The sequence below is a fragment of the Cryptomeria japonica genome, chromosome 6 (assembly GCF_030272615.1).
Source record: "Cryptomeria japonica chromosome 6, Sugi_1.0, whole genome shotgun sequence".
Taxonomy (NCBI): Eukaryota; Viridiplantae; Streptophyta; class Pinopsida; order Cupressales; family Cupressaceae; genus Cryptomeria; species Cryptomeria japonica.
Genome location: NC_081410.1, coordinates 62,699,167 through 62,843,345, shown reverse-complemented (window position 1 = coordinate 62,843,345; position 144,179 = coordinate 62,699,167).

The window sequence follows — 144,179 nt, the reverse complement described above, 5'->3', positions numbered from 1 at the left end:
AGGAACCGCACCCTACAAAACACACGTGTTAGATCACAAAATCACCTAATGCTTACTAAGGAAGGTGATGAAAATTCGAGGGTAGCTATATGCCCCCCCCTGTTTCGGCTTGCTAATTTTAGTGAGTTGAAACAGGGTATCATGTTTACCACTTCGAATTGTTAAAGAAAATTGATGACAAATGCTCACAAGAAGATTTGATATGAGATCAAAAACTAATGGAGAATCATTTGGTAAGAAAGAGGACTAAATCTCAATTCCAACACAACAAAGAGTGTGAGGATTTGAGAGTTCTCTTACACAAGATGAAGGATGTAAATGGAAACAAAATGCAAAGAGAAGAAAAGAAAGGAAAAAAGCATGAATACACACATTTGTGATCCATGAGAAGAATAGTGAGAGAGAAAACATGGACTTCTCGCCCCTAGATCTTGTCTAGGTGATCCATGGGAAAAGGACATGGAAAACTAGCCCCTAGAGTCTGTCTAGGTGATCCATGTAAGGGAGGAGAGTGAGAAAGTCTAGCCTTATGCCGCTAGTTCCACTCAACCTCATGCATGTCTGTGTAAGGGAGGTTAGAAGCACCTCATAGGAGTCTATGCCCGAGTATGCTACAACCTGTATATGTATAGTACAAAAGTGTGACATCTCGCTCTAAGAGTCTGTGCTCTGGTTCTGAGAATAATCACCTTGCATAAAAGAAAAAATGGAGACATCTCGCTCTAAGAGTTGGTACTCTGGTTCCGAGAATAATCACCTTGCATAAAAGAAAAAATGGAGACATCTCACTCTAAGAGTCGGTGCTCTGGTTCCGAGAATAATCCATTGCTCAAAAAGTGTAATGTTTATGTCATAAGAAAATTAGAACAAGGATACCTACCTTCATCACAAAAGAAGATACCCCAAAAATGCAACAATGTCATAGATCCAAGCAAGAGAGTTTTGCACTCTTTAAGCAAGGATAAGATAGTTGAGAAGGGATATCTTGTAGTATGTGTAAAGGAGATCCTTAGAGGAGAAGAGATCTTTGTACAAAAGACACCTATCCCTGAGAGAAATTGTCTTAGACAAATATAACATCTTCTAGAATAAGACAAAGAAGAGAATAAGAATGCAATACTTCCTTCTTTTGCGAGGTGAAAGTGATTCTTAATGAAGGATGACGCTCTTTTTAACCCAATTAGGAGAGTGAATTCATTATGGATGTATTTTACCAAGTGCAAAAGAGGTTGTAGTCAAGGACTTACACCTCTTGTAAGAGAGAATCCTTGAACAAACAACAACAAATGCGTACAAGGAATAACATCAAGTAATAAAGTTCACACCATCCACGAAATAGGAAAAAGTGGATCCTTAGATGAAAATAAGGAAAGATCATTGCCTCCCAAGGATAAGGACAATGAGAAGGACTTACACAATCTTCTAGGGAGAGATTTAGACATAAGCAAAATGTACTACATACTCACATGAGTTCATGCAAGCAAGACATTAGTGTATGTAAAATGCTCCTCACAAGAAGTGGGTAGGATAGGAAAGAGAATACACATCTTCACCCATATCTAGGAAAAGAGGATTCTAAAGAAAAGATGATCAATATTTCCACACTATTACCCCAAAGGGAAATTTTAACCATAAAAAGAAGAGATGTATGAAATCACTCTTGTCCCCATAGGAACAAGAAAATTAGGCTATTATGTTGCTTCAAAAATATGACTGCACTTGAAATTGTACCATCATGAATGACAATGAGCCCCCAATATATGAGCTACCAATGTCACATAATGATGAGCAACATAATAGCCATTAATGTTATTTAAAGACATGATAGATTGAATGAGGTATTTGAATATGACATGCTAAATGCTCAACTATAAGTGAGATCAAAAACATGTATAAAATGATAAAAATTGAAGACGAAAAGTCACAAGAAATCTTAGAAGAAGGATGAGTGTAATTTATTAGAGCCTTATCCCTAGAGGAAAGGACTTTATGATGAATAGGAGATAAAGATTCATAAGTGGATTTAGAAATTTGAGGGGATTCATAAAGAGATTTGTTCATTGCCAAGATTTCCTTATGAGAGGAATAAGAGTTGATAGAAGTAGAAGATGATTTAGTTGAAGTGGGATCATCATCACTACTAAATATAGCATACACATTGAGAGATGGTCTTTTAGATGCTTTAGTTCATTTACAGGGATTATAGCCAAGTCCAAAGGCATAATTGTGAAAATTAGTCTCTAGAGGAACCTTCATCCCTTGTTCATGAGTGCCACAACCATTTCCATGATACCCATGCTTAGCAAAAATGCGAAAACCACAACCATAACGATCAGCCATTTCAGGAAGAGAAGGTGGTTTTTCATAAGACAAAGAATCAAACTCTTCAGAATTAGAAGTGTGAGGAGAAGAAGTTTGAGAAGTGGCCACAAAATTATTGCTCATAGGTTCAAGTAAGACTGATTGATTTTTAGTTTCTTCCTTTTCTTTAACTTTAAGCGCTCTAGGAGGAACCCTATACTCACCTACAAAGGTGGGATTAAAATCAAGAGATCCCCAATCGTCTTCTGTGAGAACCTTCTCAGGATCAAAAGCCTTTTCATGTGTAGACTCAAGTCGAGAAGGATCTTCTTCAGGAGCTTTAGACTCATCCAAAGAATTTTGATTATCAGAGGGTGATGATTCATCCATAGGTATTTTGTTTAAAGAGTCGTCATTAGAAGAGGAAGATTTAGAAGAACTCCCTTTGGAAGTAGATGTTTGCAAACAAGCCTGAAGATTAGTATCACCTATCAAGGTATATGTCTTATTGTTATAAATAAATTTAACTTGTCTATGCAATGTAGAGGGGACAGCTTGCATACTGTGAATCCAAGGTCTCCCTAATAACAAGTTGTATGTTAGATTTCCCGACATAACATGGATAGGAGTAGGCAAAGTAACAGGTCCTACTGTGATGGGTAAGGTGATAATACCTAATGAAGTCTTAGCCACATTGTCAAAGCCTCAAATGGGATGAGAGTCGGGCTCAATGAGGGATGTATCCACATTCATCTTATGCAATAGATTAATGCTACACACATTAAGGCCAGAGCCATTATCTACCAGTGTTCGTCTTATAGTAGTGTCATTTATGATAACCACAATCATCAAGGGATCATATTGATGTTGAATTTCACTAGTAGGCAACTCATCTTGGGTAAACACAATTTGAGCTTTAGGATTCATCACAGAGTTAACCAAAGACACTATATTAGTGGATGTATTAGGTGGAGGAACATTCAAATCTTTCAAGGCATCTTGTAACATTCCATGATGAGCAGAAGAAGTTTGGATCAAATCCCAAAGGGATATCTTAGCAGGGGTAGTTTTAAGTTGTTCTATGAGATCATAGTCCTTACTAAGCATTTGTGAAATCCATGGAGCTTGCGGAAGAATTGGTTGGGAAGGAGGAAGTGAAGTTGGGATAACTGGAGGAGGATTAGGTTGCCTATTGTTTCTTGTGTTATAAGTATGGGCAACCGCATGATAACTCTCTCTAGTCAATTGCTTAGCATACTCATAAGGGCTCTTAGAGGAATAACCTCCTTGCACAGTAATAATAGGTTTCTTAGGAGTGCAAAAAGAATCATTAGCATAACCACCTTGAACCACTAAGATAGGCTTATTTAAAGGTTGAGAATTTTGAGAAGGACAAGCACCTTGGACAGTGAAGAGAGGTTTGTTAGGTGTTTCATTCACATGTATCAAATTGATTGAGGATGGTTTAGAAGAATGAACAAAAGTGTTGGAAGAATTATTGATAATCTTCTCTTGCACTAAAATCTTATCACAGATTAGATCAATTTTAGGAGAGAGACAAGGGATAGGCATTGATGTTCTAGTAGGAAGAGTAATACTAGGAAAGGTCATATCATCCTTTATAATCAAAGGATCTACATGGGGAATAAACTTTCTAGGAGAAGGATCAACATTACTCTCTAAAGTCTCACTTTTGAGAGAGAGATCTTTGAAAGAGATGTTAACCATCTTGCTTTGAACTAGGGTTTCCTTATGAGTAGAACCAAGTTGAGGAGAGGGAGATGCTTTATTTTTAGAGGGAGAATAATTGAGATTCAAGGAAGGTGAGAAACTATCAAGGGAGTTTTCAATCTTGATTTCATCCCCTTTGGCTAGGGTTCTCTCATGGGATAGAGAATAATCTACACCTTCTTCTAATGGTTCATCCCAAATAGTGAAGTTGTTGAAAGGAATGTTTGAAGTATTGTCAATTTCGGGAGAGGAGATAACATTGTTTATTAATTCCTCATCCTTAGGAGGGAGAGCATCAATAGATGTGTTAAACTCATCCTCTTTCCTCAAAATATGTTCAATATGATCTTTAGGGGAGAGAGAATTAAGGAAATTGCTTATTATTTCATCTTCTTTCTCTAAGGGATGCTTATGGGTAAGACAAACTTTAGGAGAAGGGTAAGCATTTATCATTAATTCATCATCTCTAGTGGGAATTTTGTTGGAAAAGGAAATGTCATCACTAGGAAATGTAGAGATAATGTCATCTTCTTGCACAAAAGGATCCTCATGAAGGGAGTGTTTTTTAGGAGACACGAAGGCATCAAGGGCATCATTCAACAAAGCATGATCATATCTATTAAAAGGTTTATCTTTTGATTCAAAAGGAGATATCTCTTCATAGAGGGGATCATTGAAAACAACCATGTTACTAGATTTAGTGGAAGAGCTGATAGGAATGTACCTTTGAGAGGAATCATTCGACTTATCATTCTCATCACAACGAAATGGCATAGTAACAATGTTTATGAGTTTTTGGTAAAATGAAGGTTTGGTATATTTAGGTTTCAAAAACTCATCTAAAGCTTCATCTAACTCATAATCATCACAAATATGAACATCTTGCAAATAAAAATCTGACATTTTGAAATTGCATAAAATTTAAACACACAATGTAAAGAAACACACTTTTTTTTCTTTTTCTTTTTAATGAAAATGAAATGAAAACACACACAAAATCTAGATCTAGATCTAACAAATGCAATGCAAAAGGAAGCAATGATAGTTTCACGTCGGGTTCACCAAAATGTGTGGGAGAAAAAGTGAAACTAAGCAAACATGCCCTAATCTCACTTTCAACCACACACTTGTGGAATACGAAAGAGCCTAGAGGTATCACACAATTGGCTACTTCTTCTTGTGGAAGAGAGAGCCATGGGCTACCTATTAGGATTTCTATTCCTTTGTTGTAATTGAAAGATGAAATGATGCAAGTTCAATCCCTAACCCCAAAGTGCAAGTATGAACTAATGACAAGATTGCAGAATTGAACTTAAACAATGGAAAGCTGTAAACACAAGGACAAGACAAGAATGCAAATGCGTACCCGGAGTTAAAATCTGACTGAAAATGTTCGGGATGGGGGTGCAAGCGCCACTGTCATGATTCTGCCCCTGAAACTGCTCCAGAAACTGTTGTTTTTGCACTCTGGAAAAGCTGTCAAAAATGCTGAAAATGTTGTCTGTCAGGAGGACCAAGGCGCCCAGCGCCCCTGTCCTAGGGACCAGGGTGCCCAGCGCCCCTGTCCTGGTAGGACCAGGGCGCCCCACACCCCTGTCCTGGTCTTTTGCTCTGAGATTTGGTGTGGAGTTCTGTCTCAGTCTGCTCTTCCCGGATCTGTACCCTACGGCGTCGTCCGTGTCCCGAAACCTGCACTTATATCTGAAAAGGTGTTTTGGGTGGCTATATAGGGTTTTGCCTTAGTCAAACCCCCGCTTCGGTGATTTCCACCTCCACGAATAGCCAAGTTGTATTGTAAAATGTATTGTGTGTGTAGATCTAGTGTGTGTGCAAGGTCCTAAAATGCAAGAAAGCAAACTAGAGCAACCTAGAAAGTAAACCCTAATTGCTTGTAAACGATAATGTAAATGCTCTAAATCAAGATGCAAAGTGATCTAAAGCATGAATAAAGGATATATTGAAGCTTATGCAAAGACATGAAAACAACATGAAATCATACCCAACCCTCAAGGGAGGAGTACAAGCCAATCTTCAGTTGGTAATCTCCTATTGTTCTTCAATGTCTTCCAAGCCCTAAGTGAATGAATGAAATTGATGAATGCTTGATAGAGGGATGTTGAATGTTGTTGAAGTCTTCAAAGATCTGCTCTTTCACTACGTAGAAGGTCCTTGAAAGCCAAAATTCCCGACCTTTCAAATGAAGAAAGAGAGCTCTTATGTATGAAACCCTAGGTCTTAATTTCAACTTTAGGCCGACTTAGAGATTGAATCTCCCACCAATTTCTTGGGGTTAAGCTTTATTTTATGATTGGATCGCGCTCCTAAAATTTCAGGAAAAATGTCCGGGATCATGTTGCACTCCGGGCGCCATGGTCCCGACAACTTTTCACCAAATTTTTAGGACTGTCGGATATGATGATTTTAGAGAGAATCCCAAAGTTACAGGTGATTTCGAGATGTTTTGACCCCCGAAATCAAGCCCCCAAGTTCAAAATAGGACCTAATTAGGGTTTTTGATTAAATGATGTATTGGAGGAATAAAATGAAAAGGGCACACTTTAATGAAAGGGCCCAACTTTATGATGTAGGAAATGATAAAATAGGACCTTAGACCTAATTAATTTAATTAATTAAGTGCTAAAGGGGAAATGCAATGCAAAATACAAAATGTGCCAAGGCGGGTGCTAAACTAGGTGTGAAATTGTACCACCCTAGCAAGTGCGTACAATTTACGACGCTACATCGGTGTAAATGGACCACCATTCTATACCGGTGTATTCATAATAGGTTCATTTATGATTATCTTAATTGCCAGTTTAGAGTCTGTGTACCTTGAATTTCCTCTAAATTGTTCATCAATCTTCACATTTGCACTGTCAATAATTTTCTGTAATCTTTTGTTAAAACATCTATATGCCTTTCTCTGAGATGAATAACCAAGAAATATTCCTTCATTACTTCTAGGATCAAATTTGCCAATACTCATCTCTTCTAATATAGCATTTACTTCCAAATATTCTGAAATATTTAAGAGTGGGAGTATTACCAAACCATAGTTCATGTGGGGTCGTACCAATTTCTCCTCTGATGTGAACTCTATTGAATGTATAAATTGCTTTATTGATCGCTTCTCTCCAGTATATATGAGGTATATTTGCTTTTGATATCATACTTTCGGCTGCATCCAAGATAGTTTTGTTTTTCCTTTCTACAAATCCATTCTGCTGGGGTGTCTAGGGTGCTGACAACTGTCTTATGATCCCATTCACTTCATAGAATGTATTAAATTCCTTAGATGTGAACTCACCTCCTTGATCTAATCTCAAACATTTGATTTTCTTGCCAGTTTCATTTTCTACCATCACCTTGAATAGTTTGAATTTCCCAAATTGTTCAGATTTTTCTCTAAGAAAAGTAACCCAACACATTCTAGAATAGTCATCAATGATTAGCATTAAATTTCTATCTCCTTGTATACTTCTAGTTCTTGCTGAACCACATAAATCAGTATGAATTAAATCAAGAATATTGTTAGACTTCTCTGAAATACTCTTGAAAGATGCTCTAACTTGCTTTCCAAATTGACATTCCTTACTTACCAAATTGTGAGGTTTAACAGTCTTAGGTAAATCTCTAACTGCCTTAGTAGTACTGATTTTCACAATGCAATCAAAATTTACATGACAAAGTATTTTATGCCATAACCAACTTTCATCAATATGTGCAATCAAACATGCTTTCTCATTGTTGTTCAAATGAAAATAATTACCTCTAGTCTAATTACCGGTTGCAATTTCCAAACCAGTTCTATTTAAGATTTTGCATTTACCATTCTTGAATTGTAATTGAAATCCTTTCACAACTAATTGACCAAAACTCAAAAGATTATGCTTCAGACCTTCAACATAGTAAACATTGTCAGTATTGTGCTTACCATCAAAAGATATAGTTCCTTTTCCTTTGATAAAACAAGCTTTATCATCTCCAAATCTTACTAGACCTCCATTGTAATCCTAAAAGGTTAAGAATTTACTCTTATCTCTAGTCATATGATGTGAACATCCTGAATCAATAATCCATTCATCCTTATCTTCAACTTTAGCTGCCAGGGCCTGCTCTACCAATTGAATAGTAGGTGTCAGTTGAGCTTCCGTTATAGCAACAAAAGCCCATCCATTGTTTGCCAGATCTTCATCAGAATCATCAATAACTCTTTCATCAGCATAATAACAAGATTTGTCTCTATTCTTCTTAAACTTGTATTTTTGATAGTCAGGGTTAGGCTTATATGTTATTTTAGCTTCTTCTCTTAATATTGCATGTCTATCAGGACAACTAGATGCCATATGACCAATCTTATTATAGTTAAAACATTTAAAGGGTGCTTTACCTTCATACTTACTTCCAATTGGACCTTTAGGCATTTTCCTTGCAAATAGTGCTTTAAGTTCTTCAAGTTCTTCATTTTCTCTCCTACTTTCTTCAAGTTCTCTTGCATAGAAGGCTTTCCAATCAGATTTATCATGTAATAATGTTGTTGAAGTTGATGATGATGCTTTAAAGGCTAGATATGTCTTGATAGTAGTAACAGGACCAAATTACTCAAGCTCAAAAGCTGAAAGTTTTCCAACCAAAGTGTCTCTAGATACTGATGCATTAGGCATTGTTCTTAATTCATTTATAATAGTAACTTTCATTTTATATGCCAGTGGAAAATCTCTTAAAACTTTAGAAACAATCTCATCTTCACTTAAGGTTCCTCCACAACATTGTATGCCTAAAACAATTTCATTTACTCTTTTTATAAAAGCAGAAATTCTTTCATCTTCTTCTATTTTCAAACTTTCATACCTGACTTGGAAGCATTTAAGTTTTGCAATTTTGACTTTGGAATCTCCTTCATTCAATGTTTCCAGTTTGTCCCAAATAGATTTAGTATAGATCTATCTGACAATCCCATGACTTGCTGATCAGACAATGCGCTCAAAAGTGCTTCTCTTGCTTGCAATCATTTTCCTCATCTTTTCCCAAGGTTGGTGGATTAGGCTGACTTTGAGTAGGAGCAGTATAACCATTCTTTGTAACATCCCATATATCCTTTCCAATGTAATTCAAGTGTGTTTCCATCCTGATCTTCCATATGTCATAATTAGTTCCATCAAGTTTCAGACTATCCTTTCTAAAATAGATGGTAGACATTGGATCTCAAGCTTTTAAACTTCTTCAAAAAGAGGATTAGGCTCTAATACCAATTGTTAGGTCCCAGAGACAACTGAGAGGGGGGTGAATCAATTGTCCAATAAATTCAACCAAAATTAACTTAACCAAAACTTAATGCTTAATACTGATAAACCAAACTTTATGCCGATAGAGTCTTAATAGTTAATTGCAATACCGGTAAAGATTAATGCATGAAACAAAAAGACAATAACATCCACAACACATAAAACCAATGCTTGTACATGGAAACCCTATAAGGGGAAAACCCAGGGTGGGAAGCCTTACCGACAATCAAATGATACTACTGCAGATAATATATGTTTACAATATAGATTCTACACATGCAGAAAGGCCAACTGCCTAGAGCTCACTACTCAATCACAAAACGAGAGTCACACTGACTACAATTGGATGGTTAAATCCAATGATAATGTACTACACAAAATAACATCTTCATATGTTGGATTTAGTACCGGTGTAGTTCTAATTGCCTTCACAAAACCCTCCTTCAACCTTCAAATGATGTCTGCATGTATAGCTCTGCTTATTTTTGCATATAGTCTATTACAATTCTTTTTCCCAATCGCACATCGATCTTACAAATAAGATCTTACATATATACCATAACCTAAGACCAATTGAATAGGTCAGCTCACTAAAAGATATTACAATCAAATCAATTATAAATAAATCAATATCTGATGCATGATGTTGGCTCAATGCATTTACAAATAATAATGAATCATCTCCATAACATGTCATGTTGATCTGGAATAGATAAGTCTATCGGTGCTTATCCTAGACCTATTTGGTGATAACATCACATATGCAAACCCAGATAAATAAATAACTAAATCACCAAAACCAAGTGATCAAATAATGTCTTCAACATAACCAAGTAGTTTCCAAGTCATTCCAAGTGTTGGTGAACAATATAATCTGTCGGTGAACCAAATACCAGTATTTTGCATAAGTCTCTGTCTTGCCGGTGAACATAACCAAAGTTCTCCAAGTGCTGATAAGTGTTGACAAGTAATGACAAGTGTTGACATCATTGACAAAATTGTATCAACATATCCAAAGTACCAACACACTCAACCTTGTAGGACAAGCTCTTACTTATCTCATGGTCCTTTTCTAACTGATGGGGACCCCCATGGGATAAGGAATTATTTCTCTCCTTGGCTTGCAATATTATCCCGCTACACCTCTTGGACTAGTGAAATTCCTCACGAGATAAGCTTCTCTTCAATGTTCCTTAACCATCCTTATCCCACATGGCCAAACTATTCATTGAAGAATGGCGCGGGATAAGCTTAAGTGCTTATTTGATCCTTAATTAGTCCTTGTCCTACATGGCCCTTTGGCTACCATGAAGATGTTGCGGGATAAGGATATCCTTGTATCTCTAGAGCCCATCTTATCTTGTGGTGGTTTTCTATTGCTTCAAATATGTCATGAGATAAGCCTTCTCTTTGTGCAGTGGTCTTGTCTTATCCTGCATGACTGGGACTTACTACGAATACACTCGCGAAATAAGCTTTTCTCAACTATTCCTTTCGACATGCTTATCCCATATAAATGTGATACCAACACCACTACTTAAGTGAAATTTGTAGAGCACATGGGGACCTACAATGGGTAAAGTGATCATGTGAGGCACCTTCCTAGGGGAAATTATGACTAAGCTTTAGTCATTGGCCAAAAAATATAACCCTTGAGCGACATACATTATAGGTAACTGACCTAGTAGAGAGACCTAACATGCGGGGCCGATAAACCTACGATAGAGAACCCTCACGATGGTGGAACATAAATGAGTTGATTAATTGGACCTATCAACTCAAAAATATATTTTGGAGCCTGAAAAGAGTCCCTCATGTGCTGCAAAATACATAGCCACCTTTTGTTGCCTCAGCGATCAATAAAACGTTGCCTAAATACTCGGGGCGGTCAATAACATGACGTGTTATTGACATGAGATGTCGATGTTAGGTATAGGGCCAATAACATATCATGTTATTGATGCATCATATAATCCTCATGTTATATATTACATTGTTGCCTACCACAGTATTATAACCTGCATGTTATCCTAGAAAGGGGATTCTATGTGCAAAAATTCAAAATTTTGAGCTTGGGACTTCAAAAATTGATAAAATTGTGAAGTCCCAATAGTGGCTCTAGCTCGGGGATGCATTCCCTTTGCGGGCATGTCAAGATCCTAGATATCTAGGAAGCAGACTGGATGCCTACAGAGTCAAAAAAGGTATTCTCTGCCCCAAACCTTTGTGACTTGAACATCAAACCACAAGTGATAGCCCAAGGCCACCTAAAAAGATTAGCCAATACTTTGCTTTGTCATAAACATTATTCTCCTTGGAATGCACTAAAGCCAATCTGATAACATAGTTGGAATGTCATTGATCAAACATGTTGGCATATCCTACCCAACTACCATACTAAAAACTATCACTGCACTTACTGCTATTAAACATCTGAAACTGGTGCAATGACTAAAAATACTGATCACTATGTGATATACATGTGCCATGATCATTGAAAAATATACTTCCAAGTTGAACACAACATGCATCATGGCTCAAATCACTGTGACACCTTATGGAGATATTACCCAACTAAAAATGAATAAACTCTTGCACAAACATGCAACCAGTATCATTTAAAAAAATTTCATCACAAGTTTGCATGTCAAACTAAAAAAACTCAAGAGGACACTCTTGAAAACTTTGTGACTATTTCAAACATTCATCCAATACATGAACTGGCAAAAAATCACATATTGGTTTACTCTAGGACAACAACTCACTACTCTGGAAAAAAGGATCAGTTGGAAGCTCCACCATACCCATAGGTTCATATATTTATTCATCTTCCAAGCATGTTGTTGCAATGTTGTTTGAATCCCATATACACTCATAAGAGTGTGATTCTAGTTCACTGGAGAGTTCTGGTTCAAAGTCAAGATCATCTCCCACATCTATGTGAAGGTTTTCTAAATGATGGTTCAACTCATAAGAAAACTCATCACCATGGGATTCAATGCATGAGGTTGAGGTCTGGTATGTCCTTGATAAATTGGATTCATCATCACTCTCATCGGACCTATCACTACTTTGATCATGGAACTCAAACACCATGTCCCCATCATGTGCATTATCATTATACATGTTGACCCACTCGCTAGTAGAAGAAAAATCACAAATTCTTGTGTCATATATGGCTTTAGCAAAAGTGTAATCCTTGTCATGAGAAAAACACAATGATTTAAACACACCTTTTCTCATGTGTCTCTGGTATTCAACTGACAACAAATTTGAAATTTGATCACTATTTAATAGACCATTTCTCTAATATATATCTTCTACCTCTTCTTCTTCTTGATCCTCATTACAGTTGGTGGTATCCTCAAGATGCAATTTATGATCAACAGTGCTACCATCATCAAACTATGAAAACTCAAAGCGTTGATGACAAAGTAACACTTCATCCATGTCATAGCATATTACTGTTGGTATTATGGATGACTTCATCATGTGTTACATTGTTTTTGTCATTGATGCCAACACTTATCTTTTCTTGAGGTCTACATTGTTGATTTGGCACTTTGGTTATATTGGTTTGTTGATGAACCAGCGCATTATGGTCCTGACATGGATATTGGCTTATGCACAGTTACCGGTATATGTTTTACTGGTAGCTCAGGAAGTTGATGATGACTTGTTTTCATCTGGAGATCATTTGGTTATATCGAAGACATGGATTGGATGTTTGCATTTGGCATTTTGCATATTGGACTAATCAGGTTCATATATTTTCCTTAACTAGTAGATAGGTCTAGGTTACAAACCAACATAGGAAATCATGTTCTAGATCAACACGACATGTTTTGGAAATGGTTTATTGATTGGATAATGTGTAAACATATTGAGGCTAACATATTGTATTGCACCAAGACTTATTTTGTAATTGATTTAAATGTAATATCTTGTAGGGTTGACCTAATGATTAGGTCTTAGGTTTTGTATAAATAATTGTAAGGTCTTATTTGGAAGAAGTGTGTGTGTGAGTGTGTGTATATTGAAGATCATTGTGAAGAGAGAAAAGAAGAAGATCCTTCTGTGAATCAGGTAGTTATCATCTGAAGGTTAAAGGAAGGTTGATAAAGGTCATGAAGGTATTTGGTCCTCATGTCCAAAGCTTAAGCCGGTACTAAATCTGGCATTTAAGATGCTAAATTGAAGTAGTACATTGACTATTGGATTTAATCATCCAACTATGTAGTTAGTGTGACTCCTAATTTTGTGATTGAGTAGTGAGCTCTAGGTGGTTGGCATTTTTGCATGTGTAGACTATTGGTATTATGGATGTGTTTCATTAGTTTTGTCATTTATGTCAACACTTATCCTTCTGGAGATCTATGGTTATGTTGAACCAACACATTATGTTCACCGACATATTCAGTGACTAATGCATAGTCACCGACACTGAGGATGACTTGTTATCATCTAGAGATCACTTGGTTATGCCGAAGACATGGTTTGGGTGCTTTGTTTGGTATTTTGGTTATTGATCTAATTGGGTTGACATATTTGCAAGATATGGTTTGTAGATTAAGGAAAGCTTTGTATAGATTGAAGCAAGGTCCTAGAGCTTGGTATGCTAGATTGGACAAATATCTTCTGAAGCTTGGTTACACTAAAGGTAATGCTGACAACAACTTATATTTCAAAGTGACAAATGATGACATCTTGGTTATTGAATTTTTTGTTGAATAAATCATTTCTAGAGGAGAAGATGGATTATGTAAAGACTTTGGTAATAAGATGTAGGAAGAATTTGAAATTTCTATGATTGGGGAGATAAAATTCTTTTTAGGATTGCAGATTTCATAGACTAATAAAGGTATATTCATATGTCAAACAGAATAGTTGAAGGAACTACTGAATAAATTTTGTATGGAAAATTCTAAACCAGTAAGTACTCCTATGACTACAACTGATAAATTGACATTGAAGGTTGATTCAGTTCCTATTAATCTGACAAGATATAAATCTATGATTGGAGGTTTACTGTATTTGACACAAACAAGACCTGATATAATGAATGCAGTATGTATTGTTTCAAGATTTCAGAGTAATCCTAAAGAAAATCATGAATCAACAGTGAAAAGGATTTTTTCGGTATCTACAAGGCACAACAAATCTTGGTTTATGGTATCCTAAAGATGACAATTTGATCTATGTGCATACACCAATGCAAATTGGGCAGGAGATGTAGATGAGAGAAAGAGCACCACTAGTAGACCATTCTTTCTTGGTAGTAGATCGATTTCATGGTTGAGTAAGAAATAGAGTAGTACATCATTATCAACAACAAAATTAGAAATGTTGTAGCAACAACTAATTGTACTCAGGTATTATGGATTAAGAAAATGTTGAAGGACATCAAGGGAAAATGCAAAGAACCTATAATCATTTATTGTGATAATTCAGCAGCAATTGATATATCAAAGAATCTGGTATTTCACTCTAAGACTAAACATGTTTCTATCAAATATAATTTTCTGAAACAAAATATTGAAGCAAAAGAAATGAGATTAGTTTATGTGAACACTAAAGAGAAAATTGCAGATATCTTTACTAAGCCTTTGCCTAAGGAAACCTTTGAATATCTCAGAGAGCAGCTTGGGGTAATACCCTCATCGGTAGAGACTTAGATAGTTGATGATAGGTATCAAACCGACATAAATTAACAAAGAAACCTTTTTTACAGCTTTGATGAAGGAGAGCTACTTCTCAGGGGGAGTAGTTGGTTATAAGAATTGGTTATTGTAATTAGTTATATGAATTGGTTGTATGTTCTGGTATTTGTATTTCTTTGGCATTTGATGTCAAAGGGGGAGAGATATCTATGGAAAAAAATTAACATTATTCTTTGGGAAGAGATTATTCATTGGGGGAGAGATTAATCAAATCAAAATGCAGATAGTGATTTTGGTTTTGATTTTTGATATTGATCTATTCTAGAGATTGTTGGTTTTTGGTTTTTGGCATTCTTTTTTTTGGTACTTAGATGTTTTTCCATCTAGTGTTGTCATCAATGCCAAAGGGGGAGATTGTTGGTATTATGAATGTGTTGCATTAGTTTTGTCATTGATGTCAACACTTATCCTTCTATAGATCTATGGTTATGTTGAACCGGCACATTATGTTCACCGATATGTTTAGTGACGTATGCACATTCACCGGCATGTTATATTGTTCACTGACACTGAGGATGACTTGTTATCATCTAGAGATCAATTGCTTATGTCGAAGACATGGTTTGGATACTTGGTTTTGGTAATGTGGTTATTGATCTAATTGGGTTGACATATTTGCTATTACCAGAAAATTGGTCTAGGTTATGAACTAGCATGCATTATCTATTCTAGATCAGTACGACATGTTAGAGAGATGATTAATTGATTGGACATTTTTGTAAATGTATTGAGCCGACATGATGCATCGTATCTTGACTTATTTGTAATTCATTTAATTGTAATATTCTTAGTGAGCCAACCTACACATTTGGTCTTAGGTTTTGGTATATATGTAAGATCTCATTTGTGAGATAATGTAATAGAAATGTAACGGTATATGGTATATGGTTTTGTAACATGGTATGTATGAATATTGAAGATCATATGAGAAGACCATAGAGAAGGTTCAAGGAAGGTTTGAAGGTGATTATAAGAGATTAACTGATATTGAATCCAACATTGGAGATGCTACTTTGAAAAGTACATTATCACTGGATTTAACCATCCAATTGTAGTCAGTGTGACTCCTATTTTGTGATTGAGTAGTGAGCTCTAGACGATTGGCCTTTCTGCATGTGCACACCCCATTTGTATACACATACTATTGTGGGTAAGGTTTCCCACCGTGGTTTTTCCCCTTACAAGGTTTCCACGCACAAATCTTTGTGTTATGTGTTGTGGATGTTGTTTCTCTTTCTATTTTGTGTATTGAGTTCACCGATATTAATAATAACTGCTAATCTGTCAACTGACATTAAGTTTGGTTTACCGATATTATGCATCTAGTTTGAATAAGTTATATTTGGGTTGAAATTAATGGATAACTAATTCACGCACCCCCCCTCTAAGATTCCTCTCGAGCCCTAACAATTGGTATCAGAGCTAAGTCCTCCTTTTGCAGAAGTCTAATAGCTTGAGGAGATTCTATGGCAGCTAACTTTTTTAAGGAGGACAGTCTAAAACTTGATGGAACTAACTATGGTATATGGAAGATTAGAATGGAGACACGTTTGAATTGCATTGAAAGAGACATATGGGATGTCACAAAGAATATCTATGTTGGTCCTAAACCAAATCAACCTAATCCACCAACATTCGGTAAAGATCAAGAGAATGATTGCAAAGCAAGAGAAGCTCTTTTGAGCGCATTAGTAGATCAGCAAATCATGGGATTATCAGACCGATCTACTGGTAAAGCTATTTGGGATAAATTGGAGACATTGGATGAAGGAGATACCACTATTAAAATTGCAAAAATGGAATGCTTCCGGGTCAGGTATGAAAATCTAAAAATGGAAGAAGATGAAAGAATTTTTTCTTTTATGGAAAGGGTTAATGAAATTGTTTTGGGAATACAATGTTGTGGAGAATCCTTAAGCGAAGATGAATTTTTTTTTAAAGTTTTGAGAGCTTTTCCACCAGCATACAAAATGAAAGTAACTGTTATTAATGAGTTGAGAACAATACCTAATATAACTATGAATAATGCCTTGTTAGCTAAACAAATTTGGAGAATGAAAGGGGAGGAAAGGGAATGGAATTAAATTTGGAGAAAGAAATACCTTCACATGCAACCATCTAAGGAAGAATTTATGGATAATTATTTTCTTGTGGAAGGCTCTGCAATTTGGAATGCAGTTCAAATGACTAAAGCTTGGGCTGCAGCTGGAAGAAAGTGGAAAGTGGAAATTGGAGAATGGGAGAATTATTAGATTCTGGGAGGACAGATGGCTAATGGATAAACCACTGGAGGAAAAACCCATTCTTAAGGAATGGAAATTCTAGTTCAAAAGAAGATATGGAGACTTTGTCAGAGATTACTGGAGAAATGGGAAGTGGATTGAGTTCAACCATCTTTGTCCAGAATTAAAAATTTTGGAGATCTTGCTTTCTTTCAAAAACTTTATGGAGCATTCTGAGGATTGTTTGATTTGGAAGAAAACTACTGATGGGAAATATTCTGTGTCTTTAGTGGTTTTTATCCATTACAAAGTTCTGGAAGAGATCCCTTTGTGGGCGAAAGTGTGGATAAAGAAGTTGACACCCAAAATTAATATCTTCTTTTGGATTTTTATCCAAAATAAGGTGCTAACTCTTGATAATATCCATAAGCATGGATTTTTTTTTCCTAACAAGTGTTCTCTTTGCTATAGGGAGGAGGAGTCTTCTTGCCATATCCTCTACCAGTGCAATTTCAGTCAGGAAATTTGGAATATTATTTTTAGTAAGTGGAAGTTGAGTTGGGTTTTCCCAAACTCTCTGGAAGTATTTTGGTAGCAAAGGTATTGCCCTAGTTCCAATTCTAAGAATGTTGAGCTTTGGAAACTTAATCTCCCTATTTTCATATGGAACATATGGAAGGAGCGTAACAATAGGATTTTTAGGGAAAAAAGTGCAAACCTTGAAGTGGTGGTGGATAAAATCTATAGAGGGATCTATGAAAGTTTATATGGAATTAATAATGGTTTAGCTGCTAAAGAAGACTTTAATGAAAGATGGAACCTATCCACTAATAGAAACTGTTGTCTTCAAAATATGATTCACTTCAACATCCTTATAATAAAATGATTAAACTCTATGCAGAAGAGATATTAAAGGGAAGGAAACTCTTAGGACATAATATGACAAGGTTTGATTTAACCTTCTACACTTCAGACCTACTCAGAGTCCAGGCAGGTATACCTTTGTGAACTAAATTCACACTTTCAAAAGATAAATCCACAGCAAACCAATCCAGAAAACTAGTGGATCTAATCACCTTAAAACTAACTGAAACAAAGGAATGAAAATTATACTCATATTCAATATTTTGACTACAAAACATGTAATAGACAACCTCGATCTATACTAGTGCCTTATCCAAGGTCACAGAGTCATCTAAATTCAAACAATACTCCCCAAGCAAAATATCTTTACACATCCCATTGGCTCGACTTCTGTTGATCCCTATATATGCCTGACACACATAAGAATTTATGCATACCAAATTAAACTATGCTCATCAAGATTCAAAGTATCCTATAGAGAATTTATTGGTAGAAATAATTCTTGCATATTTAATTCCCCTTTTGAAGAGAAAAGCTAAGAAAAAATATCTAGTGAAAGTTGCCTTCCAACCCCATTCAAACAAAATAACCCTGGATTATTTCGAATGAAACAATAAACAATTGCAAACACATTTGAAGATGACACAAAGTTTTTACTCAAAACCGATGGTCTGTATATTGATATTATCTTCAAGAAAGTATTACAAAAACTTTCAAATAATCTCCATGAAACTTAGAAAAGCTCAAATAAATTTTTGCAGCGTTTTCTTACAATTCTTTTGTGATCCTCATTTCTTTTAGTCCTAGTATCCATTTATAACAATATGGATGCACATAGCTTTGGAATTTCCTAGGAGAATTTGTTACAATCATTTCTTTTCTAGAAGAAGTTACAAAGCCTTTTACAAAAAATAGTTACAAGTCCTTTTCAACCTCTGCAGCTTCTTCTACTTGCTGTCTGGTTGCAACCTCTTCTAACTATTCAGGAGTGCCCTCTAACTACTCTACATACTAGATGGCATATTTTCTTGTCCACTCATTGTAAACATCATCTATTGGCCACGTGAAGTTAATCACTTTTGCCTTTGCCTTGGTTAACCTTTTCCAAGAATTTCTCATCTTGTTGACCTCTGAATTGAGAAAGCCATATTGAGATTTGATTTTCTCTATCTCCTGAATTGTTACAACAAAAAAGGAAGCATCATCTAAGTCAACAATTCCTTTTATTTTGGCTGACAGTTTGGCCTCTAATTCCTTAAGCCACACTTGTTTGTCCTTTAGTTGATCTGGGCTAACAAAAACTCTTGGGAGCAATTCAAAAACCTGATCAGCATACTCCTTTTTGTACAAATTGATTTTCCTGTCAACATTATCCACCCCTTCTAACAATTTTACTAAGTCCTTGGTGGTGTCACAAGTGGATTTGATGATAGGATCAACCCCTGCTTCATCATAAGATACATAAATAAGCTCCAAGTCCTGCTCTTTAGGCTTCTACTTGTCAAAAATAGGTGTCAAAATGGCCTTATCTCCATTAAGCTCATTCCACATATCCAAAATCTTGCTTATGTTATTATATAACAGTGAGTCACTCATTGTATCTACAAAACTTGGAATGGTAGCCCTTACTCTTTCCTCATACTTCTTTGCATACAAGGCCTGAGCCTGTTTTAAATTCTCTAACTCTTGAGGAGTAATCTCAATCATTTGGGAGCTAGAAGGTGCCAGAGATGGTGGGAACTCAATGATGGGGCTGGTAGGTGGAGGTCTTGTAGGAGAAGATGAGATCATTAGTGTTGAAGACTTCACCTTGATGGTACTTTCCTGTCAACTGGCTTTGTAGCTTAGCAATGATGCTATCTTTACCTCTTACCTCTTCCTTAGCACTGTTATAAGCTTTCAAAATTGTCTCCAACTTGACTTGGAGGTCTACTTTTTCCTTAGCCTCCTTTTTTGCTACTGCAACACTAAATTTTGTAGTTTCTAACACATTGCTAGCAGCTTCCACCACCCCTGTGTTTTGCACTCTCTTCACTATCATTCCACCAAGTTAGCTTGACCCTGGGGTGTCCTTACTTCTCTTATTCTCATCTCTCTTGAGAGACCACATGACAAGTGCAACATTATCTTTGCTAAAAGTGATTCCCTCCATGGGCTTGGTTTCTTTTCTCACTGCCTCCAATACCAAGGCATCTGCTATGTCCCACTCAGGGAGAATGAGCACTCCAGCTTGTGCCACCCTATCTCTTCCTTTCTCAAGAGTGATGGTCTTAAACACATCCATCATTTCTTGCTTTATTTCCTCCTCCACCAGAGCTGGATCTGTGTGAAGCTGCTCACCTTTTCTCTTCTCACATTTGCATTGTATTTGTCTATATTTTGCTTCCATACAAACTGCATAAATGCTCTTGATGTAACAAAATTGTTGTTAGCCAAGAAGTCATCACTGGCCTGCTTGATCTCAAGACCCCACTCCTGGCCCTTGAACTTAATGGTAGTGATGTTCATCTCAGCAGCAAGGGGCTCTTCTAGCATTCCCTCTTCTACTTCATCATATGTGTAGGATATTTCCCCCAAACTGCCTAACTGTATCAGTTGTTCAGCTGCTGCCTATTCATCTCCTATGTGAATAGCGAATTGGGATGGAGAGTACAAGGGTGTATGAGATTGTACTTCTTTTCCTAATCTCTGCTTCTTTGCACTCTCTTGGATGTCAATGACATCTTGTATCTTCCTCTTTCCTTTGGAGGTAGAGGGCTCCCCTGTTGTAGGCATCAACACACTATAATTAGATTTCTTGTGCCATGTATAGTCATCAGGAGGGATTGCGCTGGTGGAGGTAGACCTACTTAGAACCATTCTTTCCTTTTTATGGTTTCTTTTAATCACAGCCTCCCTCTTTTCTTTCAGAGTCTGCATACATCCTCAAAGAAAACAATTAGGAACTTTATTTTCTCCTCAAAAGGGAAAAAGCTAGACAATGGGTCATAGCTGGCATCAAACTGATGTACAAAATCTAAGGCTTTCTTATAAGCCACCCATTTTTCCTTCCTCAGCTCCTACTCATCTAGATAAAACTCATTTCTAATGAGGTCTTCAGGAAACTGAAATTGATGGGTTCTACCTCTGCACACTGCTCTCTTTCTAAACATGCCATTGAAGAAGTCTTTTGGATCGGCACACCTGGATATAGCAGTTGACAAATGATAAGGTTTGAGGAAATCCTCAAAATAATTCCAACCTCCCTTGGTTATTACAAATTGATGGGCTATGGTAACCGTAGGGAAAATAGTCCCTTTACCCCTGCTTGTCAGCTCTGCCTCTTATACACTACCAATTTGTCTAAGGACTTCTACAATTCCCACTTTGAGAGGGACTTGATAGGGAAATAAGAATGGAGTGCCTCTGAAACCAAAAAATCCGAAAACTATGGATACAGGGTATAAGTAAATATCACCCCAATTATGAACAATCTTTATACTTTCTCCAAATTCTTTTGGTCTAATAAATTCCAAAAGAACCTTGGGGATTCTTGGGTTTTCTAAGCAGATGAGAGTCCTAATCTTTGATGCAAAATATCTATCAAATTTTAAGAAACTGGCATCATCTTTGTCCCATGACAACACAATACTCCATAGTTGCACTGGCATCTTTTCTGCATCCTTCTCTTTTATGAGGTCCATTCCACTTGCAAAGTAATCACCACCTTTGAACAAAAATAGATGCATGAGGAGTGAATACCATTTGAAAGGCCTATCCACCTTCCCATTTTTTATTCCTATCAACCCTCTATGGATAGCATCATTAATGAAAGAAGCATAATCAAATGTTATTGCAAGAGAAGGATTCAAAATCTAAGCAATCATTACCAATTAGTGATTGGGCATATTTGCCTCAGCATCCTCTCCTAAAATCTGGCAAAGTGACCAATACATTCCCTTAGCCCTAAGGGTGAACAGATTCAATGAGAAGGGCTCTTTAGTGTTGGGTCCTACAACTATCAACCCACCTATCTTCACAAAAAATTCCTTAAGAGGCCCATTTCTAAGGTGGTTCCTCTGTGCACTGTATACTTGAGCTAATGATTTGAAGTTAATGGGTTCCAGAAAATTGGTAAACTCATTGAGCCCAAAAGCACTTCTAAATTCCTCATTATTGATTTCAATGAGGGCTTTCCCATTTATGTCCCTAATGCTCCTTATGACTAGATCATAATTATGTGCAATTTGAGTCAATAGATCCATATCCATGAATACTCCTAGAACTACCAACTTCCCTACATCTAACTCCCAGATGCTATTCTATGAGGCTGGAGAATTTCTCATTCCGAATCCAACTTTGAATAACCCCAACCCAAACAACCCAACCTGTGGATCTCTCAACCAATTACCCTTAATCTATAACCCTTCTCCTATTTCCAAACGAGGAGCTCTTGGCACTAATTCTTTCACTTTCGACGCTTGATTAGTCGACAACATCAACTACTCAAGGAAATCATCACAAATGGCCCTCTCTTGATAATTAACTTTCCTCAAAAATTCTCTCTTAGGTGCCATTTTGAAATATGCAAGCAATTAAAATACTATCCCCAATTGGTTCTATGACAAATCAAGACCTTAATTAAAACACACCACAAAGAAATTGCCACACAAGAGTACAAGAAAACCTGTTTTCAGCTCGAAGGAATCCACTCTACAACTGAATTGACTTGTTTTGTATTTGAAGAAAATAGTTCTATATCTGCTCCTCTGCAACAATTCTTTAGAATGATACCTTCATCCGATTGATAGGAGATCATATATGGTACCCAGGCTCTTAACTGCAACATTGATACCACATGCTTCGGCCGTCCCTTCAAAATGGAATTCCTAAGAGAATTCAAATTTTTCACTCCAACGGGTCACAACATTCCTGCACATTCTTTCCTTTCGCTCTTTCGCTATTTCGCAAAGCATAACCTTCGGGCAATTTAGTTAAATGAAATCATGCCAACCGTCCAATCAAAAGAAACTTAGTCGGCCTTTATACTGACTTAACAGCCTTGCCTTCGCATTGGGCCCTACCTCCTTTTTGCCATTTCACATGCTTTATCCTTTGAGCACTTCTCCTTCGCTAAGCTGTGCTAGACGTTAGATGGAACTCTAACTACTAGGCATTTAACTCTTATTGAAACCGTCGACTTCTTCATTAACTGTGCCCTTGCCTTGACTGCTAGCGGTCTTTCGCTATTTCGCAAAGCTTAAACAACTTTCAACTTTGGGCCACAAAATAATGTGAAGCGTTGGATCAGATCAGAGATGACCATCCTTTAAGGGAGACCTTTATTCTTGCTTTACTTACACTGCCTTTTCATTAGTTACTGACTACCATGTGGCACTCAACCATTAGCTTTAGAAAACTGTTAAAGCATAGTTCAACGTCAGCCATGTGTCTCTCCCTTATACCATCAGTTACACCTTGGCGGGCCCTTAACTTCTTCTGAAACCACGTATCAATCGACATGTCACCATCTAGCATTACACCTAGATGAACCCTTTTTCCTTTCGCTATTTCATGAAGCATATCCTTCAGTTGGTTCACAACTGTGAAATAACGCGAGCCCTTAGATCAAAATAGAGTTGATCCTCTTTTAACCTCATGCTTTATCTGTCTTTGGGGCCGAAAAACCTTTTCGCCATTTTGCAGGGCATAAAGCATGAGCATTTTACCTTTGCGAATTCATGCGGGCTGTTAGATTATTTTTGACTTGCTCAATAAATAACAATCTTAACTGAATCCGATAGACATGGGCCCTCTTACTCAACTTCATCCACCTAGCATCTAGTCACTTTTAAACTAACATGTCAACCTTTCATTTGCTAAGAGAAAACATTGGGTTCCACCTCATCCTTGCCACCTATATTTGCCAAGTCACATTTCTTATCCCATGGCATGACTTACCTCTGAGACCCACCTTTTAACCCTTAGACCCGCCTTGCTGACTATTGTGACCTTTACCACATGCTATCATCTTACTCACCCTCTCGACCAGCTAGACTGTCTGCTTGGAGTGCCATGTCATTTCGCTAGTTCATGAAAGCTAACTGTCAAGCATCTTCATCCTGTGAAATAGCACGAACCGTCGGATCAGATTGGACTTGAGCCCCTTTTAGTTGCTTAGAAAGTCTTCGCTGTAGGGTCCCACTAGACGCTTTCACCATTTTGTGAAAGGTATTTCACTTGCAAGTTCAGGCTACGAAATAATGCTAGCCGTTGGATCTTGGATGAGATGAAGCCATTTTAAACCGGACCAGATGCGCCATTTAGAATGCTTCTCCCTTTCACCATTTCATGAGTCTTAAACCAGGAACAACTTCACCTAATGAAATAGCAAAAATCATAGATCCCCTTGAGAACTGTGTACAACTTACTAGGCCCGACAACATTATGAAGAAAACATAAGGCGTAAAATTTTACGATTAATTCAACAACTGCCTAGGCAAATGACAACGGGGGGACACCTTCCACGACCTGAAGATCCATTACTTAAGTGAATAAAGTAATGAAGGAATAGAAACCAGAGGGTTTTTTTGATAAAACATTGAACGATTTAAAATTAAAACCCTAAACCCCTAGGAGCTAACACAAAGTTGAAGCAATTGATAGTGTGTCTAATTCAAAATTTCAAAAACTTAGCTGATTATGGGAAAGGAAAACCCATTTTTTAAACAGTGATAACAATGGCTCTGACCTAGGATGGTTGATCACAAGGTCAACACAAGAAAACTCAAGAGAAACAGACCAAAACATAGACCCAAACAAAACAAGAAGAAAGAAACAAAATATATACAAACAAAGGACCTACCGTGCATGGACATCAAGAGAAATAATGTTTCAGGAATTGTCCATGCACTGGAAATTCCTATATTTCATCATTCATATTCTTCACAAAATATGAATCCTTACCATTTAAGTCATAGACCACAAAAGGGCCGATCCATAATGATTCAAATTTTTTATGCTTTCCCTTGTCCTGTCCTTTTGCATTCCATTGAAGAACATTGTCATCAATTTGAAACTTCCTTAATGATGTCCTTTTATCAAAAAGGTATTTGGATTGCAATTGGATCTTTTGATTTCTTTTATGAGCTAAACCTCTAAGCTCTTCCACCTCCACAATTTGGATCATTCTATTTTCCATAGGTTTAAATAGCTACATGTCCTCATCTTGGAAGAATTTATAAACTAGAAAAAGATTGTTCACTGGCAATCTAACTTGAGTACCATAAACCAGTTCAAAAGGTGACATTCCAATGGCCTTCTTGACTATTATTCTATCTACCCACAACGCTAATTTCAATTTTTGATCCCAAGATCTCTTATTTTCTTCTAGGATTTTCTTGATGATGTTCAAAAGGCTTTTATTACTGGATTATGCTTGTCCATTCCACTGAGGGTGATAAGGTGAAGAGTAAGACATGAGTATTCCATGACTGGTACAAAATCCTACAAACTCTTCCGACCTGAAACTCATGGCATTGTCCATTACCAATTTAGCAGGTGTTCCAAACCTAGTTATTACATTATCAATCAGGAAATCAATGACAACCTTACTTGTAGCTCTTCTTGTAGGAATAGCTTCTATCCATTTGTTGAAATAGTCAGTGGCTACTATGATCCATCTGTGACCTCTTCCTGACCTCTCAACAATCTCTCCAATAAAATCAATGCCCCACTAGACAAAAGGGGCTTCCACTGTGACTGGATTTAAGGGTAAGGCTCCTTCATACTTCAGCTTGGATGAAAACTTCTGACATGGGTCACATCTCCCGACATATGCATAAGCATCTTTGAATAAGGTAGGCCAAAAGTATCCAGCCTGGATTATCTTACCAGTAGTTGTCTTAGCAGAATAATGACCCCCACATACTCCATCATGCATTTCAGTCAATACTCGTTTAGCCTGGAATTCATCCAAACACATTAGTACTTCTCCATCTCTTTTTCTCCAGAACAGATCACCTTGAATTAGCACATATTTTTGTGACTTGAGTTTTAGAGTTCTTTTCTGATTATGTATCATTCCTTCTGAGAATTCATCATCTCTTAGGAATCGGACTATCTCTAAGTACCAAGGTTGCCTTTCAATGCTAGTGACTGAAGTATCTCTGACTTCAACATTATGTATTTCAACATTCATAAGATTAGACTCAGTCATGAGCTTAGCAAAACCTAAACCTCTCACCAATTTGGTGATCTTTATCTCCAAGTCAAATTCTTGAATTCTATTAATCTATCTGCATCTTTTCCTTGTAACCTTAGACTGGGACAAAATATCCTTAACTGCAGCATGTGGGACATAGGCAATGATATTTACATTTACCAGATATGGCCTAAAAGCCTTGACAGCTTTAACCAGAGCATAAGCTTGTTTCTCCATGGTCTCATATTTTAATTCTGCTACTTGCAAAGACTTGTTGTAGAAAGCTATGGGATGTTCATATCCCTCATTATCCTTTTGTAACAATACTATAGCTACTATATGATATGAAGCAAAAAAAATAGAGAAAAGGGCTTACTGTATTCAGGAGATTTTAACACTGGTGCTTCCTGAATGGCCTTCTTAATTTCAAGAAAATCCTTTGGGGCTTCTTGATCCCAGCAAAATTTGGTATCCTTCTTGAGCAACTTGAGAATAGGCTTCACTATCTCTGCAAAGTTTGCAATGAATCTCCTAACAAAATTTACTTTGCCTAGAAAGGATTGAATACCTTTTACATTCTTTGGTTCAGACACCTTTTTTATTGCTTCAATTCTTTCAGGGTCTATTCTTACCCCTTCCTTGGAAACAATGTGTCCCAATAGTTTTCCTTCAGTGACTCCAAAATGACATTTCTTGGGATTTAGTGACACACCAAATTCCAAGGCTTTATTGAAAACCTTTTCCAAATGTCCACAATGATCATCAGCCCTCTTAGAGAAACAGGTTAGATCATCTTGATAAACCACCATGATGATATTAATGAATTCTTTGAAGGCTAAATCCATGGCTCTCTGAAATGTAGCTCCAGCATTTTTCAATCCCAATGGCATTCTCACATAGACATATGTTCCCCATGGAGTAGTGAAGGCAGTTTTAAACTGTTCAGATTCCTTCACTAACACTTGATTGTATCCTGAAAAACCATCCATCATGGATAAAAGATCACAACCTGTCACTCTTTGCAGCATGGCTTCCATATTTGGGGAAGAGTAGTTATCTTTCAAAGAAGCCACATTCAAATTTCTAAAATCTACACACAATCTAATGTCCCCATTTTTCTTTCTTACTGGGACCAGATTGGAGACCCATGAAGAATGTCTTATAGGTTTGATAATCCCCCCTTCTCTTAATTTAGTCAACTCTTGCTGCATCTTAGTTTCTAACAGGGGATTAATGGGTCTCTATTTCTGCCTGAAAGGCTTAGCATCTGGAAGTAAAGGAACTTCATGCTGAAAAAGATCTTGTCTATACGCCTTTAGTTCTTCATAAGACCAAGCAAAAACATGTTTATATTTCTTCAATAAATTAATAAGGTTAGTCCTGACATGAGGGGGTAATTTCTTCCCAATGTATACTAACTTAGGGGATGATTCAGTCCCCAGGTTTACTTCCTCTAATTCTTCCAACTTGGTGGTAGACTACTGATGTAAGTGACTATCATTGTAACTGAACATGCTTTCTAGCTCTACCAGCCCTTTAGGTATTTCATTGGTTTCAAACTAGACCAAATCATTTCATAACACTATTTCCCTATTATCAACCACTTCCACTAGTGCATTACAATCAATCTTCTATCCATCATAATCATCAACACATTGGATGAATCTAAGAATATCTTCATCATCAGCAAAAACTTGCCAATTGTACACATTATTAGGAATAGCAGGCCTAGATTTTATTTCCATAGTGGAAATACCGGTTAGTGTTGCATCATCATTTTTCAAGGCAACATTAGCTAGGAAATCTGCCATAATATTCTTTGATCGCTCTATCCAATTAATAGAAAATGCACTAAAATGCTCAATAACATCCCAAACTGCATGTTTATTTCTTTTTAATCTATCATTCTTGGATGCATATTTGGATCTTACCTGAGATACAACCAATTCTGAATCCCCTAACATTATCAACAGCTGGATTCCATGCTTCTTTGCAACCTCAAGCCCCAACAATAGAGCTTCATACTCTGCGGTATTATCTGTGCACTAGAAAGCCAATAAGAAATAATACTTAAAAGTTATACCTGATGGGGATACAAAAAGAACCCTAGCTCCAGATCCTTCTTTGGAGCAAGCTCCATCAAAATAAATCTGCCATAATCCATACTGTTGTGCTTCTAATTCGATCATAATGGGGTCAGTATTCTTCAATTGGGGTAAAATTGGTTGAAGTCTAAAGTTATCAAGATCTACATCAATCATACAATTGAGAATATTAGGGTCTACATTTTCAATTACCCTAGGAGCACGTGGCTCTCTATAGAATTTGACCTAATTTCCATTGACTGAAATGGTGGCATAAGACAAATCTAGTTGAACATTTCCTCCTACTGCTGCCGCCCACTGCCTGGATAGTAACATACCATAATAAGGCTTGGTATCAGTAACAATATCATCCATTTAAGAAGTTGCCTTAGGGAATGCTGCTATTTTTACCTAAACATATTTCATTGTACCTATCACAGGTACTTCCCTGTTATCCATAGCATAGCATTTTCCATATACAGTGGTTACTGACAGTCCTAATTCTTTCATAACACCATAGGGCATTACATTAGCAGTAGCTCTTGAATCTATCACGTAGTTTTTTATCAACCAGTTATTTACTAACAAAGTAACATAGAAAGGATCTACCTGTGAAGGCTCTTGAGTGATAGTGGTTCCAACATAAACCTCTAGGGTTTGGAACTCTTGATCCTTCCCAATTCTAGCTAAACCGATAGGTAAGACTATGTCACTATCAAATATACTAGAAACTAAAGACAAAGTTGCATCCCTATGTTCTTTAATCTTTAGTAATTCTACTAATGGGACAATGACCTTCATTTGTGTAAGAGCTTGAGCCATGTCAAATGTAGAACTATTGCTTATTTCAGTACTAGCTCTAACTCTTTCTGTCTTGAGTTGACTTGACTTTTTCACTATGGCAGCTCCTTGTATATCACCAATGTTTTTATTATTTGTACTCTTGGGTACATCTTTAACTTGTTCCCTTTTTTCTTAACCAATCTTAGGAATAGTAGTAGCACTACTTGCTGCCCCCTTTTGAGTGACCTCTTTTATGAACATGGAACTAGGTTCACCCTGATCAGTGTCCTTCTTAGTGCTCCCTTCTTAGTGCTCCTCAAGTTATAGTTGTGTTTTGCTTTGGCAATGGCAGCTTTAGTGAGATTTTTAACTTCTTCCTCACTAGGCATTCTAAGATGAACTTCTTCATCCTCAATTATTACCACATTCAATGTAGTATGCCAATCTAAGGTTAGTTGTACTTGAACAAACCTTTCATTATCTAGTACATCACTGTATTCACTTTGTATAGACTCCTCATCACTTTCTATAATGGTTTCAAACATATTGATGTCAGGCTCAGCTTCTTGTCTCATAGATTCTTCAAGAGCCTAAGCCACTGCACACTGATGAGGAGAATGTGGTCCATCACAAGCAATACACCATGGAGTATTTTCTATATTATGGACAATTTTCCCTTTCAACGGATCTGGAGTGTCCTAATTCTGAGCAATTTTGGGCTTCTCATTCTGGGGTTTGCCATCTTTCCAATTGGTATTATATGACATGTCATGCAATCTAGGGGGGCTATCTTGCTAGTTATAATGAGGTTTGTCATTTTTGTTTACCTTGGCAGTCAGATCCTTCATTGCAATAACCAACTTCTCTATCTTATCTTCCTCCTTAGCAACTTTATTAGGTTGCTGTTTTGTTTCTTGCCATAATCTACCATCTGTTCTTCTTCCTAACTTCCCGGATGCTTTTCTATTACTCTCTACATTAATGGCAATTCTAAAAGCATCTCTCAAGTTATGTGGATTTTTATCTCTTAGGATATAGGTCATCTTAGAATCAAATTCATTGTAGTAGGTATTTAAACACATGTTATCATCTAATCTCATCACCTGATACAATCTGTGCATGGCCTTTTGGAATCTGGCATTGAAGTTAGTGACCATTTCATTATCAGACTTTTTGATGTTATTGAATTCATTGAGCATGAAGCTCACATTAGTCTTATCACCATACAGCTCTTGAAAACAATTTTTAAAATCCTCCCATGACCCTATGCTATTAACTGGAAGAGCTCTGTACCAATCTCTTGCATCATCAGCCAGGGATTGGACAAATAGTTTCATGATAACATCTTCATCCACTATCTCATAATCATTTATTAGGTCCCCAAAAGATTTTAGATGTTCCTCAACACTAATTGCATTGTTCCCAACAAATTTATGGAGTCTGTCTCTTAACTCAGTAGGAACATGATTGGGATATCCTAGGATCCCATCAAAGAACAATTGTCTATATTGTTCTAAATTGATTGGTCTTCTTTGAAAAGGGGTAATAGCAATATTGTTTCCCATAGTCATTCTAACTTTCGAAATTGGAGATTGAGATATTTGGGTGTACTGACTGTTCACAAGAATTTGACTCACTGAGGCTATATTAGCAGGCACTGTAGGTTGAATCTTAACCGAGGGAAGGGAAATTTGTTAAGGATCAGGCTTACTAAGGTCTTCTGATGGAAAGGTGATAGGGGGAGACTTTAAGTAACTAATTTTTTTTTTTACTTCCTGATTTGCCGCTTCCAATTCAGCTTTCTCTAGTTCCATTTGGAGATTCTCTTTTTCTTTCCTCATTCTTTCCATTTCTCTCTCATGTGCTAACAACCTATGAGAAATCTCCTCTGTAGTTTTAGATTCAATTCCATCATCCACCCATTTCTATTTTCCTTTATCCACATTAGTCTTAGGAAGCTGAGAATCACTAAATACTTCCCTGTTTGGTTGGACTACTGACCTATATGCTTGCTTGGCTTAGGGGATCAGAATTTCTCTAATCATAGGGCCTTCCTCATCACTCTTTTCTTTTTCCTTAGCTAGCACTTCAAGATCATCTATTTGTCTAATAAGCCTATCTCTCTCCATTAATTTAGCTTTGACTTCCTTCTCTTTATTTTCTTCCTTTTGGGCTCTTAGGGAGATTAGATGGTGAACACTTTTATTTAGATCTTCAATTTCTTGGGATACTTTATCTTCATCAGGGAAATTTTCCTCAGAATCTGATATATTGACTTGATCTATGTCAATCAAACTAATGTTTCCATCAATTGTTCTAGGCACAGAGTGTCTAATTGCGTTTGAACTGGTCCTATCTCTTGCAAAGACACTAACATGGGATAAATCTTGATTTAAAACATGTGCATTATCAATATTTCCAAACAATCCAAAATGGAAGCCTAATATATCTTGTTCAGAATCTCTAGAAGAAGAATTAGACTTTGCATAAATAGGTCGATCAGGCATCTTACAAGTATTATTATTCTTTTGTACCCAAGTAGCATTTGATGGCTTGTGTAACACTGATCTCTTCTGGCCTCTTCGTGACTGCTCTAGCAAACCCTCTTGCAAAGTTTCAAGAGGATGCTTCTTCATGAGTGAGCTCATGTTTTTTCCTCCTTACATTACGCTTATTTTCCTTTTAGAATGATTTATAAATCACAACAACTGGTTCCAAGCTAACAGAGTCGCCACCCACGAGAATATGGGAATTGTGAAAACAAGCTTTAGAATAATACGTAGGAATTCAACACACAATGATTTTCTTTACAACTTAAGCACAAATTTGCGTCTGGATCCTTAATGTAACTCTCCCCAGCACAGTCACCACTTTTGTTGTCTTCAAAATCTGATTCACTTCAACATACTTATAATAAAATGATTAAACTATGTGCAGAAGAGATATTAAAGGGAAGGAAACTCTTAGGACAACATATGACAAGGTTTGATTTAACCTTCTACACTTCGGACCTACTCAGAGTCTAGGTGGGTATACCATTGTGAACTAAATTCACACTTTCAAAAGATAAATCTACAACAAACCAGTTCAGAAAACCAGTGGATCTAATCACCTTGAAACTAACTGAAACAAAGGAATGAAAATTATACTCATATTCAGTATTTTGACCTACAAAACATGTAATAGACAACCTTGATCTATACCAGTGCCTTATCCAAGGTCACATAGTCATCTAAATTCAAACAATACTCCCCAAGCAAAATATCTTTACACATCCCATTGGCTTGACTTTTGTTGATCCATATATATGCCTGACATACATAAGAATTTATGCATGCCAAATTAAACTATGCTCATCAAGATTCAAAGTATCCTACAGAGAATTTACTGGTAGAAATAATTCTTGGATATTTAATTCCCCTCCTGAAGAGAAAAGCTAAGAAAAAATATCTACTGAAAGTTGCCTTCCAACCCCATTCAAACAAAATAGCCCTGGATTATTCAGAATGAAATAGTAAACAATTGCAAACACATTTGAAGATGACACAAAGTTTTTACTCATACCGATGGTCTGTATATTGATATTATCTTCAAGAAAGTATTACAAAAACTTTCGAATATTCTCAATTAAACTTAGAAAAGCTCAGATAAATTTCTGCAACGTTTTCTTACAATTCTTTTGCGATCCTCATTTCTATTAGTCCTGGTATCCATTTATAACAATATGGATGCACATAGCTTCAGACATTCCTAGGAGAATTTGTTACAATCATTTCTTTTCTAGAAGAAGTTACAAAGCCTTTTACAAAAAAATAGTTACAAGTCCTTTTCGACCTCTATAGCTTCTTCTACTTGTTGTCCAGTTGCAACCTCTTCTAACTATTCAGGAGGGCCCTCTAACTGCTCTACATCTTGGTTGGCATATTTTCTTGTCCACTCATTGTACACATCATCTATTGGCCACGCGAAGTTAATCACTTTTGCCTTTGCCTTGGTTAAACTTTTCCAAGAATTTCTCATCTTGTTGACCTCTGAATTGAGAAAACCATAATGAGATTTGATTTTCTCTATCTCCTGAATTGTTACAACAAAAAAGGAAGCATCATCTAAGTCAACAATTCATTTTATTCTGGCTGACAATTTGGCCTCTGATTCCTTAAGCCAGACTTGTTTGTCCTTCAGTTGATTTGGGCTAACAAAAACTCCTGGGAGCAATTCAAAAACCTTATCAGCATACTCCTTTTTGTACAAATTGATTTTCCTGTCAGCACTATCCACCCCTTCTGCCAATTTTACTAAGTCCTTGGTGGTGTCACATGTGGATTTGATGATAGGATCAGTCCCTGCTTCATCATAAGATACACAAATAAGCTCCAAGTCCTGCTGTCTAAGCTTCCACTTGTCAAAAATAGGTGTCAAAATGGCCTTATCTCCATTAAGCTCATTCCACATATCCAAAATCTTGCTTATGTTATTATATAATAGTGAGGCACTCATTGTATCTACAAAAAATGAAATGGTAACTCTTACTCTTCCTCGTACTTCTTTGCATACAAGGCCTGAGCCTGTTTTAAATTCTCTAACTCTTGAGGAGCAATCTCAATCATTTGGGAGCTAGAAGGTGCCAGAGATGGTGGGAACTCAATGATGGGGCTGGTACGTGGAGGTCTTGTAGGAGAAGAGGAGATCATTAGTGTTGAAGTCTCACCTTGACGGTATTGTCCTGTCAAATGGCTTTGTAGCTTAGCAATGATGCTATCTTTACCTCTTACCTCTTCCTTAGCACTATAATAAGGCTTCAAAATTGTCTCCAACTTGACTAGGAGGTCTATTTTTTCCTTAGCCTCCCTTTCTACTACTGCAACAATAAATTTTGTTGTTTCTAACATAGTGCTAGCAGCTTCCACCACCCCTGTGTTCTGCACTCTCTTCACTATCATTCCACCTAGGTAGCTTGACCCTAGGGTGTCCTTACTTCTCTTATTCTCATCTCTCTTGAGAGACCACATGACAAGTGCAACATTATCTTTGCTAAAAGTGAGTCCCTCCATGGGCCTTGTTTCTTTTCTTACTACCTCCAGTACCAAGGCATCTGCTATGTCCCACTTACGGAGAATGAGCACTCCAGCTTGTGCCACCATTTCTCTTCCTTGCTTAGGAGTGATGGTCTTAAACTCATCCATCATTTCTTGCTTTATTACCTCCTCCACCAGAGCTAGATCTTTGTGAAGCTACTCACCTTTTCTCTTCTCACATCTTGCATTGTATTTGTCTATATTTTGCTTCCATAGAAATTCCATAAATGCTCCTGATGTAACAAAATTGTTGTCAGCCAAGAAGTCATCACTGGCCTGCTTGATCTCAGGATCCCACTCCTAGCCCTTGAACTCATTGGTAGTGATGTTCATCTCAGTAGCAAGGGGTTCTTCTGGCATTCCCTCTTCTACTTCATCATATGAGTAGGATATTTCCCCCAGACTGCCTAACTATATCAGTTGTTCAGCTGCTATCTGTTCATTTCCTATGTGAATAGGGGATTGGGATGGAGAGTACAAGGGTGTATCAAATTGTACTCCTTTTCCTACTCTCTACTTCTTTGGGCTCTCCTGGATGTCAATGACATCTTGTATCTTCCTCTTTCCTTCAGAGGTAGAGGGCTCCCCTGTTGTAGGCATCAACACACTATAATTAGATTTCTTGTGCAATGTATAGTCACTAGGAGGGATTGCTCTGGTCGAGGTAGACCTACTTAGAACCCTTCTTTCCTTTTCAGGGTTTCTTTTAATCACAACCTCCCTCTTTTCTTTCAGAGTCTGCATTACATCCTCAAAGCAAACAATTAGGAACTTTATTTTCTCGTCAAAAGTGAAAAAGCTAGACAATGGGTCATAGCTAGCATCAAACTGATGTACAAAATCTAAGGCTTTCTTATAAGCCACCCATTTTTCCTTCCTCGGCTCCTACTCATCTAGATCAAACTCATTTCTAATGAGGTCTTCAAGAAACTAAAATTGATGGGGTCTACCTCTACACACTGCTAGCACAACACTCCAAGGGGTCACAACATTCCTGCACATTCTTTCCTTTTACTCTTTCGCTATTTCATAAAGCATAACCTTTAGGCAATTTTGTTAAATGAAATCATGCCAACCTTCCGATCAAAAGAAACTTAATCAACCTTTATACTGACTTAACAGTCTTGCCTTCACGCTGGGCCCTACCTACTTTTCACAATTTCATCGATTTTATCCTTCAAGCACTTCTCCTTCGTGAAGCCGTGCCAGACGTTAGATGAAACTCTAACTACTTGATGTTTAACTCTTACCGAAACCGTCAACTTCTTCATTAACTGCGCCTTTACCTTGACTACTAGCGGTCTTTTTCTATTTCGTGAAGATTAAACAACTTTCAACTTCGGGCCATGAAATAAAATGAAGTGTTGGATTAGATCAAAGATGACCATCCTTTAAGGGAGACCTTTATGCTTGCTTTACTTATGTCGCCTTTTCATTGGTTACTGACTACCACGTGGCACTCAACCATTATCTTTAGAAAACCATTCAAGCCTAGTTCAACGTCAGCCATGTGTCTCTCCCTTATATTGCCGGTTACACCTTGGCAGGCCCTCAACTTCTTCTGAAACCACATGTCAATTGACACGTCACCATCTAGCATTACACCTGGACGAACCCTTTTTCCTTTCACTATTTCATGAAGCATATCCTTCGGTTGGTTCGCAACCGCAAAATAACGCGAGCCCTTGGATCAAAACGGAGTTGATCCTCTTTTAAACTCATGCTTTATCTGTCTTTGGGGCCAAAAAACTTTTTCGCCATTTTGTAGGGCATAAAGCATGAGCATTTTACCTTTGTGAATTCACGCGGGCCGTTAGATTATTTTTTACTTGCTTGATGCTTAACAATCTTAACTGAATCTAGCAGACGTGGGCCCTTTGACTCAACTTCATCCACCTGACATCTAGTCACTTTTAAACTGACATGTCAACCTTTCATTTGCTGAGAGAAAACAATGGCTTCCACCACATCCTTGCCACCTATATTTTCCAGGTCACATTTCTTATCCCGCGGCATGACTTACCTCTGAGACCCACCTTTTAACCCTTAGACCCGCCTTGCTGACTATTGTGACCTCTGCCATGTGCCATCATCTTACTCGCCCTCTCGACTAGCTAGACCGTCTGCTTGGAGTGCCATGTCATTTTGCTAATTCATGAAAGTTAACTGTCGAGCATCTTCATCCTATGAAACAATGCGAAGTGTCGGATCAGATTGGACTTGATCCCCTTTAAGTTGCTTATAAAGTCTTCGCTGCAGGGTCCCACTAGATGATTTTGCCATTTTGTGAAAGGTATTTCACTTGCAAGTTCAGGCTATGAAATAACGCCAGTCATTGGATCTTGGATGAGATGAAGGAATTTTAAACTGGACCAAATGCGCCATTTAGAATGCTTCTCCCTTTCACCATTTCGTGAGTCTTAAACCATGCACAACTTTGCCTAATGAAATAGCAAAAATCGTAGATCCCCCTGAGAACTGCGCACAACTTACTGGGCCCGACAACATTATGAAGAAAACATAAGGCGTAAAATTTTACGATTAATTCAACAACTGCCTAGGAAAATGACAAGGGGGGGACACCTCCCATGATGCCAAGACCCATTACTTAAGTGAATAAAGTAACTAAGGAATAGAAACCAGAGGGTTTTTTTGATAAAACATTGAACGATTTAAAATTAAAACCCTAAACCCCTAGGACCTAACACAGAGTTGAAGCAATTGATAGTGTGTCTAATTCAAAATTTTAAAAACTTAGCTGATTATGGGAAAGGAAAACCCATTTTTTAAACAGTGATAACAGAAACAACAAGGATAAAGGTAGGGATGGTCTTTTCTGGTACTTTCCTTCCTAGGGATAGATCAAGGCCAAGTTTAATGGAGCCTCTAAGGGAAATCCTGGGAATGTTGGTTATGGGGGCATTGTTAGGAATTTTTCTAGAAGTTGCCTTGTGTCGGTTGCTGGCCCTTTGGGTAACCAAACTAGTCATTATGCTAAAGCCTCAACGGCCCTGAATATATTGATTATAGCTAAAAATATCAATCATGATAATCTATGGTTGGAGGGAAACTCTCTTAATATTATTAAATCCCTTAAGGGAGAAGTTGAGCCTTCGTGGACTATAGAAAATATTATTTTTAAAGCTAGAGAAATTATTTCTAGCTTTAAATCAATTATTATAGAGCATGCTTTCAGGGAAAAAAATTCTGTTGCGGATGGCCTTGCTAACCTTGGCGTTATTTCTGAAGCTCAAAGCATATGGAATGGGGAAGATAATATTGATTTTAATATTAAAGAACTCATTAGAAAGGATAGATTTATGGGGAAAGAAGGATCACATGTTAATCATGGAAGTATTAATGATTAATAATCAAATTTTTAGAAAGGTAATGATAGCATGTCAGAAGGGAAGAGTCCTAAACAAGAATATTAAAATTTTGTATGCTTTGTGGGTGTGCATTTTCAAAAAGCCAAGTGTCATTTCGAAGAAAATTCTGAAGTTGCAGAAGCAGAGAAATCGTAAAACGAATTCTAAACTGGGGGGTGATCTTAGAAGAGAGGAACTTGATAATATTTCTAGATGGTGGGACATGCCTAAGGTATGGACAAAGCTGGAGAAGGGTTTCATAACGCATTTCATGGAAAAATTGGTAGACTATGATAAAAGAGGAGTTAACCTGGTGGTTACCAAAGTTACTAAAAATTGGAAAAATGGCTCCTTCAAAATTCATGGTGTTAGATTCAAGCTAGATGCGGACCTCATTTCTATGGTCATAGATATGCCCCATTATGGTCTTAATTTCTCTAGGGACTTGAAAGTGTCTAATAATGCAGTGAAGCTCTTTTTGCATAAATAGAAGGACAGAGCAAAATTAGGAAAAGCTTCGGGGGGTATTATGATGCTTCTAATATCAAAAAAATCTAGGGTTGTGTGCTTAATGCAATTATGGAATATATTACTATGTAGGGTCATTTCACTAGGGTCCACACCTATCATTTTGTGCTTCTAAATCACTTTAGACATGAGAAGAGGATCTCTCTGCCCTATTACCTTTTCAAGTCTCTGTCGTGGTCTTTGAACAAGCATAGTAAGAGCCCCTCTTCTCTTGTGCTTCATTACGGCCTTATTTTGCTCATTTATGAGCATTTTAAGATTCTGGCTATTCAGGAAAATAAAAGGTTGTTGGTATTGTCGAGGAAAGAAAAGAGAAAAATTGAGGAATGTGGGCCTAGTAAGGATGAGTTGATACAGAGAAAAAAGGTTAAAAAAGTGACTGTGGAGAAAATTCAAGAGGACATGGGTAAACAAAAGGAGACGGAGGTTGATTCTGAGGAAATGGGAAAAGAAGGAAGTGAGATGGAGACCGATGAGTCTGACGGAGAGGAGAGCTGGAAAGAAGAGGAAGTGGGGGAAGAGGAAGGAGGTGCAGAGGATGTGTTGTCTTCAAAATCTGATTCACTTCAACATCCTTATAATAATATGATAACTCTGTGCAGAAGAGATATTAAAGAGAAGGAAACTTTCAGGACAACATATGACAAGGTTTGATTTAACCTTCTACACTTCAGACCTACTCTAAGTCTAGATGGGCATACCTTTATGAACTAAATTCACACTTTTACAAGATAAATCCACAGCAAACCAGTCCAGAAAACTAGTGGATCTAATCACCTTAAAACTTACTAAAACAAAGGAATGAAAATTATACTCATATTCAGTATTTGACCTACAAAATATGTAATAGACAACCTTGATCTATACCAGTGCCTTATCCAAGGTCACAGAGTCATCTAAGTTCAAACAATACTCTCACAATCAAATATCTATACATATCTTATTAGTTTGGCTTCTGTAGATCCCTATATATGCCTGACATACATAAGAATTTATTCATACCAAATTAAACTATGCTCATCAAGATTCAAAATATCTCACAAGGAATTTACTGGTAGAAGTGATTCCTCCATATTTAATTCCCCTCCTAAAGAGAAAATCTAACAAACATATCTACTGAAGATTGCCTTACAACCCCTATTCAAACGAAATAACCTTGGATTATTTAGAATGAAATAGTAAACACTTGCAAACACATTTGTAGACAGCACAAAGTTTTTACTCGAAACCAATGGTCTATATATTGATATTTTCTTCAAAAAAGTATTACAAGAAACCTTTGAATATTCTCCATTAGAAACTTGGGAAAGCTCAGATAAATTTCTGCAGCGTTTTCTTACAATTCTTTGCGATCATTTTTCTACTAGTCCTAGTATCCATTTATAACAATATGGCTGCACATAGCTTCAGACTTTCCTACGAGAATTTGTTACAATAATTTCTTCTCAAGAAGAAGTTACAAAAATCTTTTACAAAAATGGTTACAAGTCTTTTTCAACCTCAATGGCTTCTTCTACTTGTTGTCCCATTGCAACCTCTTCTAACTGTTCTGCATCCTGAATGGCATATTTTCTTGTCCACTCATTGTATACATCATCAGTTGGCCATGTGAAGTTAATCATTTTGGCTTTTGCCTTGGTTAACTTTTTCCATGAATTCCTCATCTTTTTGACCTCTGAATTGAGAAAACCATAATGAGATTTGATTCTCTCTATCTCCTGAATTGTTACAACAAAAAAGGAAGCATCATCTAAGTCAACAATTCCTTTTATTTTAACTGACAATTTGGCCTCTAATTCCTTGAGCCACACTTGTTTGGCCTTCAATTGATTTGGGCTGACAAAAACTCCTGGGAGCAATTCAAAAACCTAATCAGTGTACTCCTTGTACAAATTGATCTTCCTGTCAGCATTGCCCACCCCTTCTGCCAATTTTACTAGGTCCTTGGTGTGTAACAAGTGGATTTGATAATAGGATTTGCCCCTTCCTCATCAAAGGATGCACAAATAAGCTCCAAATCCTATTCTCTAGGCTTCCACTTGTCAAAAATAGGCATTAAAATGGCCTTATCTCCATTAAGCTCATTCCACATATCTAAAATATTTCTTATGTTGTTATACAATAGTGAGGCCCCCATGGTGTAGCAAAACTTGAAATTGTAACCCTCACTCTTTCCTCATACTTCTTTGCATACAGGGCCTGAGCCTATTTTAAATTCTCCAATTATTGGGGAGTGATCTCAACCACTTGAGAACTAGAAGGTGTTGGAGATGGTGGGAACTCAATAATGGGGTTGGTAGGTGGAGGTCTTGTAGGAGAAGAGGAGATCATTAGTGTTGAAGACTCACCTTGATGGTACTATCCTATCAATTGGCTTTGCAGCTTAGCAATGATGCTCTCTTTACCCCTTACCTCTTCCTTAGCACTATTGTAAGCTTTCAAAATTGTCTCCAACTTAACTTGGAGGTCTCCCTTTTCCTTAGCCTCCCTTTCTGCTACCGCAACACTAAACTTTGCAGTCTCTAGCACAGTGCTAGCAGCTTCCACCATCCCTATGTTCTGCACTCTTTTCACTATCATTCCACCAAGGTAACTTGACCCTGGGGCATCATTATTTCTCCTATTTTCATCTCTTTTGAGAGACCACATGACTAGTGCAGCATTGTCTTCACTAAAAGTGACTCCCTCCATGGGTTTGGTTTCTTTTCTCACTACCTCCAATACTAAGGCATCTGCTATGTCCTACTCAGGGAGAATGAGTACTCCAGCTTGTGCCACCATATCTCTTCCTTGCTTAGGAGTGATGGTCTTAATCTCATCTATCATTTCTTGCTTTATTTCTTCCTCAACCATAGCTAGATCTTTATGAGGCTACTCACCTTTTCTCTTTTCACACCTTGCATTGTATTTATCAATGTTCTTCTTCCACACAAATTGCATGAATGATCTCGATGTAACAAAGTTGTTGTCAGCTAAGAAGTCCTCACTGGCCTGCTTCATCTTAGGAACCCACTCCTGGCCCTTGAACTCATTAGTAGTGATGTTCATCTTAGCAGTAGGGGGCTCTTCTGGCATTCCCTCTTCTACTTCATCATATGTGTATTCTATTTCTCCGAGACTGCCGAAATGTAAAAGTTGTTCAGCTGCTGTGTGTTCATATCCTATATGGATAGGGGATTCAAATGGAGAGTACAAGGGTTTATCAAATTGTATTTCTTTTCCCACTCTTTGTTCCTTTGGGCTATCTTGAATGTCAATGACATCCTGTAACTTCCTCTTCCCCTTTGAAGTAGAGGGCTCCCCTGTTGTAGGTATCAACACACTATAATTGGACTTCTTATGCAATGCATAGTCACCAGGAGGGATTGCTCTAGTGGATGCAGACCTACTTAGAACCAGTCTTTCTTTCTCAGGGTTGTTTTTAATTACAACCTCACTCTTTTCTTTCAAATTCTGCATCACATCCTCAAAACAAAGAACTAGGAACTTTATTTTATCCTCAAAAGGGTGAAAGCTAGACAATGAGTCATAGTTGGTATCAAACTAATGTACAAAGTCTAAGGCCTTTTTATAAGCCACCCACTTTTCCTTCCTCAGCTCCTGCTCATCTAGATCAAACTCATTTCTAATGAGGTCTTCAAGAAACTGGAATTGATGCGGTCTACCTCTGCATATTGCCTTCTTTCTAAACATGCCATTGAAAAAATCTTCAGGATCGGCACACCTGGATATTGCAGTTGACAAATGATAAGGTTGAAGAAAATCTTCAAAAAAGTTCCAACCTCCCTTGGTTATTACAAATTGGTGGGCTATAGTAACTGTAGGGAAAATAGTCCCTTTACCCCTACCTATTAGCTCTGCCTCTTGCACACTACCAATTTGTCTGAGCACTTATGCAATTCCCACTTTGAGAGGGACCTGATAGGGCAATAAAAATGGAGTGCCTTTGAAACCAAATACTCTGAAAACTATGGAGACAGGGTATAAGTAAATATCACCCCAATTATGGACAATTTTTATATTATCTGCAAATTCTTTTGGTCTATTAAATTCCAAAAGATCCTTGGGGACCCTTGGATTTTCTGAACAGAGGAGAGTCCTAATGTTTGATGCAAAACATTTATCAAACTTTAAGAAACTAGCATCATTTTTGTCCCATGACAGCACTGTACTCCATAATTGCACTGGCATCTTTTCTCCCTCTTTCTCTTTTACAAGATCCATTTCATTTGCAAAATAATCACCACCCTTGAATAAAAATAGATGCATGAGGAGGGAATACCATCCAAAAGGCCTATCCACTTTCCCATTATTTCTTCCTATCAATCCTTCATGGATAGCATCAGTGATAAAGGAAGCATAATCAAAGGTTACTGACATATGAAAATGCCCTAGACAATAACAATGACATATGCATGCCCCAGACAATAACAATGACATATGCATGCCCCCTCGAGGAATTGGTCGGAAACATGCAAAAAAGAGGCCAATTGATCGATAATAATGATAGGATCGAACGGACTGATAATCAGAGATCGGATGCATGAAGGAAAAGCAATTGATGATGCAAAAGACCATGACCAACATAAGATGGAGAGGGTGCATGTCCATCTATGCACTGACAAAGATCTATAAATGGGACCAAGAGAGTGAAAATTGCTCATTTGCACTAGACAAAGAGGAGGATTTGTTGCTCTGGACAAGGACACTTGCAGATAGATGGTGAACATTCCAATGGCGGATCACCTTGGGGAACATGTACGCACATTCAGACGATTGAACGACGCAGGAGCAACGGTATGGATCTCAAATACCCATGTTTTCAATTTCATGAATTTTGATTGCTTGCGGGACATTGCGGGGCCCACAGAAAATGCAGAAACTAACTTCTGCGCCTGTGCAGAGTGAATCTTGCGCTTGTGTCAGGTATTCTGTGCTTGTGTAAGGGTACACAGGCACAAGAGTCAAGACACAGGCGCAAGAGGCAAGACACAAGCGCAATTGTGCATGTAAGACTTAATTTATGTTCAAAACTGCATGCAAAGGACCTGAAAAGGGGGGACAAGGGTAGGATAGGGTAAAATAGATAAAGTACACCCAAATTTGGCCATAAAACAAGGAAATGTAGCCCGTAGGAACAAACCCTAAAACTGACAAAAAGATGCCCCAATTGTGATGCAGAGTTGACAGTATCCGTTGATCACACGGGAGAATCGACCAGACTGTTTCATGCTACGACATAGACTCAGGAGCACGGACAGAGACACATTAGCAGGACTTGGCATATATTACATCACATACATGCCTGAGATTAGGGCAAACACAGGATTGCTTACCGCATTGGCAGAGCGATGGCATTCGAAGACCTCCTCATTCCATTTGGCGACTGGCGAGGTGACAATGACATTGGAGGATGTATGACATATCCTCCGCATTCCGATACATGGAGAGATGATAGAGTATGACCCAGTGATAGGGAGAGATGCATTATGCAGGCTATTTGAGTGCGACACAGATGATCTGGACATTGTTGAGAGGGAGATCCGCTGGGAGACTATGGCAGGAGAGTATGATCAACGATGTGTGGTGATAGCAGTTGTGATAGCATGTCTATTAGCAGGAGACAGACGAGGACATGGATTCCCTATTGGATGGGGAAGAGTGCTAGAGCAGATGGTGTATGCGTGGGGACCATGTGTTCTTGCTATGCTATATTTTTAGCTGCATCAGATAGCGTATCAGGGAGTGCAGACGTTGAGCTGTGGAGTTACACTGCTATAGGTATGGGCATTTGAGCACATAGCCATATGTCGACCGATTACAGAGAGACAGGTTGTACCACACCGACCATATGTGTATTGCTATGGTGGAGCACTGAGACAGGGTCCTTTTGGATACATATAATACTGGCGACATGAGCTAGATCGACTGAGAGAGTTCACATGGAGGCCATATCTTGATTGCCCTGGATGGTCAGATGACAGTGAGGAGTTACCATATTGTAGATAGGAGAGGTACCTGATTGGGCGACTAGTGAATCGCTAGAGAGTGATTGAGTTGTACCTACCAGAGAGAGTCAGATGACAGTTTGGCGAGACGCAGGACATACCTAGGAGGACTGCATGCTTTGCCCGATCTCACAGAGAGACGAGTCAGTGGGGGAGTATGATTCAACCACACATAGCATATGCTGACTTTGCAGAGCTACAGCAGAGACAGTGGGATTGGAGGTCAAATGTGGTGGTTGCTGGGATGACAGAGGAGTATGAGAGATGGTTTGCACGATGACAGCCAGTGCTTTTGACAGATCCAAATATTCCAGTACCAAGGCGATAGGAGGACTTCCCACTCACAAGAGAGGAGGGAGATGATGAGGATGAGGAGGATGACAAGGATGATGAGGATGACGGGGACGGGGATGAGGGAGATGATGGTGGGGAGGATGATGATGAGCCAGACTCAGTTGATCAGGAGACATTGCAGGATATTCCCATAGAGTCGGAGACAGGTAGGATAGAGGAGATGGAGATGTGCAAGGCTACCATAGCGAGTCAACAGGACTATATTGCAACATTGGAGAGACAGAATGCCAGCTTGAGGACAGAATGAGATACAACAATAGCTCAGGCATAGCGAGAGGGACAGAGAGTCACTGAGTTCATTGGGTCGATTAGGGATGCCAGTGCATGGGAGATGGAACAGATGCTGGTAGAGACTGGAGAGGAGAGACTGTATTGGAGGACACTATATGAGAGTGCAGTTCCACCGGAGTGGAGAGCACCTTCATATTGGGCATGATCGAGGACAGAGAGTAGGTCACGCTCTCGGAGGTCATTGAGCAGCATGGGGGTAAGTGGACCTATGAGACCACCACAGCCAGGACTAGGAGGGACATCATCCACGAGACATGGCAGGGATGAGGAGGATAGAGGGAGCACCCAATGATAGAGGCATGTGCTCCTTATGACAGACAGTGGACATTATGTAGTTTGACATGTTGTAGTCAGCCTGCGGGCCATACTTAGGATAGACAGTCCGATTTTGTACTCCGATATTATTATGATATGTGATATGAAATGCATCGATATGATGGGATGCAATGTGTTATGATTTGTAGTTATTTTGCTATGTATGGATGACTTATGTACTTGTTTATGAACATGTATGGATGTATTTTTATGTATTTTTGATGTATTTATGAAATGAAATGGATAAAATGCTTGATGTAATATGCGATGGAATGCAAATGTACTAAACAATGAATGCAGGATACAGCATATGTGTTTGGATATCGGAGTACTAGACCGAACTGACTATCCGGACTGACGGAAGAAATGTTAGTAAGAAGAAATGAGACAGGGGAGAGTTAGAGACGAAGAAAAACTTGCTTTCAGTAATGCACTTTGTAGGTGAGAACCTTTATTTTTATGTAGCAAAATGGATACGTAGCATCATGGCATTGAAGGCTAGAGCTGAAATGCAACCCTTTTTGCAAAAGACAGACACATCACAGACAAACAACAATCACAATCAAGAAAAGGACCATGAGCCATCCCGGTCACTCTAAATCACTCAGTGACATCATCGAGCAACATAGGAACATGATCGAAGCCAAAGATAAACCAATAAAAAAATAAGATACACAAATTCAAATCAAACAAACATCTTGATCTTCATTGTCAAAAGTTGAAAGTGCTGATAAGATGATCATGCTGTCTGGTGTCAGGAAATGTGGTACCCCGTCTAAGACAGGACACAGTCTGGTTTCGAGTACACCACACCCTATATAAGACCCATGATAGTGTGACAAAGACAAATGATTTTGATGGTGACGTTCGATTGATAAGACAATTTTGATCAGTTTGAATGTCTGGTTTGATGGAAAAAGTTCACCTGTTCATGCATGATTTCATTAAAGCACAATGCGTGATTGTGTGTCGTTGGATGTATGCTTAGCGATTTGTCTATGCATAGAGGGATCATTTATATTTTGCTTTGTTTTTGGATTTTAATGTTTTGAAATGTTTTTGTGTGCATTTTTTTAGGACTTTTTATGATTTTTAGGGATTTTCATTTTTTCAGTTTTTTAGATACTTTTTTCAGGACATTATTTGATTTTTATGAATTTTTCTTTTTTCAATTTTTAGATACTTTTTTCAGGACTTTATTCGATTTTTTTGCTTGAAGATTTTTTCAGGACTTTATTTAATTTTTTAGAGATTTTTTCAGGACTTTATTCAATTTTTTTATGATCTTTTTTCAGGACTTTATTCAATTTTTTTAATGATCTTTTTTCAGGACATTTTTCAATTTTTTTTATGATCTTTTCAGTGATTTTCTGCCCCCAGTGTCTAGCAAGGCAAGGAATATGAAAGGTGAATAAATAGGCTTGCTGAAATGATGGTGGATAGAGGGAAGACAAAGGCCTTTTATCATGGAGACAATACAGATGCAATTTTCAAGGGCTATTGCGTGATGGGACAAGAGACTGGATATGACAATGTAAAGCAGTGACATGGCATGAGGGACATGTCAAGAGGTTTTTGAAACCATGTTTTGCATTTCGCGTCCTTATGTCAGATCAAGATCAAGGAATGAAAAAGAGTGTATGGATAGTGATAAGATATGGATAGGATAAGCAAGACCAAGAATGGATAAGGGACATGGACTGAAGGTCGAGATTGGCAGAAAGTTGCAATAAGCTAGGGAATATGGATGAAAGGTTATAATAAGCAAATGGATAAAGACCAAAAGCTATGATAGACTAAAAGCTGCAAACAAGATGCATGATGCTCATGATGAGCCTCAGCCTTGTCAAGATCAAAGGTGGAAAGAGGAAATTGGACATGAGGGACAATAGGATATGAAGGGTAATGACAGGGGCTCGATAGGATAATGAAGGGCAATAGGATATGAAGGAGTAAACCTGGCCCCAAGTGTGGTGTGCAAGAAGTTCATAAATTACGCATGATGCCTATTTGCTAGGTTTTCATCACGGTACTTGCCCAAGGTGCCTGTTTGCCAGGTTTTCACCAGTGGACGAATTATTTTTTTTGCTTTACTTTTTTTCTTTTCTTTTTTTCTCTGTTTTTTTTTTTTTGGATTTTGACTTTTTCAATAGAAGATGGACACATGATAGGGGATGGAAGAAGGACTCAAGCGTCTTTTTTTTTTGGATAGTAGCCTTGAAAAAAAAATGGACCATGACCTTTGAAAGTATGCTCAAAGATGTTGGTAGGATGAGGACATGGAAAATGAGATGAAACTAAGGCAAGGATTTATGCAAAGGATGGGATCAAAGGGATCGAAGGATGGAAAATATGCATTGGATAATAGGTAGGGTATTGGAAGAATTGGGCTTCAGTGGATGGAGATGAAGGCAAGATCAACATTGGCACACACCTTGAGGGGTGATGGATTGATGGAGGACAAATGTATTTCAGATTGTGAGATTTGGATGGAGGAACAACTTGGGATTTTGGGACATAAGGGCCCAAAATGGATGAAGAAGGTGATGGAGGAATAGACTTGGAAGGTTTGGATGGAGGAATAGTAACTTTGGATGCCAAGTTGGATGTTTCTTTAGGATTTTGTGCTTCAAGGAGCTGCTTAGGGATCCACATGGTTTTTGATTTTTCATGCTTTTGTGGTTCCTTGGAGTGCATTGCTTGCGTAAGGGATTTAGGAACCCATATAGATTTTGACTTTGCTTTATTTTGCTCAGTGGGCCTTTGTGGCCTTTTGGATATATTCTTTTCTTTATAGATCATATTGTTCTTTGTTTTGACATGTCGATTATATTGGACATGTTGATCCTTGAATACATGTGGATTTTTAGACTTATGACTTTTATACTTGGCATCCAAATTGCTTGGAGGAGGGAATGAATGTCAGTGTGGATGTGAATGAAATAGAGTTCTTTTGGATGACTGGAAGGTTCTCAAAGATGTGTGCCTTTGCTGACCTTGCATAGAGGATGAAGGGATATAAGGACCTAAGATGGATGGAAGCGATGATGGGGAAGGTGGACATTTGGAGTTTGACTTTGAAGGGATACCAGCGCCTTGAGTGTGAGCTTTGTAGCCATGACCATTAGTATATTCTTTGATATGGAGGGGTTCTTTCTCATGAAGATCTACTCCTTTTCCTTTATGAATATCTTGACTTGTAGGATACTCTTTTCTTTGGGAAGAAGACACGAGTCCATTATGAGGTGGATATGATATGAGAGAAATAATGAGATCCTGAAATGGATCGGATTGGACCAAAGTGGAAGAACCCATTATGCATGTCGAGGGTTCATGAACATCTTGCACTGACACGTTAGAATCATGAGGGGGATTAGGATCATGAGGGGGACTAGGATTGTGTAGTGGACATGGTTCAATGACAGGCTCTTCAAGAGATAGAATGGGAGAAATAATGGGATCATCAAAAGAAATGCGATCTTGGAGTGGATATGCTGGATTAAGACAAGGAGATGGAGGAACAAAAGGATCTTGTGGAGGATTTAAAGGAATAATTTGGTCTTGTGTTGGAAATGAATTTGGAAGGATACTTTGATCTTGACAAGGAGGAAGATCATTGGAATCCTCTTTAAAGGTGCTTTTCTCTTGACTTTCAATGGGATCATTGGAAAGGATGGAAGGGATATCTGAAATGTCAATGGGATTTGAAAGGACATTTTTTTCATGAAATGGAAGGGGATCATTTGGGATTGGATGGAATGGGATATCTTGATCTTGCTCAGGGAATGGAGTGTCAATAGGACTTTGGATAGGATGGACAAGAATAGGGGAATCATCATGAGTGTCTGGGGAAATGGGATCTTGGTCAACAATTGGATGGGATGATAAGGTTTTAGGATCTTGATCTTGATTTTCTTTAGGACTCATTTCTTCATGCTCTAAATTATCCTCTTGACATGAGGTTGGACTTTGGATATGCATGGGGGATCTTGGTGAGGTATCAATGCTTTGGCACGAAGGGGATGCACTTTGAACATTTGTGATGGATTTTGACAAGGAATCAATGCTTGAACATGAGGAAGAGGGACTTCGAATGGGATCCTCTAAAATAGGTAATGGCAATAAAGTGCATGGTTGCATTGGGTCTTGTATTTCTAAAACATGACAAGGATGTGCATCATGAATTGGATTATCTTGGCAATCAATTATGGATAGCTCCTGGATAATTGCATCCTTGGGTGTATTGTTTGATGAGGACAATATGGAAGGTGTAGGGATAGATGCCACTGGAGAGTCAATTTGTTTATGGGGGGATGAGGCATTGCTAGACATAAGTGTATTATCTTGATCTTCCTCAATAAACTCACTTGGTAGTTTCCTTAAGAGCATTGCAATAAAGCCACCTTTCTTTCAAGGTTTTGACATGATTGGATCTGAAATTTGAACTTGTTTTTGGTTTGATGTCATGTTTTGATTTCGAACTAGATGTTGATCAAATTGGTTTGACATGTTCAAAATTTGGCTTGGTGTGTGCTGCAACCTTTGTTTTTGAATGTTTGGTTGTTTTTGTTGACATTGATATGTTGATTGAACTTGAACTTGTTGATATTCCACCATTGGTTGAGCTATTTGTGGACATTGTATAGTTGGTTGGACATATTGTTGAAATTGGACCATTTGTTGTATTGGTTGTATATGTTGAACAATTGGTTGTGATGGTTGAAAATTTGATTGATAGTAAACATCTTGTTCTTGTTGTGGAGGCACATAATGTTGAAATTGATGTTGTCTCTTTTCTTGAAATTGTTTCATCATCTCTATTTGGGAGAGGAGAGCTGGTATGTCTGATCGTTCAAGAAGAGATCTTACATCAATTGGCTCAATCTTTGGATTTTGACCTGGAAATTTTTGAAACACTTTGGACATTTGTGATCTATTCTTCTCAATGTTTTTCACTCTTTGTTCCAATATCTCTTGTTCTTGAGCTAGTTTCTCCTCTAGTTTTTGTATTTGGAGACTTGTTTCATCATAAAAAGTTTGATCGATATTGCCTTGTTGTTGGGTTGGACATAATTGTGATTGCATTGTCGGTTGATATGTCAAACTTTGTTGCATCATTGGTGCTTGGAACCTTGTTTCAATAGACATGTCACTATGCAAATGGAATATTTTTGGAATTTTTCAAGGATAATGTATGATATGCAACTAAATGCAAACTAGATAGAGTGAGAATGCAATCTATGGCAAGAATGCAACCTATATTTTTGGTTGTTTTTCAAGATTTTGACAAACTTATGAATGCAAATCTAAAAGAGAGACCCTTAGGAAATTGAGATGATGTCTAGACCTCAAAGGAAAAAAGGACGTAAGTGACAAAAGGACAAATGACAAAGTCTCCCCTATATGCTTGGATACTAAGCTAGGTTTGACCAAATGATATTGATGACAAAAGGACAAAAGATTTGATAAGGTCTAGACTTCTTAACAATGACTTAGGGTTTATCAAAGATTTGGATTACTCAAGTATGACAAAACCTAATTTTAGCACTATATGCAAAAGGACATTACTATGCAAGTGACCCTAATATGATATGATAATGACCTAAGCTTAATGAAAAGACCTAGGGTAAGCAATGTATGACAATGATATGACTTTAATGCAAGAGGACATATGCAAATGGATGACTCTTATTGATATGCAAAGGAATATGACTTAGGTGAAATCTAACCTTGGTACTTGACAATGACTTTTGCAAAATGCAACCTATGATGAACTTAAATGTAAGTGACATGAATGTTGAGACAAGTTTTTGAACAATGTTTGCTAACCATGCTTGAAGATGAGTTCTGAATCTTTGTAAACTTTTGTTGGATGAATGTCTCTTGTGTTTAATCTTATGTTGGATCAATTTGCCTTGCTTTTTGAAATGAGATACAATTCAACTTTTGACAAGCAAAGAAGACAAGATGTTTTAACAAAGACTCAAGACAATCATGCTCATTTCCACATTTCTTATGGTAGACAAAGACATTAGGTACTTGAGAGGTAGACTCATTATGAGATTCAAGGAGAATACATAGATGCTTGACCCCATGGGCTCCCCTCCACAGCACTCACTTCTCAGGGCAGCCAAGCATCAGTCCCCATGGAAATATCCCCATGGCGAACTTAGTATCTCTTCCAAGTATCCGAATTTGTCCTTCTCAAGCAACTAGAAGGGTTTTTTGGCCTCTAAAAACAAGGTGTTTAGTAAGGATTTCTGTTAAGCGTTACTCCTTGATGTCATGCAAGCATGATTGAGACATTAAGCCCATCAAGATACCAAACAAATGTAGTCGCGCAAGCACGATTTAGACCAAGAGGCCCTACTTAGATGTTGATATGAGAAAGATTTCAAGGGTCATCACTTCCCAAGTAACTGCAATTCCCACGTAATGCTTCCTTCAAAGCTTTTGCTCATCGGGTAGTTTTTTATAGTGAGATTCACGTTGAGTTCACCAATTAATGTAGGTTAGGAAATAGGAAATCATCACAAAACTTATAAAAACATAATAGCTCAATCACAAAAGCATTCATTGCAATGAATCTATCCTAAGATACATTCAATAGAGACATGAAAACAAATCATACAAAACTAATGATTGTGCAAACCAGATGACAATTTGAATGCTTCTTCATGTGGCTCCATTGTTCTTCTTTCTTCTCCAAATATATTTTGTTGTAGATCTCACCTTCAAGTGCATACACCTAATTGTGAAAGCAAGATTGACATTGACACAAGAATACTCAAAGCGTAAATTCGATAGTTTGATTAGGGATTATTCTCATTATTAGCCAAGATTGAAGAAATTCATCCAATTTATAGAAGAATTGGAGAGATGACAAGATTAGCATGATAGTGATTCGAATGGAAATTCAAATCAAGAATAGCAAAATTATGACATGTCTATGACAATTTTATGACAATTTATGACAAATTGCTATGCAAGGATTTATGACAAGATTTTGGAATAGAAATAGACATTTAGGAATTTAGGAAATTAAGTTGGAAATAATGACTTGGAAATTAGGAAATTGATGCAAATTAGGTAAATTAATTAATAATTTCTCATTCATTAATTAATTTACAAAAATAGGAGGAAATTAATTAGCCAATTAAATAAACATTTAATTGTGACAAGAAGACTTAGGATAAATAAAATAATTATTTAACCTAAAGGGAGAAATGCCAAACAAGATTAAATGAATAAACCATAAAACCTTGGAAGATGAATTAGAAATGCAAAGATGACAATTAGGTCTTGACAAAGGATAATTGATATCGATTCGATCATGATTTTGGATTGATAAATGATTTGATTGAGATTGATTGACAAATTGATCAATATTGATAAAGAGACCAAATTGATATGATTGAAAAGGACAAGGATCGATGATGAATCGATCACAATATGACAAGATTGACAAGGACAAAGATCGACCAAAATCATGACTGAAGATTGTTGTCGACAAGACCAAATTCAAAACCGAGACAGATGAAGAAGAAGGACTCGATGCTCGCAAATGATAAAGACCAAGTGCATGACATAGGAGAAATGTTAATGCGACGCAAAAACCTAAAATGAGGCAATGCACAAATGTTAAAGTATGATCCCGCAAGCGTTGACCATTTTTACGTGTCTAAAGTTACTACAAGAGAAGGATTCAAAATCTGAGCAATCATTAGCATGTAATGAGTGGACATATTTGCCTCAGCATCCTCTCCTAAAATCTAGCAAAGTGACCAATACAATCCCTTAGCCCTAAGGGTGAACAGATTCAATGAGAAGGGCTCTTCAGTGTTGGGTCCTACAACTATCAACCCACCTATCTTCACAAAGAATTCTTTAAGAGACCCATTTCTAAGGTGGTTCCTCTACACACAGTATACCTGAGCTAATGATTTGAAATTAATAGGTTCTAGAAAATTAGTAAACTCATTAAGCCCAAAAGTATTTCTGAACTCCTCATTATGGATTTCAATGAGGGATTTCCCATTTATATCCCTAATGCTCCTTGTGACTGGATCATAATTATGTGCAATTTGAGTTAGGAGATCCATATCCATAAATACTCTTGGAACTACCAATTTTCCCACATCTAACTCCCAGATGCTGTTCATTGGGGCTGGGGAATTTCTCATGCCAAATCCAACTTTGAACAACCCCAACCCAGACAACCCAACCTGTGGGTCTCTCAACCAGTTACCCTTATCATATAACCCCTCTCCTATTTTCAAGAGAGGAACTCTTGGCACTAATTCTTTCACCTTTGATGCTAGATTAGTTGACAATGTCAACTATTCAAGAAAATCATCACAAATGGCCCTTTCCTGGTAATTAACTTTTCTTGAGAATTCTCTCTTAGGTGCCATCTTAAAATATGCAAGCAATTTAACTATTACCCCCAATTGGTTTTGTGACAAAATAAGACCTCAATTAAAACACACTACTAAGAAATTGCCAAACACGAGTACAAGAAAACCTATTTTTAGCTTGAAGAAATCCACTTTGCAATTGAATAAGTTTGCTCTGTATTCTAAGAAAATAGCTCTGCAACCGCTTTCTCTGCAACAATTCTTTAGAATGATATTTTGATTCGATTGATATGAGATCATATATGGTACTCAAGCTCTTAACTGCAACATTGATACCGCATGCTTTGGTCATCCCTTTAGAATTGAATTCATGAGAGAATTCAAAATTTTCACTCCAATGGGTCACAACATGCCTGCACATTTTTCCTTTTCACTCTTTCGCTATTTTGTAGAGCATAACCTTCGAGCAATTTCATCAAATGAAATCACGCTAACTATTTGATCAAATGAAACTCAATTAGTCTTTACACTGACTTAACAACTTTGCCTTAGCACCGGGCCCTACCTCCTTTTCGCCATTTTGTGGGATTTATCCTCCAAGCACTTTTCTTTTGCAAAGCTGTGCCAGGTGTTAGATGGAACTTTAACTACTCAGCATTTGACTCTTACTGGGACTGTCAGCTTCTTCATTAACCATGCCTCTATCTTGATGGCTAACGGTCTTTCGCTATTTCACATAGCTTAAACTGCTTTCAACTTTGGACCATGAAACAATGCGAAGCATTGGATCAAATCGGAGATGACAATCCTTTAAGCAAGACCTTTAGGCTTGCTTCACTTATGCCACTCTTTCACTGGTTACTGAATACCACGTGGCACTCAACCATTAGCTTTGGAAAACTCTTTGACTTTAGTTCAAAGTTAGCCATGTGTCTTTCCCTTATAACCGCCAGTTACACCTTGGCGGGCCCTCAATTTCTTTTGAAACCACGTGTCAATCGACACATCACCATCTAGCATTACACCTGGATGAACCATCTCTTCCTTTCACTATTTCACAAAGCATATCTCTCAGTTGGGTCACAGCCAGGAAACAACGCGAGCCCTTAGATTGAATCAGAGTTGATCCCCTTTTAACTTCATGCTTTATCTATCCTTGGGGCCCCAAAACCTTTTCACTGTTTCACTGGTTTTAAAACACAAGCATTTTACCTTTGTGAACTCACGCAGACCACTTGATTTTAACTGACTTGCTCAATGCTTAACAACTCAACTCCATCCACCTAGCATCTAGTCATTTCCGAACTGACATGTCAATCTTTCATTCGCTAAGAGAAAACATCGAATTCCACCTAATCCTTGCCATCTGTATCTACTAGGTCACTTCTTATCCCGTGGCATGACTCACCTCTGGGACCCACCTTTTAATCCTTAGATCTGACTTGCTGACTATTTTGACCTTCTACCACGTGCCATCATCTTACTCTCCATCTCGACCAATTGGACTGCCTGCTTGGAGCACCATGTCATTTCTCTACTTTGCAAAAGCTAACTGTCGAGCATCTTCCTCCTACGAAGCCGCGCTAACCGTCAGATCAAATGAGACTTGCGCATCTATTATGCTCTTATTAAAACTCCCTTTTCATGGGCCGAAAAACCTTTTCGCTACTTCATAGGGCATAACACGTGAGCATCTATCAGCCACGAAACAACACGAACTGTCGATCTCTCTTGAACCTGATCACCTTTTAGCTGTTTGAAAAGTCTCCACTATCAGGTCCCGCCAAGCATTTTTGCCATTTCACGAAAGGTATTTCACTTGCTAGTTTCAGTTGTGAACTAATGCTAGCCGTTAGATCTTGAATGAGATGGAGCCCTTTTAAACCAGACCAAATGCACACCATTGAACACGCTTTTCCCTTTCGCCATTTCGCGAGTCTTAAAACATGTGCAACTTTGCCTAACAAAATAGTGAAAACCATAGATCCATCTGAGAGCTGCGTGCAACTTACTGGGCCCGACAACATTAGGAAGAAAAGACATAAAGCATAAATTTTTACGATTAATTCAACAACCACCTAGGCAAATGACAAGGGGGGACACCTCATACGACCCCAAGACCCATTACTTAAGTGGATAAAGTAACGCAGGAATAGAAACCAGAGGGTTTTTGATTAAACGTTGAGTGATTTAAAATTAAAACCCTAAACCCTTAAGACCTAACATAGACTTGAAGCAGTTGATAGTGTGTCTGACTCAAAATTTTAAAAACTTAGCCAATTATGGGAAAAGAAAACCCATTTCTTAAACAGTGATAACAGGATGTTTCTGATCAGAATAGCCCTGCCCACAGTGTGAGTATTGGTAAAGTTAACAGTCAGCCTATAGAGGAGCAGGACAATCAGATTAATAAGGAGGATAGGAAAATGGAAACTAAGCAGGAGAAGGATAAGGAGGAATCGAGAAAGGAACAAGATAAAGCTGGAGATGGGATTATTCTAGATAAACTCAAGAACCAGTCTGACGCTCGAATTGGTTTTGATAGGTGGGTATATGAAAGAATCAATAAACTAGAAAAAAATGATAAGCTGAAGGAAGAGAAGGGAAAGAAAGATGAAAGTAATTAGGAGTATTGCAAAAAGGTTATGGAGGAAAAAGTGGAGAAGCTGGAAGCTCAGATTAGTAATCTGGAGGAAGGAAATATAGCCATGAAGAACTTCTTGGTTATGATTCTAGATATCCTTACCTCTGTGACTAGGAATATGGAGGAAATTTCCAAGTACCTTGATGGCTCCAACACTTCCAAACCTAATGTGGACCTAGATGTTGATGAGGAGGCTATTGAGGTAGGGAACATGGAAAGTGCTCTTGGTGGTGTGGCCAAACGGACTAGGGTGAGTATGAAAAAAGCTTCTTTGGCTTCTTCCAAGGAAATACCAATGCTAAGGGCTAATATCAAATATTTGTAAGGGATTAGAGGAAATTTGGCTAATGCCCTTAAATACATTAAGTAAATTGTTTGTTTTCTATTTGGCTAGATGTTGCTGGTTTTGTTGGGATTTTATGTTGGTTTTTGCCCAGAACTGTGCTATTTTTTTTGCAGAATGTATTTTCTTGTTTCTTAATGCTCTTATCTTGTAAGGATCTATTGTAAAGGGTTTCAGGGTCCCCTCAAAACTTGTTTTTCCCATAATAAAAAACAATGCCTAATACATCAATATCTAGAGATACCTTGGTTGGAAAACTTTCAATATTTGAGCTTGAGGAATTTGGTCATGTTGCTACAATTAAGATAGATTTGGCCTTCAAAGCATCATCATCATCTGACAAATTTGATTGGAAAGCACTTTATGTAAAAGAACTTGAAGATATTAAGAGGGAAAATGAAGAACTGGAAGAACTTGAAGCACTATTTGCAAGGAAAATGCCTAAAGGTCCTATTGGAAGTAAGTATGAAGGTAAAGCACCATTTAAATGTTTTAACTACAATAAAGTTTGTCATATGGCATCTAGATGTCCTAGTAGACATGCAAGATTAAGAGAAGAAGCTAAAAGGATATACAAGCCTAACCCTAGATATTAGAGATACAGATTTAAGAATAATAAAGACAAATCATGTTACTATGTTGATGGAGTTATTGATGATTCTGATGAAGAACCAACAGACAATGGATGGGCTTTTGTTGCAATAAAAGAAGATCAACTGGTACCTACTATTCCACTGATAGAGCAGGCCCTGGTAGCTAAAATTGAAGAAAAATATGAATGGATTATAGATTCAGGATGTTCACATCATATGATTGGTGATAAAAGTAAATTCTTATCTTTTCAGGAATACAATAAAGGTCTAGTAAGATTTGGGGATGATAAAGATTGTTTGATCAAAGGAAAAGGCACTATATCTTTTGATGGTAAGCACAATACTGACAATGTTTATTATGTTGAAGGTTTAAAGCATAATCTTTTGAGTGTTGATCAATTAGTTGAAAAGGGATTTTAGTTACAATTCAAGAATGGTAAATGCAAAATCATGAATAGAACTAGTTTGGAGATTGCAACCGGTAATCAAACTAGAGGCAATATCTTTCATTTGAATAACAGTGAAAAGACATGCTTGTCATGTGAATTTTGATTGCATTGTAAAGATTAGTTCAACTAAGGCAGTAAGGGATTTACCTAAGATAGTAAGACCTCATAACCTGGTATGTAAGGAATGTCAAATGGGAAAAAAAGTTAGAACAACTTTTAAGAGTATTTCTAAAAAATCCAATAATGTTCTTGATTTAATTCATACTGACTTGTGTGGTCTGACAAGAACAAGAAGTCTACAAGGAGATAGATACTTTATGGTAATTATTGATGATTATTCTAGAATGTGTTGGTTTACTTTTCTTAAGGAAAAATCAGAAGTTTTTGTAAAATTCAAGTTATTTAAGGCAATGGTAGAGAATGAAACCGATAAGAAAATCAAATGTTTAAGATCAGATCAAGGAGGAGAATTTATATCTAAGGAGTTTAATACATTCTATGAAGTTAATAGAATCAGAAGACAACTATCAGCACCTCAGACACCTTAGCAGAATGGAATTGTGGAAAGGAAGAACAAAACTATTTTGAATGCAGCTAGAAGAATGATATTGGAAGCAAATCTACCTCATGTGTATTGGAGAGAAGCAATTAATACAACGGTTTACACTTTCTATAGAGTTCACATCAAAGGTGAAATTGGTAAGACCCCTTATGAACTATGGTTTGGTAATACTCCTACTCTTAAATACTTCAAAATATTTGGAAACAATTGTTATATTAGGAGAGATGAGTATGTTGGTAAAATTTGATCCTAGAAGTGACGAAGGAATATTTCTTGGTTATTTATCTAAGAACAAGACATATAGATGTTTTAATAAAAGATTGCAGAAGATCATTGAGAGTGCTAATGTGAAGATAGATGAACAATTTAGAGGAAATTAAAGGTATGTAGATTCTGAACCGACAGTTGAGATGATCATAAATGAACCAATACAGAGTGCACCGGTACAAAATGTGGATCCAGTCACACCGGCACCATCAGAGAATTCCACAGTGATTGAAGAACAACAACAAGTGAACAAACCCAGGTATGTAAGATTGAATCACTTTGAAAGTTAGATAATTGGGAATAAGTATCAAGGTGTTATGACAAGAGGAAGACTGGCAAATGAAGAGGTATGTTTAATTTCTCAAATTGAACCAGCATCTGTTATTGAGGCATGTGAAGATAAACACTAGATTAAAGAAATGGAAGATGAATTAGAACAAATTAAAAAGAATAATATATGGACATTGGTTCCCCAGCCTAAAGACAAAAATGTAATTGGAACTAAATGGGTATTTAGAAGTAAACTTAATGAAGATGGTAAGGTAATAAAAAACAAAGCAAGATTAGTGTGTAAAGGATATTCACAGAAAGAGGGAATTGATTACAATGAAACCTTTGCACTGGTAGCCAGAATTGAAGTAGTCAGATTATTTCTTGCATTTGCAGCACATAAGAACAATAAAGTATATTAGATGGATGTAAAATTTGCATTTTTGAATGATGATATTGAAGAGGAAGTTTACATTGAACAACCTGATGGATTTTCATTGACAAATAATGAAGATATGGTTTGCAGATTAAGGAAAGCTTTGTATAGATTGAAGCAAGCTTGGACAAATATCTTTTGAAGCTTGCTTACATTAAAGGTAATGCTAACAACAACTTATATTTAAAAGTGACTAATGATGACATCTTAGTTATTGAAGTTTTTGTTGATGATATCATTTTTGGAGGAGAATATGAATTATGTAAAGACTTTGCTAATAAGATGCACAAATAATTTGAAATGTCTTTGATTGGGGAGATAAAAATTTTTGTAGGATTGCAGATTTCATAGACTAATAAAGGTATATTCATATGTCAAACAAAATAGTTGAAGGAACTACTGAAGAAATTTGTTATGGAAAACTCTAAACTGGTAAGTACTCCTATGACTACAACTGATGAATTTATATTGAAGGATGATTCAACTTCTATTAATATGACAAGATATAAATCTATGATTGGAAGTTTACTATATTTGACACAAACAAGACCTGATATAATGAATGTAGTATGTATTGTTTCAATATTTCAAAGTAATCCCAAAGTAAATCATTATTCAACAATGAAAAGGATTTTCTGGTATCTACAAGGCACAACAAATCTTGGTTTATGGTATACTAAAGATGAAAATTTTGATCTATGTGCATACACCAATGCAAATTGGGCAGGTGATGTAGATGACAGAAAGAGCACCACTAGCGAAGCATTCTTTCTTGGTAGAAAATTGATTTCATCATTGAGTAAGAAACAAAGTTGTACATCATTATCAATAGCAAAATCAGAATATGTTACAGCAACAACTAATTGTACTTAGGTATTATGGATTAAGAAAATGTTGAAGGACATCAAGGTAAAATGCAAAGAGCCTATAATCATTTATTGTGATAATTCAGCAACAATTGATATATCAAAGAATCTGGTATTTCACTCTATGACTAAACATGTTTCTATCAAATATAATTTTCTAAAAGAAAATGTTGAAGCAAAAGAAGTGAGATTGGTTTATGTGAACACTAAAGAACAGATTGCAGATATATTTACTAAGCCTTTGCCTAAGGAAACCTTTGAATATCTCAAAGAGTAGCTTGGGGTAATACCCTCACCCGTAGAGACTTAGATAGTTCATGATTGGCATCAAACCGGTAGAAATTAATAGAGAAACCTTTTTTCCGGCTCTGATGAAGGAGACCTACTTCTCAGGGGGAGTAGTTGGTTATAATAATTGGTTGTATGTTCTAGTATTTGTATTGTTTTGGCATTTGATATCAAAGGGGGAGAGATATCTATGGAAAAATGTTAACATTATCCTTTGGGGAGAGATTATTCATTGGGGGAGAGATTAATCAAATCAAAATGTAGAGAATGATTTTGGTTTTGATTTTTGGTATTGATCTATTTTGGAGATTGTTGGTTTTTGGTTTTTGGCATTCTGTTTTTTGGCACTTAAATGTTTTTCCATCTATTGTCTCCATCAATGCCAAAGTGGGAGATTCTTGGTATTATGGATGTGTTGCATTACTTTTGTCATTGATGTCAACACCTATCCTTCTGGAGAACTATGATTATGTTGAACAGTTACATTATGTTCACAGGCATGTTCAGTGACTCATGCACAGTCACCAACATATTGTTCATCGGCACTGAGGATGACTTGTTATCATCTAGATATCACTTTCTTATGTCGAAGACATGGTTTGGATACTTGGTTTTGGTATTTTGGTTATTGATCTAATTGGGTTGACATATTTGTTGTTACCAACAAATTGGTCTAGGTTATGAACCAACATGCATTATCTATTCCAGATCAGCACAACACGTTATGGATATTATTAATTGATTAGAAATTGTTGTAAATGTATTGAGCCGACATGATGCATCACATCTTGACTTATTTGTAATTGATTTAATTGTAATATTTTTAGTGAGCCGAACTACACATTTGGCCTTAGGTTTTGGTATATATGTAAGATCTCATTTGTGAGATAATGTAATAAGAGTATATGGTATATGGTTTTGTAACATGGTATCTACGAATATTGAAGATCATATGAGAAGACCATAGAGAAGGTTCAAGAAAGGTTTGAAGGTGATTATCAAAGCTTAACTGGTACTGAATCCAGCATTGGAGATGCTACTTTGAACAATACATTATCATTGGATTTAACCATCCAATTGTAGTTAGCATGGCTCCTATTTTGTGATTGAGCAATGAGCTCTAGGTGTTTGGCCTTTCTACATGTGCAGACCCCATCTATATACACATAATATCTGCACTAGTATCATCTGATTGTGGGTAAGGTTTCCCATCATGTTTTTTCCCCTTACAAGGTTTCCACGTACAAATCTTTGTGTTATGTGTTGTGGATGTTGTTTATCTTTATGTTTTATGCATTGAGTGTCACTGGTATTAATATTAACTGCTAATCTGTCAACCGACATTAAGTTTCTTTACCAGTATTATGCATCAAATTTGAATAAGTTATATTTGGGTTGAAAATAATAGACAACTAATTCAGCCCCTCCTCTCAGTCACCTCCTGGGTCCTAACATAGACCCCAATATTGTATTCACTTACTATCTATAGTAGTACCATTTGATTGTGGGTAAGGTTTCCCACCATGGTTTTTCCCCTTATAGGGTTTTCATGTCAAAATCTTTGTGTCATGTGTTGTGGATGTTGTTTTCCTTTCTGTTTCATGCATTAAGTGGTACTGGTAATACTATAATTGTTAATTTGTTTTACCGACACTAGGTTTTAAGCTGGAATAATTTGTTCTGGGTTATAATTTATTGGCAACTAATTCACCTCCCTCTCAGTTTTCCTTCTCGATTTCTAACAATTGGTATCAGATCCTATTCCTCTTTTTGTAGATGCCTAACAAGTTGAGGAGATCCTATGGCAGCAAATATCTTTAGGAAGGACAGTCCCAAACTTGATGGAACTAAATATGGTATATGGAAGATCATAATGGAAACACATCTGAACTTCATTGAAAGAGATATATGGGAAGTTACAAAGAATGGCTATGTTGCTCCTAATTAGAATAACCCTAATCCACCGACCTTGGCTAAAGACTTCAAGAATGATTGCAAAGCAAGAGAAGCACTTTTGAGCACATTATCAGATCAACAAATCATGGGATCATCAAAAAGATCTACAAAAAAAGCTATTTGGGATAAACTGGAAACATTGAATGAAGGAGATTCCACTATCAAAATTGCAAAACTAGAATGTTACTAGGTTAGGTATGAAAATATAAAAATGGAAGAGGATGAAAGAATTTCTGCATTTATGGAAAGAGTTAATGAAATTATTTTAGGAATACAATGTTGTGGAGGATCTTTAAGTGAAGATGAAATTGTTTCTAAAGTTTTAGAGCTTCGCCACTATCTTACAAAATGAAAGTGATAGCTATTAATGAGTTGAGAACAATGCCTAATACATCAGTATCTACAGATACTCTGGTTGGAAAAGTTTCAACATTTAAGCTTGAAGAATTTGGTCATGTTGCTACAGTCAAGACTGATATAGCCTTTAAAGCATCATCATCATCATCATCATCATCATTATCATCTGACAAATCTGATTGGAAAACACTTTATGCAAAAGAACTTGAAGATATCAGAAGAGAAAATGAAGAACTGGAAGCACTATTTGCAAGAAAGATGCCTAAAGGTCCAACAAGAAGTAAGTATGAAGGTAAAGCACCTTTCAAATGTTTTAATTGCAATAAAGTTGGTCATATGGCGTCTAGGTGTCCTGATAGACATTCAAGACTAAGAGATGAGGCAAAGAGAACATATAAGCCTAACCTTGGATATCAGAGATATAGATTTAAGAAAAATAGAGATAAGTCATGTTACTATGCAGATGAAAGTGTTACAGATGACTTTGATGAAGATCCAGTAGATAGTGGATGGGCATTCGATGCACCAAAATAAGATCAACTGACACCTATCTCAAACCGGTAGAGCAGACATTACTAGCAAAAATTGAAGAAAATGATGAATGGACCATTGATAGTGGATGCTCACATCATATGAGTAGTGATAAAAGCAAATTCTTATCATTACAAGAATGTCATGGAGGTCTAGTAATATTTGGAGATGACAAATCTTGTTCAATCAAAGGAAGAGGCACTATATCTTTGGATGGTAAGCACAATGCTGACAATGTTTATTATGTTGAAGGTTTAAAGCATAATATTTTGAGTGTTGGTTAGTTAGTGGTAAAAGGATTTCAATTACAATTCAAGAGTGGAAAATGCAAAATCATAAATTGAACTAGATTGGAGATTGCAACCGGTAATCAGGCTAAAGGTAATATCTTTCATTTGAATACCAGCAATAAGATATGTTTGATTGCTCAGATTGATGAAAGTTTTTTATGGCATAAAAGACTCTTTCATGTGAATTTTGATTGCATTGTAAAGATTAGTTTAACCAAGGCAGTAAGGGATTTACCTAAGATTGTGAAACCTCATAATCTGGTAAGTAAGGAATGTAAAATGGGAAAGAAAGTTAGAACAAAATTTAAGAGGATTTATGAGAATTCCAAAAATATTCTTGATTTAATTCATACTGACTTATGTGGTCCACCAAGAATAAGAAGTCCTCAGGGTGATAGATATTTTATGCTAATCACTGATGATTATTCTAGAATGTGTTGGGTTACTTTTCTTAGAGAGAAATCAGAAACATTTGGGAGATTCAAGATATACAAGGCAATGGTAGAGAACAAAACCGGCAAGAAAATCAAATGTTTGAGATTTGATCAAGGAGGAGAATTCACATCTAGGAAATTCAATGCATCTTGTGAAGAGAATGGAATCAAAAGACAACTATCAACACCCCAGACACCCAAGCAAAATGGAGTTGTGGAAAGGAAGAACAGAACTATACTGGATGCAACAAGAACCATGATGATGGAGGCAAATATACCTCATATGTACTGGAGAGAAGTAGTAAATACAATGGTCTATACTTTCAATACAGTTCACATCAAAGGTGAAACCAGTAAGACCCCTTTTGAACTATGGTTCGGTCATATTCCTACTCTTATATATTTCAGAATATTTGGAAGCAAATGCTATATTAGGAGAGATGAGTCTATTGGTGAATTTGATCCTAGAAGTGATGAAGGAATATTTCTTGGTTATTCAACTAAAAGAAAGGGATATAGATGTTATAATAAAAGATTGCAGACAATGATTGAAAGTACTAATGTGAAGATAGATGAAAATTTTAGAAGAGAATCAAGATCTATAGGTTCTAAACCGATAGTAGAATTGATTGTAAATGAACTGGCATGGATTGCAACATAACATAATTTAGAACCAGTCACATCGACATCATCAGAGAACTCAACTATGACTAAAGAACAACAACCTCTGAATGGAAATCATAATAAACCCAAGTATGTAAGATTGAATCACTTAGAAAATCAGATAATTGGAAATAAAAATCAAGGTGTTATGACAAGAGGAAGATTGGACAATGAAGAGGTATGTTTAATTTCTCAAGTTGAACCAACATCAGTTGTTGAAGCATGTCAAGATAAACATTGGATAAAAGAAATGGAAGAAGAATTAGAACAGATTGAAAAGAATAATACTTGGACATTAGTTCCCCGACGCCGGTTGGGCTTTTATAAAGGTTGAACAAATTAGTTTGTAAAGGTTATTCTCAGAAAGAAGGAATTGATTATAATAAAACCTTTGCACCGGTAGCCAAAATTGAAGCAGTAAGACTGTTTCTTGCATTTGCAGCTCATGAGAACTACAAAGTTTATCAGATGGATGTAAAATATGCATTTTTGAATGGAGATCTTGAAGAAGAAGTTTACATTGAGCAGCCTGATAGATTTTTATTAACAGACAATAAGGATATGGTTTGCAAATTAAGAAAATCTTTATATGGATTGAAGCAAGCTCCTAGAGCTTAGTATGCTAGACTGGATAAATATCTTTTAAAGCTAGGATACACAAAAGGTAATTTTGACAATAATTTGTATTACAAAATTACCAATGATGATATTTTGGTTATTGAAGTATTTGTGGATGATATCATTTTTGGAGGAGAATAAGAGCTATGCAAAGACTTTGCTAATAAGATACAGGAAGAATTTGAAATGTCTATTATTGGAGAGAAAAAAATTCCTAGGTTTGCAAATCTCTCAACCAGATAAAGGTATCCTCGTTTGTCAAACAAAATACTTGAAGGAACTTTTGAAGAAATTTGGATCCAGATTTCTGAAATAGATAAAGGTATATTCATTTGTCAAACAAAATACTTCAAGGAAATTTTGAAGAAATTTGGAATGGAAGACTCCAAACCAATAAGCACTCCTATGACTACAACAGATAAATTGACATCAAGGGTTGATTCAGCTCCTATAAATCTAACAAGGTACAAATCTATGATTGGAGGGTTATTGTATTTGACACAAACTAGACTTGATATAATGAATGCAGTATGTATTGTTTCAATATTTCAAAGCAATCCTAAAGAAAATAATGAAACTGCAATAAAAAGGATTTTTCGGTACCTACAAGGCACAATGAATCTTGGTTTATGGTATCCTAAGGACAAAAATTTAGAGTTATGTGCATATACAGATGCAAATTGGGTAGGAGATGTGGATGATAGAAAGAGTACCACTGGTGGAGCATTCTTTCTTGGCAGAAGATTAATTTCATGGATCAACAAGAAGCAAAACTATACATCATTATCTATAGCATAAGTAGAATATGTTGCAGCAGCAACTAATTGCACTTAGGTATTATGGATCAAGAAAATGTTGAAGGATATCAAGGTAAAATGCAAATAACCGGTAATTATTTATTGTGATATCTCAGCAGCAATTGATATATCAAAGAATCTAGTATTTCATCTTAAAACAAAGCATGTTTCTATTAAGTATAATTTTCTGAAAGAAAACGTTGAAGCAAATGAAGTGAGATTGGTTTATGTGAGCACTAAAGAACAAATTGCAAATATTTTTACAAAGCCTTTGCCTAAGGAAACATTTAAATATCTCAGAGTGAAGCTTGGAGTAATCACCCCACTGGTAGAGACTTAAATGATGCAGATTGGCATCAGACTGACAGGGACTAACAAAAAAATGTTTTTTTCCGATTTTGATGAAGGAGAGCTACTACTCAGGGGGGGAGTACTTAGCTATATGTTATGTTTTTATTTTTAACTGCTTTGGCATTTGATGTCAAAGGGGGAGAGATGACTATGGAAAAACATTGTACTTTGAAGATTGGGGAAAGATGTACTTTTGGGGAGAAATGTATTTTTTTTTTGGTTATACTGTTTCTTTTTTTGGTACAGAACTTTGTGATTAACCTGTTTGGGGGAGATTGTTGGCATTTTGTTTTGGCACTTAGATGTTTTTCCATCTAATGTTGCCATCAATGCCAAAGGGGGAAATTGTTTTTATTATGGATGACTTCATCATGTGTTGCATTGGTTTTGTCATTGATGTTAACACTTATCTTTCTGGAGGTCTACAATGTTGATTTGAAACTCCGGTTATATTGGTTTGTTGATGCACCGGCACATTGTGGTCCTGACATGGATACTAGCTTATGCACAATTACCGATATATGTTTCACTAGTAGCTCAGGAAGTTAATGATTAATTTTTATCATCTGGAGATCATTTGGTTATGTCGAAGACATGGATTGGATGTTTGCATTTGGCATTTTGCATATTGGACTAATCAGGTTCACATATTTGCCTTAACTGACAGATAGGTCCAGGTTATGAACCGACATAGGAAATCATGTTCCAGATCAACACGACATGTTTTGGAAATGGTTTATTGATTGGATAATGTGTAAATGTATTGAGGCCAACATATTGTATTGCACCAAGACTTATTTTGTAATTTATTTAAATGTAATATATTTTAGGAGCCGACCTAAAGATTAAGTCTTAGGTTTTATATAAATAATTGTAAGATCTTATGTGGAAGAAGTCTGTGTGTGAGTGTGCGTATATTGAAGTTCATTGTGAAGAGAAAAAAGAAACAAATCCGTGTGCAAATCATGCAGATATCATCTGAAGGTTGAAGGAAGGTTGTTAAAGGTCATGAAGGTATTTGGTCCTCATGCGCAAAGCTCAAACCGATACTAAATCCGGCATTGAAGATGCTAAATTGAAGTTGTACATTGATTGTTGGATTTAACTATCCAACTATGTAGTTAGTGTGACTCCTAATTTTGTGATTGAGTAGTGAGCTCTAGGTGGTTGGCCTTTCTACATGTGTAAACCCCATTATTATATTCACTTACTATTTGTAGTAGTATCATCCAATTGTGGGTAAGGTTTCCCACCATGGATTTTCCCCTTACAGGGTTTCCACGTCAAAATCTTTGTGTCATGTTTTGTGGATGTTGGTTTCCTTTCTATTTCATGCATTAAGTTGTACCGGCAATAATATAACTATTAATTTATTTTACCGGCATTGGGTTACAATTTATTGACAACTGAATCACCCCCCTCTTAGTTGTCGTTCTCAGTTCCTAACAATTACATCTCCAACAACCTTAAAAAGCTCATAGTCTTCTATAGAAATACAAAAAATTGTGTACTCATGCTGATCCTTGAATTTTCATGGTTGTCGCTCATTCTTGCACATTGGTCTTCAATGGGCTAATTGCATTCTTCATCTTGTTGTTGTTCTTCATTGCACTGAATGCCATCATTGTGCATCTTACTTACATTGTCTACTGATAGGTATTTTTCTTGAGACTCGGCACAAATAAATTCATTGTCATTAATCGCAAGGTTACACTTTTCTTATTCTCTGATCCCTACTATGTCAATCATACATTGTTCCTCTTTGGAGGTTGAAAGTTATCGGTTACATGCATCCATGCTATTGTCTACAACTTTAGCACACTTGTGACCATCAGTGAGACTTCTAGATAACAAATTTCTTATGTATTCATGTCTCATTCTATCCATGATATCCACAAAATCTTTCCTCCTAATCTGAGATAATTCTTTGAAAAGATCAACGGGTTCTCTTGTAAATTTTTCTAGGTATGCACCCACTAGTTCACCCCAACAAGCAAAGGATTTCTTAGTGAAACTTGGGTACAAATCCTTAGCTCTTGCATCAAGAGACCTAACAAAAAATCTCATGCACATGTCTTCTTCTCTAAATAAATGTTTCTTCATGAAACTTTAAAACCTTTGGACATGTGCATTCCCCTCACATATGTTGAAACCATCAAATTTGGGCTTCTGACTATATATATTAGAGATAGCATGCTTTGGAACTCATGCTCTATCCATGACATGTCCAACTGATCATACAACAGATAAAGAGAATAAACAGGGGGTTCAACTACTTGAATGGAAGGTATGTCATGATTAGAACTCAACTGAGCTTGTGAAGACATCAACATCTCATTCAAATCTACAATACTTTCATCAAACACTGCCTCTTCCTTTTGTCTTAACACATGTACATATACATTTGGATGCATAGCATTTGGGGATCCCAAAATATGAAACTTAGTTAGCTCCTCAAAATTTCTATCCATTTGGGCCAAGGCTTCTAACATTTTGGCCATTCTATCATGGTTATACATAGACATTTGCATATCTAAGTTTACAAGAGGTGCAAAAACATAACCATAATCTAATTAATCATTAGTAGGATACATATATTATGGCAATACCAAGGTTTTGAATCATAACAAATAGAAGGAACACCCATGGGATGAATAAAACTATTATATTCAACCATTATTAATAAATCCTAGAGCAATGAACAAACACACTCAAGTGCAGTAGCAGTTATATTTGACATATTAGGACCAACAAGAAAGAACAAGAAGGAACTTGTGTACCTTTTCTCCTCCAACTGATACAACCTTGAATGGAGAATTTTTTCTGGGATATACACTTTCTGAGTTCTTCTAGCAGAGTTGCCACCTCCTTGCAGAGGAACATTCTTTGAACAACAGGGAGCTATTCAAAGTCTTTTAACATTATGGGTCCTTTCTTCAACAACTAAATCATTTTCATTTTTCTTCATAAAGGCTTCTACAAAACCTTTTCCAGGATCAAACTTTCTTTAACCAAAAACTCATGGGTAGCCTGACAAGCTTCTACAAGTTTGTCCCCAACAGAGTCGCAACTCTGTTAGTTGCTGCAACTCGGATGGGGAGGACACTAGAGTCTATGGAATGACAACTTAACAAATTCTAATGGAGAATTTAACAACCCTTAACCAAATATTTCTAAGTTTTTCCCAACATATATTTTTGATATATATTTCATTAATTTATCCCTAGTAGAATCGCCATTATGTTGGTTCCCAAACAACCAATCCACGAGTTCTAAAGGAATTGCCACTAACTCATCAGCAAACTCAAGGAAGGGTTTTCTCCAATGAACAAGATTTAGTCACAAGACTGAGATCTCCTGCACTTTTCACTTTGTGAGACCAAGGTGGGATAACCTATTTAATGTCCTAATAACTCCATCTTCTAAGACTTTTGACATTACATTTACACTAGATCATCCCAATGAAAGATAGTAAGGAAGATGGATAAACTCCTGGTTATGGCTTTAACCTTAGTTTGTAAGCATCTAAGCACTCATTGAGGAGGGGGGTTCTGCACTAATCCTACTTCTAATGCAGAAAGAAATAGAGAAATAAAAGAGATTTTGGTAAAAGGAAAGATTCTAAAAAATGGAAGCAAAAACCATGACTAGTTCCTTGTATGGGCAGCAAAGTTAACCTCACAAAATGTAGATTTAACATTCAAATAGGGTAACATGCAACCTTTGAGCTTTGAATCTTAATGCATTACATCAATATTCTCCCTTTTGATTTCACCAACAACCATACTGAAGAATCTATGATATACACAACACTATTCCTACACCTTGAACAAGCAAATTAATCTCTTCTTTGAAGAGAAGCAAACAACAAGATATACACCTGATTTGCAGGGACAAAACAAAAGACCCTTGATCATTTCATTTCATAAAATGGAGCATACATAAGAGAGATAGTTGCAACTAAAACCTCTAAAACTTACTTGTATTCAGGTTACAAACTACTTGAAACATTAAGAAACTACAGACTGGAAGAAAACTATGTTGTCATGAAAAAACTTGCATTATTCACATGGAAGCCTTGCTTCCAAAAAATTTACAATCAGAATCCTCCCCATTCTTACTGGCCTTTAATTCCCTTTTATAGACCAAGGGAGCAAAATGAGCTACATGCCAGGTGAGACACACTTATCAAAATTTGATTGCATTGGATAAACTAAACAATGATGTGTCCCTCTTCCTATTCTACATGCAATCCACCTGAAGGAAATCAATGCAAGTGGCCACAAGAATAGCCTCTAGATCTAGGACCATGAGCCCAAGGAAAAAAATAGGGGGAGGTGCCTTGAGCCACACAAAATTTTCCTTAAGTTCATCCCCTGTTGCACTTTGACCGACTTCTGAATCTAGATTACTATACTTAGTAATCTATACCTGCTATATGTCCTTTCATCTTCTCGGTTGGTCACCCTCTGGCATGTTTGAGGTAGTGCAATCTCATCAACTGATCTTCTGATTTCATGGAGCCACTCGACCATTCCTCTATCCAATCTTCATTAAATGCGAGCCCTCCTTGGGCTCTATCGCTACGATCCAATATGATTTGGTTGCAAAAATTTACCTGAAGTGCGTCAGCACAACAATTCTCTATGGGCATCGTCTCTCCCTTTGATAGATGGAATTCGACCAATCTAAACATGCCTCATCCTCAAAAAACTCCCCTCTTTCCTTCAGTCAAAATTCATCAACCCTTCACATGGAAAATTTGACCATTGGATTGTGCTCTACAAATCACATAACAAGTGTGTTATGCGCCCTTGTGGTTCCATCATTTGGTCTTCAGCATCATGGGATAACGGGTTGCATCATTCTCTCTTTGTCTTTCTTATCCCATGGCCTTTTTTGTATCCCCATGGGAACATGTGAGATAAGGAAAACCCTTTCCGTCGCTTCATCCTCTTATCTGTCTTATGTCATGCGGCACCTTTGGCATCCTGAAGATGTCGCTGGATAAGCCTTTTGTCCTCCTTCTATTGGCTTCTTATCCCGTGACCATGTGGAATAAATCTTTTAACCTTGTGGGATAAGCCCCTTAAGATTTTCTTTAATCGGCTTCCCTAATCCCATGCCATATTTTCTAGCCCCACTCAACCTCGTAGGACAAGCCCTTTCTTATCCCGTAGCCCTTTGCTAACTGATGGGGACCCCCGCAGGATAGGAAAGTCTGTCTTTCCTTGGCTTGCAATCTTATCCTGCTACACCTCTTGGAATAGTGAAATTCCTCACAGGATAAGCTTCTCTTTAGTGTTCCTTGACCATCCTTATTGTACATGGCCAAATTATTTGTTAAAGAATGGTGTAGGAAAAGCTTAAGTGCTTACCTGATCCTTCATTACTCCTTGTCCCACGCGACCCTTTGGCTACCATGAAGATGTCATGGGATAAGGAAATCCTTGTATCTTTACACCCCATCTTATCTTGTGGTGCTTTTCTATTGCTTCAAATATGCCACAGGATAAGCCTTCTCTTTGTGCAGTGCTCTCACCTTATCCCACATGACTAGGACTTACTATGAATACACTTGCGAGATAAGCTTTGCTCAACAATTCCTTTAGACCTGCTTATCCTGCATAACTGTGATATGTGTTATTACTATTTAAGAAATGGATTTTTGTTTCCCATGATTGGTTAGGTTTTTGAAGTTTTGAATTAGATATGCTATTAACTACTTCAAATTTGTTTTAGGTCTTTAAGGGTTTAGGGTTTCTGGTTTTAAAATCGCTCAAATGTTTGATCAAAACCCTCTAGTTTCTATTCCTACGTTACTTTATCCACTTAAGTAATGGGTCTTGGCGTCATGTGCAATGTTCCCCCTTGTTATTTACCTAGGCGGTCGTTAAATAAATCGTAAAAAATCATGCCTTATGTCTTTTTCCTTCTAATGTTGTCGAGTCCAGTAAGTGTCGCGCAACTTCCAGATCAATCTATGACCTTCATTATTTTGTTAAGCGAAGTTGCGAGTGTGTTAATCTATGCGAAATAGCGAAAGGGAAAAGCATGTTCAAATGTGTGCATTTGGTCTAGTTTAACGAGACTCCAACCTCTCATGAAATGGCAAAAAGGCTTGGCGGGACCCAGCGGTGAAGACTTTTCCATGGCTAAAAGGTGATCAAGTTCAAGAGAAATTGACGGTTCATGTTGTTTCATGGCTAATAGATGCTCGCATGTTACGCTCTGCGAAACAGCGAAAGGTTTTTGGCCCAAGAAAATAGAGTTTTAATAGAAGCATAACAGATGTGCAGGTTCTCAAAGATCTGACGACTAGCGTAGTTTCACATGAGGAAGATGCTTGAAAGATAGCTTTCGTGAAACAGCGAAATGACATGGCATTCCAAGAAAGCAGTCCAGCTGGTTGAGATGCCAAGTTAGATAATGGCACGTGGCCAAAAATCAAAGTGGTCAGCGAATTAGATTTAAGGACTAAAAGGTGGGTCCAAGAAGATGAGTCATGCTACGAGATAAGAAATGACCTGGTAGATACAGGTGGCAAGGAAAAGGTGATTCCCGATGTTTCATCTTAGCGAGTAGAAAGTTGACACGTCAGTTCAGGAATGACTAGACACCAGGTGGATAATGCTGAGTTAGAAAACCCATGTCAGCCAGATTCGAGTTGGTTGTTAAGTATTGAACAAGTTCGATATAATCTAACGGTCCGTATGTGTTCGCAAGGGTAAGATGCTTGTGTCTTAAAGCCCATGAAATGGTGAAAGGAAAAGGTGGGCCTGAAGAACAGGTAATGCATAAAGGTAAAAGGGGATCAACTCTATTTTGATCCAAGGGTTCTCATCGTTTTGTGGCTGCAAATCAAATGAATGTTAAGGCCTATGAAATGGCAAAAGAGAAAAAGAGATTCTTCTTGACATGACGTGGAGTGACAGCTATTACTTCTTGCAAATCTTGATGGTGATGTGTTGATTGACATGTAGTTTCAAAAGGTGTTTCAGGGCTCGCCAAGGTGTAACCGGCGGTTATGCAGGAAATAGGACACGTGGTTGATTCTGAACTAAACTCGAAGAGTTTCCTAGGGCTAATGGCTGAATGTCACATGCCATTTGTTAACCAGTGAATAAGTGGGGTAAGAAATAAAGGTCTCACTTAAAAGATGGTCATCTCAAGATTGATCCAATGCTTCTTGTTGTTTCGTGGCCCGCAGACGCAAGCGTATTAATGCCTGCGAAATAGCGAAAAACCATTAGCCGTCAAGATGAGGCATGGTTAGTGAAAAGGTTGGTGGTCTCGGTAAGGGTTAAAGGCCGAACAGTTAGAGTTCCATATAACACTTGGCATAGCTTCGCGAAAGGAAAGTGCTCGCATGATAAAGATTGTGAAATGGTGAAAAAGAGGTAGGGCCTGATGCAAAGGTAGAAATGTTAAGACAGTGTAAAAACCAATCATGTCTCATCTGATCGGACGGCTGGCATAATTTCATTTGGCAAAATTGCTAGAAGGTTATGCTCTACGAAATGGTGAAAGAGCGAAGAGGAAAATACATAGGCATGTTATGACCCGTTGGAGTGAAATTTTTGAATTCTTCTATGAATTCAATTCTTGAAGGGACGGCCGAAGCATGTGGTATCAATGTCACAGTTAAGAGCCTAACTACCGTATATGATCTCATATCAATTGAATGAAGGCATCATTTTGAAGAGTAGTTGCAGAGAAGCACTTACAGAGAAAATTTCTTTAGTTGTAGAGTGGATTTCTTCAAGCAAAAAATAGGTTCTCTTATACTCTTGTTTGGCAATTACTTAATAGTGTGTTTTAATTGAGGTCTTGATTTGTCACAGAACAGTTGGGGTTAGTAATTAAATTGTTTGCATAGTCTTTAAGATGGCACCTAAAAGAGAATTCTCAGGAAAGGTTAATTATCAGGAGAGGGCTATCTGTGATGACTTCCTTGAATAGTTGACATTGCCAACTAATGTGGCCGCAAAGGTAAAAGAACTCATGCCAAAAGCTCCTCGCCTAAAAATAGGAGAGGGATTATATGATAAGGGTAACTGGCTAAGAGATCCTCAAATTGGGTTTTCTGGGTTAGGATTATTTAAAGTTGGATTTGGCATGAGAAACTCCCCAGCCCCATAGAATAGTATCTGGGAGTTGGATGTAGGCAAATTAGTGGTCCCTGGAGTATTCATGGATGTGGATCTCCTAACTCAAATTGCACACAACTATGACCCAATTACAAGAAGTGTCAAGGATATAAGTCGGAAAACCCTCATTGAAATAAATAATGAGGAGTTCAGAAATGCTTTTGGGCTTAGTGAATTTACCAATTTTCTAGAGCCTATTAATTTTAAATCACTAGCTTAGATTTACAGTGTGCAGAGGAACCACCTTAGAAATGGGCCTCTTAAAGAATTCTTTGTGAAGATAGGTGGGTTAACAGTTGTAGGACCTAACACTGAGGAGCCTTTTTCTCTAAATCTGTTTACCCTTAGGGCCAAAGGATTATATTGGTCACTCTGCCAAATTATAGGAGAAGATGCCGAGGCAAATATGCCAACTCATTACATGCTAATGGTTGCTCAAATTTTGAACCCCTCTTTGGCAGTGACCTTTGATTATGCTGTAATGCCCCTACCCTAGTTAGACTTGTAAAAACCGTTTGACCTTAGTTGACTTCCTATGTGGCATTCTTGAATGGTAGGTTAACGGTGGTGCAATGTGTAGTTTAGATAATATAAATAATCGTGCATACCTATTATTGTGCTTTTGCATCGATTCTTGTGTATATGTAATTGTTTCCCAACTCTTGTGATAAATCTCAAGCTAACACCTTCATTGAATATGTATATGTATATGTATGCTTGCGTGAGTCATGGGTGCAGGAGATTGCAGGGACAACACCGCCTAGGGCGAGGTTCATCTCCTTCGGGATTCGTAGGTTTGAGTAAACCTCCTCCATCCTCAGAATTCGGATTTGGGGGTCATAAAACTCTTGTCTTGCCTTAGCCATGGTCAGGTGAGAATCATGTGTGTGGTTCGTGGGGCTTTCTTTTCATTGGGTTGCACGTCGTGTGATTTGGTGGACCTCCTCGGTTTGTGTGCCTTGCGCAGGGTAAGTGGAGTTTGTTATCCTAAGTATTTAATTCAATTTAGTGAGGAGATGTATGCATTAGTAATTTAGAAATTTAAAATAGGTAGTTTCTTTTATATGAATAATCGTTAATTTAAAGAGATCGCTTTAGTTATAATTGTAGCAAGCTTAAAGTAGTTAACTTGAATTAATGTGTTCATTTACGCATTAGTAGTTGAGAAAATTAGCTATTAAATTAACTCGCTTTAACATAATAAAGTGACCTTTTTAATAAATGACTAATCTCATGAAAGAAATCTATTTAAAATAGAAATAAATTAATCATTTTCGCATTTTGGAAGGGAAAGGGTAAATTCTATTATTTAAAAGAAATTATTTTCTTTTTTTTACTTGTTAAGTTGATATAGTATACAAGATTGATTTTTGGAAATTTAAATTAATTTAAATACCTTACCCTTGTTAATAGTTCAAAATATAAATGTTGGCTAAAGTAATATGGAGAAATTAAAATTAGAATTAAATAAGAAATAGAAGCATTTTAATTTTAAATAAGAAAAGTGAATAAGATGTATTGAATAATGGAAAGGAATGATTTCCATTTTTCATTTTCTTTTATTTTAAAAATAAATGCCTAAATTCGAAATTGAAAATTAGGTCAAAAATGGGGTTTCTCATTTAACCTAGTTTTTGAAATGTTTTTGGGGGTTCTTTCTTTTGGTCATCTTTTTTGGAAAAAAAATGGTTTTGGAAGGGAGATTGGAGATTTTGGACTAAGATGGAGTTTTAGAGCAGCAGATTTGGGGGCTCATCATCAAAATCCTTCCAGGAAAGCTTGTTGAGGTAGGAATCTCTTTTAACAAAAAAAAAAAAAAGAAAAAAAAAAGGGGCTTGTATGTTGTTCTTGCAATTTTGGTTTTTCTGATTTTCCATTGTTTGCCCATGAGTAAGTTTCATTGTAGAAAATGGTTAAAAATTAGTTTTGTTGGATCTTTGTGTGAGAAGAGAGCTTCCTTGTGCCAAAGATTTTGCATAATGGGAGGGTTATTCAACAATTTCTTCTATTATTTTGAAACCCTTGTCATTCAAAAAATAAAGAAGAGAAATGGTTGTGACTGTGATTGTTTTCAAAAAATGGGGTTTGCTGGAAAATGTTTTAAGTCTGTGTTTTTAAACTGTGTGTTTTAGTGAGTTATTCATTTTTTTTGTTATACTTACATATACTATTTTTTTAGGCAAAAAATATATATATTCAATAAATTAAATTTTGACTGCACATTTTGGCAGATTGTTCTTGGTCTGATATTGTTATTTAAAAAAAAATAAAAATAAAAATAAAAATAAAAAAATAAGTTTTATTTCAACCCCATACGGCTGGGAGGAAATGGGCTGCCACGGGTAGCACTGCTACCAGTTGGTAGCAGCGCTACCATTGGTAGCGAACTGCTACCAAATGGTAGCAGCGCTACCAGAGGTAGCGGTCTGCTACCATTTGGTAGCAGCGCTACCAGAGGTAGCGGTCTGCTACCATTTGGTAGCAGCGCTACCAATGGTAGCATGGGCTACCAAGGGGGCCCACGTGGGGGTCCACGTGGGTAACCCCAATTTAATATTTTTTTTTATTTTTTATTTTTATTAGTTTTTATTTATTATTTTTTTTAAAAAAGAAAAAAAGGGGCAAAAACAATAAATTAATGATATGTTAGTAAATGAAAAAAAAAAAAATGATTTTAAATGGAGTTTGTAATTATTTAAATTTAGTCTTTTGCTTCTTTATTTATTTAATATTATTTAAGTTGAGTATTAAATAATATTTGGAATTTAGAATATTGATATTTAGATAACCCATATAGTAGTATATGCTTTTGCTACACTCTGATTTATATAAATGGCATTAATAATTATTAATTATAAACTATGGTTAAATGTGGGTGTTTCATAAATGTTATTTTAGGTAATCCTTATATCCATATATAATATTAATTATATGTGGCTTCTTGGTCCCTTTGTAACGAATACTGTTAGTGAATTAACCCTTAGTGCTCAGACGTTAATTTTAATCGGTTAGATATATATTGAGATTCACATATACTTGCTTCATATATATATGCAAGAGATTTATAAATCATTGGGGAGCATTTTCTTTCATTTCAAAGTCTCCTTTCAAAGTATAGTCTCTTTTGAATAGGGTATAGTTGTGTTGCTAGAGAGGGGTACTAGTGTATAGTTCTAGACCAATATGTCAATGATGTTTATTTAAGGATTAAGTAATATATCTGGACGAGAGATGCTTACATTTATGTGAACTTGGTTGGAAAACTTGTAGAGATGTATTTATGGACCAAGGTGGTCATTTGTATACTGGATGTGTTCGCCTAAGTGGTAAAGATGTAAAAGACATGTAATTATGTATTCCTAATTATATTGAATGTCAGAGGGGTCTTGCAGTTGAGTAGACCCAGAGATGTAGCCCTTTAGGGGTGAACTCCGAGATCATATCCGTGTTATGCGATGCCTTGTCTCTATTATTTCATAGTTTTAGTTATCATGTATGGTTGCATTATGTAAGTGTATCATGGGAATTTAATGAAGCTAAATCAAGTGCATAAAATGATTCATCTTGATAAATGCAGTAATCAGGTTCATTAAACATTGTAAGTATGATTATGGAAAAGAACTTGGTTTATGTTAATTAAAGGAAATAATGGTGGAAAGAATCTCATTAGGATGCCTTTATTGTTTTAGCTTGATATAAGTTGGTAATTTGAATGAATGTGAATGGGAAACAAAGTTAGAATTAATGTTATAAATTATGAGCTGAAATTTAAAGGATGAACCTCATATAAGTATCTACCTTTTTATCTTGGTAAAAGAGTAACGCCATGTTAATTATGTTTCACTATATTGGATGAATTTGTTTAGTTATTTCACGTTTTAATCTTACCAAAAAAAAATCCTTACCAAATTAACTTGGAAATGGGGTGAACTCAACTAGTCATCCATGTTATAACCCTATTAAATGAATTTCTTTATGATTAGCTAAATTTGAACTAAAAAGGGAAGTATTCGTATAGTTGTTTATATCTTAATCTTAGTAAAAGTATCTCTTCATATTAACTGCATTTAACTAAAAAGAGTGACATGCAATAAGATAGTTATATTCTAATCCCAATGGGAGAACATCACTATGAACTTATATTTCAATCCTGTAATGATGAATATCATCTTGCTAACTATATTTGAATTTAAAGGATGAACTCATGTGTTCCTAATACATTTTCACCTTAATGAATTTAGTCCATCTATTAGCATTATTAAAACTTCGATGAATGAACTCTATGGCTACTTGCATTTTATCCTCCATAAAAGAACTACGACTCATTAGTTGGTTATGCTTGAATTCAGATGAAGGAACCTCACTCTATTAATGGTAGATTAATCCTTAATGAAAGAGTCTCATCTTATTAGCCATACTTTTAATATTAAAGGATGATATCAATTGTGGATGGATACCTTAAACCCAATGAATGAACTTTGTTATATTAAACACTTTAAACCTCTTGGGAGGCCTCTTAATGAAATTAATTAGGTGTTAAAGTGCATTGAGTAAATAACCTCACAATGGCCTCCTACCCACCCAAAATAAATGAACGCTTCCTAAAATTCTAAGACGTCAATTCATTGAACATTCATATGAGCATGTCTCATGCATTATCATGTAATTAAGTTATCCATCTTATTGGATCAATTGACGCGAGTTGAGCTAGGTGTAAGGTTATGTAATTGCGTTGGGAAACTCCTTAGGTTTGTTTGCCTTCCGCTGTGTTATCTAGTTTTAGATAACTCCAAATTATCTTAATGTTGTAACTAGTCAGTAATACTCTTAACTATTATTATAAAAATATATATATATATTTACACTCTATTTGAGTGTTTTTAACTTAAACCCTTTGGGGTTTCCTGGCGGGGCATTACATATGCTTCCTTTATCAGTGATGCTATCCATGAAGGATTGATAGGAATAAAGAATGGAAAAATGGATAGGCCTTTTGGGTGGTATTCCCTCCTCATGCATTTGTTTTTATTCAAAGGTGGTGACTATTTTGCAAGTGGGATGGATATTGTGAAAGAGAAAAATGGAGAGAAGATGCCAGTGTAGTTATCGAGTACAGTGTTGTCATGGGACAGAGAAGATGCAAGCTTCTTAAAGTTTGATAAGTGTTTTGCATCTAAGATTAGGACTCTTATCTGTTCAGAGAATCCAAGAGTCCCTAAGGTTCTTTTTGAATTCATTAGGCCAAAAGAGTTTGCTGAGAATGTTAAAATTGTCCATAATTGGGGTGATATTTACTTATACCCTATCTCCATAGTTCTTAGAGTATATGGCTTCAAAGGCACTCTATTTTTGTTACCCTATCAGGTCCCTCTTAAAGTGGGAATTGCAGAGATCCTCAGGTAGATTGGTGGTGTGTAGGAGGCAAAGTTAACAAGCAGAGGTAAAGGGACCATTTTCCCTACAGTTACCATAGCATATCAATTTGTGATAATTAAAGGAGGTTGGAAGTGTTTTAAAGATTTCCTTAAACCATACAATTTATCAACTGCAGTATCCCGATGTGCTGACCCTGAAGACTTCTTCAATGGCATGTTTAGAAAGAGGGCGATATGCAGCGGTAGACCCCATCGATTCTAGTTTCCTGAAGACCTCATTAGGAATGAGTTTGATTTGGATGAACAAGAGCTTAGGAAGGAAAAGTGGGTGGCCTACAAAAAGGCTTTAGACTTTGTACACCAATTTGACACTAGCTATGACCCTTTGTCTAGCTTTCACCCTTTTGAGGTGAAGATAAAGTTCTTGATTCTTTTCTTTGAGGATGTGATGCAAACATTGAAAGAAAAGAGGGAGGTTGTAATTAAGAACAACCCTGAGAAAGAAAGACTGGTTCTGAATAGGTCTGCATCTACTAGAGTAATCCCTCCTGGTGATTACATGTTGCATAAGAAGGCCAATTACAGTGTGTTGATGCCTACAATAGGGGAGCCCTCTACCTCTAAAGGAAAGAGGAAGATATACGGTGTCATTGACATTCAAGATAGCCCAAAGAAACAAAGAGTGGGAAAAGAAGTACAATCTGATGAACCTTTGTACTCTCCATCTCAATCCCCTATTCATATAGGAGATGAACAGGTAGTAGTTGAGCAACTATTATAGTTAGGCAGCCTTGGAGAGATAGCATGCACATATGATGAAGTGGAAGAGGGAATGCCAAAGGAGCCCCTTACTACTAAAATGAACATCACTGCTAATGAATTCAAAGGCTAGGAGTGGGACCCTGAGATCAAGCAAGCCAGTGAAGATTTCTTGGTTGATAATAACTTTGTCACATCAGGAGCTTTCCTGCAATTTGTGTCAAAGCAGAACATTGATAAATTTAATGCTAGGTGTGAAAAGAGGAAAAGTGAGTAGCCCCACAGAGATCCAGTTGTGGTAGAGGAAGAGATAAAGCAAGAAATGGCTGATGAGTTTAAGACCATTACTCCTAAGCAGGGAAGGGACATGGTAGCACAGGCTAGGGTACTCATTCTCCCCGAATGGGACATAGCACATGCCTTGGTTTTAGAGGTAGTAAGAAAAGAGACCAAACTTATGGAGGGAGTCACTTTCAGCAAAGATAATGTTGCACTGGTCATGTGGTCTCTTAAAAGAGATGAAAATAAGAGGAATAAGGACACCCCAGGGTCAAGTTACCTTGGAGGACTGATAGTGAAAAGAGTGCAGAGCACTGGGGTAGTGGAAGTTACTAGCACTATGCTAGAAACTGCAAAGTTTAGTGTTGTAGTAGCAGAAAGGGAGGCTAAGGAAAAGGCAGATCTCTAAGTTAAGTTGGAGACAATTCTAAAAGCTTACAACAATGCCAAGGAAGAGGTAAGAGGTAAGGATAGCATCATCGCGAAGCTGCAAAGCTAGTTGGTAGGACAATACCATCAAGGTGATTCCTCAACATTAATGATCTCCTCTTCTCTTGCAAGACCTCCACCTACAAGCCCCATTATTGAGTTCCCACCATCTCCAGCACTTTCTAGTTCTCAATTGATCGAGATCACTCCCCATGAGTTGGAGAATTTAAAATAGACTCAAGCCTTATATGCAAAGAAATATGAAGAGAGGGTAAAGGCTACAATTTTAAGTTTTGCTGACACTATAGGGTCTTCACTAATGTATAACAACATGAATAAGATTATGGAAATGTGGAATGAGTTAAATGGGGACAAGGCTAGGTTAACGCCTATTTTTGATAAATGGAGACCCAGAGAGTAGGATATAGAACTGATTTGTGTATCCTATGATGAGGCAGGGGCTAACCCTATTATTAAATCTATAAATGATATGACTAAGGATTTAGTAAAGTTGGCAGAAGGAGTAGATAATGTAGATAGAAAGATCAACTTGTACAAAAAGGAGTACACTAATCAGGTTTTTGAATTGCTCCCAGGAGGTTTTGTTAGCCCTAACCAATTAAAGGACAAACAAATATGGCTTAAGGAATTAGAAGCCAAATTGTCATTAAGGATAAAAGGAATTGTCAAATCAGAGGATTCCTCCATATTTGTGAAAACAATTGAAGAGATTGAGAAAATCAAATCTCATTATGGTTTCCTGAATTCAGAGGTCAATAAAATGAGAAATTCTTGGAAAAGATTAGCCAAGACAAAAGAAAAAGTAATTAACTTCTCATGCCCCACTGATGAGGTGTATCAGGAATGGACAAGCAAATATGCAGTGCTTGATGTGGAGCAGTTAGAAAATGTTGTAACAGAACAACAAGAGGAAGAAGCCACGGATGTTGAAAGAGACTTGTAACTGCATTTGTAGAAGGTTTTGTAACTTCTTCTTGAGAAGTAATGATTGTAACAAACTCTCCTAGGAAAGTCCGAAGCTTTGTATGCATCCATATTGTTATAAATGGATACCAAAACTAGTAGAAAAGAGGATCACAAAGAATTGTAAGAAAACACTGCAGAAATTTATCTGGGCTTTTTCAAGTTTTAATGGAGAATATTTGAAGGTTTTTGTAATACTTTTTTTGAAGAAAATATCAATATACAGACCATTGGTTTTGAGTTTAAACTTTGTGTTGTCTTCAAATATGTTTGCAAGTGTTTACTGTTTCATTCTGAATAATCTAGGGTTATCTCATCTGAATAGGGGTTGTAAGGCAACTTTCAGTAGATATGTTTCTTAGCTTTTCTCTTCAGGAGGGGAATTAAATATGCAGGAATCATTTCTACCAGTAAATTCTTTGTGGGATATTTTGAATCTTGATGAGCACAGTTTAATTTGGTATGAATAACTTCTTATGTGTGTCAGGCATATATAGGGATCTGCAAAAGCCAAACTAATGGGATATGTGGAGATATTTGATTGTGGGAGTATTGTTTGAACTTAGATGACTCTGTGACCTTGGATAAGGCACTAGTATAGATCAAGGTCGTCTATTACATATTTTGTAGGTCAATTCTGAACATGAGTACAATTTTCATTCCTTTGTTTCAGTTAGTTTTAAGGTGATTAGATCCATTGGTTTTTGGACTGGTTCGCTGTGGATTTATCTTTTAAAAGTGTGAATTTAGTTCACAAAGGTATACCCGCCTAGACTTTGAATAAGTCTAAAGTGTAGAAGGTTAATCAAACCTTGTCATATGTTGTCCTAGAAGTTTCCTTCTTTTTAATATCTCTTCTGCATATAGATTTATCATGTCACTATAAGGATGTTAAAGTGAATCAGATTTTGAGAACAACAATACCAAGGCCACTACTTAAGTGAAATATTTAGAGCACATGGGGACCTATAATGGGTAAAGTGATCATGTGAGGGGCCTTCAAAGGGGAAATTATGACTAAGCTTTAGTCATCAGGAAAAACATATAACCCTTGAGCAATATAAATTATAGGTAACCGACCTGGTAGAGAGACCTAACACACAGGGTCGGTAACCTATGATAGAGAACCCTTTCGATAGTGGAACATAAGTGAGTTGACTAGCTCGAATGGTTAACTCAAAAATAAATTTTGGAGCCCAAAAAGACTTCCTCCTATGCTAAAAAATACATAGGCACCTGTTGCTACCTCAACGATCAATAACATGTTGCCCAAATACTCAAGGCGATCAATAATAGGATGTGTTATTGACATGAGATGTCGATGTTAGGCACAGGGCCAATAACATATCATGTTATTGATGCATCATATAATCCTGATATTATACGACAAATTTTTTCCTGCCATAGTATGATAACCTATGTGTTTTACTACAAAGGGGATTCTGACGGCAAAAATTCAAAATTTTTAGCCTGGGACTTCAAAAATTGACAAAATTTTGAAGTCCTAACAGATGTTATGTTCTCATCTTCTCCAATTTTCATCATCTCATACTTCCCTTTCAAACTCTCTAGCTTAGCAACTTTGACTTGTTTATCTCCTTCATACAAGGTCTCAAGCTTATTCAAAATCTCATGTGTAGTCTGAAGTCCCATCACATTAGTCATCTTAGAATTAGTCTCGGCACTCAATAATGCTTCCTTAGCTCTAATGTTATTTTCAGCATCCTTGATCTCAACAATAGTATGTTGGCAAATTCAAGAAAGTGATTATGTGTTGCATTGATGTTTTGTCATTGATGGCAACACCAAATGTTTTGGTTGTTTACCAGTTTCCGGTAGGTTCTGGTAGAGCGGTTGGATTATGATATTGATCTGGTATTCTCTGGTATGCTTCAGTTTGTGGAATTAGTTTGGATTTTTCATTCATGCTATTCAGCTATATATCGCGATTAATTGGTTTAGGATTTGATGACTCAAGAGCTATCATTTGTTCTAGTAAGCCCTTTTGGTCACTGGTAAGGGTTCTATCAACAGAGCTTTGTTGAAGATCTTTTGATGCATGTGATAAGTGGTGTTGGTGTGACTTCTAGATGGCTTTTAGGATGTTGATGGTTATCTTATTTGTGTTCTTGTTGATCGATGGTGTTGGATTTGGGTCCGGACCTAATGCTATCTTATTCTGCTAGGTTATGGACCAGTTTATGTAATGTGTTGGTAGATGATCCTGATGCGTTTCCGGTTTGATCAATTGATTCGATTATGTTGTTTTGGTCTTAGGTTGACTTGGTTGATTATTGGATTGTGGGTTTATGTTATGAATTTATTGTATTATCTTTTAGGTGGCCAACCTTCTTGTTTAGGTCCCAGGTTAGTATAAATATGGTGTAAGATCTCTTTGTAGGTCATGGGCATATTAGTTGGTTTTTGGGATATAGGATTATCTGTGTGCGAATAAGGTTATAATCATATGCAAAGGTTTTGGTTGATCATAGGCAATTGAATTGGGTTGGTGAAAGAGGTTTAAGACCTCCAATACTAGGCTTAACCAGAATTGTATTTAGGCATAGGAGATGTTATCCTTTCATTTCACTCTTCTTTCCAGATTGTAGTCTGGATTTATTTTGTAGTCAGTGAGGCTCATTTTTTGATGAGCAATATGCTCGAGGTTGTTGGCCTTCCTACATGTGTAGGCCCCTCTTTATATAATCACATACTTACTACAAAAGTATTATCTAACTATGGGTAGGCTTCCCATAGTGGTTTTTCCTTTTACTAGGTTTTCCATGTACAAATATTGGTGTTGCCTTTTGTGGATGGTTGGTAAATGTTCTATGGATTATATTTGTGCTTAACTATTATATCTTCTATTCAGGTATTTGGTTTATGTATTCTGGTAATAAGGTTTTAATGCTTAAAGTTCTATAATCTATTAACAACTGATTCACCCCCCCTCTCAATTATTCACTAGTTATCTGAGCTATCTAACAACTGGTATTAGAGCCTGGTCCTCTCTATAGAAGCTTAACTACTTGAGGAAGATCCTATAGCATCTAATAGTTCAAGTTCATCTGTAGCTGTTTTCTGGAGAGAAATTCCTAGGCTTGATGGAACAAATTATAGAGTATGGAAGATTCAAATGCAGACTCATCTGAGATGTCTTGGTAAGGAGATTTGGGAGATCACTAAGAAAGGATATATACATTATAATCCAGCATCTAGAAATCCTCCTCTGACAGGCTTGGATAAGGACATTGAAAATGATTGTAGAGCTAGAGAAGCCCTTTTGTGTGCACTTTCTAATCAACAAGTTATGGGACTAACTGACAAATCAACTGCAAAGGCTATATGGGATAAACTGGAGACTTTGAATGAAGGTGACCCTACTTTTAAAATTTCTAAACTTGATGGTTACCAGGTGAAATATGAGAACCTAAAGATGGAATAAGATGAAAGGATTACTTCTTTTATGGAGAGAGTTAATGAAATTGTTCTAGGAATCAATTGTTGTGGTGGATCTCTGAGCGAAGATGAAATAGTTTCTAAAGTTTTAAGAGCTTTTCCACCAGATTATAAATGAAGGCTATTGCAATTAATGAGTTAAGAATAATGGCAAACACCTATGTTAATAGGGATACCTTGGTTGGGAAACTATCTGCTTTTAAGCTTGAGGAATTGGGTTCTTCTGGAGTTGCAAAATTTGAACTTGCTTCTCGTGCATCTATATCATCTACTAGCAAGAGTGATTGGAAAGCCTTATAGGCTAAGGAACTGGAGGAAATGAAGAAATAAGATGAAGATTTTGAGAAACTTGAAGTTATATTTGCTAGAAGAGTACCTAAAGATTCGGTAGGAAGTAAGTATGAAGAAAAATCACCTTTTAAATGTTTTGCATGTAATAAGATAGGTCATTTTGTATCTAGATGTCCTAAAAGGAATTCAAGATTTGAGGAAAGAGCTAGAAGATATTTTAGGCCTAACCATGATTATTAGAATAAGCATAAGTACATGAGGAACAAAGAAAAAATGTGTTACTACAAAGATGAGGAAGGTGTGACTGATTCTGATGATGAATCGGCACAAGATTTAGCTAGTGGAACCGATAATAGAAAGGAATGGGTATTCTTGGCTATCAAGGAAGATGATCTGGTACTTGAAGAAAAGGCCTTGCTTCTAAAGCTGAAGACAAGGATGCATGGGTGACAAATAGTGGATGTTCACATCATATGATTGGAGATAAAAGGAAGTTTCTATCTCTGCAAGAATTTGATGGCGGTCTGGTTAGATTTGGAGATGACAAGGCATGCATGATCAAGGGAAGAAGAACTATATCATTGGATGGTAAACATGATGTTGATAATGTTTATTATGTTGAAGGTTTAAGGAAAAATATTTTGAGTGTAGGATAGTTGGTGGATAAGGGATTTTGGTTATAGTTCAAGGCTAGAAAATGCAAGATTATCAATAGATTTGGATTGGAGATTGCAACTGGTACTTAGACTAAAGATAAAATATTTCACTTGAACTTCGGTGAGAAGACATGTTTGATTGCACAAATTGATGAGAGTTGGCTATGGCATAAGAGGTTGTGTCATATGAATTTTGATTGCATTGTAAATATCAGTTCTACTAAGGCAGTTAGAGATATACCTAAGATTGTGAAGCCCTATAATCTGATATGTAATGAATGTCAAATGAGAAATCAAGTAATAACTTATTTAAAGAGTATACAAGAAAAATCTATTGATGTCCTTGATCTTATTCATACTGATTTGTGTGGTCCTGCTAGAATCAAAAGTTTTTGGGGTGATAGATATTTTATGCTAATTGTACTTAGGGGTAAAATAAGTGTAAATTGTATAAGCAAATATCAAAGAGTGAATCACAACACTAATATAATTAATATTACTCCTAAATTACAATGAAATGATGCAAAATCAATTGAAATGAAATAAATATCTATCTAAAACTCCCTCAATTGACATAGCAAGGCTTCCATTTCTCTTCTCCATTATTGCTAATGTAGGTGGCTCTTAGGTATTGCATTGATTTCCTACATAAGATGTACAATAGCTTTGAAGATTATGATTCTCTATTCTACATTCTAGATTCTGAATGCTAGATTGATTGAGAAAAGAGGTTGAATTTATAGATTTTCAACACAAAGGAGGTGAGAATTAGAACTCAAGTGTTGATTGATAGATAAATGACTTAGATTGATTAGTTAACAAAGTTGATTAATTTGTTAATTCAATAGATTGGAGAGTGAACTAAATAGATTGGATAGTAAACTCAATTCATTGATTGGTAGACTGAATTGACTAGCTAGTCAACTGGATTGATTAGGGAGATGACCAATTAGATGGATTAGTTAGAAAAAGGTGATTGAGAGTTAAAAAGGATGATTGATGAGTTAACTAAGTTAACTGATTTGATCAATCCGTTATGATTTTAACATATGTTGTAGGATTTTGAAATTGAACTTGATTCTCATTTTCAATTTGGATTTGAATTTGGACTTTCGAATGCTGAAATGCACATGAAATTAACTAAAATTCAGATCTGGTGAAATGTGATTGATGATTTAAAATTAGATGAAATTATTTGAAATTTGAATGTGGGAGAAATGAAATGAAATTAGATGGAACTAATTGGAATTATAATTTGTGGAATTGGAGGAATTTAATTAATTAATTTAAATAATTTAAATGAAATTATTTAAACTTAAGAAATTGAATTAATTAAATAATAAAGATTATTTAACTAAGGAAAAGGTTGCTATTAATTAAATAATTGATATTTAATTAATAATTGAGATAGGGTTAATTAATTAGAATGATGCATAAGTTTGGACAATTAATAATGATTTGAATTGATTAGAAAAATAGGTTAGTTTAATTAAATAATTAAACAATTACTTAATTAAATAGACGAATAATTAGTGTACAATCGATGAGACATTTTTAGGTGTCTAAATTTGCCCCTCTTTGACACAATGTCGGAACAACATTGTTTCAAAGAAAATGAAAAAAATCTACCCCCATATGCCCTAGTGACACTTAGGGTATAAATATGCCCCCTCAGAAAAAGTGGTCAAAAAATTGTGGAATGAAGACCATTTTTTTGGAAATGTGCTAGATAGTGATAATGTGCAGTTTGGTAAGGTTTTGATCTCGTTCGATATGTCTACAACTACGTTGAAGTTGGTGTTGGGACTCATTAAATTTGAGTGAATTTGAGAGGCCCATTTAAAAAATTTTCTCTGCATTTCCAAATGATCATAAAATGAGTCAGTTTGAATGGCCTAGTTAGAGAGAGGGTAAAATGAAGCCAGTTGATTTTCAAAGGGTAAGGCTTTGGAAACTTGTTGTACACTTTCATTTGACCTATGAAGTGTTTTGCAACTCTCAACTTTTAGTTTGGATTAGTTTATCAGGTACCCATTTCAAGGGGTGAGTTTAAAGTGCATTTTAGGTGCAAATGCAGACTTTACCAGGTAGCCTACTTTGAGTGCTTATAACTTTTTCCCTGTTGATCGTCATGAAGAAATTAAAAGTGCATTAAATTATATGCATTAATGTGAGTCAGTGTGCAAAATTTCATGTCTCTAGCAATTCATTTTCTTAGTTTGTCAATCTCTATCTATTTGCAGTTGGTATGGTTTGACAAGTCCCTGTTTCAACTGCTAGTCGGAGCCCTATTTTACATAAGTGTAAAAGTTGCCTTAGTAAGTGTCATGACAGAATTTTTCTTCTGGGCTATTGTTTGTATAAATGACAAGCTATGTTTCTAGTTTCAAGCTCCTGCCAATCCGTTTAGTCAGTTTTCAAAAGGGTTTCTTGAGCCATCTGTTTCAGTGTTCTGTAATTTCATTGTCGTATCAGTTAAAGTGGCTATTTTCATGAGTGCAACATTTGCACCCAGTTAGCTTCCTAATCAAACTGAGTATTCTAAGATTTGATATGTACTTCAAGGTACCTATGCCTCATATTTGAGGGTCTATGGAGATTATTTGATATTTTTAAGAAAGGCATCATGAGTTGCCTGTGCATTGACTTCATCAAGTCTACATTGTCGACAAAGCCAATTGGTCATTTTTTTCCATTAATATCTCTTCACTCGGGATTCATCTTGAAAAACCGTTTGGTAGAGTTCATGCTTGTATATTAGAGTACACGCCTATTAGATGACAAGGTTTAGAAAGGTGTTATGACTGGTTTGAAAATTATGTCTTCGCGATTAAATGTGAAAATGTGGTGCAAGTGCCTAAAAGTTGCAAAACTCAGTTTGATGATCCGAAAATGGTGTCGATCGATTCCTGAGGTATTTTTAAGGTTCATGAGGCATTTCAAAGGTTAGTTGCATGAAAACAAAATTTTATTTTAGTCAGACCCACTTTGGGGCCCGACCTGAAAGTTTAAATTGTTATTTTGCAATCATATGTTTATATGATTTAACTATGAAGGAAATGCATTTAAACCCCAAGCAAGTGTATGTTGGCAATTCAAAATCAACATATTCCCCCAACGTGGTAGTTGAACAAGAAGCTTAAAATCTTTCTAGCAAAATGAAATGGTAGTCTTATGTGCAGTGTTTGGAGAAGGGAATTAAAACTCCAGAAATGCCACTGACAGGTGCAAAGCCTCCTTCCTTCTCCCATGTGTTGGCAACCCTCAAAAGATTTCAACAATGGCTAGGGAGTGCAAATTAAAACCTTCAGCAATTTAAAACTTTCAGCAAATGATACAAAATCAGTCACCATTCCTCCTTGCGTAGAATGTGGTTGGGTAAAGAAGGCATCATTAAAGACCTTTCAAAACAAATGCTTTCATAGTTGTAAATTTCCAGTCCTCCTATGTGATGGCTTCCCAAGGAAACAAAATGGTTTAATTCAAAATGAAATTGGTTGGGCCCATGTAGTGTTTGGTGAAGGCCATTAAATTTTTAAAAATCAAATTGGTTAGCAGCAGGGAATGTGGCTTTTAAAGAGCATTTAAAAGTTTTCAAAGCAATGCAGACTGGCATGTGTAATTCCAGTCTTCCTCTACAGTGAGGTATGGTGAAAGATTTTTAAAAAAATTCAAACCAATGTAATTTGTCAGCTTAATGCCCACATACCTCCCTGTGTGATGGTTGAGGAGGCATTTAAACTTTTCAAACAAATGCAATAATGGCAGCCCCTGTGTGGAGAGTGAGGAGGGCATGAATAAATTTAACAAATACAATCTGCAAATGTTTCTTAGCCTGCGTGGTATGTTAGCAGCCATCAAAAAACTTTTTTGTAAAATACAAATGGCAGCCTCCTCCCTCCCTGGTGTGTGGAGTGTGGTGTGGAGAAAATTCTCCTCTACTATGGTATGGGTAAAGGCAAACAAATTTTTAAAACTATGCAATAGAAGGTGCAAAGCCAGTCTCCTGCTGTTGTGCCTAGCAAATGAAAAATGTAAGGAAAGCTTCAGCCAATGCACACTATTAGGTGTAAATCAAAAAACTCATGCCTTCTACCAGTCCTCCCTCTTCTTCGTAGTGGTAATGGAGGGGGGCATTAATAAATATTTCAATAAAATACTATTGGCAGCCATGAAAAACCCAAGAAAAGCTTCAAAATGCACAGTCTCGGGAAAATGCATTAATCCCACATTAGCTGGGCAAGAAAAAATTTTGGTATTTAAATGCACAAACACACTCATCTATAATGTCAAAGCCTTAAGGGCTTTTGACACAAGGTGTCAGTTGGGCACCCAACTGGACCCCACGCGCGTGGGCACACATCTTGAGGTGGCCAAGGAGGTCGACAAGTGGTGACCAAGTGGAACCCACCACATGCATGATTCTTGAGGCAAGTTTTGCATCGAAAGGGCGACTTAACCAGCGAGCAAGTTGCAGGAAATCCGACGACACGCATTGATTTGCGAAGTAAAGATGTGTGAGAGTTAAGCATCGCAAATAAATAAAAAGACTAAAGATCGAGCATGTTTCAGGAGATCCAACGGTCGATGCAATTTCGCAAAAAAGAGATGCTTGCCGGTTAAGCTTCGTGAAATGGCGAAGTGTTAAAGACCCTGCAGATTCAAGGAGATCCAACGGTGCACATGGATTTGTGAAGGAAAGATGCACGTCCGTTAGCCATTGCAAAATGGCAAAAGATGACATGGAATACAGGTGGCAGGTCCAGGTGGAGGTCCAGCTCGCGGGTCCCACTGACATGGCAATGAAGAGGTGATGATGTGGCAAACAGGTGGCGTACATGTGAAAGTGATATGGCAGACAGGTGGCAGATTGATGAGGTGTCATCCGAGGCGGTGTCCAATGGACCTATTAGTGAATCAGAGGCTGCCACATGGCAAGGCGTCGGGCCAAAAATCAAAGTTAAATAGATAGCGTAGACTATATAAAAAATTGAAAAATTTAAATGATGTGCACATATTGAGAATTAATTTGCTCAGAGGTTCATTTTTTCCTGAAATATCAAGTATTATATATCACTGGAAAGCTCTCAGAATAAGGAATCAAATAATGCAATTAATTTTAACAAATTTGGAATATTTTGAGAGCAGTTTCCATGGGAAGGATAAAGGGGAATATTCAGTTAGAGAAAGGGGACACTAGGCAGTGTGTTATGTAGATCTAATCTTCCTTCCCTCCTCTTCTTATTCTCAATTCTTCTAAATTGTAGGGGTTCCAGAATTCTATGAGAAAGGCTCCAAATTTTCTTGGTTTCCAATTCTAGGTTTGTTTCAAATTTGTAGTAAAATGACTTCCTTCAAGGAATAGAGTTGCTTCTTACTATAAATGTTTTCTATTGCAGTCACATGTATGTAAGGCATATATACAATTTATTGGATTGTCTTTAGGCATTCTTCATTTTCAGTAAATCCTGTCTTCAAGGGACTTTGGGTTTATCCTCCTAAGTGAGAGTGCAATTCCTGTTCTTAGGCATTTTGGTATTTTGGTATGGTTTTGTCGTTGATGTCAACACCTACTAAAACACTAGCACTTTGGAGATCCAGCAGCATTCACTGGCAAGCAAGTAACTATTGCACACTTACTGGTATCTGGTACACCGGCAAGATATAATGATCATCAACACTTGGAATGGCATGGAAAACACATGGTTATGTTGAAGACATCATTCAGACTTCTTGTCCTGGAGTTTTGTTCATTGGTATATTCATAGTTGGATATTTGTTGTTACCGACAAATACGTCTAGGGTTACACCAGCAGGTTTATCTTTTCCAGATCAGCATGGCATGCTGTGGAGATGATTAATTATTGTTGTAAATGCATTAAGCCGACATGTTCAATCGGTTATTGCATCGGATATTATATTGTTTGTAAAATGTTTTTATTGTAATATCTTGTAGAGCTGACCTACTAAAATTGGTCTTATGTTATGGTATAAATGTAAGATCAAGTGTGGAATGCGAAAAAGGATTGTGTGAAGGTATATGTGAGATTAAGAAAAGCTATACATGTAGACATCATCTGAAGATTGAAGGAGGTTTTTTTGTGAAATCATATTAGCATTACACCAGTACTGAATCCAGCATATGAAGATGCTATTTTGTGTAGTACATTCTCATTGGATTTAACCATCCAACTATAGTCAGTGTGACTCCCATTTTGTGATTGAGCAGTGAGCTCTAGGCTGTTGGCCTTTCTACATGTGTAGACCCCATTTATGTACACTTATTATCTGCAGTAGTATCATCTGATTGTGGGTAAGGTTTCCCACCGTGGTTTTTCCCCTTCTAGGGTTTCCACATACAAATATTGGTGTTATGTGTTGTGGATGACTTTGTTTTATGTTTCATGCACTAATCCTTACCGATATAGCAATTAACTATTATAACTGTCTACCGTTATACTTAACTGGTTTACCAGTACTAAGCATTAAGTTGGTTAAATTATTTTTGGTTTAAATTTATTTGACAACTGATTCACCCCCCCATCTCAGTTGTCTCTGAGACCTAACAAGGCATCCTTTACAGAAGGGATTTAAATTCAGAAATTATGAATCTAAATTACTGTTTGGATGTTTATGATCCTCTTTCTGAGCTTAGAACGCATTTTTGTAAGGCATTAATGTAGGGATATCTTTCTTTAAATAAATTAGATTTGCAATAGAGGCTTTCATTTGCATATTGATGTATGACTCTGTTGCCCTTGGATAAGGCACTGATCTTGCAGATTTTGGGGTTTTCTCAGAGATTTAAAATCAATATCCACATTTAATTTTATGTTTGTAATGTTAGTTTGTTCCATCCATCTCATGATTCAAACATTGTTGAGTTGCAAGTGTGGATCTAGCCCATCTGCAGTAACCTCCTAGTTTTTGAACCTTTTGAGATCCATTTGCTTTTGTTGATGTAGTCTTGTATGTAATAGGTCTGATTAAATGCATCAAAGGTATACCCACCTAGGTTTTGCAAAGCCTGAAGAGTAGAAGTATTTAGATCCGTGTCATGTTGTCCAAGCCCTAAGGTTCTTCATAGATTGAATTGGCTACTTCATAGATCAATTGTAGGTGTACTTGGGTTAATTAGTTTTGATGAACAACAATTGGAAGGGTCCACAACCATTAGGGTGGCAAAAAACCCTAATTGTAAGCTAAAAATTGAAAATTGGTATTGATTTGAGCTCATTTGCACTCTTTTTCTTTATAAGAAGTCCTTAAAGATATTAGTGATTTTGATGTCCTTGGAGTGAGATGGTGGGTCACAGAGTGAGGCTGCATTTGTCCGAGCAAGTGCGGTCATATCAGAGACCTCCCAAGACTTGTGGTATGGTGATTTGTCATGATTTTTGCTCATTTTTATCTATTTTTTTCAATTTTTTCATTGATGTTTGATAGGTCCAATTTTATGCATTTCGCAATTGCATGTCGATTTTTTTGCATTTGCTTTTAATGCTTTGCAATTGATTTTTTAGCTCATAATTGAAGTTATTGATTCTCATTTGTTTAAATCAGTTTGCACTTTAAAATTATAATTCACAGTTGACAATACTAATTCGTACTTACTTAATTTAATTCGCACTTGTGAATATTATCTCGCATTTGGTTTAAGTATTTCGCAATTGAAACTTTAAATTTATAATTGACAATGATTGGCATTTATTCATGTGTCTTAATGATGTGAATGATATAACTAATTCATTTTTCTTTTTTTTTTCAAATGCAGGAGCATTGTCTAGTATTGCTTGCTAGACAAACAAGGGCAGATGGTCTTGATTGACGTCATGAGTTGGATGTAGAGGATACTGCTTTGTTGCGACATGTTGGATTGTATCACAGTGCATTTGCTTGAGGTTACGACCAATAGGGCCATGATTTCTGCTTTGATTGAGTGGTGGCATTCAGAGACATGTTCTTTTCATCTACCGATAGGTGAGGTATCCATCACACTTGAGGATGTGTGGTGTATCTTACATATTCCAATATTTGGTATGCGAGTTACTTTTGATCGTCGTGATGGTGTATCTTCTTTCTGTACATTGTTTGAGTGTTTGGAGGAGGATCTTCATCTTCGTGGTCGTTATGAGATTCATTGGGATGATTTTGATTATGATGATCTCATCATTGTTCTTGCTTGCACTATTACTGGATTATTGATCTGTGATAGACATACCCATGGTTTCCTTGTTGGATGGGGACTAGTCATGCATGATATGATTATTGATAGATGGGTGTTTGCTTGGGGTCCTTGTCTTCTTGCCATTTTATATCATCAGATGCATGGGATTGTTTACTTACGATATAAATCAGTTGGATGTGGAATAACTTTTCTCCAAATGTGGGCTTGGGAGCACATAGCTATATATTGTCCTGCATTACATGTTGATTTAGAGCCAGAGCAACTATATGCTTATAGGTACATTGATGGTGTGAGAAATAAGGCGTCGGGTAATATCTTGGATTGGCGTCATCAGATTGATATCTTATAGTATTTCTCATGGAGACCTTATCTCACTTGCCCCCATTGGGCTGATAATGCCCAACATCTTCCTTTTTATCAATAGTAGAGATATCTTATTGGTCGAGACCTGGGTGGTCATAGGGTTATTGATATGCATCTTCCTGGCGGTGTACTCTGACAGTTCGGGGAGATACAAGGTATTCCGGATGTGATAACTTATTTTGCTTGCACTACTTGAGAGGTTGGTGATTGGGGTGCTTGTGTGCAGCCTCATGTTGTTATTGTTGAGTTTGATGCTCATGTTCTTGTTTAGTGGGGATGGCGGGTTGGTGTAGCAGATCCAAGGACCACAACACAATATAGTGTATGGTGGATACAGCACAGGCCCATACCTTTGATAGATTTGATAGTTTTGATTTTTGCTCAGCAGATTAGACATGGAAGGGGTCCTAGGGGGAGAGGGAGAGGTGGGGGGAGAGATGGAGGAGGGAGAGATGGAGGTGGGATAGATCTAATAGCAGTGGTTGTAGAGAAGGTAGAGAGAAGAGAGGAGGATGTGGATATTAGTGGAGTGATTGCATCTATGAGCATTTCTAATAGGAGTGATAGTGAGGGCAATGAGTCAGTATCAGGCTCATATAGAAGTGATGGGGATGAGGGTGGGGACACTGGACATGATGTTGACATGCCCTAGGCAATGGAGTTAGGAGGTGCAGAGAGAGGAGATGAGGAGGGATTGAGAGATCGGGCTAGGAGTATAAAGGACTTGGTCACTACTTTACGACAGTGACAGATGGAGGATAGACATCAGTATCGGCAGGAAATGGAGGAGTCGACTACAAAGAGGGATTGGATAGCTACTGAGGGAGATCAACTATAGAGGGAGAGGGATGAGGTAGTTAGGAGAGCTCAGAACACCATGGCTACATATGATCAGTTATTTGGGCTAGTGACAGAGGCATGGAGCCAGATAGATAGATATTTGGTTGTTGCATAGGAGGCTCTTTACTATAGGTAGGCTTATGAGAGAGCCATTCCTGAGGGTCAGAGGGAGCCCAGTTTTAGTGCTTTCATGGGGAGGAGATCAAGTTGGTCTACCTCTCAACAGACTAGCAATGGAGGAGTGATGGGTCCACCTAGGGCACTGTCAAGATAGACTGGAGTTGGGCGAGATGCACCTACTGATAGAGGCAGCATAGGTTGCGAGTTTTGTTATTGATGTTGTATCATTGATAAGATGTATTTTGACACATTTCTATTAGATATATGATATGCATTCTTGATGAGCTATTTGACAATGAACTTCATGGTCTAATGTTTCTTTGTTTTTTTTATGCTTATGTGATGATGATTGCAATGTGAATTAGATATCATGTAGTGATGTGATGTACCTTTATTTTGTGATGTATAATGGTTGATGAAATGCTTATTATAATGCAATGGACTAATATTATGAAGCTATTTATATGAAAATACAATGTGATGATCTTTATTATTATTTTCTTGTGTCAAAATAGGTGTTGAAAATTTGTTAATTTGGAAGACTTGTTAGTTGTTAGATGTAGAATGATATGAAATGATAAATCAATTGAATCAACCTTTATTTATTCCAGAAATAGATATGATAGGAATGATTTGCTTGATATGATTTTGATGAGAAAGTCTTCACTTCTTTATTCATAGTGCAATACATTATCATCATTGAGCCCTATTATGTAACAATGGAGTTCATTACACCAGGGTATGAGGAACCAAGATGTATAGATATCTCATTGCAAAGAAATAAACACGTAGCAGACAAGGAATGAACCCTCCATTCAAGGAATTACACTAGGGGTCGAGGTATGTGTGGCATCCATAAGCTAAATGCTCCTATCATAGACACCCAATAGAGAAATTAACCCAAAACTTCTTTGGTTCAAACCACAAACAACAAATAAAGAAAAAGGATCATGCCCATCACAACTCCTCTAGTCACTTTTTGGACATTCTTGAGTAGCTAAAAGAAATGATCTTTGCCAATTTGATAAAAAAGAGTAAACCAAAATAGACAAAACTTAGCAATTGGACTAACTATGCCTTTGCTTTGATATGTTTGATGTGATTTTGATAATGTCTAGTTTCAGAAGTTTTGGACCCCGTTTAAGACTAACTTGTCTGGTTTTGAGTGTACCGATTCTATTTAAGACAAGATCTTGATCACGTTGATAGTTTGATAGTGATTAGATAGATTAGACAGTTGATTAGCTTGATTGTAGATGTTTTGACAAAGATAGTTATATCCTTTGCTTACCTTCGTGCAAAGTGTTTGCTAGATATCTGCTAGGGTGTTGGATTCTTGCGAGACAATTTATTGCAAGTTTTTTAATTGATATTTGAATGTTTTTGGATTTTGTGGATTGATATTTGAATGTTTTGATTTTTTTGTTTTTTTATCACTTTTTATGATTTTTAGGGTTTTTTTCAAAAAAAATTTTTGATTTTTAGAATTTTTTTTCATGACTTTATCTGATTTTAAGGGTTTTTTCAGGACTTTTTTTATTTTTATAGATTTTTTAGTTATGCCCCTAGGTATGCAACCCTATATGATGATATGCAACATGTATGTGGAGACAATGAATTTTGACATGAGGGATACTAATGTAGTATGCAAGATGAAGATGCAGTTCCTATTCAAACAAGGATGATTGTGTGTTTTGTTCATTTTGACATGTACTGGTTGAATTGAAGGTGTGAAACATTTCAGAGATAGGTGTTCAATCCATTCTCAGAAAATCTTAGACCATCCAACCTAACACACTATGTAACCAATATTTATTAATGGAGGTGCAGAAAACTTCTCCATCAATTCTTGAAACTTTGATCTTCTTTTTCCCATGTGTGTGCATTTGGATTCATTTTGACTCTTATAACCATCAAAGACCCTTGGAATCCTATGTGGCTAGCTACATGAGTTATTCTGACTTCAAAAGTATCCTAGATAGAGCCTCGCTGCCAGCAAGATTTTAGAGCTCCGGCAAGGTTATGCACTGTAATCTCTTAAATATTTCTCCATTGCTAGCAGGAATCCATAGCCCTGATGGAGTTGCTTGCATGTTCCCATAGTCAATCTTTTATTTTCGCACTTATATGCGTGATATTTCAGTAATACATCAATTTTTTGTATTTTGCCTTGAGATAGATATTGGCATAGTATTTTTTTTCTTTTCTTTCTTTTTTTTTCCTTGACTTGTAAGTAATGAAACCTACATAGGTATGACAATTACAGCAACGCTGAAACAAAATATTGGATTTTTCACTAGCCACATGACCAACTAAGTATCTGTAATGACTTAGAGCTTTTGATTAATGTGTGAGATATAAAAATTGATAGATTTTGGGTAACAAGACTTGATAGTGAAACCTCTACCCAACCAAGGATAAAGCTTAATCACAAGGTGACTTTGAAGATGAATGAATAAATACCTCCTAAAGACTTCATGAACAAGTATCTAGGAAATGAGACAACCTTCGTTCCTTTCAATGCAGACAGGTGAATGACTTAGACAATCATCATGTTTTTATTGATGCAACTATATGAGAAAGCAATAATTATATGCAACTATAATGGTGATATGCAAGCAACTATGATGTACTCTGAAATGAAGATATGCAATGCAATAAAGATATATGCAAATGTAGTACTAAAAATTGAAATGAACCCACCCTTAGATGTAATATCTTTTTAAGTGCATGTTGTTAATGGGACCAGGGAGTTGATCTCCCTTCATTGTTTGCAAATGATAAGCATCGTTTCCAATTACTTTCATTATGACAAAAGGACCTAACCAGTTAGGCTCAAATTTTCCTGGTTTTTTGCATTCAATGAGGTTCCTTTGATTTTCATTAAGAACGATGTCTCATATTTCAAAGCAAGGTGGGTTAACTCTTTTGTTGTAGCTTCTTCTCATTCTATTTTGATATCCTTGTAAATGATTCAGAATGCTTTGTCATTTTTCATCTAGGAATTCTAGTTCTTGCAAACATGCTACTCTATAGTCTTCTTCTAAGATAATGTTTTTCAGAGAGACTCTTAGCCATAGAAATTCTACCTCGATAGGTAAAATAGCTTCTGAACCATAAACCAAAGAGTATAATGTGGTACCAGTTTTTTTGCGGACACTAGTTTGATAGGCCCAGAGCCAGATTCAGTTGGAGATGCCAATCTTGTCCACTGTCCTTGACAACTTTCTTTAAAAAAATTTAAATAGTTTTGTTTGTTGCATCAGCTTGACCATTGCTTTGGGAATAGTAGGGTGTCGTAAAACATTGTTGGATGCGAAATTGTTTGCGAAGTTCACTCACTTCTTGATTTTTGAAGGGTCATTCGTTATCAGTTACAATGCACATGGGTACTCCATATCTGCAAATAATATAATTCAAAAAGGATTTAGCTATTTTCTTTCCTATTGTGAAGGTCATCGGGATTGCTTCAACCCATTTTGTGAAGTATTCTATAGCTTTGAGGATAAAATTATGTTCATTGGAGGAGGTAGGGTTTATTTTCCCTACAAGATCTAATCCCCACTATGAAAATGGCCATGTTAATGTTATTGGTTGAAGAGCTTGAGCAGGTGCATGGATCATGTTCCCATGCTTTTGGCATTTCTTGCATCTTTGGACATATTTGTAAGCATCCTTTTCCATTGTAGGCCAATAATAACCTATTCACAATAGTGTTTTTGCTAGAGCAGGTCCATAAGAATGTGCCCCACATATGCCATCATGAACTTCTTTCAGAATGATTGGTCTTTTTTTAAAGATTTCGATTTAGGGACTTTTCTAGGTGAATGTTACAAACTTTCTCAGCATCGCCGATGTTGATTTCCTCAGTTTCTTCTACCAATAATGTTGACTCTTCTTTATCAATAGGAATAGAATCCATTATGTTATGAGGAATGTGTTTTGCTTCATTATCACTATCTTGATTAGGAGAGGAGATTGCTTCTCTTAAATATGCAGTTTTGTCTAGATCTATTGCAAAGCCAACCTTGCGATCATCATAAGGGTGTTCGTCCCTTGCACCCAAGAATTTAGCTATGGCTTCATCATTTTGAAACCAATCTAATTGTGGCTTTCCTTTTTGCCCCCATTCAATCAAATATGGATGTATAAGGGGTAAGTCTTTGTTCCCTACTGTCGTAGAAGATCCTGATACCATGCATACTTGGTTATGACCTGATATATCCTCATCATAAATTGGTGGTGGGTTGTCTTCATTATCAGATGGAAATCCATAGTCATGAGAATTTGTGACACTTTCAAAGTATGTTTCACTTCCTGATTATGTGTCACTCATCTCCTCTTGTTGTTGTAACTAAGTTTGTTGCAGATTAGTGGATCTTCTTTGTATTGTGGATACCCTTCTTAAGCTCGGTATCATTCTTTGTAGTCTTTCTTCATCTGACTCAAATGGAGGAGTTGGAGTTGTTTCCCTTAGCAAAAGTATTGATAGGAACCAAGGATTTGGCTCATTTGTTGGTGTTGAGCATATATCTGCTATCATATTTTCTTGTGCAGATGTTTCAGGTATTGTACTACTAGATGACTCTATGCTAGTTTCTTGTAGAATTTGCATCATGTCTTAACCATCTGGCTCCATAATAAGAGATGTTGATGGTCTCCTTCTTTTTTGAGATGAAGAGGAAAATACTCTTGCTGATGACTAATTCTGAGGTATGTATTATGAGGGTAACCTAGGCTTGTTTAGTATATCTAAGGTATGTTGCCTAGCTTTGTTATTTTTGGTACATCTTTATATCCCAAACCTTGATTCTTTGGGTTTTCATGTCGCAAAATAGGTTCTAATATTCCTTTCTTTTGTAGTCCCAATCTTGTGGTGCCATCATACCCATGTTTTTGTAACATCTTGAAGTCATTGCCATATTGATGTTGAGGTAACCTAGGTATGGTCATGTCATCTTCTTCTTTGTATATCTAGTGATTGACATCTTCACTTAGAGATTCTTCTTCTAAGTCTCCCCATCTAATGAAAGAGCATGAATATAAGTACTTCACTATCTCTTTTCCTTAATCTTGCTTCATTGTTGTGTTCTAAGCCTTCTAAAAAGACTTCATGGGAGAAAAAGATGATTGTTTGCCATTTGAGGTACTCAAAATGGAATATTCTCCACAACCAACTTCCTTAATCTACAAAGAAGATGTGGTTGGTGTATTTTTCTCTGTTTCTCTGATTGATAATGATTCCATTTGTAAGTGAAGTGGGGCTTCTTGATTATTTGGTACTTGATTTTTTGTGCTTGCCCTTAAATAATTATAGTGTTGAAAAGGGTTTGGGTCACCATGGACAGTGATCTCTATGCCATTCTATGGGAACTTCACACATTGGTGAAAAGTTGATGGTACTGCTTGCATGTTATATATCCATGGGCGACCTAATAGCATATTGTACCCCAATTCTTTGTCTAGGAATTGAAAGGTGATGTCTATTATAACTAGTCCCACTTGTACTAGTAAAGTCGCCTCACCCTTAGAAGGGTGTTCCTCGTCATCATAGGCTTTGATATTGATTCTCTTGGTAGAATCAATATAATATTCAAAATATCTCAAAGGTTTGATCAAATGTAGTGTGCATATGTTAAGGCCAACTCTACCATCTATAAGCACTCTTTGAACCTTCTTTCGGTGAACCAAAGCTTCTAAGTGCAAGGGATCATTATGCATGGGTCAGTCTATAGGTACATCTTGTTCAGTGAATGCGACCTTTGAAGCTGCCAAGTTTCCTACCATGGATTGGAATGTGTTCTCATCAATATCTCTAGCAACAACTGAATCTTGTAAGGCTTTGTCCAGGACTACCTTATGAGCCAGCAAGATGCACAGTAACTGAAATAATGAAATTTGGGTTTGAGTTCACTTCAACTAATCCACCATATTGTAGTTGTTAGTTGTTGAAGGGGGATTTGAAGGTACCCCTTGTAATGTGACCTTCGATCGTCTAGTGATGACATCACAGTCTCTGTTTGTGGGATTTATTGTGATTGTGGCCACCATTTCATCTCCTATACTTAGTGTTTTTATGGTATAGTTGAATGCGACATTGGTATAGTTGGCAATATTGTTTTGTGCATTGGAACTATAAGCCTTTCATGTGTCATGTTTGATGAAAGGATCCTTAAAAATGATATGATCTTTGCTTGGTGCCTTATTGGTATCCACATTAATGTCACCTTGATCAATAAGATCTTGGATGAGGTTTTTCAATTTGTAGCAAATTGTTTTCTTGCGACCCTTATTGCAGTGATACTCACAAAAATCATTTTCATTCCACCAAGTAAGCTTGAATGGACCTGGTTCATATGGTTTAGCTTCTGGTAAATTTATGGCATTCCTCTGTATCATTTTTTTGAGTGTTGATTCAATAGGTTTACCAAAGGGTGTAAAACTTCTTCTAGGTATGCTTTCCCTTGGCGCTCTTGGATTGTTTGACTGTAGTGCATTGGTGTTGTTTGTCTGAGACTAGTTCTTACTGCCAAAATCAGCTGGTCCTTGTAGAGATACTCCTGGTTGAGCTCTCTTTACAAAACATGCATCAACAACTCCATCATTTGTTACATTTTTGTTCCTAGGCCAAAATTTTGGCCTTTCATTATTTGTACTGGTGGTCGGTCCACTATCCTGATGGTGTTTCAGTATCTGTTATTCTAACAGGCCTCTCTAACACTTGATGCATTTTTATGTTATATCTTGAAAATTGTTCAAGAATTACATTTGCAATGGATACTTAATTGGAGGCACAAGATTTTCATTGAAAATGTCTACTTGATCAGCTTCATCGATGTGACTAAGACATTTGCATTATAGGCCCCTCCATCTTTGTAATAACATGGCAAAAGTTTCACCTTTTTTTTCTTTATTGCACATAAATCCATTAAGGTAACTGAACTATCTATGTTGAATGCAAAGTTGGATATGAATAACTTAGCCAATTCTCCCCATGAAGTAATTTTGGGTGGAAGTTATGAAAACCATTCCAATGATGTCCTTCCAAGAATTTTGGAAAATAGCCTCATTAAGTATGTATCATCGTGGGCCAATTCAATACATGTGAAGAATTCTTTGACATGATCTTGAGGATCACCTTTCCCTCTATACTTGTCGAACCATGGAGTTTCAAAATGCGAGGGAAATGGTGGCATGTATAACTTTCTATCAAGAGGATATGGATGAAGCTCCTCTATTGTGTAGGTCTTTTTATCATTAACTGCTTGCATACTGGTCAGTTTCTTTTGAAGATTCTCCATTTGTTGAGTCAGGATCTTTGTTTGGGTCAATGGTATACTGACTTGATAAGTAATTCCCACAAAAGGGATAGTGTTGGAGTATCTTGAAGCTTGTTGAAATATGTTGTGTTGGTATTATGGATGTGTTGCATTGGTTTTGTCACTGATGTCAACACTTGTGAACACCTATCAACACTAAAGATCTTTGGTTATGTTCATCGACATGTTCAGTGACTTATGCACAATCATCGGTATCTGGTTCACCGATAGGTTATATTGTTCAGCGACACTAAGGATGATCTATTACCATCTCGAGATTACTTGGTTATGTCAAAGACATTTTTTGGACACTTGGTTTTGGTGATTTGGTTATTGGTCTAATCGATTTTGCATATTTTTTGTTACCGAAAAATGGGTCTAGGTTATGGATTGACAAGTGTTATCTATTCCAGATCAGCACAACACATTATGGAGATGATTTGTTTTATTGTAAATGCATTGAGCTAACATGATGCATCACATATTAATTCATTTGTAATTGATTTTAATTGTAATATTCTTTGTGAGACAAACTACACATTTGGTCTTAGGTTTGGTATTTATGTAAGATCTCATTTGTGAGATTGATATAGGGCATGTAATAAGGTATTACAAGGTTGTGATATTCGGTATATGTGAATATAAGAAGAGCTATACATGTAGACATCTTTTGAAGATACAAGAAAGGTCTTAAGAAGGCAATCAAAGCTTAACCGGTACTGAATCCAGCATATGAAGATGTTATTTTTAGAAGTACATTATCATTGGATTTAACCATCCAATTATAGTCAGTGTGACTCCCATTTTGTGATTGAGTAGTGAGCTCTAGGTAGTTGGCCTTTCTACATGTGTAAACCCCATTTGTACACACATACTATCTGCAGTAGTATCATCTCATTGTGGGTAAGGTTTCCCACCATGTTTTTTCCCCTTACAAGGTTTCCACATACAAATATCTGTGTTATGTGTTGTGGATGTTATTTATCCTTCTGTTTCATGCATTAAACTTTATCGGTATTGTTATTTACTGTTAAACTATCAACCAGCATTAAGTTTGGTTTATTGGTACTATGCATTAAGTTTGGTTAAGTTATTTGGGTTGAAATTAATAGACTAAGTCCTCTTTTTGCAGAAGTGTAATAGCTTGAGGAGATTCTATGGCAACTAACTATTTCAGGAAGGACAGTTTGAAATGAAACTTGATGGAACTAACTATGGTATATGGAAGATCAGAATGGAGACACATTTGAATTACATTGGAAAAGACATATGGGATGTTACAAAGAATGGGTATGTTGGTCCTACATAGAGTCAACTTAATCCACCTACCTTGGCCAAAGATTAGGAGAATGATTGCAAAGAAAGAGAAGCACTTTTGAGTGCATTGTCATATCAACAAATCATGAGATTATCAGATCGAAAGCTATTTGGGATAAATTGGAGACATTTAATGAAGGTGATACCACAGTCAAAATTGCAAAATGGGAATGCTTATGAGTCAAATATGAAAATCAAAAAATGGAAGAAGATGAAAGGATTTCTGCTTTTATGGAAAGAGTTAATGAAATTGTTTTTGGTATACAATGTTGTGGAGGATCCTTAAGTGAAGATGAGATTGTCTCTAAAGTTTTAAGAGCATTTCCACCGGCATACAAAATGAAAGTAACTACTATTAATGAATTGAGAACAATGCCTAATACATCAGTATCTAGAGATACTTTGGTTGAAAAACTTTTAGCTTTTGAACATGAGGAATTTGGTCTTGTTGCTACAATTAAGACAGATTTGTCTTTCAAGGCATCATCATCATCTGCAGCATCATCATCATCATCTAAAAAATTTGATTGGAAAGCACTCTATGCTAGAGAACATGAAGATATCAGAAGGGAGAATGAAGAACTTTAAGAGCTTGAAGCACTATTTCCAAGGAAAATGCTTAAAGGTCCAGTTGGAAGTAAGTATGAAGGTAAAGCACCATTTAAATGTTTTAACTGCAATAAAATTGGTCAAATGGCATCTAGGTGTCTTGATAGACATGCAAGATTGAAAGAAGAAGCTAAAAGAATATATTAGCCTAACCCTAAATATCAAAGATACAAATTTAAGAAGAATAGAGACAAATCATGTTACTATGCTGACAAAGGAGTAACTGATGATTCTAATGAGGAACTGACAGACAATGGATGGGCTTTTGTTGCAATAATAGAAGATCAACCGACACCTACTATTCAACCGATAGAGCAGGGCCTAGCAGCTTAAATTGAAGAAAATGATGAATTGATCATTGATTCTGGATGTTCACATCATATGACTGGTGATAAAAGTAAATTCTTAACCTTTCAAGAATACAATGGATGTCTAGTAAGATTTGGGGATGATAAAGCTTGTTTGATCAGAGGAAAAGGCACTATATATTTTTATGGTAAGCACAATACTGATAATGTTTATTATGTTGAAGGTTTGAAGCAGAATACTTTTGAGTGTTGGTCAATTAATTGAAAAGGGATTTTAGTTACAATTCAAGAATGGTAAATGCAAAATCATGAACATAACTGGTTTGGAAATTGCAACCAGTAATAAGACTAGAGGTAATATCTTTCATTTGAATAACAATGAGAAGGCATGCTTAATTGCACATATTGATGAAAGTTGGTTATGGCATAACAGACTTTGTCATGTAAATTTTGATTGCAATGTGAATATCAGTACAACTAAGGCAGTAAGGGATTTACCTAAGATTGTTAAACCTCACAATCCGGTATGTAAGGAATGTCAGTGTGGAAAACAAGTTAGAGGAACTTTTAAGAGTATTCCAGGAAAATCCAATAATGTTCTTGACTTAATTCATATTGATTTATGTGGTCCAGCAAGAACTATAAGTTTACAAGGTGATAGATATTTTATGCTAATCATTGATGATTATTCTAGAATGTGTTGGGTTACTTTTCTCAAGGAGAAATCAGAAGCTTTTGGGAAATTCAAACTATTCAAGGTGATGGTAGAGAATGAAACCGATAAGAAAATCAAATGTTTGAGATCGGATCAAGGAGGTGAATTCACATCTCAAGAATTTAATACATTCTGTGAAGTGAATGGAATTAGAAGACAAATATCAGCAGCTCGGACACCCCAGCAGAATGGAGTTGTAGAAAGGAAGTCCATAACTATTCTAGATGCATCTAGAAGCATGATATGAAAAGAAAACCTACCTCATCTGTATTGGAGAGAAGCAGTGAATACAATGGTTTACACATTCAACAGAGTTCACATTAATGGTGAAACCAGTAAGACCCCTCATGAACTATGGTTTGGTAATACTCCTACTCTTAAGTATTTCAGAATATTTGGAAGCAAATGTTATATTAGGAGAGATGATTATATTGGAAAATTTGATCCTAGAAGTGATGAAGGAATATATCTTGGTTATTCATCTAAGAGCAAGGTATATAGATGTTTTAATAAGAGATTATAGAAAATCATTGAGAGTGCAAATGTGAAGATTGATGAACAGTTTAGAGGTAATTCAAGGTCTATAAACTCTAAACCGACTGTTGAGATAATCACAAATGAACCTACTGTCATGCCCAACTTTTGGGCACAAAAACGGAACAACAAATTTTTTTTGACAACATGAATTTGCAATATATCCTACATAATAATAACTTTATTAGAGTTTTGTCTTATCTAGGGTGTAAATAAATTCACTTACTAAGGTTAAGTTAATTAACCAACTCGAATGAGGGACTTTATTTGGTGGGGATTAATCAGTGTCACGGATTTGTTAGCTAGCTCAATTACTTTAACAAGTTGTCGTAAAATGAAACGAGGGATAAATGGGTTATCTCAATGTATTAAATCATTTCCGACCATAAAATGATAATGTTATAAAATAATTGATGCATGCGTGAATTCATTACTTAAATCCAACCGATAGGGGTTCAAATTCATAATTAGTGCCATTTACCCACTAAAACCGATAATAAGTTAAAGCCAATTCTAATTTTCCCTAAACCCTTAATTTTGATGATTTAATTTTAATCTGTCCAAAAATCAGTCTCAAGGGCTTAAGGTTCATAAATTTACAAATCCCTCCTTTTGAATTTCCCATTTACATTATAACCTAATTGTCCACAATTAAATTGAGGATGATCCATTGACTAATTAAATAAATTAATTTGATTTAGGGTATAGTTTGCCAAATATACTAACTTTTCGCTTTAATACCCCTTTAAAATTAACCATATTAAAATTTAATTTTTCTAAGGAATTAAAAAAAAACATATAATAATTCAATTAAAATAACCCTATGTAATAATTAAAACTAAATTTTAAAGCTCCTATTTAAATTTCCCATCCCCAAATTTAAAATTTCCTTAAATAAGAAAATCCTTTCTTTATAAAATGCTAACCCTAACCCGAAATGGGGTTAGGGTTGCATTTCTATTTATCCCCTTTTTTTTGTTTTTAAATTCTTATCATTTTATGCCCTAACCCGAAATGGGTTAGGGTTTATTAAACCCCCCTTTTTTTTTAATTGATTTCGGAGTGTGAGATTGCAGGTACGACGGAGGGATTGGCGAAGAGGGAAGGGCGGAGAAGTTGGCACGGGGTTCTCCCAGGCACCACCCACTGTGTGCACACACAGTGGCGGATGGCATAACCGCTGCCCACTGTGTATACACACAGTGGCAGGCGTCGCTCGCCGTGCATAGCACAGTGGCGGTCGCGATCGCTCCACTATGTTACACACAGTGCGGTGCCCTTCAGTGCCGCCCACTATGTGTAGCACAGTGGCTCGGCCATGGGTTGTCCACTGTGTTATCACACAGTGGTCCGCGGCTTGGTGCCCGCAATTTCCTACATTTTTTTTTTTAAATGTTTTAATATTTCATTTTTTTTTTTTTAAGTATACATTTATATATATATATATGTATATATATATATATGTATATATATATATATATATCTATATATATAGGTGTGTATTTTTATATATAAATATATAAATATATTTCCATATGTATATATTTATACATATATATATGTATTCACTGCTATGACCAGAATACATACATATACCCCTTTTTTTTTAAGGGTATCCATTGAGTATGATTCAGATGCAGGGGTATATATATATATATATATATGCCTGATAGGGTTAGAAAGTTTATTTTGAGTTATTTTTAACACAACAGCATGTAATCTTTTATATATTTTTGTTGTAACAGGAATACACAAGGACAAAATGTGTTTCCTTTTTTTTTTTGTTGCAGGAATAAACACATAAAGGAATTTATATATATCTATATGTATATAAGTGTATATATATTTTCAATATATATATATACCTATATATTTACAGATATATTCAAATAAATGTTAAGACAATAGGGCTGGAAACCCTTATATTGTTTTGAGATTCTAACATCTAAACATTCTAATCTTAGTCTTTTAACAGCATTATGAATAAATCTTATTTCTCTTTTTCTTTTTTTTCAGTCATACATCATGCTTTTACAGCAATGCAAAAATACTAGTTCTTTTTCAACTATGTCTAAACAAAGTTTACAACAATAAAATAGCTGTAATTAACTATGCAAGTAAATAATAAAACCTAATGCATCCCTTTCTTCTTTTTTTTCTTTAAATTGCAGAAAATGAACAAGATAACAGACAAGATTTAGATGTAGTCTACAGCAACATAATAGGCATCAAATTTTTAAGTAAAGATTACATTGCTTACAGATTATTAATTTACAATGGCCCATATATAAAATGGGTGAATAAACTAACCAGTCTTTTCATTCCTAATCTTTATACAAAGGATAAAAGAAGACAACCTAAAGCTCTTTATTTACATATAAATTTTTTTTTGCTACAAATCATAAAATTACATTTTCTTTTTGCTTTTCTGCATTTAAATAGGGAAACTGTATCTGAATAAAAATCTGCAACCAAACAAATCTGCAACTCCTAGATCTTTTTCCCAACAACCTGCATATAAAATTTTTTAGGATTGTGACCATGGGATGCTCACCTCCTAGCCTAGGCTTACCAGAAGCCACCCCCGAGCTTGGAGAATCAAGACCTAGATGGGGTTACAACCAAGCAATACAACAGGAAAAGGGGAAAAGAAATCAACACAACAGAGACACCCCTCCCAAGCTGAAACTCCATCACAAAATGTGATGCCTTACTAGGGTGGAAGTGGACCAAGTACCCTAGAAGAGAATTCTGCTAAATAGAACTTACAGCCAACTCATGGCACCCATGAAAGCATAACCAAAAAAATCATTCTTAATCCCTGCACCCTTATGACCCCCAAAAAGGCAAGCATTCCATATTTGCTCCCCCTTATGACCCCCAAGTGAAATAACACAAAAGAAAGCAGCAAGGGTCTCATGGACAGACCCTTGAGATCACTCTCAAAATGAGAGCCTCTCACCCTAAGGGCTGTCAAGCTCCTTCCACCCCCAAGACCAATCTTTCCTCCCAAGGAAAGGATGGTCTTGAACACTCCCCAAACACAACATTACATAAAATAGAAATAAACAAGAACACATAAATTTTACAATACAACACAAATAAAGAGTTACAGCAATTTCCATTCCAACATTCTATAACAATTTTACATTTACATAAGAGGGGAAAAATAACACCAACCTTGACCTACCAAAGGAAATCTAAGGGAAAGCTTGATGAAGAGATGCCCAATCCTCTAATTCTTTTCTGCAAATTCCTTTTTCCCCAAATCTGCTATCCTAATACTGATTTTCCTCAAAAAATTTCCAAAAATCTCCAAGGATGGGGAGTGGGTGATTAGCTCCCTAAGCTTCCATTCTTAGCCTAAGAAGGCCTCTCTCACTCCTTCCAACCTCTTGGATAGAGTGAGGGATCCCCCATTGGGTTGGTCTTCCCTAGGTCTTACACACTCCCTAACCTAGGTACCTAGAGAAGGGGAATGGAATGGGGAAGAGGGATTACTCCCTTCAAGAAGTTTATCCTACCAAGGAGGGCACTCCTATAGATGGAATTCGTCCATCTTGGGAAAACCACTTTTTTGGGTGGTTAAACAAGTCCTAAGGGGAAGACACATGGCCAATTTTGGCCTTTACCCATATGTACCCCATGAGGCCTAATATAAATGCTCTAAAATTGACTCTAGGAGTTGATTTGACCCTCAGAAAGTCCACCTGAAGTTAACCTACGGGTTAAATCTAAGTTGACCCTCCTTGTGGCTCACTAATCTAGGTTTCTTGATTCCTTCAAGGAAATAGGAGATATAACAATTAACAAAAAATAAGACTCTCCAAAAAGGTGACATGACAAATTGCCAACACAACATACTACATAGGTGTCAAGTGACACTACAAAATAATTCCACATCACAATACACACATGGCAATTGTCCCTTAAATAATTTAAACAATTCAATAAATACAATTTACACTCATGCAACATTTTACATTTACGAATAAAATACAATACATATGGGGTGTTGTCTCTCCAAATAGACAACCCCTGGTTTTACTAACGTACATAGGCCTAGGCTCGATTCTCCATAATATTTCCATGGTCACATGGATAATCTCCTATACAACTCAATTTAAACATTAGTACTTCCCAATAGCCTCATATAATATAAAACACATAATCAGAATATAATACATTCATTTTGCAAAGACTTGTCATTATAAAATACGGTTTGTCACAAATCAACGCAATTCATCATAATCCTCAAAATTTGATCCATTTACAAGATATGCAAACATATTTCTAGCATTATAACAAATCCTGAAATTCAGATAATAACATACATCATCACAATATTACCCTAATCTGAAATCATATAATATTCTATAATCCACAAGGCATAGAAATGGAGCATCAAATATATATCAATATTACCAAAAAAAATCGTGGGATCATAAAAAGTTCTATATCCATAGTGTGTCAAAAATAGTATCCAAAATAGTTCTAATATGAAAATAACTAAAGAGATAGGATAGATCGGGGTAGGGCCTCACACCCTCCCCCTCTAGGCATGAACGTCCTCCTGGAGTTCATCAAAAAGATGAGGGTACTGTGATCTCATACGTGCTGCATCCTCCCATGAAGCTGTAACCTCATCATAGCAATCCCACTGGACCCTAACCTGGTCCAACTCTCAACCTCAAAGGGCCAACGTCTGGCGAGCCAAAATGAGAATGGGCTCCAAAGCTAGTTGCCCTTCCGACTCCACCTGCAAGGCATCCCAATCTAAAATATGAGATTCATCATAGATATATTTTCTCAAAACTGACACATGAAACACATCGTGGATGCGTGATAGGCTAGGTGGAAAAGCTAGGTGATAAGCAACTGGTCCTATCCTCTCAAGGATCTCAAAAGGTCCCACAAAGAGAGGTGCAAGCTTAGAACCCTTTCCATAGCGGATTGGACTCTTATGCGGTCGCCCTCTCAGAAAAACTCTGTCCCCAACCATGTAACTCCGGTCTATCCTCTTTGCATCTGCATATTTCTTCTGCCTATCTTGTGCCTCTCTAAGGCACTGTCTAGTCAAAATTACCTACTGCTCCATATCATGGACCATCTCAAGGCCTATGGCCACTCTATCCTCAATACGGTCCCAACTCAAAGGTGTCCTGCATGGTCTGCCGTATAAAGCCTAAAAAGGTGGCATCCCCAAAGAAGTGTGATGCCCATTATTATAGGCAAATTCTACTAAATGCAGGTACTCCTCCCATCAGGTCTGATGATCCATGACGTACATGCGGAGCATATCCTCTAACACCTGGTTAACCCGCTCTGTCTGTCCATCTGTCTCTGGATGGTAGGCTGTGCTGAAATTGAGCTTGGTGACCAATGCTGCCTGCAATGCCTTCCAAAAGGAAGAAGTAAAGAGGGAATCCCTATCCGAAATAATCTTGCGTGGAACACCATGAAGCCTGACAATGTCTCGCAAGAACACCTGTGCCACTGCTGGAGCTGTGAAGGTAGTCCGGACTGGTGAGAAGTGGGCCACTTTGGTCAATTTGTCAACTGTCACCAAGATAGCATCATGGCGACGAGATGACATAGGAAGACCAATGATGAAGTCCATGGATATAGTATCCCACTTCCACTCTGGTATAGCATGGGACTGGAGTAACCCACCTGGATGGCGGTGCTCCGCCTTGACTCTCTAACACTCAAGGCATCGGGCTTCTAACTCGGCGATAAGCTGCCGCATTCCTAGCCAATGATATAACTGCCTCAAGTTAGCATGCATCTTTTTAACCCCGGGATGTGCTGCATAAGGAGCTCTATGAGCCTCCATGATAATGAAATCTCGCAAACCCCCAAGAGAGGGTACACAGATGTGCCCTCTATGGCGTAATAAACCGTCGGGCACTAAAGAGTAGTCCACAAACTTCCCCTCCAGGGCCTCCTGATTATGGATCCTCTGACAAACCTCTAGATACCAATCATCCTCCGGCAATCACTGCAAAATACAGTTTCTCAAATCTATGCTCATGGATATGGTGTAAACCTCATGTCGTCTCCTACTTAGGGCATCTGCGACCACATTCTCCTTTCCTTTGATGTAGTGAACATCAAAATCATACTCACAAAGGAACTCCATCCATCTCCTCTGACGTGCATTAAGGTTAGGCTGGGTGAAGATGTATTGCAAACTCTGATGGTTTGAATGAAGCTCGAAGTGATGACCTAAAAGGAAGTGTCTCCACCTCACAAGTGCATGTACAACCACTGCAAGCTCTAGGTTGTGCGTACGGTAGTTAAGCTCGTGAGTCTTAAGTTTCCTAGACTTGTATGCTATAACCCTACCCTCCTACATAAGTACTGCTCCCAATCCATCTAAGGAAGGATCTGTGCATACCATGAAGTCGGCCGTGGGGTCTGGCACAATAAGAATAGGTGCACTAGTAAGTGCCCTTTTTAGATCTTGAAAAGCCCTCTCACACTTCTCTGTCCACTCAAATTTCTTCCCTTTTTGCTGGAGGGATGTGATGGGGTGTGCAACTCTAGAAAATCCCTCAACAAAGCGTCTATAGTATCCTGCTAATCCCATGAAGCTCCTGACCTCTGTCACACTGGTAGGTGCTGGCCAATCCATAATGGCTCTGATCTTTGATGGATCAACTGAGATCCCATCTCTGGATATAACATGCCCTAGGTACTTGACCTCTGATCTAAAGAAAGCACACTTCGACAAACTGCCAAACAACTAGTTGTCCCTCAAACACTGCAAAACCTGCCTCAAATGCTCCTCGTGCTCCTTCTTGTTCTGAGAATAGATCAATATGTCATCGAGGAACACAATCACAAATCGATCAAGGAAGGTGTGGAATACCCCATTCATGAGACTCATGAATATAGCTAGAGCATTCGTAAGACCGAATGGGACCACAGTGAACTCGTAGTGGCCATATCTAGTGCGAAATGCGGTCTTGTGGATATCACTTTCCACAATCCTCAACTAATGATATCCTGACTTCAGGTCTATTTTGGAAAACAATTTAGCACCCTGAAGTTGATCAAACAAGTCATCGATCTGCGGCAAGGGATAGCGGTTCTTGATGGTTACTTTATTCAGTTGCCTGTAATCCATGCACAACCGAAGGGATCCATCCTTCTTCTTCACGAAGATGACTGGTGCACCCTAAGGGGAGACACTAGGACAAATGTGACCCTTCTCTAAGAGTTCCTCTAGCTGCATCTTGAGCTCATTAAGCTCATGAGTGGTCATCATATAAGGTGCTCTCAAAACTGGCTCAGCTCCTGGTACCAAATCTATGTGGAAGTCAATCTCCCTGCTAGGCGGCATACCAGGTAGCTCATCAGGAAACACATCTGCAAATGCCTCAAGGATGGGATGATCATCTATTGAAGGCTCCTTCTCATTTTCTTCCTCTCTATCACTGATCGTGATAGCAAACAATTGGCATCCCTTCCGCATGCTCTGCTTAAGTTGCATAGCGGATATCATACGAAGAGACACGGGTCTCTGAATCCCAGTGATTACTATGGGAGCACCATGATCATCCTCACACTCGACCTTTTTCAAGTGACAATCCATCTTGGCTCTGTGGGCGTAAAGCCAATCCATGCCAAGTACGATGCCATAAGATCCGAGTGGCGTAACTCTAAGGTCTACTAAGGTGGTGGTATTACCAATCTGGAGCAGACATCCCCTAACCTTTGAATCAACTAACACTCTAGCCCCTGAAGCTAACTCCACTTCCCAACTGACACTTTGCCTTACTGCCACTAGCCCGCAACGCTCCACAACCAATGGAGATATAAAGGAGTTAGTTGCTCCTGAGTCAAATAATATAGAAATAATGCTACCTCTGATCTTACCTGTAGCCTTGATGACTGTGGCCTGGTGCTCTGCCTAGCGGTTGTCAACCATTGCGAAGACTCTATGGGACTTGCCCATATCCCCAACTATAGGCTCTGATGTTGCCATCCTCTGATTTCCTGTCATCTGACCCTGTGGACACTCTCTCACCATGTGCCCCATGGCTCCACACGTGAAGCAAGCACCGCGTGCCTGGAACTGTGTGCCCTGCGGCCTGGAGAAAGGATGCCCACCTGTCTGGCTAGAACCACTGTACCCAACCCTGGAGGGCTACTGAGCCCGTGCCGGAGGTGTATATGTACCCTGTGCTCTCTGGTCTCACCTAGGACCCTATGACTGCCACTGCTTGGGTGTGGAGCCCTGTTGTCCCTAAGGGGGCCTCTGTCTCTGACTCTGCTATGACTGCTGCGGAGGAGGGGGTTTATAGGACCCCGAAACATTTTTGTGGTTGCCTTTCCAATGGGGTTTCTGAAACCTGAAAGACTGGGGGACCGGGTTTCGGTTCTGAAACCGATCCCTCGTGTCCTGTGGTCTAATCTGAATCTCCTCAGCTATAAGGGCCTTCTCTACGGCAACTCGAAGGCTTCCGGGAGCGGCCATCCTCACTGGCCCTGCTATCCTAGCATTAAGTCCGCTGACAAATCGGTTGACGAGCAACTTCTCATCCTTCAGGTAATCTACATAAGGTAGGAGCTCAATAAACTTACTCTCGTACTGGGTCACTGAGAGACCCTTCTGCTGAAGGTTGTGGAACTCATCGATCCGACGCTGCCTGAAGTGCTCTAATAGGTACCTCTCTTTAAACCTCTCTATGAAGATTTCCCATGTGATGGTATCTGCAGTGAGTCCACACTTGAATTCCTCCTACTTCCACCATGTGGAGGCAGTCGATCTCAGAAGGTGGACTGTAACTCGTGCCTTCAGATTGCTTTCATAAGATCGCAATGCGAAGCACCGATCTAGGCTCAAAAGCCATGCCTCAGCCTCTACTCTGTCAGTAGTCCCTCCAAAAGATGGTGGCTGGAGGCGTAAAACCTCTCTAATCAGGTCTCCTGGTTCCTGACGTTCTCTCTCAAAGTACATAGGTGCTGCTACTGGAGGTGGTCCAGGCAGGTGAATGGACTTCGGCTCATGCTCTGCCTCGCCCTCTATGGAATTAGGAGGTGGACTCCTACTTCGTTCCCTCTCTACTGACCTATGACTCCCTAAGTTCTGATTGTCTGCATGACGATCCACTGCTGGAAGCCTATCCTGCACGATCCCAATCAAGTTCTGAAGAGCTAGCAAGATGTCTCGGTTAGGGTCAACCGGCGGTTCGGGAGGTGCTTCTGGGTTCCCTTCTATAACTGGTTCCTCCCTAGCAACATCCTCGCGTGCCATACGTGTATGCTTAGGACCCGTTCCGCGCTTGCGAGCTTATTGCATAGTCGGAGGCATCCTAATGAGAAAATAAATAAATAAAATAAAAAATTAATTAAATAATTTTATTTTCACATGTTTATATTTTTACTTTTATATTTTTTTTTGGAAAAAATATTTGGTTAATTTAGATAATTAAAGCTAAACGTAATGGAGAAAGGTTCCTAGTGTCGGAAACCTTGCTCTGATACCAAAATGTCATGCCCAACTTTTGGGCACAAAAACGGAACAACAAATTTTTTTTGACAACATGAATTCGCAATATATCCTACATAATAATAAATTTATTAGAGTTTTGTCTTATCTAGGGTGTAAATAAATTCACTTACTAAGGTTAAGTTAATTAACCAACTCGAACGAGCAACTTTATTTGGTGGGGATTAATCAGTGTCACGAATTTGTTAGCTAGCTCAATTACTTTAACAAGTTGTCGTAAAATGAAATGAGGGATAAATGGGTTATCTCAATGTATTAAATCATTTCCGACCATAAAATGATAATGTTATAAAATAATTGATGCACGCGTGAATTCATTACTTAAATCCAACCGATAGGGGTTCAAATTCCTAATTAGTGCCATTTACCCACTAAAACCGATAATAAGTTAAAGCCAATTCTAATTTTCCCTAAACCCTTAATTTTGATGATTTAATTTTAATCCGTCCAAAAATCGGTCTCAAGGGCTTAAGGTTCATAAATTTACAAATCCCTCCTTTTGAATTTCCCATTTACATTATAACCTAATTGTCCACAATTAAATTGAGGATGATCCATTGACTAATTAAATAAATTAATTTGATTTAGGGTATAGTTTGCCAAATATACTAACTTTTTGCTTTAATACCCCTTTAAAATTAACTATATTAAAATTTAATTTTTCTAAGGAATTAAAAAAAAACATATAATAATTCAATTAAAATAACCCTATGTAATAATTAAAACTAAATTTTAAAGCTCCTATTTAAATTTCCCATCCCCAAATTTAAAATTTCCTTAAATAAGAAAATCCTTTCTTTATAAAATGCTAACCCTAACCTGAAATGGGGTTAGGGTTGCATTTCTATTTATCCCCTTTTTTTTGTTTTTAAATTCTTATCATTTTATGCCCTAACCCGAAATGGGTTAGGGTTTATTAAACCCCCCTTTTTTTTTTTTGATTTCGTAGTGTGAGATTGCAGGTACGGCGGAGGGATTGGCGAAGAGGGAAGGGCGGAGAAGTTGGCGCGGGGTTCTCCCGGGCACCCTGTGCGTACACATAGTGGTGGTAGCACCACCCACTATGTGCACACACAGTGGCAGATGGCATAACCGCCGCCCACTATGTATACACACAGTGGCGGGCGCCGCTCGCTATGCGTAGCACAGTGGCGACCGTGACCGCTCCACTGTGTTACATAGTGCAGTGCCCTTCGGCGCCGCCCACTGTGTGTAGCATAGTGGCTCAGCCATGGGCTGTCCACTATGTTATCACACAGTGGTCCGCAGCTCGGTGCCCGCGATTTCCTACATTTTTTTTTTTAAATGTTTTAATATTTCATTTTTTTTTTTTAAAGTATACATTTATATATATATATATATATGTAAATATATATATATAGGTGTGTATTTTTATATATACATATATAAATATATTTTCATATGTATATATTTATACATATATATATGTATTCACTGCTATGACCAGAATACATACATATACCCCTTTTTTTTAAGGGTATCCATTGAGTATGATTCAGATGCAGGGGTATATATATATATATATGCTTGATAGGGTTAGGAAGTTTATTTTGAGTTATTTTTAACACAGCAGCATGTAATCTTTTATATATTTTTGTTATAACAGGAATACACAAGGACAAAATGTGTTTCCTTCTTTTTTTTGTTGCAAGAATAAACACATAAAGGAATTTATATATATATCTATATGTATATAAGTGTATATATATTTTCAATATATATATATACCTATATATTTACAGATATATTCAAATAAATGTTAAGACAATAGGGCTGGAAACCCTTATATTGTTTTGAGATTCTAACATCTAAACATTCTGATCTTAGTCTTTTAACAGCATTATGAATAAATCTTATTTCTCTTTTTCTTTTTTTTTCAGTCATACATCATGCTTTTACAGCAATGCGAAAATACTAGTTCTTTTTCAACTATGTCTAAACAGTGTTTACAACAATAAAATAGCTGTAATTAACTATGCAAGTAAATAACGAAACCTAATGCATCCCTTTCTTTTTTTTTTCTTTAAATTGCAGAAAATGAACAAGATAATAGACAAGATTTAGATGTAGTCTACAAGACCATAATAGGCATCAAATTTTTAAGTAAAGATTACATTGCTTACAGATTATTAATTTACAATGGCCCATATATAAAATGGGTGAATAAACTAACCAGTCTTTTCATTCCTAATCTTTATACAGAGGATAAAAGAAGACAACCTAAAGCTCTTTATTTACATATACATTTTTTTTTGCTACAAATCATAAAATTGCATTTTCTTTTTGCTTTTCTGCATTTAAATAGGGAAACTGTATCTGAATAAAAATCTGCAAACCAAATCTACAACTCCTAGATCTTTTTCCCAGCAACCTGCATATAAAATTTTTAGGACTGTGACCATGTGATGCTCACCTCCCAGCCTAGGCTTACCAGAAGCCACCCCCGAGCTTGGAGAATCAAGACCTAGATGGGGTTACAACGAAGCAATACAATAGGAAAAGGGGAAAAGAAATCAACACAACAGAGACACCCCTCCCAAGCTGAAACTCCATCACAAAATGTGATGCCTTACTAGGGTGGAAGTTGACCAAGTACCCTAGGGGAGAATTCTGCTAAATAGAACTTACAGCCAACTCATGGCACCCATGAAAGCATAACCAAAAATCATTCTTAATCCTTGCACCCTTATGACCCCCAAAAAGGCAAGCATTCCATATTTGCTCCCCCTTATGACCCCCAAGTGAAATAACACAAAAGAAAGCAGCAAGGGTCTCATGGACAGACCCTTGAGATCACTCTCAAAATGAGAACCTCTCACCCTAAGGGCTGTCAAGCTCCTTCCACCCCTAAGACCAATCTTTCCTCCCAAGGAAAGGATGGTCTTGAACACTCCCCAAACACAACATTACATAAAACAGAAATAAACAAGAACACATAAATTTTACAATACAACACAAATAAAGAGTTACAACAATTTCCATTCCTACATTCTATAACAATTTTACATTTACATAAGAGGGGAAAAATAACACCAACCTTGACCTGCCAAAGGAAATCTAAGGGAAAGCTTGATGAAGAGCTGCCCAGTCCTCTAATTCTTTTTTACAAATTCCTTTTTCCCCAAATCTGCTATCCTAAGACTGATTTTCCTCAAAAATTTTCCAAAAATCTCCAAGGATGGAGAGTGGGTGATTAGCTCCCTAAGCTTCCATTCTTAGCCTAAGAAGGCCTCTCACTCCTTCCAACCTCTTGGATAGAGTGAGGGATCCCCCATTGGGTTGGTCTTCCCTAGGTCTTACACACTCCCTAACCTAGGTACCTAGAGAAGGGGAATGGAATGTGGAAGAGGGATCACTCCCTTCAAGAAGGTTATCCTACCAAGGAGGGCACTCCTATAGATGGAATTCGTCCATCTTGGGAAAACCACTTTTTTGGGTGGTTAAACAAGTCCCAAGGGGAAGACACATGGCCAATTTTGGCCTTTACCCATAGGTACCCCATGAGGCCTAATAGAAATGCTCTAAAATTGACTCTAGGAGTTGATTTGACCCTTAGAAAGTCCACCTGAAGTTAACCTACGGGTCAACTCTGAGTTGACCCTCCTTGTGGCTCACTAATCTAGGTTTCTTGGTTCCTTCAAGGATAAATAGGAGATATAACAATTAACAAAAAATAAGACTCTCCAAAAAGGTGACATGACAAATTGCCAACACAACATACTACATAGGTGTCAAGTGACACTACAAAATAATTCCACATCACTATACACACGTGGCAATTGTCCCTTAAATAATTTAAACAATTCAATAAATACAATTTACACTCATGCAACATTTTACATTTACGAATAAAATACAATACATACAGGGTGTTGTCTCTCCAAATAGACAACCCCTGGTTTTACTAACGCGCATAGGCCTAGGCTCGATTCTCCATAATATTTCCATGGTCACATGGATAATCTCCTGCACAACTCAATTTAAACATTAGTACTTCCCAATAGCCTCATATAATATAAAACACATAATCAGAATATAATACATTCATTTTGCAAAGACTTGTCATTATAAAATACGGTTTGTCACAAATCAACGCAATTCATCATAATCCTCAAAATTTGATCCATTTACAAGATATGCAAACATATTTCTAGCATTATAACAAATCCTGAAATTCGGCTAATAACATACATCATCACAATATTACCCTAATCTGGAATCATATAATATTCTATAATCCACAAGGCATAGAAATGGAGCATCAAATATATATCAATATTACCAAAAAAAATCGTGGGATCATAAAAAGTTCTATATTCATAGTGTGTCAAAACTAGCGTCCAAAATAGTTCTAATATGAAAATAACTAAAGAGATAGGATAGATTGGGGTAGGGCCTCACACCTACAATAAGTACACCGGTATAGAATGTTGATCCAGTCACACTAGAATCATCTAAGAATTCCACAGTGACTGAAGAATAGCAGCAACTGAACACACCCAGGTATGTAAGATTGAATCACTCTGAAAGTCAAATAATTGGAAATAAATATCAAGGTGTTATAACTAGAGGGAGACTGGAAACTGAAGAGGTATGTTTAATTTATTAAATTGAACCAAAAACTATTTATGAGGCATGCGAAGATAAACATTCGATTAAGGCTATGGAATATAAATTGGAACAAATTGAAAAGAATAACACATGGACATTGGTTCTCGGAACTAAAAACAAAAATGTAATTGGAACTAAATGGGTATTCAGAAATAACCTTAATGAAGATGGTAAGGTAATTAGAAACAAAGAAAGATTAGTGTGTAAGGGATATTCACAGAAAGAGGGAATTGATTACAATGAAACCTTTGCATCGGTAGCTAGAATTGTGGCAATCAGACTATTCTTAGTTTTTGTAGCACACAAGACCTATAAAGTATATCAAATGGATGTTAAATGTCCATTTTTGAATGGTGATCTTTAAGAAGAATTTTACATTGAACAACCTGATGGATTTTCTTTGACAGGTGACAAATATATGGTTTGCAGGTTAAGGAAAGCTTTATATGGATTGAAGCAAGCTTCTAGAGCCTGGTATGCTAGATTGGAAAAATATTTTTTGAAGCTTTGTTACACTAAAGGTAATGTTGACAGCAACTTATATTACAAAGTAACTAATGATGATATCTTGGTTATTGAAGTTTTTGTTTATGATATCATTTTTGGAGGAGAAGGATTGTGTAAAGACTTTTCTAATAAGATGTAGAAAGAATTTGAAATGTCTATGATTGGGGAGATAAAGTTCTTTTTTAGGATTGCTGATTTCACAGACTGATAAAGGTATATTCATAAATCAATCAAATTACTTGAAAGAACTACTAAAGAAATATGGTATGGAAAACTCTAAACCTGTAAGTACTCTTATGACTATAACTGATAAACTACCATTGAAGGATGAATCAAAACCTGTTAATCCGACAAGATATAAATCTATGATTGGAGGTTTACTATATTTGACACAAACAAGACCTAATATTATGAATGCAGTATGTATTGTTTCAAGATTTCAGATTAATCCTAAGGAAAATCATGAATCAGCAATGAAAAGGATTTTCTGACACCTACAAGGTACAATTGGGCAGGAGATGTAGATGATAGAAAGATCACCACCGGTGGAGAATTCTTTCTTTGTAGTAGATTAATTTCATGGTTGAGCAAGAAACAGAGTTGTACATCATTATCAACAACAAAATCAGAATGTGTTGCAACAACAACTAATTGTACTAAGGTATTATGGATTAAGAAAATGTTGAAGGACATAAAGGTAAAATGCAAAGAACCTATAATCATTTACTGTGATAATATGGCAGAAATTGATATATCTAAGAATCTGGTATTTCACTCTAAAACTAAACATGTTTCTATCAAATTCAATTTTTTGAAAGAGAATGTTGAAGAAAAAGAAGTGAAATTGGTTTATGTGAATACTAAAGAGCAGATTGCAGATATCTTTACTAAGCCTTTGCCTAAGGAAACTTTTGAATATCTCTGAGAGAAGCTTGGAGTTATACCCTCACCAATAGAAACTTAGACAATCGGAGCATGGCATCAGACCAACAGAATTAACAGAGAAATCTTTTTCCGACCTTGATGAAGGAGAGCTACTTCTCAGGGAGAGTAGATTGGATAAGTTGGTATTTGTAATAAGTTCTATGAACTGATTGTATTTGGTTTTGTATTGCTTTTGCATTTTTTTGTTAAAGGGGGAGAGATATCTATGGAAAAACACATTATCTTTTGCGAGAGATTATTCCTAGGGGGATAAATATTATGTATTCTAATTTCTGGTAATTGATCTCTTTGGGAGATCATTGGTTTTTGGTTTTTGGCATTTCTCCTTTGGCACTTAGATGGTTTTTCCATCTTGTGTTGACATCAATGCTAAAAGGGGAGATTGTTGGTATTATGGATGTGTTGCATTGGTTTTTTTATTGATGTCAACACTTGTCAACACCTATCAGTACTGAACATATTTGGTTATGTTCACCGACATGTTCAGTGACTTATGCACAATCACCGATATCTGGTACACCGATAGGTTATATTGTTCACTGGCACTAAGGATGATCTATTATCATCTGGAGATTACTTGGTTATGTCGAAGACATTGTTTGGACACTTGGTTTTGGTGATTTGGTTATTGGTCTAATCAAGTTTGCATATTTGATGTTACTGGCAAATGGGTCTAGGTTATGGACTAGAAAGCGTTATCTATTCCAGATCAGCACGACACGTTATGGAGATGATTTGTTTTATTGTAAATGCATTGAGCTGACATGATGCATCACATATTGATTCATTTGTAATTGATTTTAATTGTAATATTCTTTGTGAGCTGACCTACACATTTGGTCTTAGGTTTTGGTATATATGAAAGATCTGATTTGTGAGATTGATATAGGGCATGTAATAAGGTATTACAATATTGTGATATTCGGTATATGCAAATATAAGTAGAGCTATACACCGTAGACATCATTTGAAGATAAAAGGAAGGTTTGAAGAAGGCAATTGGAGCTTAACCGATATTGAATCTAGCATGTGAAGATGTTATTTTGAGCAGTACATTATCATTGGATTTAACCATCCAATCGTAGTCAGTGTGATGCCCATTTTGTGATTGAACAGTAAGCTCTAGGAAGTTGGCCTTTTTGCATGTGCAGACCGCATTTGTACACACATACTATCTATTGTAGTATCATCTGATTGTGGGTAAGGTTTCCCACCATGGTTTTTCCCCTTACAGGGTTTCCACATATAAATATTTGTGTTATTTGTTGTGGATGTTATTTGTCCTTCTGTTTCATGCATTAAACTTTACCGGTACTCTTATTTATTGTTAAACTATCAACCGGTATTAAGTTTGGTTTACCGGTACTATGCATTAAGTTTGGTTAAGTTATATTTGGGTTGAAATTAATAGACAATAGACAACTGATTCACCCCCCCCCTCTCAGTTGCCTCTAGGTCCTAACAGACTGTCCATGTAATTGTGTACCATGAATCCCATTGGGTGGTGTAAAGCATGCAAATTGTGGACTAAAATTTGGCTACGCTGAGCTAGTTGTCCCTTGAATCACATTCTCGCTATTGTAGGTGGAACCAACTGAAACTGAGGATTACGTTATATTTTCCAAAGTAGCATTGTGAACCATTGTAGCTTTCATTGTCACGTTGGGCATTGCCAGAGATGTAACATTGGGACTTGTTGATGCCACTATTGAGTGTGTTGGGGTTGTGGTCATATAGGTACTTTGAGATATACCTTGTGTTGATGTAGCAATTGTTGCTTGAGTCTATGTAACAATAGGCATTTGAGGTACATTTTGATTCAATGTCACTCCTAGTGGCAATGTCATTGAAATGTCTACCCCTAGAGGTAACTTGGCCCCATTTTGGACTAGGAGAGTGAGATATCTATCTCTATCATTGTTGATGAGAGAATTAAGAATAATAAGTAACGTTGGATCTTGTTGGGCTGCCTCCAATTCCTTTTTGGTCAGACTATGTTCTATTGTATCAAGAGAAGGAATCCTATTTGTGTTTATGTAATGGTGGAAAAATGGTGAATGATAGATCAAGAAGGAAACTACCCTTTCCCTCAAAGAGAGATGAGAGTTTCACTATTGATTACCTTTCAAACAATTTTCACCATGTTATATTAGGAAGAGGGGAGGATAATTCACTAGATTCAATCTCTCCACATGAAGATGGTAGATTGAATTCTAAATGAATTGGGAATGTTAAGTTGATCCCCTCTTCTTTGTTGGAAATGGCAAGGAAACTAATTGAATTATGTAGTGTAAAAGTGACAAAAATCAATTATAACTTGAGATCGGAATATGGGATGATGTTGTGCACCTGGATATGGCAGTAAAATGTTGAGACGAAGTCATCCTACAAATTTGAAGAAAAGTTGCCCAGAATGTGGTGGGAATGTACACGGTCCTCCGAAAAAATCCGCGAAACGAAAATGGTTTTTTTGCCTCTGCAAATGGAACCTGAATCCAAAAGTGTAGTTGTACACCTACAACCTAAACACAGAAAAGAGAGGAAAATGGTTTGGGATTATGGTTTTCCTTTAGGTCAAACCCCAGTTTTGGAATTAACCAAGTAATGAAAGAAAGTACTTGCAAGTAGTAGTAAATGAAACATTGAATTGTAAATCACCTCAAGGGAGGTTGTAATAGAAATGTTGATAGAAATTATTGTGTGGAATTGAATGTTGAAATCAATCTCCTCTTCAATGGTTGAATCCTTGACTTGAATGCAACACCTAGCCTTGAAGGAAGACTTGAGAATGCTCAATGCTGGAAAAGAATGCTTGAATGCTTGATCACTTGTGCAACTTGAATCTATCCAACTTCGACCTATCCAACTTATAAAAATGAGAAGATGAATGCCCATAAATACATGCTAGTGGATTTGAATTTCATCATAGGCCGATATGGGGAGAGTTTCCTGCCTAAGGTACAACCAGCAATGCAACCCTAGGAAGGATCTTGCCCCAAAATAGGGCAAGGATAGGGGTTCCATGCCCCTATCTTGGGAGTAAAAGGGAACCATGCCCCTGTCCAAGGGGGGATAGTGGCACCACACCCCTTTCCTACCCCTTTCTCTAGGGCAGAGTTTGAACGGGGTGATGTAGAGGCCAAGGAAGAAGCTATTTTCGCATGCTGAGCAATCTTCAGTCTCCGATTAGGCTAGAGGATTAGAACTTGCATGTGTGAGGACCCTAATGTAGTAAAAAATTGCTAGGGTCACAATTTTATGATACTACATTTATCCCCCACTTTAGCGGGAGACGTATAAGTGTATGCCAATACTGTCGGTAAAGTTCAAGGATATAAGATTGAAAGACTTTTACCACGTCAAGGAGGAAAGATACGCCAAGCCCCTAGTGGACTTAAGATTTTATGACTTCGATTGACAAAGTAAAAGGGAATATTGAGAAGGGGAGAACCATGACTACAAGTAGCAAAGTTCCCTTCACTATGAGTCATGAAAACAAGGATACTAAAGATTACAAAGAAAAATAAAGTTAACTAAGTAATTCTAAGTATCACAAGAAGGAAAGAATGAGAAGAGTCTATGACCCCATGTTAAAGTGATCACGTGTGCCTTATCGGGAGCAATTTCTTTAAGGTAGGATATACCCAAGAGAGAGAGAAGAAAAGGGACCACGTTATCGCAAGAATTTAGCTCCCAATCAAGTAATAAACCCAAGGATAATGAACACAAAACATGAGGTAGTGTCATTTTCCTCAAGGTCATTATATTGTATGATAACTCATGTATATCATGTATTTATATGCATATAATAATATTCATTCCCCAAAGAAGGACACTACATTAGAAGAAAGGGAAGAGACGATGTCTTTTGAGTCAACATGAAAGAGACCAAGAAAATATCTCAATGCTTTGCATCGTCCTCAAGTAGACATTAAGGGGACAATAGAAGAGTAGGGATACACATAGAAGAATGGTCACAAAAGAGAAAGAAAGTAGAGAGAGAAATATCTACAGTGCTAATATTTCTAATCTAGCATGACATCCGCCTCCCAATCTTGTTGATCACTATTTTGATAAGGCAAGCAACACGCCAAAGGAGCGACATCAAGCACAATAGATGGAGCTATCACAAGATCCAAACAAGGACTATGCTCATGTTGTAAGTCACTTTGTTTGATTCTAAGAGATAAGATTAGGCTTTGTGAAAATTCAGTTGATAAATGCTTGTCCACATCAACTTACTCATACTCACTATCAGAAGCATTAGGAGTTGTATTGCCATTATGAATAACATTTTCACCCAATTTTTCATCAAAATTTAGAGAAAGAAGTGCAAGAACATGAATAGGAGTAAAACCATCACATGTTTTATGCAACTTATGATTTGGAGATGTTGGTTGAACATCTTGCTTAGGAGAAAAGAGAATCATGTCAACTGTTGGAGTCTGATGAGATTGAGTATTTTGAGGGTTATCTTCACAAGCTTGAACACAACATCTTTGTCGATGTTCTCTCGCACAATGATTCCATCAAGTCTTAGTGGAAGGCTGAGAAGGAGGAGGAACACTTGAAAAAGTAGTAATGTTTCTGTCCTTGATAGTTGAAGGTTTAGGTTCAGGTCTTTTAGGTTTAACAAGAGGAGAAGCATGCCTCTTCTCTTGATAAGAGGAAGGAGGTGGAACTACACCATAGAAAGGAGGAATATTAGGTGTAGGAAGGAGACCAAGTCCATCATGAGGAGGAAGTATAGGTCTAACCTTAGGAAGAATATTGTTGTTCTCCTTAAGAGAAGGTAAAGTCACATCCATAAGAATAGGTGGACAATCTTCCTTAGGAGGCAGATTAGTTCTATCCGTGAGGGGAAGAACGTCATCTTGGAGAATAATAGGGATTTCAAGTGTTGGGAATATAGATTGGCTTAATGATAATATCATATCAATCTTCCATTTTTTATAAGATTGAAAAAGAGCATCGGTCCTTGATGGAAGAGATTGAAATTTTTTAGGCCAAAAGAAATCAATAGGAATACCTAGGCTTCTTTCGGATGGATGAAATAAGATATGGTTCATGGTCATGATTTCCCCATTGTGAGGAAATTTTAGACACTTATGGATTGGAGAAGCAATAGGCTTCATGGAAGATAGCCAAGGATATCCCAACTTCACATGGAATTGCTTAGAAGAGGGTATGATAACAAAGTCAACATCCATGGATTTAGTATGAACTTCAACAGGAAGGGTGATAGAACCAATGGTAGAACAAGAGAAGCCATCAAATAACTTCACAACCACATTAGAAGCATTGACATATAGTGGTTTAAGCAATCATAAAGTAAAAAGATACTCTTTAGCTATTAAATTAACCATGCAAGAGGGATCAATAAGGGCACCACGGAAAGGGATATCCTTAACCTTCACAACTATTTATAAAGGGCCATCGAGTGCTCTAATGGTCTCACTAGGGTCAAATGTAATACAAGGATCTTTAGGTGTATCTTGTGTTTCTACTATATTAACCAAGTTTGGAGCCATAGAGGTGAATTATTCATAAGTGAGAGAATTAGGCACAATCTCAATAACGTTAGAGGTATGAGATGGCAAGGGATTAGTGAAAAATATTAAGATTTTGATTATGAGGAGCAATTGATTTATTCCCTTTATCATTCACACCTGCCATGGATATAATATTTTTATCAATCAAGTCTTGAATCTTGTTCTTTAATGCAAAACATTTCTCAGTATCATGACAAGTTGATGATGAAATTGGCAAAAAGAATTGTTATCAAAATAAGGGGATAAAAGTTTAGAAGGATAAATTTATTTTATAGGAGGAAGTTTGATAACATTTTTGTGCAGCAACCGAGACATAATACTATGTAAAGATTCATTGAAAGGACTAAACTGTCTTTCTCTTTGGAAAAATTTAGAAATAGAAGCCACACCTATTGTAGCATTCACATGGTTGTTTTAGATTGGATCATTGAACTTGATGAAGTTTTTTGTTGGTTTGAACTTTGCAAACGGTTGTTGAACACTCTCCCCCTTATCACTCGGAGCCATAGGAGTGGATTGCTCCATTTGACTCACAACTAGTTGATAATTGTGGAGTGTTGTGCACAACTGTGGAAAGGAAGTAAACTCAGACAAAAGAAGCTTTTCCCTTATATATTTTTGTAAATTAGAAATGAAAATTCTTTGAATATCATTATCAGGTACATGAAAAGAAATTTGAGCACACAAATGTGTATATCTACCAATGAAATCAGTCACCTTTTCTTTAATACCTTGTTTACAATGCATTAAATCAGTCAAAGTGATTTTAGGACCAATGTTGTTGGATGAAAGAATTTGCCAATTGTTGAAAAGAAGTGATAGAATAAGAAGGCAGAGAGAAATATCATTGTAAAGCCTTATCTCTTAGTGTTCTTGTAAACAGTTTTGCAAGCAATTGTTGATCATAAGCAAAATCAGTACACGAGGTTTGAAATGTTTTGACATGCGTAAGAGGATCACCTTTTCCATTATAGAGTTCCAATTGAGGGATCTCAACATGTTTAGGTGGCACAACTTTAATAATATCAAGATAAAGTGGGCTCGTAACATCAATGGTGGGAAAACTAAACTTCGATTGACTCATGGAAGCAATTTATTGTTTTAAGGAAGACACGGTTTGAGCAAGAATGTTGATTGTCATTTCGGTAGAAGAATTGATGTTAGACATAGATGATTGAGAAGGTGGTGTGATGTTGTTGAAAGAAGGCATGGATTGAGAATAAGGTAGTGGGACATTATGATAAGTAGGCATTGGTGATGATGGGGTAGGAAAAGGGACACTTAAAGGAGGAATAAAATTGATGAAGGAATTTCTCCCTTTTGTCACACTAATAGGTTGAGGAATAGTAGGAATGTTCATGGAAGACATAGGTAAAGATGGAGGATTAAATGAAGAAGAAGGATTTCCCCCATGACCAATGTTTGTAGGGATGACATTTTGAGTTGAAGTAGCCATGATGTTGGAGGTAAAATTAGGAATACAAGTCATAAGAGTAGTCAAAGGAATTGATGGAGTGACTTGTGTTGGAGGTTGTGAATAACCTAGGGTTTCGGCATAACTCTTAATAGGCATGACATTAGAATCAACAATATGTGGAATGCCATGCTATATACCAATTCCATCCTTATCACTTTGAAGCATTCTCTTAAGACCTTGAATTAATGGAAGAGCTTCACTATTAGGGTGTTCTTGGGACATCCATTGTTGAAAGTTGTCAAATTGATTGTCCAATGTGGAAAGTTGATCTAAAGAAACCCTAGTTAAATCTTCTTCTTCATCATGGGATCCATCAATGGGGTGAATAGGCACATGATTAGGATGGGAAGAATTAGCATGATCCTCATTAAAGAAGTCACCAAAATTAGGCTCCATCTCCTTGATAATTAAACCTTTGGTAAGCCTTAATTCTAATGCTTCGTCTAATGGGGATAGGATAGGTAGGACTAATAGTGGTAAAACTCATGCACTAGAGGGAAAATTTGAATTTTGAATTATAGAAGAAAACTTACAAAATTGGTTAATGCAATATTTAAGAAAATAATGATTACACAATTTGAACTTTGTTGGAGGAAAAGGATGACACAATTTCCAAAAATGAAAGGAAATTGGAATTTTAAAATTAGGGCCAAGGGAATACCACTTAATTTTAAAATCAAAATTTTTAAAATCAGGGCAGACTATAATTAACCTCTTAATTTTAAAAAATTTCTTGAAAGTTGAAATGTTAAATTTTGAAGGTATTTCTGATTCTAGAGGGCTCAAAAATTGATAAAATCAGGCAATCTTCTGGATTTAGGCTATTAAATACAGTCATAATAGTCTCTTGAAATTTCGGGAAAAAAGTCGAGGACCGTGGTGGGAATGCACATGGTCTGACCAACTTTTCTCTAAATTTTCAGGGATGGATATTACGATGATTTTAAAGCTAACCCCCAAAAATTGGTGAATTTAACGATCTCTAGATAGGCAAAATGAAGGTGCAAATGTGAAAATATGACCCTATTAGCATTTTGAAGAACAAGAGGAATTGAATTGGAATTTTGAAAAGGGTCAAACCTAATGGATCGGGACACCTTGGAAAATGTTTAGAAATATGAATGTAAATGAAATTGATTTGAAATTCACACAAAATCCAATTAATTTTTCAAATTAGGGTTTGATGACCTAACCATATAATTTTGAATTATAAATTTTGGAAAAAAGGGGGGAAATTGAAATTTTGAATTGTAGGAATGAAGACAAATCTGAGAACAATCATAAATCTGAAAAATAAGTGGAAAACCAATTTTTGCACAAGTGCAAGATGTTTTTCGAAAATTAGGGTTTTAACAAGTAACCTCTTAATTTTGTAAATTTTAATTGCAAATTGAACAAGACAATGAGGAAATTAAATTTGATGAACAAAAGAATTTTTAGATCTAAGATAACCACAAGCAATTTTTACAAATCACAAGTTCAATTTTAAATTAAAAAACTAGGGTTTTGAATGAATTAACCACTAAGTTTGCATAAAGTTGAAACTTGTAAATGAAAAATATGCAATGTTGTTCAAAGGAAAGAATGCAAGATGTCGGGTTCACCAAAATGTAATGGTGGGAAAATGGTGAATGATAAATCAACAAGGAAACTACCCTTTCCCTCAAAGAGATGAAAATTTCTGATACAGAGCCCTAGTATAGGTATAGAGTAGGGTCCCCTAGTCCAAGAACAAACCAAGGACTCTATCAATCACAAAAGACTTTAAGGGGTTAAGAAAGATAAATTTGATAAGTCCCACATCATCTCCACCCTATATGCTTCCTCGCAAGGTATCTTCTCTTGCATGCTTCACAAGGACTTCTAGTGATTCTTAAGTACCCTATAGTCCAACTAGGTTTGGTCCACTCTCTAATTAAGAAATGCCTACCTAGGGTTTGGTTTAAACTCCCCTAGCTCAGAAAGACCCTTTTCAATCACCAATTTAAGTTTCCTTTAATGGTTTGTGATAGTTGTTGCAGGAAGGCCTACTAATCCTAGTAGCCCTGTCAGACTATTTTTTCTCAGTTAACTCCTTATTTATCCAAAGGAATTTGAAAAATAACTCCATATTTGGATACCCTTTAATGAGTTACAAAACATATCCAAAGTGTTCTAGTAGTTCAAGAATACAAGGGTCCAAGCCCTATCTTGGTTAGGCGACCTAAAAGCCCCAATTAGGCCTATTTTACAAAGGAGAGGGTAGGCACAAGCCCTATCTTGTCAAACCAACACAAGGAAAACTCCTATGACATGGTAAAAAAATGAATTCCTAAGTTTGAGATAGTGTTCAAACCCCTAACACTTGATGTGGAACCTATTTGCTTGAACTTGCACGGTGGCCACATGGAGTTGCCCACCTTAATGCATCAAATCCTTGCCTTCAACAAGTCCTAACCTAAAAAAGGATACCAAAATATTAAAATTAATTGGCCATACTTTAATCTCCTTGAGAGCCATGGACAATCAATGAAGGATCAACAAGATTAGGCCATTTCTTTGTGAAACCCTAGGTAAAACTATCAAATCTAGACCACTTCCATAAAATAACCAGTTTCTCCCTTGTACAGGAGAATTAAGACCTCAAAATTGATGCATATGAAATTTGATTGGCCACTATGCCATATCCCACTAGTTTTCTAATTCCAAAATCTTTGTATGAAATGGTACACCATTCAGAACAACAAAATTGCAGGAAATTATAAGAATTTTATTGCTTCAATGATGCCAAATGTTACAAAACTCATCCACACCATTCGATGGTGGTTGAAAACCACATTTTATATCTTTCTGAATAGTTATCAACCACCTTTTGAACTTTTGTAACTGCTGGGAAGAAGTTTCTCTTTGTAACCAAAAGTTGTCATGAAGAGTTGTCATGGTTTAGCAACATAAACACATGTTAAGCCCGGAGACTTAGAGTTGTTCCAACATGTCCTAAAACTTCCTAAGACATCTCCAACACATAGAAAATAATCAACTAAATACCCCTAGGCCCATATGCCCATGGTTTCTTATCAACCTGCCAAATCCATGTCATTGGGTGACAAAGTGGGGTTTATTACAAAAATCAAACAAACTAAACTATCCAATTACACATATAGAAAGATCACATTCTTATGCATGTGTGACCTTTAGTCCTTCATTGTATTGTTGGTATTTTGGATGTGTTGCACTATTTTTGTCATTGATGTCAACAATTATCAACACCTATCAGCACTTGGAGATTTTTGGTTATGTTCACCGGCATGTTCAGTGACTTATGCATAGTCATCGATATTTGGTTCACCGGCAGGTTATATTATTCACAGGCATTGAGGATGATCTGTTATCATCTGGAGATTACTTGGTTATGTCGAAGGCATTTTCTGGACACCTTTTTTTGGTGATTTGATTATTGGTACAATCAAGTTTGCATATTTGTTGTTACCGGCAAATAGGTCTAGGTTATGGACCGGCAAGCATTATCAACATGACACGTTATGGAGATGATTTATTATTATTGTAAATGCATTGAGTCAACATCATGCATCACATATTGATTCATTTTTAATTGATTTAATTGTAATATTCTTTGTAAGCTGACCTACACATTTGGTCTTAGGTTTTGGTATATATGGAAGATCTCATTTGTGAGATTGAATGAGGATATAGAAGATGTGGTAAGAGGATTGTAATAAGGTATATGCGAACATAAGCAGAGCTATACACACAAAAATTATTTGAAGATTCAAGGAAGGTATGAGGAAGACAATCAAAGCTTAACCGATACTGAATCCAGCAAATGAAGATGCTATTTTGAGCAGTACATTGTCATTGGATTTAACCATCCAATTGTAGTCAGTGTGACTACCATTTTGTGATTGAGCAGTGAGCTCTAGGCAGTTGACCTTTCTGCATGTGAAGACCCCATTTTTACACACATACTATCTACAATAGTATCATCTAATTGTGGATAAGGTTTCCCGCTATGTTTTTTCCCCTTACAGGGTTTCCACATACAAATAATTGTGTTATGTGTTGTGTATATTATTTGTCTTTCTGTTTCATGCATTAAACTTTACCAGTACTATCTTTAACTGCTAAACTGTCTACCAGCATTAAGTTTGGTTTACCAGTATTATGCACTAAGTTTGGTTAATTTATATTTGGGTTGATTCACTAACAATTGGTATCAGAGCTAAGTCCTCTTTTTGTAGAAGTTTAACAGCTTGAAGAGATTCTATGGCAAATAACTATTTCAGGAAGGACAGTCTAAAGCTTGATGGAACTAACTATGATATATGGAAGATCAGAATGGAGACACATCTGAATTGCATTGGAAAAGATGTATGGGATGTTACAAACAATGGCTATGTTGGTCCTACTCACAGTCAACCTAATCCAACAACCTTGGCTAAAGATCAAGAGAATGATTGCAAAGCAAGAGAAGTACTTTTGAGCGCATTGTTAGATCAGAAAATCATGGGATTATCAGACTGATCTACTGCTAAAGCAATTTGGGACAAATTAGAGATATTGAATGAAGGTGATACCACTTTCAAAATTGCAAAACTGGAAAGCTTCCAGGTCAGGTATGAAAATCTAAAAAATGGAAGAAGATGAAAGGATTTCTGCTTTTATGGAAAGAGTAAATGAAATTGTTTTGGGTATACAATGTTGTGGAGGATCCTTAAGTGCTGATGAAATTATTTCTAAAGTTTTAAGAGCATTTCCACTAGCATACAAAATGAAAGTAGATGCTATTAATGAATTAAGAAGAATGCCTAATGCATCAGTATCTAGAGACACTTTGGTTGGAAAACTTTCAGCTTTTGAACTTGAGGAATTTGGTCTTATTTCTACAATTAAGATAGATTTGGCTTTCAAAGCATCATCATCATCTAAAAAAACTGATTGGAAAGCACTCTATGCTAGCAAACTTGAAGAAATCAGAAGGGAGAATGAATAACTTGAAGTGCTTGAAGCACTATTTGCAAGGAAAATGCCTAAAGGTCTAGTAGGAAGTAAGTATGAAGGTAAAGCACCATTTAAATGTTTTAACTACAACAAAATTGGTCATATGGCATCTAGGTGTCCTGATAGACATGCAAGATTGAAAGAAGAAGCTAAAAGAACATATAAACCTAACCCTGAATATCAAAGATATAGATATAAAAAAAATAGAGACAAATCATGTTATTATGCTGATGAAGGAGTAACTGGTGATTTTGATGAGGAACCGACAGACAATGGATGGGCTTTTGTTGCAATAATAGAAGATCAACCGGCACCTATTGTTCAACTGGTAGAGCAAGCCCTGCAAGCTAAAATTGAAGAAAAGGATGAATGGATCATTGATTCTGGATGTTCACATCACATGACTAGTGATAAAAGTAAATTCTTAACCTTTCAGGAATACAATGGAGGTCTAGTGAGATTTGGAGATGACAAAGCTTGTTTGATCAGAGGAAAAGGCAATATATCTTTTGATGGTAAGCACAATACTGATAATGTTTACTATGTTGAAGGTTTGAAACATAATCTTTTAAGTGTTGGTCAATTAGTTGAAAAGGGATTTCAGTTACAATTCAAGAATGGTAAATGCAAAATCATGAACAAAACTGGCTTGTAAATTGCAACCGGTAGTCAGACTAGAGGTAATATCTTTCATTTGAATAACAATGAGAAGACATGCTTGATTGCACATATTGATGAAAGTTGGTTATAGCATAAGAGACTTTGTCATGTAAACTTTGATTGTATTGTGAAAATTTGTACAACTAAGGTCATAAGGGATTTACCTAAGATTGTTAAATCTCACAATCTGGTATGCAAGGAATGTCAATTTGGAAAGCAAGTTAGAACAACTTTTAAGAGTATTCTAGAGAAATCTAATAATGTTCTTGACTTAATTCATACTGATTTATGTGGTCCAGTAAGAACTAGAAGTTTACAAGGAGATAGATATTTTATGCTAATCATTGATGACTATTCTAGAATGTGTTGGGTTACTTTTCTCAGGGAGAAATTAGAAGCTTTTGGGAAATTCAAACTATTCAAAGTGATGGTAGAGAATGAAATAGGTAAGAAAATTAAATGTTTGAGATCAGATCAGGGAGGTGAATTCACATCTAAGGAATTTAATACATTCTATGAAGTGAATGGAATCAGAAGACAATTATCAGCACCTCAGACACCCTAGCAAAATGGAGTTGTGGAAAGGAAGAATATAACTATTTTGGATGAAACTAGAAGCATGATTATGAGAAGAAAACCTACCTCATGTGTATTGGAGAGAAGCAGTCATTACAATTGTTTATACATTCAATAGAGTTCACATCAAAGGTGAAACCGGTAAGACCCCTCATGAACTATGGTTTGGTAATACTCCTACTCTTAAATATTTTAGAATATTTGGAAGAAAATGTTATATTAGGAGAGATGAGTATATTGGCAAATTTGATCCTAGAAGTGATGAAGGAATATTTCTTGGTTATTCATCTAAGAGCAAGGCATATAGATGTTTTAACAAGAGATTGCAAAAAATCATTGAAAGTGAAAATGTGAAGATTGATGAAAAGTTTAGAAGGTCAATGGACTCTGAACTGGCAGTGGAGATATCACAAATGAACCTACAATGAGTACATCGGTATAGAATGTTGATCCAGTCACACCGGCCTCATCTGAGAATTCCACAATGACCGAACAACAACAACAAGTGAATACACCCAAGTATGTAAGATTGAATCACTCTGAAAGTCAGATAATTGGGAATAAGTATTAGGGAGTTATGACTAGAGGAAGACTGGCAAATGAAAAGGTATGTCTAATTTCTCAAATTAAACTAGAAACTATTAATGAGGCATGTGAAGATGAACATTAGATTAAGGCTATGGAAGATGAATTGGAACTGATGCTCTGCAAAATGGACAATGTTAGACAAAAGCCTGTGGTTGTATAACACACAAAAACACAAGAAACAAAGACAAACGTTAGTGTTGATCAACCAAAAACAAGTCTAAGAAGGCATACCAAAAGAAACACTAAAAACATGATGAAATATTTAACTATGGAAGAAAATACAAGAAGACATCTCCAAATGCCATCTACCATGCTCTTAGCTCCTTCTCCCTTGTTCCTCTTCTCTCCAAGTTCCAAATTAGTGTAGCTCTCAGCAACTTATTGCACTATGGATGTCTTATGGAGATTCAAGACTGAAAATGCTTATAAACTTATGCTATGCAAGTGTAAAAATAAGCTAAATATGAGATGCTATGAAATGAACTAAGATTTATTTTAGTCCAAAATGACAATATATTAGTGATTTTTATGCTAAAATGCTCTCTAAAATTGACTATAGATTAAATGCATACAAGTTTTCAGGATCTGGATATTGAAGAAATGAGCTCTATTCATAAGTAAAATGGAGCAATGGATGGTTGAGATTGAGCAATCTCAACAAGGGTCGGGATTGAATGGTATTCAATCCATGTGAAGACTTTCAACCCAACCCTAGGATGACAAGTGTTAACATGAGAGGGGTTGAGAGGGAATAAGCATTAAATGCTTGACATGACCTGAGAGTTAACTTGGGAGTGAAGGTCAAGGTTGGGTTGAGTGAATAAATTTATTATTCAAAGAATAATTCTTTTATCCAATGGATAAACTCTTGTGGAAAGGTTAAAGGGATTTAACCATGATCAAAGCAATAAATACTTGAGGAGACACATGAGTTACATGAGGGTTGAGTTAGGGGTTAACCATAAATGGTCGTGTAAAAGCCATAAGTGGTTTGGAAGACTTTTAGAGGTTAAATTGTTGAACACACAAAACATTTAATGCTTTTCAAAGACTTTGAAGTCTTTGACAAGTGACTCCAAGTTGCTTAGGAATGTGACAATAATTAGGGGATGGATTAGGCTAAATAGGAAGGGGTTAGAAGAATCTAGAAGGTGTTTTAAGAGTGTAAGTGGATTTGGTGGGTGAGGGAAAATAGGATTTTAATTAAAATAAAATTAATTTATTTCAACTTGTGGTTGCAACTCGCATTTGTAGGAAAATGCAATTGGGGGGGGGATGATTTAAATAAATGTTATTTAATTATTTATTTAAAAGAAGAAAGGGGATTAAATTAAATAAATAAGATTTATTCATTTAATTGATTGTGAATTTGGTTTAATGAATTAATTAAAATAAATTGAATAATTTATTTAATTAATAGGACAATGTTTTGAAGATGAATTAATTAAATGATAATTTAATTAACCGATGGCTAGTGGGTTTTTAATCAAATAAATAGCAAATACTCATTTAATTAAAATGGACAAATTTATGTGACTACATTTGCCCCTCTTTGAAATGGTGCAGTTTATCGCGTCGTTTCAAAGAAAGAAAAATAAGTGTGAAGAAATATGCCCCATAAAATGTTAATTTAATGGATGGTATGGCCCCTTGAGAGATGGGCCAAATTTTTTTGAAACATCGGGCGATCTCTCGAAAAAGAATGATAATTGGCAAGGTGGTAGAAGAGAATATTTTAGCAATACTAGTGAAAAATAGAAGAAACCAGAGATAAAATGGAGAAATGGGAGGCTCAGGAAGTTCACGGGGACCATGGCGGTGAGCGGGGGAAAATTAGGGTTACGGTGAAGGGTATATATGAGGAGGAAGGGGTGAAAATAGGGTCATTTGCATTCGTGTCCATAGTGAAATTTTAGCTCTGGTAGTGACCTTTTGGAAAAGCGAGGAGCAGTCAGGATGCCAGTTCCCATAGTAGAGCACCGTTTAGAGCGAGTCCGATGATTCCAGTGGCTAGATGACTTAGGACCACTCGTATGTGAATTTGAATTTTTGAATTTCATGCATTTTTGGTATTTTTTTTCTTAGTCCAAGTGAAGTCAACACAATAGCGCTAAAACTGTGTTTTGGTGCTGTTGTCAACTAAATTAGCACTATTGTGCCACTATAGTGCTATTGCATAGTGGTTTTAGTGCTTGTGCCAATTCTAGCGCTATTGCATAGCTGCTTTAGCGCTTTTGTTTGTTTAACACTATTGAGTAGTTGATTGGGTGTTGTTGTTGTGAGGTGGCACTATTGCATAGTCAATGTAGCGTTGTTGTTGGTTTAGCGCTATTGTATAGTTGATTTAGCACTTTTGCAAGCATATTACTGTTTTTTTGTTCAGAATAGCGCTTTTGTGTAGGAAAATAGATGCCCCAAAGTATTTGAAAAATAAACTCCTGATGCCAATGATGATGGATGGAGATGCGAGGTGAGAGTTTTTTGAACCATAGCAGCCCTGATGAGACTTAGGTCATTAGGATAAATGCCTGTTGTAGTCTAGGTGTGCCATGATTGCTTACCTATTGAGACCCGAAGATACTTGATCAAAGTATCTATTGATGGTCTAGGTTTAAACTTAAGAAATTTTGAAACAAAACAACTGATGATGATGGTCAATGCACATGTGTAGGAGGATCTTCATGTCTTATAGATGTACAAGAGGCATCCCGCCACATAGGTGTTGCATGATTGATTGACAGAGGATGAGGTGGATTGCATTGCAGTGACAACCTTGTATGATGTTATGTATATGCCCGTGATTTAGACAAATCATGGGTTGATCACAACATTGGCAAAGTGATGGCATAGTGAGACATGCACGTTTCACTTAGCGTAGGGGGAAATGACACTGACACTGGAGGATGTATGGTGCATCTTGCACATTCCCATTCGAGGAGAGCTGGTGACATATGACCAAGCATGGGGGACATCAGCAATGTATAGATTTTTTTGATGAGGATGTCTTCATTGAGGACGGATTGATAGCTTGGGAGGATATAGAAGCCTTGTATGAGCTATTACCATCAGTGCTATCAGGGATTGTTGGGGGACTGCTATGTCCAGATCGATGATTGCATGGACTTTCCATTGGTTGGCATCAGGTGATCAAGCAGATGATGACAGAGGGGACTCACTTTGCATGGGGACCATGCATGCTATTGCACTTATATTGAGATCTTCATGAGGTAGCATACCGAGGGGTAAGCTCATTGGGAGTAGGGATCATGTTGCTACATATTTGGGTGTGGGAGCACTTACCGGTTACCCGACTAGTTAGTCTAAGATTTCAAGTAGTGGACCAGCCATATGTATACATATATGGAGGTATGATGAGTCAGCCCCACTTGGGGAAGTTAGAGCGGTGGTGACGGGCATTGGATGATTTGGATATACTGTTCTGGAGGCCGTATATTGAGTGTGATCCATGGGAGGATGATGCAAAGGTGTTGTTGTATGTGTTCATGACATGATACCTCATTTGTAGGACAACCTACAATGTGGAGAGATAGTTTCCTAGCAGTTTTGAGATAGTTTGGATGGCGGGAGGGATTGCCTAGTGGATCGGGAGAGTATGCACGAGTGGTATGAGAGAGGTACTTATGGGGACCAATGTTACCTTATGATTAGGCATTGGTAGAGTTCCACACATTACAGGAAAGACCATGGCAGATGAGGTTGAGGGTAGTAGATAGATTGTTGGCAGGGGTTATATGAGTAGGTGGTGCCAGCTATTCAGCAACCACTTAGCTATTCACAGATGCAGCGGGTGAGATCAGAGCGGTCTCAGAGGATGTAGAGTAGTGGTGGTGTGATGGGTCCTCCATAAAGAGATAGATCAGGTGGTGTGGGGGCTAGTGGAGGAGCAGGTGGTGATGGTGGTGCAACATTCGGTCAGAGTGGCATATGAGAGGGTATTCTTTGTATGGTTTTACATTGTCATTTTGGACTGTGTCTTGGATGGCTCTTGGTAGCCGATATTTTGGACTTCATTGTACTCTGATACATGTATATTTTTGTCGATATGATATGATATATGAGGAGCTCCCACATTTTGCGATGAAATGCATGTTGATGATATGTATGGATGCTTATGCAGGATGATGATTTTATGATTTATGCTTAGATGGATACTTGTACTTGCTATATAATGTGTTGATGAGATGATGTATTTGTGCATGTTTCAAGATGATTAATTCTTACATTATGTCTATATGTATGTTGTATGAATGGGATGCTAACATTTGGATCCAGGTTTATATATGTGTGATGTGTTGATGTTAATGATTCATGTATGTAAATGCTATAATGATTTTGTGGTGCATGAGAACCCTTCCAAACTCTTTCTCTTTCTTTATTTTGTTGGTTTTATGCTTCTTATGAAGCCATTGCACATGAATAAGAGCCATGAGCTCATGTGTGCTAGACTAGATCCTAGTTTTAGGTCCTTAGTGTTTTTGTTGTGATTTCTTGTCCAGGAGAGGTTGAGTGTGCCTGGAATGTGTGTTAGGCCTTATTGGCATGATTGATGTTCTTAGGATAGCCCAAAATAGGCTTAAAAGTCATGAAAAACAACAATGGCAAAGTTGCTCAAAAGATACAAAAGTTGCATGACAACTTTTAAAAGTTGTCAAGCAACTTTTCCTCCCAAAATGGTAATAGACCCTTGTTGTGCGTGGAGAGCCCTAATTTTGGCACACCAATCGAGGTATGGGTAGTATAAGTATTTGCAAACCCTAAATTAATGGGTTGGATGTCAGACATTGTATGGCCCTAGCAAAAAGACCAGACTGAGACTGTAAAACTATTACCAGTCAGTTTGAATGAAGTAACCAAGCAAGTTAATGGATTGAGATACATCCAAAACTATGTGGAATGTCTTTCATGGTGTAAATACTTTCATTTCAAAAATTAGTTTAGGTGTTTATTTGCAGATTGTGTGTGTTTATAAATATTTTGAAAACAGTCTTCTTTCTGTCTAGTTTTGGACAGGATTGTGTAAATGGCTACATAACTCCATTCCCCATTGTGGAACCACCATGAAACCATGGATAATGAGATTGAATACCTTGTACCATACTGAAAATCAAGTAGGGCCCTTAAAAATGCAGGAAGGCCAAGCAAAGAGACCCAATCCTAGGCGAGACTGAACAGTGCCTAGCTAGGAGAGGTTAAGTTGCAGAGGTCTTGGAGAGCAAGGTTGGATAGAGGAAAGAACACCCTTTGGAGGAGGTGTAGAGGAGTGTTTGAAGAAGCATTGGTGTGAAGGAGGAGCCTCCACCAATCCAGACAAGGTGGCTAAAACACCAAAACACTCACTGTGACCCAGGCAGACCACAAATCCCTTAAAAACCCCAAAATTTGCCCAACGCACTGTACGGCCACTTGGAGGCCCAAAACCTAGAAAATCCTTGAGCCATTGCCAATTGAATGGTAGTCTATTTTGGGAGTTTAGGTTGTTTATGCATCATTTGTGAGAGAAATCCCTAAAGGACCGGGTAGGAGGCCTAATTGGTCCTAATCCTTGTAGCCCTGTTTTGTAAGCAAAAACACAAAACAGTGAAATTGGTAGAAAGGATGAAGGTAGCAACTTCTTGGGAGCACATGGAGGGATGTAAAATTAAGACTTGATTTAACCTTGCTAAGACCTTGGAAGGTGTGGAACAAGCCTAGCCCTTATTAGCCATAGTAAGGGGTTTTGAGTCTCATGAGTAGGTGAGACCTTAGGAGCAGTATAGCAACTCATTGGTGGGTGGATTGGGCAAGGTCAGGGGATTCCTCAAGAAAAGGAAGTCCTAGAGACCCTAGGGTGTGAGGAGAACACCAGGTGATCCAAGGAAAGGATCCAAGAGCATAGACTAGGCTAGTCTATCCCAAGCACCAACCCATCAGATTGGTATCAGAGCAAGTAAAAGACTTGTTGGACTGTGTATGTCTCCATATACTGGTGAATCGGTAGGGGAGAGTAGAATGGTCACTAATACAGAGTTGGCTAGAGAGGTGGAAGAATAGAAGGAGAAGAATAGACTCCTTGAAGAAGCTATGAGCGAAATAAGGGATAAACTGTAGGAAGTGGTGGATCAGAGGACACAAGGACATTGGGATGAAGACACCAAGGGTAAAGGAAAGAAGACTATAGACATAGATGACATTATCCCTGAACTAGATCCCTTGTTCAATGAAGAACCTTTTGTGAAGACTATTAAGGCCTTGAACACCAAAGCCTTTGAAGGATTGCCACATTTCAGTGGAAGAATGGACATAGACATTGTTATGGAATGGATTGAGGGCATGGAAAACCACTTTGAGTGTGAAGGAGTGACAGAGGCTTAGAAGTTTAAAGTTGCCAAATCAAGATTAAGGGGAGTAGCTTTGACATGGTGGAAGTACCTGCAAGAAGAAAGAGTTAATATGGGAAAGCTACCTATTGCAAATTGGAAAGCTATGGTGAGTAAGATTAAGGAGAACTACTTACTAGAGGATTATGAAGTCCAAATTCATAAAAAGAGACAAGGATTGAAGTAGAAGGATCTTGATGTGACCTCCTACATAGAGGAGTTTCAAAAGCTATGTCTTAGATCCAAAGTCCAAGAAGATGAATCTATTAAGGTGGCTAGGTATCTAAGCGACCTAAAGTGGAACATTCAAGAGGAGATAAGCCTATGGACTCCTACTATTGTTCAAAAATGTCATCAGCTTGTTGCCAAGGTAGAAGAGAGGAACAAAAGGAAAGGAGACTCCAATAACAAGGGTAGAGGCAGAGGTAGAGATCAAGTGAATCACCGAGGTGGTTATCAAAGCAAGACAAATGAGCAAAGGAACCAAGGAGAAACCAAGTTGATTGAGCATGGCAGTGAAGCCAATCTCAAAGGAGGACATTCTAGAGGAAGAGGTGCACAAGGTGGTCCAAATAGGGGTAGAGGTACCGGTAGAGGTAACTCCTATTTTGCAACAATGAAGTGTTACAATTCTGGACAATTGGGACACCAAGCATATAGATGCCCTGACAAGCCTACATCATCAAACAGTGGAAAGAGGGTTGCATATGCACATGAAGACTCTTCAAGTAGCAAGACACCTGAGGTGGACAATATTGAATCAGAGATTGGAAAAAATCTGATGTTTAATAGGGTCTTGATAAGAGAGCCAGAGAAGAATGAACCTAAGCATAGAAGAGCATTGTTTAGGGTGAGGTGCAAGATTCTTGGTAAAGTTTGCAAGGTGATAGTTGATTCAGGCTCAACTGACAATATCATATTAGAAGAGGCAGTCAAGAAGTTGAAACTCACAAGGATACCCCACACTAACCCATACAAGGTGACATGGTTGAATCATGAGCAGAGTGTGCTAGTCAATGAGCAGACTTGGGTAGAGTTTTCTATTGGAGAATACAAGGATAAGATCCTTTGTGATGTGTTACCTATGGATGCATGTCACTTATTGCTAGGAAGACCCTGGAAATTTGATAGGAAGGTGATCTAAGATGGAGAGGAGAACTCCATTTCCTTTAAGAAGGACAGCAAGACCTTCAAGATACAGTCTTTGATAGAGAATGAAGAGGGAACTTCAAGAACACCTAGTGTTTTATTGGCTACCAGTAAAGAGTTTTTAAACTTGCTACATGAGGAGGAGATAGTGAAGTGTGCCATCTTTTTGAAGCCAAAGGAGGAAGAAGACAAGTTGCAGGCAGGGATACCCAAGGAGGTGAAGAAAATGTTACTAGAGTATAAGGACATAGTGAGTGATGGAGCACCTACAACACTCCCACCAAGAAGGTCTATAAGTCATCAAATAGACTTTGTTCCTA